The sequence below is a fragment of the Thamnophis elegans genome, chromosome 7 (assembly GCF_009769535.1).
Source record: "Thamnophis elegans isolate rThaEle1 chromosome 7, rThaEle1.pri, whole genome shotgun sequence".
Taxonomy (NCBI): domain Eukaryota; kingdom Metazoa; phylum Chordata; class Lepidosauria; order Squamata; family Colubridae; genus Thamnophis; species Thamnophis elegans.
Window position 1 is genome coordinate 21,162,654 of NC_045547.1, and position 104,976 is coordinate 21,267,629.

The 104,976-nt window shown below is 40.9% G+C and overlaps 2 protein-coding genes across 2 annotated transcripts; both read right to left on the reverse strand.

The window, feature by feature from the left end:
• Positions 1–2,647: 2,647 nt before the first annotated feature.
• Positions 2,648–76,527, reverse strand: CREB3L2 (cAMP responsive element binding protein 3 like 2). Its single transcript, XM_032220952.1, has 12 exons — positions 75,996–76,527; positions 36,533–36,749; positions 26,796–26,962; positions 25,369–25,456; positions 18,935–19,119; positions 16,925–17,071; positions 15,827–15,885; positions 15,103–15,171; positions 12,065–12,164; positions 8,503–8,629; positions 6,882–7,083; positions 2,648–4,826 (listed from the first exon to the last, which is right to left on the reverse strand). Exons 1-12 carry the CDS (start codon positions 76,095–76,097, stop codon positions 4,751–4,753), a joined length of 1,539 nt encoding a protein of 512 aa, XP_032076843.1. The 5' UTR covers positions 76,098–76,527; the 3' UTR covers positions 2,648–4,750.
• Positions 76,528–90,689: 14,162 nt separating this feature from the next.
• On the reverse strand, positions 90,690–100,369 carry SSBP1 (single stranded DNA binding protein 1). Its single transcript, XM_032222130.1, has 7 exons — positions 100,192–100,369; positions 98,425–98,485; positions 95,602–95,656; positions 95,356–95,496; positions 94,209–94,296; positions 92,618–92,706; positions 90,690–90,887 (listed from the first exon to the last, which is right to left on the reverse strand). Exons 2-7 carry the CDS (start codon positions 98,446–98,448, stop codon positions 90,835–90,837), a joined length of 450 nt encoding a protein of 149 aa, XP_032078021.1. The 5' UTR covers positions 98,449–98,485; positions 100,192–100,369; the 3' UTR covers positions 90,690–90,834.
• Between the last annotated feature and the right edge of the window lie 4,607 nt (positions 100,370–104,976).

A 104,976-nucleotide genomic window follows, 5' to 3' on the forward strand; every position in this document is an offset into this window, starting at 1 on the left:
GAGTGCATGGTCCCAGTTCCGAATCGGTAGCGAAGAAAAAAGGAAACCATTACTGATGTAAACTGCTTCTTTCCTTACCATAGTTGAGTAACAAAAGTTTTAAAATGCAATGACTGAACAGGCTTCTCTTTTTCTTTAGGAAAATATTTATTTGCAAGAAAATAGACAAAGCATTACATAGTTACATACAAAAAGCATTTAGTTTGCAGTTTCATTTTAGACTTGTGTGCTTAATAAAAGTATTTTTTTTACACAAAATGTGTTTGCCGCTCCCAAGTACATGAGGACATATTTAGAAGTGCACATATATATGGTATATTGAAATAAAAATGGTATAGAACATATTAAACCAATGCCACTGTTGTTTAAGGTATTGACTTTTTTAAAAAATTACTTTACGCTTTTTGTTAAATAATTGCAGTATTTAATCAGTCAGTTCCATTTAAACATGGGTAAAACATATTTGCATATTCACATAGCAGAAATAACAGATTTTCTTGGGACAGAAAACTGTCAATACGGATGGCCCAATTTAACAAGTTTTGGGCTTACATGAAACAAATTACAGATATAATTATTATTAAACAAATACTTATAGCACTTTTTTTTGCTTGACACTAATCCTCAAGCTGATTTATAATAATAAGTGAAAACTTAACTTATAATAAGATTCTCTAAAAGGCAGTAATAATTTATGGACATTCCAGGGAACTTTGATGTATGTAGCCCCTGACTGAGATACAGAAAGACATCATGTGAGTCTAATTCTGCTGATTTTAATAGGATTATGTGTTGCAATGTATAAAATCATAATCTATATTTCAAGGATAAGAAAAGGTTTAGCCTGAATGTCAGTATCTTTATGAATGAAATAAATAAATTTATTTATAAATTTATAAATAAATTTATTTATAAAGAAAGAAAGAAATTGTCCCATTGACAACATACACAACAGAGACTCATTTTAAGTGATGTATAATTAGAGCCACACTTCACAAAATAGACAGGACTAAGAATCAGAATGATTTAAATTTTATACAACATTTAGCCTTGAAACAAGCAAATCAAGGTGGATATGCTTACCCAACTTTGAGCTCAACACCTGAGAAAAGATGCTAAAATCGGTCCGAAGATCCTTTAATTTTTTGCACAGAAAATTAAGGAGAATTAAATTGCACTTTCATTTCAACCAGCCTGTAAACTATATATATATATGCCCCATTCATTGCAAAGTTGATATTGTATATTTATTCGTTTAATTTTATCCTAGTTTATTAGGCACAACTCAAGGTGGCAGGTATAATATAGCACATATATCTCCTATTTTTCCTGGTGGGTTGAGAGACAGAACAAATGGCCCAAAGTCATCCAGCCAGCTTTCGTGCCTAAGGGTGAACTCATAATCTCCCAGTTTCTAATCCAGCATCTCAAACACTTTAACCAAACTGATTCTAGCTTATATTTTAGTATATGCATTTGTATTACTTTCTTGTATTTATTGTATTCCAACGGAATCAGTGTGGTATGTTTTGCATTACTTAACAGTGGCAGGATAATTGTCTTATTATCACTTCCTGCTATTGTCAAGGCCCAAGCAGAGCCCATTCTACAAACATTTAAGCATCTATTACCACACATCCATTGACTTCCATATATCATCTATCGTATCTATCTTCCATATGTCATCTCATTCCCTCTCATTCACTATGCATCCTCACCATTTTGTTCACATTTAAATTGTATCAAGGTGTTGTTTGGAGACTTCATAAAGGCTTAAGTTAAATTTAGCTAATGTGCATTTATTTATAAATAAATACTGTTCTTAGACAGTTCTTCCCGATTCTTTTTCGAAGGAAAAAAAATCAGACTATGTTCTTTGGAACAAAAAGATGCTACCTTTTTCACCGTCCTCGACTTACGAGCACAATTGAGCCCAAAATTTCTGTTGTTTAAGTGAGATATGAAGTGAAGTTTAGCCCATTTTGCAACAATTTCTTGCCACAATTCTTAAGTGAATCACTGTAATTGTTACATCAGTAACACGGTTGCTAAGTGAATCTGGCTTTTTCCACTGACTTGGCTTGTCAGAAGGTTGCAAAAAATGATCACATGCCCACAGGACACTGCAATCGTCATAAATATGAGTCAGATGGCAAGGGTCCAAAATTTTGATCATATGACCATGGGGATGCTGCAACGGTTGTGAAAAACAGTTAAGTCCCTTTCTTTAATGCCATTATAACTTCGAATGGCCACTAAATGAACTGTTGTAAGTCGAGGACTACCTGTACTTTAAAGAGGATGGAATTGGGGAAAGAGATTTGAATAATATGTACCAGAAGAGGACCCTGCACCCTGCACAGCCTAATTCTGCCTTTCAAATGAGCCGCAACCACTCAAAACTCCAAGCAGTGTTCTGAAGTCTGCAAATACCTCAACTTGTTATTGTGATTTTAAAATATGCAAAACTAAAACAAAAAGGAAAGGACAGATTAGTCCACTGGGTATTGATGACACAAGAATGTTTATCTTGCAACAAGTGTGTTTATGAATAAGGGAAGGTTCCCTAATAACATGTTACAAAATTTTCAACATAAACCAGCATCTTTCATCTTTCAGGTTTTTTTTAAATTGCATCTTCTTAGGCAATTTAAATATATATAAAGCTGGCTGATAAATTCTGTCTTTCTTGCCAGAGGTCATATTCTTTATGGGAGGGGGGAAATGTTCTACTACATGAGAACCAACACCTCTGGGCTCTGAGATGTGGAATTCAGATTTACAAGGCTAAGGTACAAGCTATTGAGTGAGGGACACAGACTAATAAATCAACATGACCAGCTGGGCTACACGGTGTTGGAGTACACCTTCAAAATAACAATATAAAAAAGCAGTTTTATTTCAATTAGCAATTACAGAAGAATTATTTTTGTCACAAAGTGAGAGAGAAGATGCTAAAGATAATTTTCATACTGGGAGGAGGGCAATTAATATTAGTCATTCATTTTATTGACCGCCAAACTATGAATAGATAGCACCCACTCCTCAAAATTGAAGGGGTGTGTGTGGGGGGGTTCTTATTCTCAGTTATGTCTTGAAAGACATTTCAAATTTGACATTCAACCCAGATTTATAAATCATGAACTGAATGTTTCTAGGGTTCAAAGAAAAAGGAGAAGCAAATTGTCAGATTCTTATAGAATGGGAAAGCTACCAATTTGCATCGGTCATCCAATACAGAAATATTAACTAGTTAAAATACTTTACTTTGCATAATAATAAAATACAGTGAATACAATCAAAGCATATACATAGCAAAAGAAATACACCGTCTACCTACTACTCAATTATTAAGAGCATCACAAGCCCATAATTGATTTCCATAAATAGACAGTTTAAAATAATGTTCTCTTATTTTAGAGCCCACCCACTAGCTATACAAAATCTATTAAGCTAGACATCTGGAATCAATGATCACATAATGAATAATACAGTTCCTTAAAATAAACATTGTTACCCAAGTTTGATATCTGAAAATCCCCCACTACAAAGTGACTTAGAGAAATTATTATTTTTAACTCTAAGCAAATAAGTAATTTTTTGATGAAGGGTCCCATGTAACTGTATTTTAAAGAGGAGGTGCTGTTTTATCATATTGATACTAATAATTCCTTCCCAAAAGTTCTGATCATTTCAGATTATAGAAATTGAGATGGCTGAGACTGGAATTTTTGCTGGTTTCACAGCCAAAAGCTTATTTAAAAACAAGTACAACAGAGGGGACAAAATAGCACATTAGGAAATAGGGGGGAAAATCTTGTTTAGATTAAACTTTTAAAGGTTTAATGCCTGGAGTCTAAAATAAGTTTTAGAAGCTTTTCAAAGTCCACTAAGATCATTTGAAAGAACTTATAACCTTGACTTGTCATTCCAGCTTGGATCATAAGAAAAAAAAACCCTAATAAATACTATTTACAACAGAAAGATACAGGAGAGTATAAGATATCAGGGAATATAAGCGACCAGATTCTCATATCCGCATGAGAATCTGGTATACATTCTCTACAACTAGGCTTAGTGGATATTTCTGGGGAGTTGTAGTTACAACACAGCAAGAAATCATCAGATTGGGAAAAATTAAACCAATGTGCCGAAAGATGACGCAAAGCTTTTTCAGTTTTTAGAGATGTCATGATGGGAGAAAAGGAATTATGAAGCCTCTGAGTCTAGCAAAACCAAAGTGCTTTGCCAGAACTAACTATTCTTGTCCACTGAGGTTCAACAAAGAACATCTCTACAGTCCAATTCTTCTAGAGCAGATAGGAAAAAAGTTGGTTATGCTTCTGTTTCACCATAATTATGGACGCTCCAGAGGAGATTTTCACTGAAGGCAACACCTTACCCATCGGTCACTCATCAAAATAGTATCAACATAGTTCTTCCCACTATGAATATTATGGTAGAAATAAGGCATGACACTATTAAAAAAACAGAGCAAGAAAATAATTCAAAAGGTCTGCATTTATCATATTTCCACATCAATACCATCATCCTGGATGTAGGAACAAAATGACCAACCATCAAGATGAAAAATTAGAATTTTTGGAGTCAACCAAAGCCACTTTCTCATATTAAAGAAATCAGACAAGTCGTCCATTCTTGCCACTGAGATTTACTGACAGTGAGAAGTCCTTCTGATGTTTTATTTGCAATAAAAATAAAGATGTAAGGGGGGAAATGTTTCTTTCTCCTATGATGTAGCATTGACTCTTCTGTCAATTTCAACGATCTTTAGTGTTTCATTTGTATCCAGCTCTGAACTGATTCTATAAGCAGAGAAGAGAAAGAATTCAGGTTACTATAAAATACTAGTATAAATAAAACAAAGTAAAACAAAAATGACTACTGGGGATTTTTTAAATTGTTATTTAATTAAACATTTTAGCTTCATTACACAGCAGCAAGATATCAAGTGATATGAAGCTCAACTTTCCCATTCCCAAATCTTTAACTTTAAAAGAATTTGAGATCTGTCATTTCCAGAGTATGTTCTCTATCAAAAATTATAAGATTTTTTTAAAAAAAAACTATTTATTGAATTTATGTGCTGCCCATCTGACTGGATGGCAAAGCTACACGGGATAGTTTAATTTACTCAATTCAACTGCAGTCCTACCATCTTTTTCCTGGAAGCAAGTCACACTGAATTCCATGGAAATTACTTCTGAATAGACAGACATCCACTAGATTATATTATTCATGTCTTCATTTTAATTGCTCAAAACTTCAGTTTTCAATTAAGTAAAAAGGTGTTTCCAATGAATCAGGCAGCATTTTTAAACTCTGAGTTCTGATAAAACTTGCAGATGGCAAGTGTCATTTTTAACATTGCCATCTGTTAGCAAAAGTGCTTTCTTTGCTAAAGTATAGGGCGGCCTATAAATGTCTAATAAATACAAAAAATACAAAAAAATAAAGTAATGCCTACTGTGGTATAAAAATTTAGAAGATATAATATACAGAAACCATACTTTTAGTCCTTTGACAAAATTACCTTTCTTCTGCTGCAAATGTATATACATAACACTCATACATACAATTATTTAGTTGCGTGTGTGCGTGCGCACGTACATGTATGTATGAATGTATGTGTACAGGTCTGTATGTATGTATGTGTCAGAGGTGGGATCCAGCAGAGACTATTGCTGGTTCGCTTACGGATACACTGTGCGCCCATTGCTTGATGCACAGTACAACTAAAATTGTTGTGTGCATGCGCAGAAACAAAAAACAAGATGGCGGCACCTATGGCGCTGCTGGGAAAACCGGTTCAGGGGCATAGCAGGCCTGGGTCACTGCCGGTTCCAGTGACCCAGGCCGCGCGTGTGCCGGGGTGCCCATGAACGAACCGGCAGTAGTGACTGCTGGAACCCTGATACATACCTATACACATACTAGTGGTGGGTTATAAATAAAAATTGTTATGCATGGAAGCAAAAAACAAGATGGTGGCGCCTACGGCACTGCCTGGGGAACCGGTCGGGGGCATGGCAGGCCTGGGTCACTGCCCGTCCCAGTGACCCAGGCTGCCAAGCCACTACCGAACCGAACCAGTCCGAACCGGTAGGAACCCACCACTGTTATGTATGTATGTCAGTCCTTCTAGCATTCAGCTATAGCCACTCTGGAAAAAGGAAATCCAGACTGCGTCCTGCAGCAGTGGCTATCTAGATGTTGTTTTCCAAGTGCATTGGCTTTTTGTAGTATTCTTGGCAAGGAATATTTCCCAGGTACTGTTCATTCATCATGCTGACTGGCTCTATTATCTTTCCAATCATTCTGGCCATGGTTTTTTTTTCTTGGAAGAAATGATCAATCAGAGTGGAGCCTAAGGACCTTTTAAAAATTTCCCCACACATCTGTAAACAGAGAAGTTAGGTGGACACATTGTATTTCCATTTGTACTTGTAAATCTGTGCAAGAAGAAATACAGCTTATTGATTTCTAAATAAAGCTCCATATTTTTGCTGGTATAAAAGTCCAATGAGAAGAGTCAACGGCTTCACTCTGCTGGAGAAATAATTATACAACCAAATAAATAACATTTAGGCCCTGCCTCAGATACCTTGTAGCTAAATAGGTCCTACATCATACTGCACCCCTGAAAAATCTCACTGCATTTTTCTTCTCCTTTGAAACTAAATTATTTGTCACCAAGTTGAATGGGAACTAGTAAAAAAAAATGCAGGTTGATTTCTTTGCCACTCACTACAGTAGATACTTTTTCTTTCCCAGGATCTTTCTTCAAAACCAAACACTTACAATGGGCTGTGAACCATCTACGTTTGTTTGTTCCCATTCTAATTTTGCCAAATACTCACCTGTGCTGCTGCAGCCCCACCAGCCTTGTCTCATTGGCTATTGTGATCTCTGTAACCTGATTGGGTTGTGACTTGGACATGGGTTCCAAAGACAGGGCTTTGGAGGCATCCAAGTGCCTGTCCCAGCCATTGTTGTGATCAGACAAGGGCTGCTCCTCCAGTGGATGAGGTCCCTCATAAGTCAAGAGGCTCCTTGATCTCACTGCCGGGGGGGGGGGGGGGGGAGACAAGGAAGAAATGGTGTGAACAACAGCAAATCTAACACCTATGAAGACAAGAAGCTTCACTGATAGCAGAGTTATTTTGTAACACTGTTCTCAGAGATCATAATCAATAGAAATCATCAGGTGTTGACTTTTAAATCTTCTAAAATATAAAGTTGATTCTTACTGTTACGTTTACCTTATTTAATTCATACACAGTTGCCTTTTCCTATTTTTCCTCCCCAAAACCTGGTGCCTTTTAAATGTATTCACTATCAACATCTAGATTTTGCAGTTGAACACATTTTGAAGGGCTTCAAGTTAAGAAACGATTGTCTATACTTAAGCAGAGGAAGACTCTTCCCCTTTTTCCAAATGGCAAACATTTTAAATTAAACAAAATAGGCATGTAAGATACCTCAAAATTGAGAACTAGAATTCTTTCCAAATGTTCAAACTGGGCCAACCCACTGACCGGTTCCCAGTCTTTGAACCTCCCATCCCAAATACAAGGGTTTGTTTCTGATAAAGCAACCTAATTCTGCTACTTTCAACGTATGTAAGGAAATCTCAAAAATTAGCATAAGTGTATGCCTTAAACCAGGGGTGTCCAAACTTGGGAACTTTAAGACTTGTGGACTTCAACTCCCAGAATCACCCAGCCAACCTTAAAATTCCCAAGTTTGGACATCCCTGCCTTAAACTGTCTGTGTTGTGATCAAGACACTCACAAGATCATCAAACCATCTCCAGTGTTATGTCTCCCATATTCTGAAAAAGTATAAAAAGTGGCAATATTGAAGACTTAGGAAAATGCTACCATGTTTCCCTGAAAAAAAGGCTGGGTCTTATATTATTTTTTTTCTCCAAAAGATGCATTGGGGCATATTTTCTGGTTAGGTCTTGTTTTCGGGGAAATACAGTACTAAATACATCTGGTTGACGATCTTAACTGGGTCTTATTTTGGGGGTAGGGCTTATATTATGAGCATCCTGAAAAATCACGCTAGGGCTTATTTTCTGATTGGGTCTTATTTTGGGGGAAACAGGGTATGTATCAGCCAGGTGGTGCCAGTGGATCTCTCCTCTGTAGTTTCAGGGGTTCCTGAGCAGCTGAAAGAACTGGCATATTTTATTGTTCCTTCTGTAAACTCTCTGATGTTTACAGAGGCTTAAACTCTCTATTCAATGAAATCTATCTGGCATTCACCCTGGTGTGAGCCTATTGTCAGGTCCTAGAATATATTAGTTACTGGTTGGTCACTGGTCCCAACACAGGCTCTCAGCTTGTGACTATTGGTTATACTAATTGGGAGGCGTGGACACTAGAATTATAGTTTAAAAGTTTCTGAGTACCTACGATGAGAAAAGATGCCTTACAAACTGAGAACATTAAAACCTCCTGATTTTGCACTCACCTATTGATGCTGTATAGGACTCTGGTGTAGAATGTTGGGTTGGCAGCACAGCTTTTGTGATGGAGGAATGAGGCCCAAAACTCTGCGAAAAGCTGCCCAAAATAATTGCAAAGCATAATACTACAACCTGGGGGGAGGGGGAGAGAGAGAGAACACGTTTTACTATACATGATAAAATTAAAATCACGTCATCAGAAGTTAAATATAAATCCAACCAATACAATACAAGTTAAATACAAAACCAACAAAAACGATGCACCAGAACTTCCTTCTCCTCTTCCTTTGCTTAGTTGAAATAATTCTCCGATTGTAGACACCCAGGTGAAATGCTGGGTTAGCTTTACAGCTAGACCTCAACTTATTACCATTTCTTTAATGTTGGTTCAAAGTTACAACAGCCTCAGAAAAAGTGACATATGAGCCATCCTTGAAGTTATGACGGTCACATGATCACAATCCAGGTGCTTAGCAAATGGATTGTATTTTACAATGGGTGTAACATGATCACAATTTCTGACCTTCCCAGCCAGCTTTTCACAGATAAAATTAATTCAGGGAAGCCCAGTTTGCTTAACGACCAGGTTATTCAATTAATAAACATATGATTTACTTAACAACCATAGTGAAAATGGTTGTGAAATCGAGTGGGTCACATAATGACTTCCTTAAGGATCGCATTGTTTTGAGACTGAAATTCCAGTCCTATATGTTGAGGATTGTCTGTACTAGAAACACATCTTTTTAAGCATGGCAATTCTAGAAGCTTTGGAACCATTCTATTTGGTTGAGATACTCTGTTTCCCTGAAAATAAAACCTCCCTAGATAATAAGTCCAAATGGGCTTTTGAGCACATGTGCTAAAATAAGCCCTCCCTGAAAATATTGCAACACAGCAGCAGCCATGAGGTGACCATGCTCGCCGCCTCCTGCACTTCAAAAATAATAAAACTTCCCCGAAAATAAGGCCAAGCGCTTATTTCGAGGATCAAAAGAAAATAAGACCCTGTTTTATTTTTGGAGAAACACGGTATTATTTTTAAAAAGTATCCAAAATTGTTATTGGCTTTATATCACCACTTCTACCATTTCAGCTGCTGCTTGTGTGTTCCAATGTGTTTAGAAAGGAACTTAACTGAATCTACTGGATTCAGTAAACACTCCATAAAGAAAAAGAATAATATGAGAAGGAAGGATCTTGAATGGATAAATAAACCATAACTAACTATATTCTCAGTTATTAATCCAATTTCAATGTTCATCTAATTAGTAAAGCTAGCCTATAAGCAGATGGCACAGATTTCCTGGGATAATAGAACTTCTAACTAATCGAACTGCTTCCTCCCGGCCCAAAGACATGAAAACATCAGAAAGAAAGTTTGCAGGCTAACATTCTTTTTAATTAATTTTTCTTAGGAGGGCTAACATTGACATTCAAATTAGAATTTGAATTTTAAGAAAATAACTGAAAGGGAAATGCAAAAGAACTTAAAGCGAAATGCATTTAAGAAATCATTATTTTGGTGGAAATAAGGGACTAAAAAGGAAAGAAAAATGAAAGTAGTAGGCAATTACTTCCTATCAAGATTGGATTTCAGAGTCTTTGAATATATGATATCTATGCTGCTGGCTACCATAATGACTGTGTTATTTCAATCTATCTCATGGTCTCCAAACTTCCATTTCTCCATTAGCATTTCTGTCCAACATTATCTCTATGCACCAAACTGGATGCTACATGAAACAACCACTGCTACCTAATGTTGTCCTAAAATACCCACTGTAGGCTTGGCCATCACTATCAGAGCAAATGCAATATGTCACCTTTTCTACAGTTACTAGCCAAATACCCGTACTCCGCTACGAAATTATGTGATCAGGCTTGATAAATTGACACTTACAGCTTGAAAATTAATGAATGGTTACAATTGGCCTCTCCTCTCCCCTTCTCTCCCTCAGACTGGCCCCATAGAAGCCTCTCCTATCCTATCCCCTTCCCTCCCTCAGGCTCCTCTCCAAACTCCCAGCCAGCAGGCCGGCCATGCCCACATCCAAGAGGCAGTTGGAACAGAGCTATTTTCAGGTTGGGAGCGGGGATTAGAACGTCTAACCCCTTAGCATCAGAGTATGTTAATAATAATATAAGAAATACTAATGATCTGATGGACATTTCGAAAAACCCTTTCTAAGCAAGCACCTAAAAGCCAAGAGGAACATACATGCCACATTTCAAGTTTGTAGGCTTTATGGTTCTGGAAAAGGACAGTCTAACCAAACCTAATCGTTATAGGAGCAGTAAGATTTTAAACAATTGCTCCTTACCAAGATCTCAATGTAGATCTTTTCTTCCCATACCTGGTATTTACTTGGTAAAAAAAATATAAATAGTATTTGGTTGGGGGTCATATCTTATTTGGTCTTTAATCAAAGCCAGTCTGTATATTGTTTCAAACGCAGATTTGAGCCCTCAATCACAGAAGCTCACAGAGTAACTTGGGACAAGTCATTTTTACTCAGCCCAAGGTTGTTGATGGATGTTCTGACCCAGGCTTCCTTAGAAAGCAAGAAGCAAAGTCTTGGTCCCTGCAAAACCTCTTTTATTTACACAACTGTGAATTCCTTTCATTCACAGTCAGCAAGGCTTAGTAAACAGCCTTTCAGAGGAATGTTTATCCCCACACACCTTATCTTGTTTGGAGTGCTGCCAGATAACTAGTTTCTAAACACAGGGCTAGGCAAACTTGGCACAGAGTCTCTTAAAGTCACAGACATAACTTTCCACTCTCGAACCGACCGAATAAATGAATTGTTTTCTGCAAAAGCCCATTCCCGGTTCGCTCCTCTTTTGTTTTCTAAGGGAGGGACCAATCACCTCCAAGGTGTGGCTTTACTCCTAAGTCGACCCTGCTTTCTTAGCTGTTCTTGCCCTGACAGCTCTGCGCAGGCGGACACTGGAAACAGGCTCCAGCTGTTCTTCTGCCTCACTGCTGTCTAACTCCCTCTCTGCCTCCGATGCAGAGCCCTGTCTGAGCTTTCCTCATTCCCCAGAACCTCCCCAACTTCTTCACTGTCTGACTCTGTTGCCAGCTCTGCTGGCTGCCGGTGGGCCACAACAATGGAAGGGGGAGGGGGAATGGAAGAGAAAGTGTTCTATACTCTGCTGGAAGCAGCAATAGCAATAGCAGATTTTTATATACCGCTTCATAGGGCTTTCAGCCCTCTCTAAGCGGTTTACAGAGTCAGCATATTGCCCCCAACAACAATCCGGGTCCTCATTTTACCCACCTTGGAAGGATGGAAGGCTGAGTCAACCCTGAGCCGGTGAGATTTGAACCGCTGAACTGCTGATCTAGCAGTCAGCCTGCAGTGCTGCATTTAACCACTGCGCCACCTTGGCTCTTCAGCAGAAAGCTGAATATATATAAAAAAGCAATACTACACGAAGAGCAAAGCGTGGGTCCGTAGACACTTTTTCCTCATATCATGACAGCGTAAGCTGCATAGGAATACCAGAGAATGATCAGTGAAAGTCCTAAGGGACCATCAGGGATGAAAAGCTGCTTACCATGAGACATGTCCCTGTTTGTGTGCCAGCAGCTTTACAGGACCGTGACACTTTGCCAGCTACCATGGTTTGGAGCCTCTGTAATTGCTGCAGGAGTGTTCTGAAAGACACAGGAGCAGGAACCAATGAATAGGTCAGTTAAGAACATAAACACTCTGGCGGATCAGATTACAGGCCCATTTAGCCCATTCTCCTTTTCCCACAAGTGTCCCTGTGAAATGCACAAGGAATTTAGACAACTAAGGAGAATATTTGTAGCTCGGGGTTGAAATGTGGGATCCTTGGTGTTCTCTTGAGCTTCTTGGGGAAATGTCTGCAAGAAAACAACCAAGCTCAGAGAGCACCAAGGAACCCCCTCAACATAGGGACACCCTGACTACTACCGGTAGCAACCTTCTCTTCCATGAAACTGTCTAATCCCTAATTCTACCCAAGCTGAGAACCATCAATACAGGTTGTGATAGCAAATTCTACAGTTTAAGTCTGCACGGTGTGAAGAATTGGTTTTCACACATCCTTCCAATTTTTCTGCCCTTATGGTTTCTCAGATGTATTAGATATTTTGAGATTTTTAATACTTTGAGACCTGTCATGAAGAATACACCCACATAATAAACCCTACAAGAGGAAACAGAATATTATCTTTCTTTTCTTGGGGGCTGCTCAATAGATGCAGTTTGATCCAGCTTTTATACAAAATGAAGTTCTAGGGGAGTTTTCCCCCAAACACTGTATCTCTGAGACATGCAACACATCTATTAAACTTCAGTTAATCCGGTGAACTGTGGCTTTATGGGAGCTGAAGTCCAGGGCTCATCAGATCTAAGGCTCATCCAGATTTTTGCCAATCCTGATGTGGTAGCCCTGATTTCTGGGAAAATACAATTTTGAGCAAGACTAGATTAGGGTTGTTAACAAGGAACAATATTATATGTTTAAGTCACAAAGAACAGAGATTTTCTATACTTTATGGCTATTGTATATTCTCCCCATTGTGGGGGAGAATATAACTTTTTCCCTTCAAAGTTAAAACCTAAGTGCATTAACCTATCAATGTCAAATCTTTTCTCCAGCCACCAAAATCTCTTCCTGATTTGGAAATTTATATTAAACTATTTAGAAGCCTTCCAGGCAGAAATCTGGCCAATTATGATATTCTGTTCTTTGTTAAAGCTGCCAATCCTTAAGCCTATCTCCATCCAAAGCAGGTGTTCTGGCACTGAGTTCCAGTCTCTCCATTTCATAGGAGATTCAACCCAAAATCATTGATTTATCCTTGCCTCGCTTGAGAATAGTTGCTTATGTGCTACTTCAATTATGGCTTTCTCCCTCCAATTTCAGATGCCAAACCCATAGCAAAAGGGGAAGAGCAGCTTACAAAAAAGGAGTACATCCTACTCTTCAGTTGGCCAAAATCCCTTTCCACATCCATCACAGCTGAAAAAGGTATAGGAATCTGAATTTGCTATGGTAACGCCGAGGCCTGCCTTCCAAGTGCAAAACTTATACGTGGAGGCACTAAACTCTGGTTCATCTAAGAAAGGAATGGTTGCGCACTTTTATTTCAATGCTTTTTCTTCTTCTTTAGACCTTTTAAACAGCCATAACTGCTCACCGCTGTTTAAACTATGCCAGATTCATTGCCTTAATCCGTTATTGCACCAAAAAGCTGGCAAAATATACGATCAGTAACGGAATGTGAGCCTCCTGAAGGATTTTGCTCAAACCTGCCACTTCGTGTGTCAAAAAATGATAAGTGCCTTTCTTGTTGCTGATGCCTGACTATCTGAGACTGCACTGACAGCCCACGCTGTGAGAAGCAGTAGGCGCAGACAGCTTTGCCCAATTTTCCATTGCTTGCAAGATTTATTTACTGCAGTGTTTCTATGTCACGCTCTCGGTCTTTCATACAGTATCCAAAGCAGTTTACTGAAATCATTGACATGAAACACAAGTGCACCAACAGATCATTTCCAAGCTCCACAGAGAACATTCTACTATCAAAGGAGTAGAAATTCTGGGGGACCCTTCTCAGTATCTCACAGAACTACAAAACCCAGCCACATCAATAAAACCACTGATTCTCTGCTTCTTCCAGTTCATTCAGGTAGCCTTCAACTTACAACCATCCCTTTAATGACCATTCTAAATTATAATGACACTGCTAAAAGTCACTTATGATCAGGTTTCACAACTTAGAACTGTTGCAACATCCCCACAGTCACAGAATCAAAATTTGGAAACTGGCATGTACAGGTAGTCCTTGACCACAACTGAGCTCAACATTTCTATTGTTAAGCGAGACATATATTAAGTGAGTTTTGCCCCATTTTACAACCTCGCTTGCCTCAGTCGTTCAGTGAATCACTACAGTGGATATGTTAGGAATATGGAAGTTAAGTGAAACTGGCTTCCCCATTGATTTCACTTGTCAGAAGGTTGCAAAAGGGGAATCACATGACTTTTGGGACATAGCAACGGTCGTAGATATGAGTCAGTTGCCAAGCATCTGGATTTTGCTCACATGATCAGGGGGCTGCTACAAAGGTCATAAGTATGAAAAATGAGCATGTCACTTTTTTCAGTGCTGTTGTAACTTTGAACAGTCACTAAATGAACTGTTGTAAGTTGTAAGTTGAGGACTACCTGTATTTATGACAGTTACAGTGTCCCGGGATCACAGGATCCACATTTGTAACTTTCCCACCTGGCTTCTGAAAAGCAAAGTCAATGGGGGAAGCCAGACTCGCTTAACAACTGCATCATTCATTAACAACTGCAATGATTTTCTTAACAACAGTGGGCAAAAAAAAAGAACATGGGACACAAGTCACTTAACAGCTGTTTTGCTTAGCAATGGAAATTTGGCACTTAATTGTGATCAGATCTATTGAAACATTTATACAAAAATAATTTAGCTGGTTGGTCTCCTGGCCATTCCAGTTTTGTTCTGTTCAAAAAATAGTATGGAACACACACACACAAACAAAAAGGGGGGGGGGGTGTGGTAATTTAAAAAAATGGATTGCATATTTTACCTGTTTGTATTCTCCAGAACTTCCACTTTCTTGCGAAGCTCACTGTTTTCAGTGGAGCAGGACTCAACCCTTGGAAATCAGTGAAAATCAAAGGTTTAAAGTTCTGTGTTTGATTAACCAAACAATAATGATGCATACCTTCTGAACTGCCATTAGGATTAAATAAGAATTTGCCGTGAGATTTTCATTTATCAAACTGGCCTTTGATTTTATAACCAAGAATAGCTTATGCTGTAGACAAACCCTGAGTTTAGGAAGGATGGTGAAACTTTTACGATATTGAAAAATAAGTGAAATAAGTCTCCTTTTACCAGTACATTCTGCTCCAAGTTTTATTCGCAGCCTGGATATATTAGATCATGGACGCTATGCTAATATTATCTTTGTATATATATTAGGCATAGCCTGTTCCTTGTGCCATCAATAAATTTGAATTCCCCCCCTCTTAGTAGCCACTAGGGGGCATAGAAGGCACATGTACTTCCAAATTTTGGAGGCCATAGTGGTCCTTTTCAACACAGTAAAACAACTTCTCAAGAGCTGGATCTCTTTAAATTGAATTAGGCCCTTGGCCCATCTATCCTCCTCCCTCCAACAGCTTGCTTTTAAAGGGAATTCTTGATCACAGACATCCTGCAAACAAATGTCTCCTCTTACAATTGGGATCTAAGTTTCCGTTTAGTCCACCTTCTTAGAAGTTTGATCAAAGGAATCCACTGCTCACCTCTTCTCCAAGCTGTCCATGTATTCTTTCTTTTTCCGCCTGCTTTCTTGGGCAGAAATCTAGAAGAGAAAATAGCAGCACCCTTCACAAAACCAGACCAAACCAAACCAACAGGGAGATATATCTCGGAGGACCTCTCATGGACTATGAATGCTAACATGCTTGTGAAGAAAAGGCTGTACTTCCTGAGAATGCTAAGGAAGATAAATCTATATCAGCACCTATTTCTGTCCTACTATCGCAGCAACATTGAGAGTGTCCTGAAATACAGCATTCTTGCATGGTATGGGAGCAGCTCTGCAGCAGATAAAAAAGCTCTACAGAGAATCATTAAAACTGCCCAGAATATCACCGGGCTCCAGCTACCAGCCCTGGACAACATTTTCACATCTCGGTGTTGTAGGAAGTTGCACAACATTCTCAGAGACTCCTCCCATCCTGCCTACAATCTTTTTGGACTGTTGCCTTCTGGCAGAAGATACAGAACAATTAAAACTCGGACCACACGTCTTCTGAATAGTTTTTATCCCAGAGCTATATTTGCACTCAACAATGAACTAAACGGCCACCATCAGTGAGCTGTTGGACAGCATTACTTGGTCGGCTGTGTGGATGCTTGGGTGATTTAGGGGCGGGGAATTTTTGGTGTGTGGGGGGGATTGTCATGTGTGTTGGGCCTGGTCTCTGAGTTTTATGTGAATTTCATTGTATGGGTATACTGTATATATACATATAATGACAATAAAGTATTCTAGAAAAGGGGGGGGGAAACCATATGGTTACTCAGTAACAGAATACAAAAATCTTGCAAAACCATGTTCCCCCTTTGGAGGTTAATCTTAGGACAGAAAGGCAGTTAAAATATTTTTAATTCAGCTGCAGGCAAACTTGGAGGCAGAGAACAGCAAGCACAGACATAGTTTACACCCACAGAAAGACTGCAAAGCAGTGGATGGCTTTTAAGAGTGGAAAATTCACAGAGGGACGATATAGTCCATTAAGATCGTCTTTCCTTACTTGCTGGAAAAATGGAAAAAAATAGTGCTGGGGGGAGGGAGGTTGTAGGAACAGATGTGTAAGGGACCAAGTTTGTCTTACCTTATTCTTGATCTTTCTACGGATTTTCTTCAGTGCTTTCTCTTCTGCTTTGGTGAGGGGAAGTTTTGTAGGGACGGGATAGCCTTCTGCTATCAAAGTTCTCTTCTCCTCCTCTGTCAAAATTAGGGGACCTGTGCCCTGAAGTTTCTTTGACAAGAGAGTGAGGAGAGGAAAAGGGAAAAGAATGCACTGGTAAGCATGGGAAACATTTTCTTAAATATTAAATGTATGATCATGACATCAAACAAAAACATTAGAATTTAACATGCAAGCAAGCAGGAACTTCTATTCTCCAAAGCAGTACAGGCGCTGGCTGAGGAATTCTGGGAATTGAAGTCCACAAGTCATAAAGTGGCCAAGCTTTGAGACCCCTGCTTTAAAGGACCATTACCCAATTAGAGGGACAAGGTGGCTCAGTAGCTAAGATGCTGAGTTTGTCAATCAAAAGGTAGGCAGTTCAGCGGTTCGAATCCCTAGCGCTGTGTAATGGAGTGAGTTCCCGTTACTTGTCCCAGCTTCTGCCAACCTAGCAGTTCAAAAGCACATAAAAATGCAAATAGAAAAGTAGGGGCCACTTTGGTGGGAAGGTAACCCTGCTCTGTGTCTCTTTGGCATTGAGTCATGCTGGCCACATGACCATGGAGACCTCTTCGGACAGCGCTGGCTCTTCGGCTTTGAAACGGAGATGAGCACCGCCCCCTAGAGTCAGCAACGACTAGCATATATGTGCAAGGGGAATCTTTACCTTACCCAATTAATATAATAGATTCCATTAATACAATAGACTCAAGAATTTCAATCCACACTAAAAGGTTTGTTTGAAGGAATAAAGAACACTTATTTTGCTTTTTAAGTTTCTAGAAGGATTTATATTGACAGTGCTTTCTTTTAAATTAACATTCAATTCATCAAGGCATTTTCTAATCAATTGACATGTTGTTGATTATTTAGGCTGTTAGCTAAATATTGTAGTGAAACATTGAGGGGCGGGGGGAGGATATATGCATATTCATACGAAAATAAATATCCATAATGGAGAGGCAGAGCTGTAGAATTAATTGGGTAGTCAGCAGAGCAACATTTGCACATATTTCTTTCTTTTTCTTATAGAGATAGTCCTTGATTTTCGATTGTAATGGAGCTTGGAATTTCCATTGTAAGTCAAGGCCACCTCATGACCAACCCAATTTTACAACATTTTTTTTTGCAGAGATCACAAAGCAAAGGTGATGGTTGTAAAGCAAGTCCCTTCATTTCTTCAGGAGTTTTGTGTGGGGAAGGAGGGGTGGAATTGGCTGAAAGGGCCTGAAACCAGCAAAAAAATGTTGTAAGCCATAGATACATGACTGCAGAATGCGGCAACCAGAAACAAAAGTGCCCAAAATGCGCTCATGTAACCATGGGGAAAGGGTTCATCGTCAGAACTCTGGAACCAGGTTGTAAGCACCTTTTGAGGGATCTGTCCTAACTCTGACTGGTTGCTAAGAAGCTGGTCATTAAGTGAGAACTGTCTGTAGACCATGGGTGTCAAACTCAATTTCAATGAGGACTGCATCAGGGCTGTGGTTGACCTCAAGAGGCCGAGTGGGTGTTGCCAACTGGGTGGGCGTGGCCAGCTTGACATCACTCCCCAAACTCTGCCATGTTTCCTCTTTATATTGGGTAGACCAAGACGGCCCCATGGCCAGATCCAACCACATTGCGGCCCTTGAGTTTGACACCCCTGCTGTAGACAAATGGGAATGGCTATGAATTAAATGCCCGGAACATTCTAACTACACATTTTGAGGACAGCCTTATTTTAGTGCATTCTTCAAACAGAGCAATATCCAGATCCTCTTAATTACTGTTCTTCATCTGTAACAATATTTTGAAGCATAAAAAAGCCATTTGCTAAAGGGAACAAATCGTAATTTCCATTACCAATGTTTTGATATCCATCAATGTACCCAATTAATTAAAACAAAATGGATTAATGAAAAGACAAAGGCAGAGACCGCTGTCTCTTACATGTGGTGCTGTTAAGAGAGGTGAATTGGTAAGGGCGGAAGCTGCTGTGCGTGATGTCACTTTAACAGTGGCCTGCAAGTGGGTGGGACTTGATGGTGGGAGGGACCGGGTTGGGCTTTGTCCACCCTCAGAATCACTGCCATGGCTGCTGGGGGGTGTTGGAGGCATGTGTAGAGTATCCACCACTGCAGGAGAAAAACAAGAGGAGGAAGAATAAAAAGAGAGTTTGTTTTAAAATATAAAAAAAAAAGAGTGGTCCTGATTATTAGATGCTGTTAGGAATATAATTCTAAAGGTTGGGTTGGCAATATATAAATCATGTAAAAATGTTGTACCTGTTTCTTTAAATCATACTGTAAAATGTGATTGGTTGCTGTTTTCCTCAATCGGCCATAAGAGGGAGCTCTTTGTTCGTTAGATGCTGGGCTGATCTGATCTGAGTTTTTTGGAAGCTGGCTGTTAGAAAGTGCCGTGAGCTATTTAAGTTTTGCAACTGCTAGTAAACTTTGAGTACTGAACTGATTATATGATACTGGATTATGTTATTTCGTTTATCCCTTAACTGAAAGACGTTGATGACTGACTGTCTTATCCGTGTATGACTTGGACTGTTCGATGGACTCTGATACCTCTATTTCCACGAAAGTAAAAGCCTATTTAAACTGCAGTGTCTCTGTATGCTGGTTTGTGTGTTCTCCAACACAACTCTCATAACACTTTGCTGAACGTACTCGCTCTCCCAACAGGGAGCTTACTTAGCAGATGCTACGATTCAAAAATCCTAACCTACAGGTAATCTTTAGGACTGCAAAGTCTCTCCTCTACGGTATTTTATCTCACTCATGTGAATGGGTTTGAAAAATATATAATCTTGTTTTGTAAATCATAAACTTCCTGGATATCCAAATTAGGAAAGCCTGAGCTAAGAGAAGTGTCAGGCCTGGAAGCCATCTTTTGCATTGGGCCTTCTGGCCTACCACAATTAAGGCTGTGGGAAACTGGGAGGGGGGATTGTGTGATGTATGGTAGATATATAGTCAAAATAACATTCCTTTCTCAGAGAGTCACGGTCATCTTGCCCTGCACCTGGAGTGGTGTGACTGGGAGGCATCTCCAGTTGAGATGGTGCCTGAATGGGCCAAGTGATGGGCATATGGGTGCTGGGCAAGGACTTGGACTTTCGTTTGGGTGGGGAAAACCTGGAAGATTTCAGATTTGAATTTTCCCAGATGTGCCAATATGACATCTTCAATAAAAGAGATCTTTGAGGAATGCTTAGCCTTGGAATCTTATTTGGTTGGGGGTGTTACTTGGAACCCTGACAGGAAGCTTATAAATTACAATCAAATTATGAATGCATATGAAACAAACAAAATGTTACAAAGTTGTGCTTGTTATGCAGTTACTTACCAAGCACATCTAAATTCTATTAAAGTAACCAAAATATAATTACAATCCCCAAGGCATGTCACAACTTTTGAATACCCCTAATGTTTGGAAATTAAAAATTGAAAAATTTGACACACCCTAATTTTTCACCCCTTAACTTGTACATGAGGTCTGAATAATGATTTCTAAAGGCAGACATGGCAGAAAAATAGCAGAATTAAATAATAACTTTCTCACAAGAGCATGAAAGGAAGAGTGAATAAATTAGTTACACCTGAACCAAAGATTATGTATAAATTTTAACAACAAACATAAAACCCATGATTCTAACTCAAAATTTGAAAATAAGCAAGCCTATGCATCTCTATAGTAAAGCAATTATATCATTATAGTGGAAAATGGTATGCTTCTTCACATTTCAACCTGGAATGATACCATTATGTTCTACCTGTCTGCCTATCAATCTATTTGTCTATATATCATCCAGAAAAAGTCACTCCCATATTGTTACCAAGAAAAGCACATTTTTTCACATAGTCATCAGGAAACGAACAGCCTTTTAACTTTTTATTCAATTCATTCATTCAATTCATTCATTCAATTCATTCATTCCTCAAATTTACATAGTTGTCCACCTCCTAAAGAAGTGACTCTGGCAGTGTATCACAAAGTACTACTGCATAACTAGAGAAACACTGTGAAAACTCAATTCCAATGAATTATATAATAAATTAAAATTGTAATTTGAAAAAGGAATGGTAACAACATTGTGAAAACCAGATTTCTGTATCTGCATTTTTAGTAGTCAATAGACTAGAGAACAAATATTCTTGACTTCTTAGAAAAGCTTAGCTTAACAAAAAAAAGCAGGCCACCATAGAGGCCAATCATCCTTTCCTGATCTTAGTTTACTATCCTGGTTTGTTAAGGAAAAATTTCCTACTTCAAATTAATACCATGTTTCTCCGAAAATAAGTCTTATTTTCTTTTGACCCCCGAAGTAAGCACTTGGCCTTATTTTCGGGGAGGTCTTAATATTTTTGAGGCGCAGGAGACGGCCAGCGTGGTTACCTCATGGCTGCTGCTGTGCTGCAATATTTTTAGGGAGAGCTTATTTTGGGGGAAGGGCTTATTTTAGGGCATGCGCTCAAAAGCCTGATTGGGCTTATTATCTGGACAGGTCTTATTTTCAGGGACCTGCGGGGAGCAGCAGAGCACTCAGGTGCCCGGCAGAGTTTCCACGGTGACGCTCACCTTTAGGGTGGGAATCCAGCACCGCCCTTGCTTGCCGGTGGCCCGATTCGCACCCCGCAGCACTTGAGAAGCCGTGGCTCACTGCTCGACCCTGTGGGGAGTGGCACAGCGCTCCTGTGCCGCTGGAGCCTCTGCGGCAGGGCTTGCCTTTGGAAGGCTTGCACCCTTTGTCTCCTGCTTGCCCAGCAATTTCCTTTTCTGAGTGATACTTGTCTCACTCAGAGGCCTGGGCAGCGTGCCGCCCTCAAGGGGGCTTTTGGCAGATCTTTTTGCAGCTTGGAGAGCTGTCCAGCTCGCTTGTGGCTGCTGCTGTAGGGAGATGAATTATTCCTTTTCCTTTCTTTAAAATTCTTCCAAATTATCAGAGATTTATTTATTTATTTTATTTATTTATTAATATTTGTATGCCGCCCTTTTCCCCAAGGGGACTCAGGGCGGCTCACAATTCAAGGGGAGGGGGAGACAAACTGAGTTATATATAGGATAATACATCATTAAAAGCACAACATTCATACAATTCGGGTACGGTGAAGGTCTTTAGCCCCAGGCCTGTCGGGACAGCCAGGTTTTAAGGGCTATGCGGAAGGTCTGGAGGGTGGTGAGGGTACGAATCTCCACGGGGAGTTCGTTCCATAGGGTCGGAGCTGCCACAGAGAAGGCTCTCCTCCGTGTAGTTGCCAGTCGACATTGACTGGCTGATGGAACTCGGAGGAGACCTAACCTGTGGGATCTAATTGGTCGAGTGGAGGTAATTGGCAGTAGGCGGTCTCTCAAGTACCCAGATCCAATACCATGAAGGGCTTTATAGGTGACAACTAGCACCTTGAAGCGTATCTGGAGATCAACAGGTAGCCAGTGCAGCTCGCGGAGGATAGGTGTTATGTGGGTGAAACGAGGTGCACCCACAATCGCTCGCGCGGCCGCATTCTGGACTAGCTGAAGTCGCCGAATACTCTTCAAGGGCAGCCCCATGTAGAGCACATTGCAGTACTCCAGCCTAGAGGTCACAAGGGCACGAGTGACTGTTGTGAGAGCCTCCCGGTTCAGGTAGGGACGCAACTGGTGCACCAGGCGAACCTGGGCAAATGCCCCCCTGGTCACAGCTGACAAATGGTGTTCAAAAGTCAGCTGTGGGTCCAGGAGGACTCCCAAGTTGCGGACCCTGTCTGAGGTACGTAGTATTTGACCCCCCAGCCTGAGAGATGGAACACTTGGCCAATTAGTGGGAGGGAAGCACAGCAGCCACTCGGTCTTATCCGGACTGAGCACAAGCTTGTTAACCCCCATCCAGTCTCTAACAGCCTCAAGGCCCTGACTCATCACATCCATCGCTTCATTGAGTTGGCACGGGGCGGACAGATACAACTGAGTATCGTCCGCATACTGGTGGTATTTTATCCCGTGCCGTCGAATGATCTCGCCCAGCAGTTTCATGTAGATATTAAAGAGTAGGGGGGACAGGACCGAGCCCTGCGGCACCCCATATGTTAGGGGCCTAGGGGTCGATCTCTGCCCTCCGACTAACACCGACTGCGACCTGTCTGAGAGGTAAGAGGAGAACCACCGTAGAACAGTGCCTCCCACCCCCACCTCCCGCAGTCGTCGCAGAAGGATACCATGGTCGATGGTATCGAAAGCTGCCGAGAGGTCCAGGAGTACCAGGATGGAGGCATGGCCTCCATCCCTGGCTCTCCAGAGATCATCGGTCAATGCGACCAAAGCAGTTTCTGTGCTGTAGCCGGGCCTGAAGCCAGACTGGAATGGATCAAGATAACTAGCTTCCTCCAAGGACCACTGGAGCTGAAAAGCCACCACCTTCTCAACAACCTTCCCCACAAAGGGGAGGTTGGAGACTGGACAATAGTTGTTTAAAACGGCTGGATCCAAGGATGGTTTCTTCAGGAGAGGTCTCACCACCGCCGCCTTAAGAGCGGGGGGAAAGACCCCCTCCCGAAGGGAGGCGGTAACAACCGCCTGGATCCAGCCCCATGTCACCTCCCTGCTGTTGACAGCCAGCCAGGAGGGGCACGGGTCCAGCACGCATGTGGAGGCACCTATAGCTCTCATGGCCTTGTCCACGTCCTCAGGGGCAACAGCCTGAAACTCAATCCAGCGATGATCTACCAGATTATCCCCTAGTGCCTCGGCTGGTTCTGCAGGGTTGGAGTCCAAGTCCGCCTGAAACCGAGCAACTTTGTCCGCGAGAAACTGGACGTAGTCCTCAGCCCTGCCCTGCAAAGGATCACCCGCATCCCTCCTATTTAGGAGGGAGCGGGTTATCCTGAACAGGGCGGCTGGGCGCGACTCAGCGGAAGCAATCAGAGTGGCAATGTAAGTTCTTTTTGACGTCCTGATTGCCCTGATGTATTCTCTGATGCAAGATGTTAAAAGTGCTCGGTTCGATTCGGATTTATTGGATCTCCATTGGTGCTCTAGGCGTCTCTTCCTGCGCTTCCTCTCCCGGAGTTCCTCGGTAAACCAAGGGGCCTTCCTGGATCCACTGCCTCGGAGCGGCCGTAGAGGCGCAATCCGGTTAAGAGACTCCGTCGCTGCCGAGTTCCAAGCAGCAACCAGAGTCTCCGCCGAACTGCGGGCGAGAGTATCAGGAATAACCCCAAGCTCCGTCTGGAACCTCAGAGGGTCCATAAGTCGCCTGGGGCGGAACCACCTGGTCGGTTCCTCCTCCCTACAGTGGGGGTTTGGTCTCCGAAAGTCAAGCCTCAGTAGGCAGTGGTCTGACCACGACAGGGGTACGATCTCGCTACCCCTCAGACCAAGATCACAAGTCCACTGCTCCGAGAGAAATACGAGGTCGAGCGTGTGACCCGCCGAGTGGGTTGGGCCCCGAATTACTTGGGTCAAGCCCATGGCTGTCATGGAAGCCATGAACTCCTGCGCTCCATTAGAGTGTTCACCGAGCGAAGGCAGATTGAAATCCCACAGAACCATAAGCCTGGGGAACTCAATTGCCAGCTTGGCTACCGACTCGAGGAGCGAGGGGAGGGCTGCTGCAACGCTGTTGGGAGGCAGGTACGTTAACAGCAGACCCACTTGACCCTTGAGGTCCAACTTCACCAGCAGGGACTCACACCCGACAAGCTCCGGAGCAGGGATCCAGGATGGCAAACCGTCCCGTTGAGGGACTGAGTCGATAACTGGGTGGTGCCTGGTGGATGGTGCGTATACCAACAGCTTATCTGACTCAGTCCAATCAACGAGAGGATAAGGTCAACCCATCCTGGATACTCCTCCCCTCACTATGGAGAACATGAAGATACAGAATTGTTAAGACAGCAGCCACAACTGTACAATCAATGTCATCAACAATGTCATGTCGTGACATAGTTTTTTTTTAAAGGCAGTGCTTCGATTGGGTCGTGTGTGTCCGCACACACACACATGTAGATACACTTGTATAAAAGAGATTGGAATTGTTGATACCTGCCAAGATCAACAGCTCAGGAAAAAGAGCACTGATGAAAACCTGAGCATCCTTTAGCAGTTTTCCCATTGTAATTAGATGGCTCAGAGGAAGAATAGAGCATCTTAAACTGATTGCATTCTTTCTTTGGACAATAGCCATGTTTCTTGCCAGGGGCACCCTAAAACTTTCAACTATCTCCTGCTCCTCTCCCCACCCTCCTTTTTTAGCTAAAACAACAGTTTCCTTGGGACACAGTTTCTCTGTGTGTCTACTGTATAAATAATTCTAAACCACACACAGTCCTGATCACACAATGTTCTTTCTTGCCAATCATTATACAGAGGAAACTCTACGCTAAATAACAAACCTTCCTTGGATGAAAGGTTCAAAAATTGATCCACTTCATGTGGCTCCAGTTTAATCTCAGGAAGAACGTTGTGACTCTCCGATTTAATCTGAAAGACAAGAAATTCAAAAAGAAACAAACATTTTTAGCATCAGGGCAGATTGTTATCCCTTTTTTGCTTTATTAAATAACATGGAAGCATGTGTGGCACCACTTTCTTCATTAACTTTGGGTGGACACCAGCTTTCTAAGACCCTCCTCGCGCTGCAAGATGCCATTGCAAGCATGTCTCGTGCTCCAACTAGCTATTGAAACTAATTACTGGATCCATATATAGAATGGGTATACTCCAGAATAATAACACTGTCACCATTGGTCAACTGCAAAAGGCAGCCTTACTCAGAACAGCTTACATCCTGCAACAATACTTTTATCATCAAAAATTCACATCTACCTATCCCAGGTCTTTGGGAAGGGTCTTGTTAGGTGGATAAAAATGCCAAATCCAGGCGCAACATCTGGCTTGACTATGCAATGAGCCAAAATTTATTAAATGTATATGCCACTCAATTCCAAGCAAATGAGTTCTCATAGAATGGGAGGAACCATTTTTAGATACTCCTGAATGATGTCTTCCACAGGGGATTTCCAGAAATGGAAAGCTGGCAAACAAGTCTTCTGCATGGTTTGTCGTAGCAGAGAGTAGACCACAATTGGGACAAAGCAATTCTCTCACTAAGTGTTGCAGTTGTTAAATGGTAAATCACATGACCACAATGGACATATGACCTTATTTCTCCTTCAGTTGTTAAGCAAAACATCATGTCACTGGGATATAGAACTTTACTTCTGTCTTCTCTATCACCTCTGTCTCAAATTAGATAAAGCACTATGTTTCTCATTGTCTAGGGCAGGGGTATCAAACTCAAGGTGCTTAAATATGGCCAGCCTGTAAATAGCAAAGGACCGGCCCGTGGTGCCTCTGGCAGCCAAAAGGGGCGCCCCCCACATCCCCTTTTGTTCGCAAAATGATGAAGGCCGTCCAGCCGAAAAGCAGAGTGCAGGGGGCCTTATGTACACACACACAGCACCCCATTTTGGCCGTCAAAGTGCTGCAGGAGGCCATCCAGGCCAAAAATGGGGCATGGGGGGTCTTGCGCCGCCCCCCCCCACGCCCCATTTTGGCCAACAAAGTGGTGCACAGGAGGTTGGCCAGGCCAAAAACTGGGTGCAGGGAGCCCTCACGCAGTCCCCCCCCCCCCGTGCCCCATTTTGACCAGCAGGGTGCTGCAGGAGGTTCCATCCCGTCTCCCTCCCTCCCCCCTCCCCAAGGTGGCCCACAGAGAACTACAATGCTGATCCGGCCCTCGAAGAAATCCAGTTTGACACCTCTGTTCTAGGGACATTATGCATTTGCTAATCAAGACTTTGAATAGTAGAAACCATACATCATCTTTCATCTGTGGCTCTTCCCCTTCCAGGATGTTGGGGTTGGGCGAAGCAGTGAGACTGCCTGACGGAGCAAGGCCAGATTCTTCAGTCACTGCTGGTTCTGTCTTTATGTTGGTTGACGTCAGCTCTGATCCCAGGCACCAGTCTTCATTTTTCAAGTCAGCTGGGGGAATGAGAAATGAAAACAAAGCACACATTAAGAGCCAGAAATGGACAGAGTTCCACAGAAATCAAAAGGGGGAGGGAGAAGAAAACCAGAGAATGCAAATCCAAGCTAAGGAAAGGAGAGGAAATGTGACCAAGAAAGCATTTAATTAATTAAGCAATGCTTTTTATTTCCTCTTTTGGGCTTTTACTTCAGAGAGAAACCTGGGGCTTTAAACCGCAGCCTCTACACAGTCCTGGGGCGAAGGTGAATTGGCTGAGGACACGAAATAAGGTAATTACTGAAAATTGCTAAGAAAAAACCTCCAACAAGACTAAACAAGCCATCAGACAAGCAGCCGGAGGTCTGTGTTAAAGCCAACCAAACCATTGCTTAGTTCCCCATCTCTGCCACTGGGGTTGTTCAGCTTCCTTTGAGCTCATGAGATTTGAAATATCTTAAAATAAATGTTCTTTTGCCTTAAAATTCTAGTCGCTTTCTCAAGGCTTAGTGCGACAGGGAAATAAAATTCATGGAACTGTGAAAGCCTTGGTTGATTTATAAACTATCTTTATTTTTATTTTAAAATGAGAGATAATGCTAAACAAAATCATTGGCAAATAAAGCAATGTGGCCTTAATGTGTGTGTGTGGGGGGGGGGGGAACAAAACAAGAATAAATAGAAGTTTAGAAACAGCTGCAGAATGTGTAATACCAATCAAGATTTTGTAAAGGCCCTTTTAAAATATATACATTTGCTGAAATATACTAATTTGCTAAATAAGTACGTAAATAACATTTGCTAAATAAATAAGAGAAGATATTCTGCAATCTGGCTGGCACAAACAAAAACATTTTTTTCATAATTTTCTTTCCCAACGTTTTTTAATGACAGTGAGTCTAAAGCTGAAGCGGTATCAAACATATTCAAGGGAAATAATGCTGGAGATAGTCACAAGCCATTGACGGACTCCTTCCCCAACCCCTGTCTTTCAAAAGCACTGAGACCAGGGGCCGGCTTCAAAAATTTCAACAACAGGTTCTCTGCCCCGTTGCTGGGTAGGCGTGGCCATGGTAGGTGTGGCCTAGTCAGCCTCCTGCACCACGGCGGATAGGGGTCGTCTTTGCCTTCCCCAGGCTCTGGAGGCTTTCCTCGAACCTCTGGGAGGACGAAAACTGCCTCCCTCAGGCTCCAGAGGCCCCCTGGAACTTCCAGAACGTCCAGGAAGCCTGTTTTCCCCGCTCCACGAAGGCCCTGCACTTACCTCACATCCAAAATGGGCCGCATGGGAGGGGAAGGGCCAGCCAGGGATGGGATTTGGAAATTCTCCAAACTGGCCATAAACGTTAGCTACGGGTTCTCCTGAACCTAGGCGAACCTGTAGCAGCCAACCCCTGACTGAGACTCCAAATTCCTGAATTTCCAGCCAGCTGTCTGTGAACTAACTAGGCCAGGAAAAGCTAATTTGGAGGTGTGAAGCAAATGTTGGTGACCAGTGACTGTGCCCTCTTTGGGGTCATTCCGGAGCCCACAAGATCAACTTCTAAATTTTCAGCAGTTAATTGACTGATAATGACAGTGGATCTTAATATTGGTTTTCTCCGAACAAAAATAAGTAGAATAGGTATGTTAAATCTTCAATAGGCTTAGCACATTTTTTACTTTCTTAAAAAGAGACTTTTCCTTAGCATTTTTTTTAAAAGAGACCTACCCTTAGCTATTTTTGCTTTATTTAGGGGGAAAAAAAATTTTTTTTTAAGGGATCAAAAGGGCCAAACATTTCACCTTGTCCTCTGTAGATACATCACTGCATCATGGTCTTGTTTTCTGCAGCTGATTTTATTTTTAAAAAGGTACAGATAGTCCTCGATTTATAACCACAATTGAGCACAAAATTTTTGTTGCTAAATGAGATAGTTGTTAAACAAGTTTTGGGCCATTTTACAACCTTTTTTGCCAGTTGTTAAGTGAATCACAACAATTGCTGAGTTAGTAACATGGTTGCTAAGTGAATTGATTTCCCCATTGATTTTGCTTGTTAGAAGGTTGCAAAAGGGGATCATACGATCCCCCCTTCAAAGTCTTTGTAACTATCATAAGTATGAGTCAGTTACCAAATGTCTGAATTCTGATCACATGACTATGGAGATGCTGTTACGGATTTTACGTGTGAAAAACAGTTGTAAGTCACTTTTTTTCAGTCCTGTTGTAACTTTGAAAAGTCACTAAACCAATGCTTGTAAGGGAAGGACTACCTGTATACTACAGGTAGGAAAAACAGAGGCTACTAAGAGTCAAGATCAGCACCATAAAAATACCAGTGGAGAAGTGCAAAGGAAACCGAACCAAATTGTTGAGAGGTGGAAGTCTCCTTTAAGACTTTTAAAATTCTAATTATAGTGCTCCTTATCCCATTTCCAGCAACAGCTAGCTTGACGCTTGTTGGAGGCCCTCTTGTATATTTCAAATCACCATCAAGTTATACCACATCCACTCAAAAATTAAAAACTCTTTTGTATTACATGTAGTTCTTTATTTATAGTCATTCATTTAGTGACCATGTGAAGTTGCAATGGTATTGAGAGGAAGAAAACCACAAGTCCTCACACTTATGACCATCACAACATCCCCATGGTCACATGATCAAAATTAGGGGGCTTGGCAACTGGTAATGTGTTTACAATGATTGCAGTGTCCTGTGATAACCATTTGCAACCTTCCCCAGCTGTCTTCCAATGAGCAAAGTCAATGGAGGAAGATTCACTTAGCAATAGAGCTTAGACTTACATGCCGCTTTACAGTGCTTTATACAGCCCCCTCTAAGCGGTTTAAAGAGTCAGCCTATTGCCCCCAACAATCTGGGTCCTCATTTTACCCACCTGGGAAGGATGGAAGGCTGAGTCAACCTTGAGCCTGGTGAGATTTTAATTCCCAAATTGCAGGCAGCTGGCAATCAGCAGAAGTAGCCTGCAGTACTTCACTCTAACCACTGCTCCACCACTGCTCTGCAAGCTCCTTTAAGTTGTCAAGATTCACTTAACAGCCTCATGATTCACTTACCATTCACTGCAGTAATTTGCTTAACAGTAGCAAACAAAGCCGTAAAATTGGGTGGCACCCATTTAATATCCGCCTGGCTTAGTAGACCAGAAATTCTGGTCCCAAATGTAAGTCAAGGATTATCTGTATTTAAGGGCAAGAGCCAGAGGAATCTTAGGCCCCTATGACTTTCTCTGTGGGTATCATTTCAGACCCATGTCATGATTGCTTGCCGTTATCCTCTTCAACAACGTCTCTTTCATAAAATGATACATTTTATGAGCTGATGGATTGAGCCACCTTTCTTAAAGAGAGGAGATATTTATTGCTGCAGAATGCAATTACCAAGAGATCTGTCCACAACAAGGGGGGTGGGGGGGGAAGCTAAGTTTGAGAGAAAAAGCTTCCTGCAACCTTCTATTTCTGCAGCCTTCAATTCAGCAACAGGAAGGTGACAGGGGGACTTTGTACATTTGATGCTAGTAATTACCCCATGGGTATAATTTTAAAATGTCTCCCATTGGCAAGGGAAGATATAATTTGAATTGCATTGGCCGAGCCAAGAAAAATTATAAGCAAACATAAATATGTATAGTATATCCTGTAATCAGACACTTCAAAACAGTAATCTAAGCTGTGCCAAGAAGGATCAACATGGAGGAAAAAAACTGCATTGAGGGGAAAAACAAGACTCACAGGGCTTATGTATGAGGGGTTCTTGACCCATTAAAAAATGTACACAACTTATCTCAAAACTGAGACATTTTTTAGAAAAGGCTTGTTATTCTATAAACGTCTGGCATTAGAAACAGAAATTATCCCTCACAGGTATCTGCCTGATAAATACAACCCACAGGCAGATTCTATTCACAGGTTACTCACAGCAAAGCAAGCATAATCCCCCTATTTTAGTGCTTCTGTAATACTAGCTCTCTCTCTTCTCCTACCAGGTGAGCAACTGGTATTCCTGTATGAAATAGTTTCCTTTCAGAGTTGCCCAGAATCAGGGGTTTCTCTGCTCCCTCACCTCCTTCCTTTTACTCTAATTCCACAGATACTGAAAGGCACGCTTTGCTCTCAACAAAGAAGCTTCTGTGCAACGGTCAAACACTAGAATCTTTTTTCCCGATGGGCAGAGTGGAATGATTAAATGGAAAGGAGAGGGGGTGGGTGGGTGGGTAGGTGGGAATGAGGAGAAGCAGGAGAGAAGCTAAAGGATTATATGGGCAAGAAAAATTGTGAAGAGCTTTTTGTTTAGCAGGGCGGCCACCAGTTTCAGTGATCCAAGGTTCAGACTGTGTAAGAGTCCAGCTCTGATAGGAATTTGTTTTCCATAATAGATTCCGGTTCTCAAAGGTCCAAGTTAAGAGTTTCCAAACATATGTAGAAGGTCTCGCTCTCTTTAACACTGGGTATGTAGCCAAAGGCCTACATTCCAGGGAAATTACTTCTCACTTTAGAATCCAGCTGTTGTGAGAAGTTTTATATCCAAAGGTATTTTATTTTTCATACTGTTTCCATCTTCCCTTAAAATATTAACAGAATCCACAACGGTCTCAGAATCAGTGTTTCCACTAGAGGATTGGCAGTCAAGCTGAAACTAAATTCATCAATTACAATTAGCAAAATTCTTCAAACCCCCAAAGTTACCCAGAGCTAATCGACATATCAAAGGATAAGGTCTGCAAACACAGAGGTAATTAAATTAGGTCTCCCAACTGAACTGCAACTTCACAAGAATAAATACACACAGAGAGAGATACACACACATCAGTGGTGGTACTCAGCAGGTTCTGACCAGTTCTGGAGAACCGGTAGCAGAAAGTTTGAGTAGTTCGGAGAACCGGCAAATACCACCTCTGACTGGCCCCACCCCCATCTATTCTCTGCCTCCCAAGTCCCAGCTGATCAGGAGGAAATGGGGATTTTGCAGTATCCTTTCCCTGCCACACCCACCAAGCCATGCCACTCCCACAGAACCGGTAGTAAAAATATTTGAATCCCACCACTCTCTCTCTCACACACACACACACACACAAGTGTCACCCTAGAATCAGCATGTATACCCTTCCACACCCCAGACAAGGTCCCCTTATAAAAATCTGTTGCTATACCCCATTTCTCTGTAGTTAAATTAGTAACTGCAGAGTGTGCTACTAACTTAACAACTTCAATGATTCACTTAGCAACTGTCGCAAGTAATGTTGTAAAATAGGGTAAAACTCTCTTAACAAATGTCTCACTGAACAATAGAAATTTCGGGTTCAATTGTGGTTGTAAGTCAAGTACTACCTTTGCTTTTTTAATTTTTTATTACTGGTAGATGTAAATTACTCAGAGCCTTCAGGAATCTTATGGTACATAAAAAAACAGCTACAGTAAAAAACAGCTACAGTAAACAAACAAAAAATAGTCATAGTAAATAAACAAAAAAGCATAAAATAAAAATTTAGTAGTCACCTTTTACTGCATTTTTTTTTAAAGTTCAAAAAATACAAAATTAAAATATATGCAACAAAATATCATAGACTCAATTGGTTTCAAATGCAAAGAGTGAGATAACCAAGATATATCTGCCTGGTGCCAGTATTTATTATTCGGATGCCAATATTTTCCCAATATTTAACAAATTATTATTTGCATTGTATCACAATTTACTATTTCTTTTTTTATGTTAATTGGATTCTAGGGAGAGTTTTAAGGTGTTGCATAAATACATATATTGAGCCAAATTAGAATTTCACAAATTGGCAATCTCCATTTGAGGAGAAAAAAGCATGCACGGTGACTAAGACGAATCTTATTTCTAATTTAATGAAATATCTGGAGTGCTTTTTACAACAAAAGCAATTTATATGAAAGACACTTCAAATAGTCAAATAAAACTTAGCAAAGTAAAGTTTACGGAGTAACATGAAACTGGTATAACCTTAAATGAATTCTAGTAATGTCAATATAATATATCCATGATGCAGATTTCAGAGTCTGACAAATGGGGGATTCTTTTCTTAAACACATCACCGCAGAATGATGCAATAGTCAGTAATTTACTTTCTGGCTAATTCCTTGGTTTCAAATTCCAGTTGAAGCTAAACCGAATGAAATACAGCTGGGTGACACACTTAGCTTTAGAAAAGCTTCAAATTCTGGTTAAAGAGCTGTTGGGAATAAGAGTAAAATGGCATCATACTCATTCACTTTAACTTTTGTTTTAGTTTATCACTCAAATTCATTGTTAAGTAAACCTTTATTTTAAGCTAGAACTGTTCTTCCTATGTACTTGTAAAGACAGTAAAATGTTAAGAGAAAAAGAATGTGACTGATTCCATTTATTATATCTCAAGGACGCTTAAAAAGATTCTCTAAATCAGGGAAATAAGTTTCTTAAATGTGATATACAGATGGTCTTGACTTACGACCACAATTGAGTCCAAAATTTCTGTTAGCAGGACAGTTTATGGAGATTCTCAGTCATCCAGATCTGGGGAAATGGAAGGATGTATACTCCTTGCAGAGCATAAATTTATAAAATGAATATCAAATAAATATATAAATATATAAAATATATACTCCTTGCAGAGCTGTGTGCAAGGAGTATAAATCCTTCCATTTCCCCACCATCCAGTCATAGCTGAAGAAGCTCCTTGGATAAGAAGCAAAATGTCTTCAAAGAAAAACTAGAAAGTCCAGTTGCCTCTTGAAAAAGCACCTTTGGGATAGCAGAACAGTTGTTAAGTGAGTTTTTCCCCATTTTACAACCTTTCTTGTCACACTTGCTAAGCAAGGCACTGCAATTGTTAAGTTAGTCGTTAACTGGTTTCCCCATTCACTTTGCTTGTCAGAAGGTTGCCAAAGGGGATCGCACGATCCTAGGACACTGTAACTGTCATAAATATGAGTCAGTTGCCAAATGCTTCAGGATGGGGAAGATGCAATGGTCATAAGTGTGAAAAATGGTTGTAAGTTATTTTTTTCAGTGCCGTTGTAACTTTGAAGGGTCTCTAAATGAAAAGCTGTTAAGTTGAGGACTGACTGTATAAATATGAGTTGTCTGTACATCAGTGGTGGTTACGACCGGTATACCCCAGTACGGGCGTACCGGTGCCTGCCGGGAACACTGGGTATCGTTCCAGTACAGTGCTCCGAAGGCCCACTCGCCATCCTTACCTGTATTTGAGCTCTTCGGGGCTTCCGTGTAGGGAGCGTATGGCGCCTGCGCGATGCTCTGCCGAGCAGCTGGAGCGTCGGGGAGGCATCGCAGAGTGTTGCAGGAAGTAAGGACACATGCACGCTGCGCGTGTTCATGTGGAGGACGCCAGGCACCATTGCACCATACTAGTTGCAACGGGATCCAGAACCCACCACTGATGTACTTGTACATATTCGTATGTATGTAACAGAATTTATGAATACTGTGTGTATGATTAACATTATCTGATTTTTCCCACAAGTAGGATATGACTTTGGAGACCATACTTTCTTGGGGAAAAAATAAAAGGGGGCAAATCTGAAAAAAGGTTCATAAGGATAAACATATGATTATTATTTTACTTAATTATTTAAATAAATTAAATAAATCTCAAGGGTAGCTTTCTGAATTAAAAGAGCTGTCCTCCACCATAAGAAACATGTGAGGACTGTAGATGTGATTGAAAGATCAGGCGTCCAGTCTGCAATTTAATTAATATACTTCTGCTTTGGAAGGGCCAGGAAGTGGTGTCCACTTGCAAGCAAAAGCAAAACAAGTATCCTGTGACAGTGATCTTGGTAACTTTCCCTTGACAAAATATCAGTCTGTCTTAAAGCTTGACTTGGATTGCTTAGACGTGTCAAGAAACCTGCTCTCAAAACTGTGTCAACTCACGAAGCTTTCCTGACCTGTTCCCAAGTTGCCATAGGCAAGGGGCTGGGAATTGCACCTTGCAGCTGCACCAAGGAACGCGACACAGCCTAGCTGGCCAAAGTCAAAGCCATCTCAATGGAGACTCGCAATGGCTGGAGGGCGTGAATTCTACGACCCACGAAATTGCTTTGTTGAGGAATGTGACACACTCTGGGGCGATGGGGAAGCAGGGTCCAAGGCCAGGCGCAAATTGGGTGAAGCTAAAGCTGGCTTCACCTAGGTAGTGCCAACATGGCGCTCCTAATAAACAACTGGATTTTTCTTGCTAAATGGCTTGAGACTCTTAATTTTATTAGGGCATTGGTCGGAACCCTGACAAAACGATTAGACTCCACTGCAAAATGAATTAAGATTCCTTTACAATGACTATTTTCTTTTAGTATGTGGGAGAAAATGAAACTATATGAAGGCAAAAGGAAAAAAAGGTATTGTTTTATTCCAGCTCTTATCCAATTCTATCTCAGCAGGCTTGATAAGCAAGCATCAGCACTTAGAACAGTTAAAAGATCATTAATGATTCACCAGAAGTATGAGTAACTCCAAGTCTTGGATTCCCTAAGATCTTTGATATAATTGTCTATTTTCAATAGAAAAAACCATATTAATTCTAACTGATCAATAATGATAGAAATACACAGACACAGCATCCTGGTGAACTCCCGGCTCCACCTGATTGCAATTTCTTTTGGGATTTTCAGTTTTGGAAAAAAATGAAACGGAATCATGCTGGAAAGCAAAGCAGTTTTGCATAACAAGAATGCTTTGGAGTTCTGCATAGGCTCAGTAACATTCTTTAATAAATAAAAATGATAATCTATATCCAAATGCCCAGAAAAATGTCAGAGGTCACTTGAGGTAATAGGAATGGCAGGGAGCAACCTCTCTAGCTTGTCTTCATCAATAGGCGGGTTATGATCGGCCATCCTCAAGATGGCAGCCATTTTGTGAAAAAGATATGATTTAATTCCCATTCTACATTTAGGTCTTCACTTAAGACCTTTTACATTTGCAGAGATTATGAATTCCTATATTTTTTAAAAAATCACTCTGACATATTTTTACTCATTCAAGAAAGAAAATGGTAAGGATAATAACAGCTACTTTTAGAAATGAGTGAATTAATTTGTTGGCAGGGTATTAAGCAAAGTCTGATTAAATGTGCACATCAAAGTGATTTTTAGCAGAATATATGGCCACAACTAGAACAATAGTCAGAAAAAAGAAATCTTCCACCTCTCTTTGCTGCACAGAATCATTTTGGAATCAAGCAGGTTTCTAAAGTAAAAAAACAAGGGGCCCATTTTCTTCAGGTATGATCACCAGATGCTAATATTTGCAATGATTGAGTTTATTTACAATTATACAAAGGCTTCACTTTTTCAAAATACTCAAACCTACTGTCCCACTTTAGGTCTCCAAAGAGGCTGCCAGTTGCTCAGAATACTGTTAGCCAGCAGAAAAGTAAACCTTTTTTTTGTTGTTAATTTTTTTTCGTGACATCACCCTTTGGAAATGTCTGAAATTCTAAGTTATTCACACCCCATTGCCTACATCAAGATTCTAGACATGTTACACCTCAAGACACCTCAATAGTGAGAGTCTTATTTCCAGAAGCTGGTTAGCAAAATTAATTATACTCTTTTACCTTCATTGAAATTGTCATCAGCTGAAATATGGGTCAGTGGCGACTGGGGCCGAGAGTCCCCACAAAGGGAATAACTATGCTCTGCCTGGATGAGGGGAGCTGGGGAAACTGGTGATAACTCCACTTCCATCATCTCATTTTTCTCAGACAGGAAGGGATCGTTTAAGAGTTGTCCCAAAACATCCTGGGAAAAGTCATCAAGGAGTTCTGTGAAGGGCTGTAAGAAAAGGAAAAGAAGCACAGAAAGAATTTAATAAAAGCCGTAAGTCATACTTTACATTGGTTCCACTCAATGATCAGTAACAAAACAGTGGAAAAATGACAGAACCAGCATTAATCATTCAAAGAGTCCTCAATACCAGATCTTCCATCTGGGAGGTTTTTCAGTTCCATCTTCTCATTAACTGTCATGAAATAGCTTCAATTTCATCATGCCCTTGTTCTCACCACATGTTTATGAATATAATAATTGTTGTGCAACATCAGATCTACTACAAAGGAAGTTCATGGGTAGGGGGACACTTTCCATGCTCTTCATAACCAACGTTCAGGTCACTTACAATCATGGGGCTCTTTTGAGTATACAACAATAAGGATGGAATCAACACTACTTCACTTCACCAAAACCTAAAGGGAACTATAATAATATTCATTTACCAATGTGGAAACCATGATTTTTGATTTGGTATTCTAATAATTTACTAGCCTGATCACACAAACACATTTTCATATATTTCTAGCGCATTAACTTAAAGCCACATAGGAAAAAATGAACTCATGGTAGCCCATTCAGTAGGGTGCAAACAGTCCCTCTACATATTCATATTATGGATTCACATAGGTTAGCATCATTATTCAAGCAGGGCTTTTCCTTCTTTTCAACACTATAGTTGTACCAAATATGCCCTTCCCAATAATTTCATAGACATTTAGAAAGATTTCTAAACATAGACATTAAAGGCCCATTTCGAAGGGGCAGGCAACACTACTGTATAATTACGTTTTTTCTCAATTCCATTCTCATTTTGCAAACTTTGGACTCATACTTGAAACGACTTAAAAACATTTAATGCCAAAGATCATCACATCTTATGATAACTGAAAATAAGTGTTCACAAGATGTTCTATGAAGTACTTCACTTTATCAATTTATGGGAAGAGTCTAGCAGTTCAGGAAAAAAAGAGAACATCCTATCCATCCAGACTTTATATCAACTGTTTTGCTATACTACCAATTCAGTATGTTTTGTGGAAACTGGAACCTGGGTAGTTTTCAAACATATGTAATTCCATTATCTTACACCTACATGCCAAACTCTAAAGTATTTTTTTCAGCTTTATGTTAGACTAGTCGATATGCATCAGTATACACTTTCTCTGTATTTAATTTCTAAACACTTCACTTACATGTGTGCATATTTGTCTGTCTATGAATACAACTATGTCCTAAAGGGATGTTTATTTTTGAGAGTGCATGGCTATAATTTTTCCCACAACAATAATAAAATGGTTATTTTCTTTATTTTGGTGGGGAGAACTAGGAAAGAAATGTAAGGAAGCAGGCTTTGTCAAAATATAAAGAAAAGTTCCCTAATAGCAAGAATTGTTCAATAACGAAGCAGCCATTTTCATTGGAGTTTACAGCAAACAGCAGAAATGGCTGTAGAAAAGGAATGCTCTAGAATTTACCAGATCAGTGATGGGTTCCTACAGATTTGGCTGAACCAGTAATGGTTTGGCAGCCTCGGTCGCTGGAACCGGCAGGGACCCAGGCCTGCCACGCTCCTGAACCGGTTCTCTGGGTGGCGCCATAGGCGTCACCATCTTGTTTTTCAGTTCTGCACTGAAAAGCTAATAGCACTGCACATGCGCGAACCGGCAGTAGTGCCTGCTGGAACCCACCCCTGTACTAGATGCTTTCTAGATACTTTTTAAGTAACTGTTAAATTCGATGTAGTGTTGAAATACAAATATTGCAAAATAAACTCAGGAAAACCCTGTGACAAATGCTAAAAGTATTATTTCATGTTGCAACAACATGGAGCAATTTTCCACACTGCCCCAAAAAAGTTCTGTGGGAAATGAAAAAGAATGAATAAGCATATGTCACCCAACTAAGGGATGTAGGATTTGTTGTCAAAGCACATATATTTTCAGAGGCAAGACTTATATTCTCTAAGCATGCGAGGATCTTCAGCTATAGGAAAAAAACATTTTTCCAGTATTTTCTGGACTGAGTGTTCCATAAAGAAAACACACTTCTCACAATAGCCTAGAGTAACTTACTTTATGTGAAAACAAAGCACAAATGACAGTTTCCCCCACACTGCTGTGTGCCTATACTCATAAGGAACCATTAAAACAGCCTACAGTGGCAACACACTACATTTGTTATGTTGATAATAAACTCATTGGTAATTGTGTATATTTGTTTCAAGGTAGTTACTGTCTAATGATTTCTAAACTGCTAAATCTAGCTGTGCCCCATGTTGCTTTTTTAAATGGAATGGGGATTTATCAGCTTCTCAGAGCACTGGACTATAATTTATGCCGCTTACTCTCTGAACCATCCATAAAAGTAAAGTCCAGTTCATCTTTTGGTGATATAATTAATATATCCTTATACCAGCAGGAGCCGTTGGAGCTGCCGACAGACTCCGATAGAGAGGGACCCTATGAGTCGGCTCTGGAAGATGTGGGCAGGGTGCAGACTCTGAGCAGGGACCAGAGAGGCTGGTTGGCCACCAGGAGGCGCCTGAGGCATGGAGCAGTGGTGAAAGCCAAAGGGAGTTTGTCCCTGACGTCAGGCCCTGGAGCAGTGGGGAGGAGCAAAGGGAGTTGGTCCCGGACGCCAGGCAGAGAAGGGCAGAGAAGCGCAGGCAGCAATTACGGAGACATAGAAGATAATCAGGCCCAGGTGGTTATGATTTGGCTCCTCCCAAGAGAGTATATAAGAAGAGACTTTGGGAGGAGACCTTTTGCAGGACACAACCATTTTACTAAGCTGGAGAAGCTCTTGTGTGTATCTCTTATCTGTGGGAGTCTGGGTTGCTGCCAAAGTCTTGTCTGTGAGTAATTACTGTGAATAAAGCATGGCTAACAGTAACCTTGTGTCGGTGTGACTCACCGTAGGGAAGGGGGTCAGAACAGAGAAATATATGTACCAAATTAGGACACTCATAGCAGAAATAACAACAGAGCATCTAATTTTCATTACATTAAATTAGCAGTTGGAATAAACTGACAACAGGAGAGTAACTGAAAGTTTTGGTTGGATACTAAAAGTTATTGAAAAATAGGTAGCTTTCTCTAATTCTCTTATATTTATGTTGATCTGCTAAATTAGCAACACTATTAACTACGTTTGATTGAAGGCTGGGCTACAACTGTCAGCAATAAGAGGGCTTAAAAACGTAGTCATGTTTTCCCTGAAGCTTGGATTTCCATTTTCTTCAAACTGGGAAACTAGCTTCAATTTGTAATTTCAAATCTTAATTTTTTAGAATTATCTGATTTTCCAAATTAAAATATAATGGAAATTTGTGATTATTTAACGTAGGAAATCTTAAATGGATTGTGCTGAAAAGAGAGAAAGAGGTAACTAGAACATAAAACATGAGCAAAAGATTCATATGTATTTCAAATACATAGGCATATCCCAATGCTTGAAAAGGAGGACTAATCACCTATCAGCAACACTCTAATTTTAAATTGTACTATCTTACAAGTTATAAATTAAACTGTTCAAATTAAATTAAGCTGTCTAAATCCTCCTCTCTCCCTACTTCACCCCCAGGAATTATTAGCAAATGCCCTGCATTTGACGATCCCCTGCAAAAGAAAATAGGAGAAGAAACCCCCCCCCCCCCCCAAAAAAAAAACCCATCTCAGCTGGATTTTTCTCTCTCCCCTTACTCCCCGGGGCTATTACCACCAACAGTCCAGGAAAATAAATCCTTAAAATGTTATTTGTTAAAATAATATGCATTATTTATTTTTAATTTAAATATTGCTTTGGGAAGATATTTTAAAATCTGCTTTTTCAAATAACAAGCCAAATGAAAAACAGGCATCTCAGTGTTCTAACAGAAACGCTATGGTAATCAGAATTTAGTTAAAATTAACCATGAAAATGCCCTTTAGCGTTTTAACATCTGTGAAACCTTTTTAAAGACCAATATAATTGGGAAACCTCCTGAGACAGAAACAGAATGAAAAGATATCGCTCACATAGCGATGTGGAGATAAAATTTTCTTGGAGTGGCATCCTGATGCCCAGCACACAACGAAGTTCTGTCTAATTTTCATTAATATTCTGCTGAAGTTCAATCTAGAAATGTTGGCATCCTGGGGTTATTTTACAAGGCTACCCTTGGATTCTACAGCAGATGGAAAGCAATTTCACATCACGAGAAGAAAATTAGAATATTTCTCCAACTTTCTTTTCTACCATCTCTATATTCACTGTACAGATAGATAAATGTCAAATGATGTGACTTGTAAGAGTGATGGCTGCAGCATATTCCCCTGACATGTTCACTGAAGATATTGATGATGGAGTATTAACAGCTTCCCTCGTTTCAGGGAAAAAGCAAAAAGTATACAGTACGTGCAGTTGCTGACACAAATGCATGATTCAAATGAACCATGAGCTAGATAGATGTATGGCCTTTATAAAGCAAAGGTAAGAGCATGATAAATGCATCCATATTCAGCTTGCAAGTGTCATTAAAGGTGAAAGCACTAAGCAAATTCCAGTATCAGAATAATATCACAGCAGGAGGTCTGGATCACCTCAAGCCACTATTTACACAAAATCACGAGCTAAAGTCCAGGTCATTTTAAACCGCGACTGCCAGCTGTGAAATTCTGAATTAACTTTCCTAGTATCAAAACATCCAATTTATACAATCCAGTCAAGTCTACAATCTGAATAGGCATGAAACTCTTGAAAAGACTTTGCATGAGGCCTCCGAAGATTTTCAGATGCTATTACAAAATTCTACTTTCGATGCGACATGAAAGAAAACCTTTAAAATGGCTAACCAGGAAAATAGTAACACCGTATTAACTAGATTTAATTTTGCACTAAATATAAATGAAACTGAACTTAATTTCTGTCCTGGCCCCAACCACTTTCTTTGAAACATAGTCCATCATCCATTGAGACACTTGTACATCTCATACCTAGGGGGAGTAAATGGTGATGGATTGCATTAATTGAACCTCCTAGAACAGGGGTGTCAAACTCAAGGCCCAGGGGCAAGCTCCAGTCCACAGGTTGCTTAGATCTGGCCCGCAGAGCCATCCCTGGAAACAGTGAAGGACTGGCCTGGGGTGCCCCTGCCAGGGAAAACAGAGCTCGGGAGGGCCATTTTCATAGGCAGAGGGTTGCAGGAGGCAGTCGCAGCTGAAAACTGAGCTCGGGAGCCCCTTTTCACTGGCAAAGCGCTTGGATCACCACTGGTGCCGCTGATACGAGTGACGTCAAGCTGGCCACACACACACAGCTACGCCGCAACAACCCCCCAAAGTCAAACACAACCCTGATGTGCCCACAATGAAATCAAGTTTGACACCCCCATCCTAGAAGAATAGGATAAGAAAAAAGATCAAATTGTCTGAGCTATCTCCACCAGTCAAAGTGATCCCCTTACACCAAGGATGTCAAATTAGCAGCCTGTGGGCTGGATGCGTCACGTGCTGACCCCGGCCCTGTCTGGTTTAGTGACGGGGGGGGGGGGGAGAAAGTCCCGATACGTCATGTACGCCACTGTGACAACGCACGTTTGGCATCTCTGCCTTAGACAGATGGAGTAAAAAGATACAAAATCTTGGGAAGGAACAGAGAGTGAAAAAATGAGAATTAAGAAACCTAATAAAGAAGGTGAGAGAGCATCTGAACATTGCTACATCCCAAGAACCCACCCCCAACAACACATAGAAATTCACCACCTTAAAATTGCTATGAATTTGAGCTGAGACATTGTTTAAAAACTGGATTGAGCTTTGCCTCCCATGCACTCAATCCATTTGTCTTTGTGTTAAAAAAGAAAGAAAGAAAGAAAGAAAGGAAGGAAGGAAGGAAGGAAGGAAGGAAGGAAGGAAGGAAGGAAGGAAGGAAGGAAGAAAGCCCAACCTTTAGAAGAGCAGGAGACTGAATGGCAGGGAAAGAGCGACATTAGAAAGTATACTTGGCTGTGTACCAACTGGAGCCTCTAACAGCAGCTCCTTAGCTCCAGCCACATACCATGCCTTCCAGACAAAACATTCCTTTCTCTGAGCCTGCTTCTGGCATAAAGGGCTATTTATGTCTGATTGCTAAAACTGCTGTAGAGCAGAGCAGGGCCCGCACCCTCCATGCTTGACTTTGCAGCCTGGAGTCTCCAGACCAGTTTATAGCACCCCAGAAGTCATTTGGGTAACAAAAGCAAAATTAGTATAAAACCAGCAGTTACAGAGAAATAGCCAATGGAGAACAGAGACTACATCTACTCTAGTTCTCTGCTTTAATTGAAACACTTAACATCATTATTAGGAAATTTAATGAACTTCTTTGCACATAACATTAAGCCATGGCTTGGCTTTAACTCCATGTGAATATAATTCATTCCAAGGAAGACACCACAATATAAAGTCACTGCTTATGAACACTAGATTATGGTGAATAGTGACCCTAGGATCCTGGCTTATTGGTAGCTTGTTGATGTGTCCCAGACATTTGTTTTTCACACTGACAGAAGATATAGAGATTTCAATAAAGAAACCATGATTAATTTGCTCATACGCAAGTTTTCTGACTTGATCCTGGCTTAATTAACAAGCTATGATTTAAGCAACCCAATGTGTGTTGGACATGCAAATATAATACAGGATAAGAAGCACTGTTAATATCCTAACCTTATACTTCACAGTCAAACAAGCTTTACTGTTATTTAATAGACAGTTGAAGTCAGGATGGGAATCTAAGTTGGGCTGCTCCTTAGTACTTGGGTTAAAAATCATTCAGGAATTCCAGAACCATGACCCGTCAAAACCACGCTCGACTAAGCTGCGCCCGATTAAACCGCGTCGCTGACGTCATCAACAGGGCAACAACAGCCAGCGCAGAGAAAGAAGGGCGCTTTAAATAGCGCTTTGAAAGCAAGCCGATTCAACTTAAGGTAAGGGTTAGGTTTAGGTTTAGGTTTAGGTTTAGGGTTAGGGTTAGGTTAAGGGTTAGGGTTAGGGTTAGGGTTAGGGTTAGGTTAAGGGTTAGGTTAAGGGTTAGGGTTAGGGTTAGGTTTAGGGTTAGGATTAGGTTTAGGATTAGGTTTAGGGTTAGGTTAAGGGTTAGGTTTAGGTTTAGGGTTAGGGTTAGGATTAGGTTTAGGATTAGGTTTAGGATTAGGTTTAGGGGGGTTAGGTTTAGGTTTAGGGGTTAATTTTAGGTTTAGGGTTTACAGCGTGCTTCGGTCTCCGCGCTGTTGATGATGTCAGCGACGCAGTTTAGTCGGGTGCGGTTTTGTGGTGGAACCTTCCAGAACTATAATTCAGAGTGGGAAGTAAAAAAATAATAATAGAAGAAGAATAGCTACCACTTCCAAATCTATGAATGAGTTTAAAATCTCATCAGGAATTAAGTGCAATTCAAAGGACTTTGTTTTGTTTAGTATGTTGTGTAAAGACGCTATTGTAGCATGATTAGCTTATGGTTCGGTGTGATGTATGATTTAATACAGTGGTTCTCAACCTGTGGTCTGTTGTTATCACAGGGGATCTGCAAAGATTTGAAGAAATGTTACAATATAAATCTTGAGTTAAGTCTTGGGAAAGAGGCATGGCCATGGTACGTGGCTACAAAAGGTATTTAAAGGGGTCCACGGTGAAGTAAAGGTTGAGAACCACTGACCTAATACATTACCATTCACTTAACTGTAGGTATTAGGTGAACACACATCACAGCCACTCTATAACATGACAATGCCAGGATCCATGCTGCTCATCACAAAAATTACAAATATTCCTTGATTTTTTTCTCCCGATAACAACCCTATGGGCTAAGAAAGAGCAACTAGTCCAAAGTCACCCAGTTGCTGAAGATGGACTACCATATTTCTCAGAGTATAAGACGCACCTTTTCCCTCAAAAAAGAGAGTGAAAATCTGGGTCCATCTTATACACCGAATACAGCATTTTTGGCCACCCGAAACCCCACCCCTTCACCTGGAGGCTAGGGAGGGCACAAATGAGCAACAAACGGGCTGTTTTTTACTCGTTTTTGCCCCACGCAACCCCCAGGAGCACTCTGGAAGCCTCCTAAAGGCTATACATGCCCTTTTTTTGACAAAAAATTGGGCCAGTTTTTGCAAAAAATGAGCCGTTTTTGGGAGATCTGCAGTGCAAAAACTATTTTTTTTTATTTGCCTTTTCAAAATCTTGGTGCGTCTTATACTCCGGTGCGTCTTATACTCTGAAAAAATATGGTAAGCTCTTCTTGGTTCTGGTCCAACAGCTCAATCAATGAACACGGTGGCTCTGATTTCTGTAACTTGAAGCAAGTTCAGCAAGTAGCTCCTCCTCAAATATTGAATACATCCCCTACCTGTTGAACTGGCTATCCATAATTTTAAAGAGCCTTTGATGGCCAAACTAAAATTCAGGATTGCCAGGGTTCTGCTTCACCAAATTCCACAACCTTACAGGTTTCTTAATCCTTCAGTTAACATTTTTCATTCAGGTATCGCCCACTGAAAATATGTTTTTGAAAATTGTTTTAATGTATACACATGGAGTTCTAGCTAAGTAACGAGTGAAAGCTAACTTCCTAAAGTAATTGGCTATTTCACTCTGATGGAATTCCAGGTATCACCAACCTTCCTCCCACAAGAGCTGGAAGGGAACGGGGTTAGAGAGGAGAGAGAGAGAGAAATGAATCATGCAGGACTAAGTAACATAGCAAGAGAAGCTGAGTATCCTTTCAGAAATAAGTGTTGTGATGTTTCATCATATAATCCAGGCAGTGAAAACCCCCAGGCATATATTTATTCAAAAGAAATCCAGGAACTTCAACACCTTATTCCCAGACAAATGTATACCACACTGCAACGTCATTTTTGTACAGATGGCAAAATGCCACAGCAAAAAAGTGAAGATGAGTTGTGGCAAATTAATTAAGATCAAAGACACTGTATACGTTGGGAATAGACAGTAGGAAAAGCAAAGAAGCGCTCCGATAATAAAATACCACAGCAAAGACGTTACTAAACGTAATGTTACAATCGTACACTTAATACAACTTCAAGGAATGGAATAAAGAAGATAACAAAACAATTTACTGTGATAACTTTGAGAAATGTTTTGACTACCACCAAAAAAAGGGGGAGTATGAATGGTTTTCTTTAAGTAGGAAACCTCTGCAATTTGGTCTCTTTTAAGCTTAGCAACCCAACAACGATCCTATTCCCTTCTAGTCCACCATACAGATTGTCCTCAAGATGCAAAAGTTCATTTAGTGACTGCTCATATTTACAACCACACTGAAAAAATGACTTATGAATGTTTTTCATAGTTTCATAGCATGTGCAGCATCCCCATGATCATGTGATCAAAATTCAGATGCTTGGCAACTGGTTCATACTTATGACCGGTGCTGTGTCCCAAGGTCATGTGATCACCTTCTGACAAGCAAAGACAATGGGGAAGCCAGATTCACTTAACAACTAGGTTACTAACTTACCAACTGCAGTGATTCACTTAACAACTGAGGCAAGAAAGGTCAAAAAGTGGGGCAACTCACTTAACAAATGTCTCACTTAACAACAGAAAAATTGGGCTCAATTGTGATCATAAGTCGAGGACTACCTGTACATGCACAGTACATACACTAAATGTGGTCTTTCCCAAAAGACACGCTGGATTTCGAATTTCCATAATTTCAACATAGCATTTTCATGTAACTTGGCTTGCTGAGATTACAGGATTGAACATGCCACCCCCTTGGATATGGATACAAAACTAGAAAATGCTAAAAGAAAAGCATCCGTCTCTCAAACCATTTAAATCGTAAGGTAAAATGCAGTCAGTTGTCTTCAGGGAGGTTTCCAAACAGAGCTGGAATGAAACACAAAAAGAGCTGGGTGACCTCCTGGTTTAGTCGTGACATATTTGACCTAAAAACCAGCCATTTTGCTTGCTGAAAAGTTTACACGGCATGCCGCAACTTGGAGTTTGTCCTAGTATACATGCAAGGTACATTGCTTAGCTAACGTTTGTTGCCATGGGGACAGTATTTGCAGAACAAAATTATCCTATTATTTCCAGGAATACAGTTGTCCAGACCTCAAATGACAGATCTCCAGTTGAGAAACTGCTTCTCGGAATATTACTGACCATAGTGACACGAAAACATATATATTGATCTATGATGAGGAAACAAATTTAATTAAACAGAGTTAATTCCAAAAGATCATAGATTTATCAGACTTTCCAGATGTCCGAACAACAGGCTGATAATTATGGGAACTGTAAACCCCACAAATCTGGAATGTGGGTGCAGTCTTCTGTTCACTAGCAATAAAATTAAAATCTAAATGTAATATAGATAGTCCTCAGTTTATAATCACAACCGAACCCAATATTTCTGTTGTTAAGCGAGACATTTGTTAAGTCGGTTTTGCCCTGTTTCATATTTATAACCGTTGCTCTGTCCTAGTGGTGAAATTAAAATATTTTCCCTGCTGGTTCTATCGACATGGCTTAGTGGGCACGGCTTGGTGGGGTCATGTGACTGGGTGGGCATGGCCAACTTTTTTTTTTTTTTACTTTTTAAAGCTTTTTTATCTATTGGTTCTGAACCAGTAGTTAAAAAATGCTTTAAAAAGTAAAAAAAAAGGTTCTGACAATCAGCTGTGCGACCGTCGGAACTTTTTAAAACCGTTTTTTAACATTTTTAACTACTGGTTCAGGCAAATTGGTAGCATTTTTTAACTACTGGTTTAGGTGAACCGGCCCAAACCGGTAGCATTTCATCCCTGCTCTGTCCCAAGGTCGTGTGATCACCTTTTGTGACCTTCTCACAAGCAGAGTCTATGGGGAAGCCAGATTCACTTAATAATGGGTTACTAACCTATCAACTGCAGCGATTCACTTAACAAACTGTGGCAAGATAGATCCTAAAATAGGGCAAAACCGAACAATAACAGAAATGTTAGGCTCAATTGTGGTCATAAGTGGAGGACTACCTGAGTTTTCCTTCTGTTTCTCAGCTAGAGACACCCTTCCGGATAAGGAGGATGGAAGTTATAAAGGAAACCAGGATGGCAAGACTGAATAAACTTTACCCACTGATCCCCAATACAGGCAATGAATGGGATGGGAGTGGGGGACAGGTAATCACTTTGGGAAAAGTTTCTATAAAAAAACCAGAAGATAACATATAAGGGAGCCACAACGTAACAATAAATAGTGAAATTGAGAAAGTCAGTTAAGTCCTATCAAAAAGACTGACTTAAATTATTCACCTTATATTGAAATTGTTATATGATTTTATAATGCTTAGATTTATAATCTAACCATGAAATTTAATGTCCCCTCTTCCTTGGGCTTCTTGTAACACCACTCCTGTTTTGGTGCTAGAATCAAGTGGTATTAAAAAACCTGCTTCTGAGAGTTAGTTGTCTCACAGCCAAAAGAAACATCATGGTATCAGATCCGTCCATTTCCAAAAAAACTGGGCTTCCTGCCCAGAGAGGGCCATCCAGCCTGTTGCATAATTCAGGTAGGAGAAAGAAATGGAAGAATTTAAAATCTCACTACACAGGATTCTTCAAAATAACAAGAGAGTCATCAAAATAATTATCAGTCTCCCTTCTCCTTATCTTGCTCTACCTCCTTCTCGTGGAGTTTATGTTTTGTGGATTTAATGTTTAATTTTGACTGTTCTATGCTATACAGCAGTCTGCGTAGAAGACACATAAGCAATCACTGGAAATTTGTACTGTAGAGAAATGTACTTTTTCTACAGTAATACACATTATTTGGATGTCTGTGTGCCTGGCAAGGAGAAGTCTGATATCGTAAAAGAAAAAAATATTCCATATAAATCCTATTAACCGGCTGTGATTATTTTACCCAAAGGAGAATATAGACGAACAGGTCTGATCTGAAAGTTATGAAACACAATCGTACAAGGTCCTTTGCTATTAAACTTTCAGTGAATGAAAGAGAAAGGCAAGCATGCTTGCATATATTACTAGCACTATATATCCTGATAAAGCAGCTAATCCAGAAATTATCTTTACATTCTTTTATGGACAATTAATACTTAAGATTGGAACTAGATTATAATTCTATGTTTACCTGTAAAATTATATCCCTATGTTCCTCTTTATCTCTAGCTTTTGCAGTACATTCTGATCTTTGTTTCTCCTCATTTAAACTGCCATATCAAACTTGTGACATATACCTATCATATTAAAAAGTCTTGCTTTTCCCCCCAAAGGGATTATTGACATTTTAAAATTCTTACTTAGTGCCGGGGAAATGGTCATGGCTCCTAAAACTGCAGAACAAGTTGATCACTAGTGATTTAATCAGGAAAAATTAACACTTGGTAGTTGTGAACCAGCCAACATAATTGGAACTCTACTATAAAAAGTACTTCACAAGTGGTTTTGTACAGCTTCACTGGGCTTATCTTAAGAAACAAACTTTCAGACACTATTTTAAGTAGGCTGTCAGGTTGCAAATTCATTATTCATCGGCATTGTAGAGATTAGGACCCTGTTTTCATGTCATCAGGACTGACAAATAGACCAGCAGGGAAGAGTAACAGGCTGTTACACCTCTTAAATTGAAAATGGCATGCAGTAGATTGAGATGTTGACAGGTCTTGATCACAAACAAGGGTCCAACGTATCCATTACTATTGGAGTATCTTGGAGAACGTCCCTCTGTGTGAATTTTAATGTTTCAAGCTGTGGCAACATAGAATGAAATACAAAGAAAACAGCTATCTGTAGCTTATTCACACACACACACACACAAAATCTAAGGACCCCTTTTTATTTTTCATCTCATAAACTTTTCTCTCTGTAGGTGGATTCCTGAATGCAGAGAAGTGCACTTAAGTTCTATAAAGAATCCTAGTAATCATACAAATTATACATTCATAAATGGACAGAATCAAATAAATGGGAGCACTGAAATTATATATGCAATTGTTGCAAGAATCATGAGGAATAATTACATAAAATTTGGCACTGGATATAATTATAACCCATTCTTTAAAGTGGCCTTCCTAATTTTCACATTCTTTACCTAGACACTCCTTAGATTAAGAGAAGGCACCTTGAAAAGTTCACTTTTACTCAGTGTACATCTCACTAAGAGGGTTATCACCCTTAATAACATACAGCGCATGTTGCCAATTTTGGAAATAACATTTTTTTTATGTGTATGTTTATGAGTAAAAAACATATTTTTTCTCTATAAACCGACAGTGGTAAGTATTTTGCCTTTGAAATTTAGCCTTTAAAATCTGAAATAACCAGTTTTGAAGGTTTTAAAATGACATCTAAATATTTGGAATATATCCTAGATCACTCTCTTATACAACTCACATAAATGAGGCATTTCAGTCACTTTGCCAGTGCAAGACAGTTTAGTATCTCAAAGACTGTTAAACATGATTTTATAGATAATTCCTTTTTCTCACAAGCTACCACACAGATGTCTGGCCTCATCAATTAGCGAGGGGACAGAGAGCTTCCGTTACTCCCCAAAGGCAACCAAGCCACCTGAAAACTTTTATAATTTAAATGGCTTAATAATTTAATACCAAAGACTCCCTGTTAAGAACTCTAATTATGGAATTTCTTTTGCATAAACAGTTGGCTGTAAAGGAAAGAAATCACCAGCATGCTTATGTTCTGGAATTCTGTAATATTATGATTAGTCATGCAGGCTGGAAACAGAACAGACTTCTCCAGTTCACAGTGTTTCTTTTCTACTCTTGAAGTAACTGCTTGTTGGTTTCCAAAACATCATAGTCCAAGTGCTAATTTGAGGCCAGTATCAGGCTGGATAACCACAAAAGCCATCTAACTAGTTCTAAGTGCTGGGTTGATCCCTTCTAGTGAAGTTCCTTTCATCTCCTCCACAGTAAAAATTCCACCATAACCTTTTTTCTAAATATTCAAGGGATAACTGAGTGTACGACTTTCTTGTATGCTTATCATCTCTTTTGAAATGTGTGTAAACGTCGTTTATATCTATGTGGCTGTTGATGACTGATTTGTCTGAATGCCAACCTTCCAGGAATTCCCTAGTGTTTTTGGATTTAGCTTAGTCTAGGATACTCAGAGTTTCCTAATTGAAGCTATGGTCAAGTCTGTTTTCATCTTGTCATTCTTAATCTTTGTTGAAACTATTTTCATTCCAGCTGTGCAGTTTATGGAAAATTTGTAGCTGACATGGGTATGCTGTCACCAATATTCATGTAGAAAGCATAGTTTTTCCTTAGAAGTTTGCATACATGCAAATTCATCCCATTTGCACACTTTCTGAAGTGTTTAATGCCCACATGTGATACCAAGAGAAGATAATATATGTGGCTCAGGGTTGAATTATGGAGCATATGTGTTGCATTCAGACAGGCTCTGAGTGAAACCTTGGCATCTTCAGCAGGTCTCAAGGTAACATCTGAGATTATTGAGAAAGATACCGAATACTTTGGAACACCACTGCAAAAGAGCTACTAGAACTAAATATTTGACAGATCCTTTGCGTGATTTGCTGTTGATCAAACAAATATTTGACTAAATTATTTAACATTTAAAAAAAAGGAAATTCTTGGGACACATAGTGTTATAGAGGTCAAAACATATTCTAGAGTTCTGAGTGGCAGATGTTTCAATTCCTATGTATAAAAAATAGTTATCCCTGTTCTGACGTAGGCTTCCCAAGAGCATGAAGCAAACTCCTTGTCCTGACAAAAAAAAAACCTTTTATTAATTGACTGTGAATTCTGCTCATTCACATCCAGCAAAGTCTTTCAAGGGAGGATTTACAGTCACAGTCTTTATCTGGCTTGGAGAGCTGCCAGGCCAATATCTGCAAGGAGTCTTGGAGAGTCACCAATTAAGCAAACTCATTGTCTCCTGCAAACTCCACTCCCCTTTCGCTCTTTTATTTCTTCTGGGAGGGCCCATTCATCGTCCACCTGTGGCCTTACTCCAAGTCGACCCCTATGCTTTAGCTGTTCCCTTCGTCTGGCAACTCTGTGCATGTGCACACTGGGAACAGGATCCAGCTGTTCGTCTGCCTCAATGAGGTCTGACTCCAAAGGCAGCTGGTAACTCTCAGCCCGCCCTATCTCTGCCCCCGACACAGAGCCCTCATCAGAGCCTTCCCCAGACTCCGGGACTGGCCCATGTTCCTCCCCAACCTCCTCACTGTCCAAATCTGCTGCCAGCTCTGCTGCCCGCTGGCAAACAACAACAATCCCATGAGCTTGAAGCATAAATATTTAATGGGTGGATAGTCCACTCCAAATTAGTGTGTTAACATGTGCCTACAAGGAACTGTATTTTAAGATAGTTATTTTTAGCCTCTATAAAATAATCAGGTTGGAAGTGTAGAGAGTAACCATCAAAAACCGTCTCTCCTCCCCATTCCAGGGAAAACAAAAAGCAGAAATCTTAGAGGCTCATTCTGACTTCATCTGCCATCGCTGGGGTGCTGGACTAGACTAGGCGAGGCACATTCCATCATGCAATAGCATTGGCAGGTCTCCAGAAAGAATTTAAGACACAATGTTTCTACCTTTCAGTTAATAGGGTTTTCTTCACAACAGGAATGCAATTCTCCTTTTATGTGTACATTTCCCCTTGCACTATTTTAGATGTTCACTTTTCCTGTGCTGATCATCATTTTCTTTTTCTTCTTACAAAATACAGATAGCTGGTGGAAGATGGTTTATAAAAGCTTACCCAGGTTGCCGGTAGACAATTGCAAGACAACTGAAGAACGCACATGACTCATCATCAGGATGGATGACCCAGAAGCACTGTTTATTTTGTCATTATGCGTAGGATTTTTAAAAGAACATAATAATACTATCCTATAAATAGGACTGCTTTAAAAAAAAATTTCCATTTTTGTTTCAAACCATGCAACACACTAGCAAAAATAGGACTGAAAAAAATGGTTCCATTTAATTAATAGTAACAGTCCAGAATTTTTAGCATGCTTGATAAAATAATGGAAAGAAATCCCTATCCTGATAAAAAGGTGATGCCTCAGGGAAACTGAAAGATTAGTAAGCCTGTTCACCAATGCCAGAGAAGAAAGTCTCTTTAAGCTATAATAGTGGCTAACCTTTTTGGTACCAAGTGCCCAAAGCGCAAGCATGCAAAACCCAAAATGCAATGGGGGTGCTTACCGCGTATGCCCTTGCCCATTTTTGGCTTCCAGGTGGGTGCAGGCGGCTTTCCAGGCCCAAAACAGGGCATGTGGTGACGCGCACCCCATTTTGGCTTCCAGGTTGGTGGAAGAGGCCTTCCAGGCCCAAAACGGGGTGCCCGGGGGGGGAGGGGAATACAGGAACGAACCCTCAAAATGCAATGAGAACACCCCCTGCACATGCGCCCTGCACATGCACACCACACATGTGTGACAGAGACCCAAAAACCAGCTGGCCAGTGGGAGGCGCATGCATGGTGGAGCTGGGCTGAGGCGACTGCTGGCATGCCCGCAGAGAGGTTTGCCATCCTGGAGCTATAATATCCAAAAAATCAAAATGTGATAGCTCTATTTTGCTGATTCTTTTGATGGAAATGGTAGACAAGGTGTAGATTCAAATCCTAATACTGTCATGGCATGACCTGTCATTATTCCCCAATATTTGCCTACATCACAAGGATGTTGAAAAAAAAAATAATAAAGAGGGACAGCATTAAGTTACCTCAGGAAACAAAGGTTTACAAAAGTAAGAAATAACATTTTCCCCAAAGTAATAGGGCAGAATTTGCTAATAGATTTTATTTATTCACTTAAAATATTTATATAGCTACCTATCTTTCAACCAGCTCTGGGCTGCTCCCAATCAATCCAATCAAATGTTCATTACTGGTGAATAACACAAAAATCGTCACCTTTTTCCTCTCAGCGTTATAAGGAATAAAGAATGGTGACATCAAATGTTTTATAAACTGGAGGGAAGCACCATAAGTTGGCCCATCTTTCAAAGTTACTACTGCCAGTCCGCCAATCTCCATAGACATTGCCTTTACTACTGCTTTGTTCTTGGGGCACTGCTTTTGAATAGAAAAATGTGTTAAATGTGCAAGCAGTAAAAATAAGCTGGCATATAATCAGTCATAATTACTATGTATCACTATCTGTAAGACAATGCCTCAAAAAGATAAGATAAAGGCAAGATATAAATATTATTTTAAAGTACTGAAAACAATTTAGAAGAGTAAACATAAAAAGATCTGACCAATTTTGTTCATGGAAAGACTCCTCACTCTAAGCAGCAAGGATTCTACCATTTTGGAATTGTTTCACCTGTGCCAGATAAATAGACCTTGGTGAGCTTCAAAAAGGATGCAGTTAGAGAATTATTCCATTGATTGGGAAATGCATGTTTTGCCCTGATTCAGTGTGAAGAGCTTCTCATTTCCCCAGCTCTGAAAAAGGGCGTTGGTACTTACCTGATACGCCTCTTCTCATACTGGGGGAGGAATATCCAGGATGGGTTGACCTTATCCTCTCGTTGATTGGACTGAGACAGATAAGCTCTTGGGATATGCCCCTGGTCCACCAGGCACCGCCCAGTTATCGGCAAAGAACTCTATCCAACCCATTGTGCCATCCACTCCAGATCTTTGTTGAGGTTTCAAACTTTTTATTCAATTATAACTTGAACATATTAGTACAACCTTCATCATAACACATGTTACATTACCATGAAAGGAAGGGTCTGGATACTCCTCCCCCATTATGAGAAGAGGCATATCAGGTAAGTACCAACGCCCTTTCTTCATAGTGAGGGGAGGAGTATCCAGGATGGGACGTACCAAAGCTAACACGTCCCTAGGGAGGATAACATACTGAGAGCCCATGGCCAAACTACACCTGGTGGGGTGCTTCTGCTGCCTGCCCCTCTGCTGTCTATCTAGGTATCTCTGCCTGGCAGAATTGAATTTGAATTGAATTTATTGCATTTATATGCTGCCCTTTTCCCCGAAGGGGACTCAGGGCGGCTCACAATCCAAGAAGAACTCCCCTGGTACTGCCTGGCACCTGAGCACCCCGCATCTGAGCCCCTGAAGGGATCTTGACCCCGGAAGGAGGACCTGAACTGTCCCTTCTTTGGGGCTGTGGGAAGCACCTTCCTCTTGTCCTTATTCTCAACCAGGTAGGGGTCCAGAGCTGCCCCAAAAAGGGCATCTCCTGTGAAAGGAGCAGATGCCAGGCGCCACTTGTGGCGAACATCCGCCTGCCACTGTCTCGGCCACAGCAATCTACGAGATGCAATGGTTGAAGCAATTGCCCTGGAGGCAAACTTGGCTGCGGACAAGGAGGCATCCGCCCAAAATTGGATGGCCGCCACCAGCTTATCGATGTCTTGGTGCGCTCTGACCTCGGTAATGGGGATACTTTGCTGCAGTTCCTGCAGCCAGAGTAGGGAAGACCGGTTGAAGAAGGGGGCGGTGGTGGCTGCCTTCACTGCCCAGGCTGCTGCTTGATGCCCCCTTTGGAGGGTGAGGTCCGCCTTCCTGTCCTCCAACTTCAGAGCCTCTTCTGGTTCCCCTGGCAGAGTGGGGGGGGGGGGAATGTAGTGCCAATACTGGAGCATCAATGGAGGGTTGAGATAGCACTCCGGCCATGTCCTGGTCCACATTGAAGAAGGCCTTGTCTGTGGATGTGGGAGTGGGCCCCGCTGTGGGGGCAGCCCATTAGCATTTGACCGACTCAAGAAAGGCCTTGGGCATTGGCACCATGTCGGTCTCAATGGCCTGCTCATCAAAGATGGTTTCTGCAGAAAACTCCTGGTGTTGAGGTAGTGCTTCTGCTGCTCTGTTTCCAAGCTTGGTGGCTGCTTTGGCCTTGAACAGGAGTGACTTATACAATGAAGTTGGAACAACCTGGTGAAGGCCGGCTTAGGAGGGGGCATGCCTTCATCTTCGGATAGTTTATCCTCCCTAATTTCTCCCTCCTCGCAATCCAGGCCACTGTCCTCTTGTGATGAGGCTGAGGAACTAGAGCTGTCTTCCCCCTGGGTTTCCAGCCCCTCTGGTATCCTAGGAGAGGATGCCACCTGAGGTTGCATTTGTGGCTGCTGAAATACCGCTGTCATGCATTGCTGGAAGACCCGCATCATTAGGTTTTTAAAATTGGGGACCTCTGTGGGGGGTTGCTGGCTGGAACCCATGCCCACCTGTGTGTGGGGGGGGGAGACAATGGTGCGGGCACTTTGTGGCGTTTGGGAAGCTGTGGTTCACTGCTCAACCCAGCAGGGAGTAGCGGAGCGCTCCGGCACCCAGAAGAATTCCCGCAGTGAATCTTACCTTCTGGGCAGGGATCCAGTGCCGCCCTTGCTTGCTGGTAATCCGATTTGCGCCCCACGGCGCTTGGGGAAGCTGTGGCTCACTGCTCAACCCTGTGGGGAGCAGCGGAGCATTCCGGTGCCATTGGTGCCTTCGCAGCAGGGCTTGCCTTTAGAAGGCTTGTGCCCTTTGTCTCCTGCTTGCCCAGCAGATTTCTTTTCTGAGTGATGCTTGTCTCACTCAGAGGCCTGGGCAGCGTGCCGCCCCCCCATGGGGGGGCTTTTGGCAATTCTTTCGCAGCTCAGGGAGCTTCCAGCTCGCATGCGACTGCTGCAGTAGGGATACAAATGAATTTTTTCGCTTTCTTTAAATTTCTTCAAATTTATTGCAGATCCAGGATGGCAAACCGTCCAGTTGAGGGACTGAGTCGATAACTGGGCGGTGCCTGGTGGATCAGGGACCAAGAGCTTATCTGACTCAGTCCAATCAACGAGAGGATAAGGTCAACCCGTCCTGGATACTCTTCCCCTCACTATGGAGAAAGTGGAAGCTAATCTATATATAGAACTGACCAATTATGGTAATCAGGAGAAGCTCAACTAACATATCCCAGAAACCAGTCAAATTACACAGCCAAGAATGGGGCTCAATTTCTTTTTTAAACTGCTGGTGTAAGAACTTTGAAAGGAGTAAGAGGGTGCAGAAAGCATTAAATGCACAAAACATTACTATTATACGGGGAGGGGGACATTAAATGCAGAGGTGCAGAAAACATTAAATTAACATTTAATGCAGAAAATATTACAATGCCTAAATGCGGGCAATATCTCAGTAGGAGCAATCCTATTCTTTACATAATAGGAATGCTACCTATTAAATAGCTTTTACATTTGGGTTTTAATGAGGTTTTTAATTTGGTTTTAAAGGTTACAGACAAAAGGGACATGTCATTTATGGTAGAATATAGATGTTCTTCCAAAGGAATTAGGTATGGAATTCTGGGGTGAAGGATAACCAGAGATAACTCACATTTTATATCAGCTACATAACAATTTCCAATGGATCAGCTTCATCTAGCATAAATTAAGTGGAAGGAGGGCACATAGTAGAAAAAAAGGCAAGTAACAAACCTAATTTGTTAGGAACAATTTCCTAAAATTAATCATCATCAACACATGGTATTTAATAGAATGCTTACTTGCCAGCACCACTACATGTCATTGAAAAAGTGAAGGCTGACATTCCTTCCATAAGTGTTTGTTTCATCTCAGCAGGATAGCTGATCAAGGAGCGTTTCATCAAGTCAATCTCTCCTTCCATCTAAAGTATTATTTCTCAAACATAGCTTTAAAAACAACACCATTGCCTTCTCTTCCTGTAGAATAAGCCCAGAGATAGTCTGGTTGAGGCCTTTTTTGCACAGACCGAAAACCACTGTATTGTCTTCTTCCAACAAAAACACCTCTGGCTCACTCTGATAACTTTCTCTGGGTTTTACAAGGAATGATTGTTTGCTGTTGTGTATGGTTATGTTTAATATGTTGTTCTTTAATCAGGTTTCATCTTGTCCCTATTTAATATTTCACAATTTATTAACTGTAATTACAATTGTGTATTTTACATTTTAATTGCAATTTGCTTTTTATGGGTTCTTATTCAGATTGGAGTCTATCAATATATTGAACAAAGCACTACCCACATCATAAATTAGATTACGGTGGACTTTGGTTATGCTTGCTGCACCACTAAAGTAGGAGCAGAAACTACAAGGTGGTTTCTTCCTTTATTAGAAATGAAAATTTCATGTTATATAATTAGCAGAAATCTGAAACTGAAAAACACTTTTGTGTGCTAGTCATGGTAAGATTTTTAGATGAATTTTATTTTCATGTCTATCCCTAGAACAATATTTTTTTTAAGACTGACAGCTTTAAGATGTGACGTTTATTCCCAGAATTCCTCAGACAGCCTTGCTGGTCCCCCTTGTTGACTGGGGAATTCTGGGAGTTGAAACCCACACATCTTAAAAATTGCTAAAGTTGAGAAATACTGCCCTAAAACATCTGCCAGAATAATAATATTTTATCTATAACTTGAGATATTATACTTTGGCATTTTAACTAAATTCCAAATTAACCCTTCATCTGCAAAATGTCAAGAATCATTCTCCAAACTCAGATGTATATATTATTTTTCCAGGTCATCTCAGATATATTTTCCATTTTAAAGTTTCATGCACAAGCCAATACAGGTAGTCCTCGACTTACAACAGTTCATTTAGTGACCACTGAAAGTTACAAAGGCACTAAAAAAAGTGACATGGCCATTTTTCACACTTACACCTATTGCAGCATCCTCAGGGTCATGTGATCAAAATTTGGCCACTGGTCCATATTTATGATTGTTGTGGAGTCCCAGGCTCATGTGATCAACTTTTGTAACCTTCTGCCAAGCAAAGTTAATAGAAAAGCCAGATTCACTTAACAACCAGCTTACTAACTTAATAACTGCAGTGATTCACTTAACATCTGTGGCAAGAAAAGTGGTAAAATGGTGCAAAACTCACTCAACAAATGTCTCACATAGTAACAGAAAGGTTGGACTCAATTAAGTTGGGGATCAGCATTGCATTTTGTTAGTTCATGTTTCTCTACTGAATTATTTCCCCAACTACTCTACCCAGCATTACAATTTGGTGTTTATACATCCATTTTTACTATTTGCCTTCATTGCCACTCTTTTGTCCTTAAATAACAACAGGGGGACTGAATTATTTTTGTATCTTAATCACATCAGAATAGCCACTGTTACAGAGGATTTTAGCTATTTGGTGTCTATTTCATTTCCAAGTATTGCTTGCTTCACTGAGGTAAAAAAATATTGTATATCCAAGCACTGACCTTGCAACGGTCCAAGGAAAAGCTAAGTTTGATTGTTCTTTATAAAGATTTGATAATTTGGGAATAGTTGTGGCAGTTTCTGTACTTGTAAAGGAATCACGAGACATCAGGATGGACTTAGAATGAACCATGTTAGCACAAGGCCACAATTTGGCAAAGATCAGAAACTTCACCCTATTATAAAAAGATTCTAAATTAAAGATTCTATTGTGGATTTTGGCTTGGGGCAATATTTGGGCATGGTTAGGCTTTACAACTATTATAGTTTAGTGTGCAAACCTCAAATCTTTTTAGAGTGGTGCATACATCTGGAATGTTGTAGGCACCCACACAAAATGATTGCCATGGTGGATATCATCTGTCATGAATGAAGGGACATATATGTGTCCCAGGATAATAATGCAAGATCGAATTTGGGTTGGTCACCGGGACCAGAGTAAATCTATGGTCCCAATAAATTCAATCTCGCTGCCATCAGTCACCAAATATCAATTTATCAAATGGGAAGAACAGACATTGTTCCTTGTTACTCCTTCCACCCAGATGCTTCATATCATTGCCCAATTTATCAAGCTTCTTTCTTTCTTTCTTTCTTTCTTTTTCTTTCTTTCTTATCGGCTCTTCAAAATAAAACAGTAAGTATATCCACCAACCACCAACCACTTTTATTTTCTAAAAATGCCAATGAGATCCCAATAATTATTGTAAAGGAAGATACTTCTGGTGTTTTTCTTCATATCATGCAAATTTCCATTTATATCATTTCATTAAAAGTATCTAAACAAAATTAAGACAGCGGGTAAATGTGAGGGTTTGCAATACAAGTGCACCGAAGCATCCTGCTGCCTAGAAATATTTTACCAGGGATCCTAAGCTTAGTGTTAAGCAAGCAACTCTACTTGTTTAGTTGGCTATGTTTAAAACAAACCATGTTTGTCCCACATTAGCAGGTCTCACTGAACAAAAAGCTGTAGACCAGTGATGGCTAATCTTTTCTGGACCGAGTGCCCACAGCATGTGTGCACAAATGTGTATGCGCCCAAACCCCCAAAATGCAATGTGCGCGCGGCCCCCGCACATGCACCCCGCGCCCTGTGCATGCAGGCACAGCCCTCCGCATATGCGCACAACCCTCCAAATGCGCCCCACGCATGCACGGCAGAGACCTGAAGACCAGCTGGCCGGCAGGAGGCATGCGCACATGCGCAGGAAAGCTGAACTGGGGCAACGGCTCGCATGCCCACAGGGAGGGCGCTATGTTCCACCTCTGGCACGCGTGCCATTGGTTTGCCATCACAGCTGTAGACTTTCCTTCCATATTGTTTCAGTTTACTCCAGGTCTTACCAGAACCCCAAAACAAGGAAGAACACAGCACGAAGAAAACTAAAGGCAACAATAGATTTGATAAGTGGAGTTGTTCGTATGATACTAGCTGGAATCTCAATTTCATCAGACAATATTATCCAAATATTCGCTATAGTCTTCTAGACTCAAGGCCACGGATGCCATCTCAGACCCACTAGGAGTATGGACAGCCATCAGGTGCAATGAATAAGAAACAGCCCTTTATCTTCCTCTCTCTAGTTTTCGCCACTTCTTCTAGTTAATTTCCAATGGTTGTGTTTAATAAGTGTATTAATGGTCTGCTACTTTCTGCTGCATGTGCCAAGCTAGACACTGAAGAAAAAAAGAGAATCTAGATAAGAAAATAAAGAGTGCACATATTTTATCTGCTGACCTAAAAGTTATGCAAATAGTTAAGCTTGAACTTAATAAAGTTCCAATTTTAATATAAACACAGTATACAGTCTAGTTCCATTTCCCTTCCAGTTCTCTCAGCACAATATTTCTGATTCCGGAGCAGCTCAGGCTTCATCTTTCAAAACACTTATTCACGTGAGAATATTTTCTTCTTCCAAAACTGGCAAACTATTTTTTTCCTGTGAATTTTTTTCTTTAGGGAGTTACCAGTGAGTTAAACTTTCCAGCTGCTGAGCAGAGAACACTAGTCTGATGTTAATGCACAATGGAATCTCATATCTAGAAAACCAGCAAGCACCAGGTTTTTTGCTCTCTCTCACTCCATGAAAAGGTCTTTTGTTACTTCTGGGATATCAATAATGAATGTAGCAGTTTAATAAATATATATGGGATGATGGCGGTTTTTGTTTTTTATTTGGGAGCCGTCTGTAGTTTTTAAAAAACAGAGAAAGAAGGAAGTTCATTCCCTACTGCAGAAGTCAGCAAACTTTTCAGACACTTCTCTCTCTCTCCCTCCCTCTCTCTTGGGTGGGGTGAGTGCAAAAAACTCCCAAACATTCTTGCAAGAATCTAAAACTGAGCAAGACTGCTGAAATCTCCTATGAGATTTGACATTCCCATTTCAAAACACTAATTTCCTGAGATTTGAGGCAATGTTAGCAGAGGGAGCACACTTGGAGGAAGTGTTGCAGAGGTGGGCTGCTGCCAGTTTGGCCTGGATTCGGCGAACCAGTAGTGATGGCGGCAGGAGCCTCCACCCACCCACCCGGACGCTTCTGTGCATGGGTAGAAGTGTTGTGCGCGTGCCAGCGCGCACACACGAACCGATAGTAAAAGAAATTGAATCCCACCACTGAAGTGTTGTATTGAAAAAGTGCTGTACGGAAGTTATATTATTTGTCCAAGAAAACTGGATCTCCCCAGTTCCATCAAGAGAGAAAGAGGCAAAATGTATTCTATTACTTATACACACGTATATTTATCCTTTCTTTTTTGTTATTTTTAAACTTTTCAGAGAGGCAACAATGAGATTAAATAAAAAGAGATATACATTTGCTTCATTTTCCAAAGGCAGCCTTTAAAAAAAAATCTCAGAAGAGCTAAAACTGATTTTTTTCAGTGCAGAAAGCAGGCATTCAAATAATCCAGATAAGACAGCTGGGGGGGAAATTGCAAAGACACATGCAAACTCTCTGCATCAGAGAAAGGACACATCAGCTATAATAAACTGAAGAGACAGAGAAACAGAACTGATACAGGTAATTGGTCCAGAACTTACTGAATACCTCACAGCAAGAGGAACAGATGTTCCTAGGAAGCCTGTAATTATGGTAATGTGATCTACCATTGTTCCTCTCCTCTGCTGTGTCTTGTCTTCTGAGAACATGTGGTAAAAAAAAATACTATTCCTCCACTGAAGGTTTCTGTTCTTCTCAGTTCTTTAAATAAAGTTATACTTTTAGAACTGTTCAAAGAATAGAAAAATCAGAACTAAGAAGAGGAATTGGCAAACAGTCTTATGGCCACACCCATTCAGTGGTGCTTTTCATCCCAATCTTAAAATAGCCAAGAGCTTAGAGTGACCCTTCTTCTTTTGCCCTCAATCGTTCCCAGCATGAGGCTCTTCTCCAATGAGTCCTTCCTTCTCATTAGGTGGCCAAAGTATTTGAATCTCATCTTCAGGATCTGGCCTTCTAAAGAGCACTCAGGGTTGATCTCCTCTAGGACTGACCGGTTTGATCACCTTGCAGTCAAAGGGACTCGCAGGAGTCTTCTCCAGCACCATAGTTCAAAGGCCTCCATTCTTTGGGGCTCAGCCTTTCTTATGGACCAACTTTCACAGCCATACATTGCAACTGGGAAAACCATAGCCTTGAGTTTGTGCACTTTTATTGGCAGGCTAATGTCTCTGCTTTTTAGTATGCTGTCTAGATTTGGCATAGCTTTTCTTATTCAAGATGGTCGTCGGTAAATAAAATACAGAACAAATGAAAATAAATAAATAAACTGATAAAGAGAATAAAAATGTATTAACACTAAAATTCTGGCAAAACAGGTATTTATTTATTTATTTATTTAATCAATCTCTAAACTACCACCTATCACAGTCAAGACAGCCATGGTAAAGGGTGCTAAGACCTTTATCTTAAAGAACATCTTCTGGTTGGGGAACCAGTCTGTTATTGTTAGAAACCTTTTAGAAAAAAAGGTTTGATGCAAAATTTTAACAATTGTACAAAGTCAACTGTAATTTAGTTTTATACTACTGCATTTCATTATTTGTTATAAATATAGGAGACCTGAATATACATGGCCTTATCAGCTTAGCCATAATGGGGCTGTTCATTGTGCATTTTGTGTTAATAAGCAAATTTACTAACAATGGCTTAGGTCTGTGCACAAATAGTTCAATAAACCATGCTTTTAAAATTCTGGTTTAGTACCTTAAGTGTGAATATACACATCTAAATTTACAAACTGGTCGTCAAAACTCCATTAACTAATATCTCAACTTTGGGAGCCATTGAAAATATAATTGATATAAATAAAATAAATAATATTATCTTTTCACGATCCTATAATACTTTAATTCGGGGTAGAGTTAGGGCAAGTGGCTGGAGCTGATATTTACTGGCCAGGTGCCCTTTCCTGATGCCTATGAAGAGTTCACAGCAGGCATTTTCCCTTTGCACCCTTACTATAAAAACGTTTGCCACTACTTAGGATTCAACTCACAACCTTCCGAGAGGGAGGCAAGCACTAGGCCACCACATTGTTCAATTGATAAAAAATAAAATATGTAGATATAAATAAAATGTCATAAAAGTTTTGGAGAGGACTGTCTATTTTCAGGTGACAGTATAAAAAGAAAAACATTTTTGAATAGCAATCCCCTACTAATTAGAAAAATGCTATCTCCCAAACACTATACTGCAAAGACATGATAGCTGGAATGGAATAGGAATAGGCAAGAGACTTTGGAGGTCTTCTACTCCAGACCCCTGGAGAACCTACAGTGTACCATTTCAGACAAGTGACTGTCTGGTACCATGATGGCGAACCTATGGCACACGGAGCCCTCTCTGAGGCCACGCAAGTCGTGGCCCAGCTCAGCTCCACCGCACGTGCCTCTCACCAGATAGCTGATTTTCGGGTCCCTGCCATGCATGCGAAAAATGAGCCTCCCAGAAGTTCCAGAAGTCAGGCCTGTTTCCAGCCCCCGGGGGGCTCCGGGAGACCATTTTTGCCCTCCTGGAGGCTCAAGTAAAGTCTCCGGAGCCTGAGGAGGGCGAAAATGTGCAATTGTATAATAATATGCTGTAAGACTCTGGAAAATAAACCTAATCAAGAAAAAAATGTGCTGAGATAGGACAGCCAATTTGGAAATATCACAAAAATGGTTATAAAATCATTATGGATTAATATTCCATTTCTATGAATGCACATGGGGCCTCGTTAATCTGAGCTCTGTGTTTATTGAGAACAAAATATATAGAATACAAAATTCCCAAACATTTTCAGAAAGACATTGAAGAACCAAGGACATCCACTTGCAAGATAAGCTCTTAAAAGGGTCCCCAGCTGAATAAAAGGTGCAGAGTTTACATAAAAACAAGAAAGCAAGTTGGTGGTTAAGAATAGGCTGCCTTTTCTGAGTAATATATCTGATGAGATAAGAAAAGCTCAAAGTTTCCCCAGCTCATCGAAAAGAATATCTACTCTGAACTTCAGCTTTAGCAAAACATAAGACAAATTTGCTGGAAAATGAACCATGGACTCTCAGACATTCTAAGTAATTGTATCATTGTCTAAATGCAGAGGACTCTTCTATGTAACATAACCTTTGCACATTTCCTTTAGTCATAACAAGAACTACTAGACTGTTTACAGCACAAAAGAATAGAAGAATAGAATTCTTTATTGGCAAAGTGTGATTGGACACACAAGAAACTTGTCTTTGGTGCCTATGGTCTCAGTGTACATAAAAAAATACATTAATCAAGAATCATAAGCTACAACACTTAGTGATAGTCATAGGATATTAAATAAGCAATCAAATCATACTAGGAAACTAAATAATACAATATAAATTGTAAAGATACAAGCAACAAGGTTATACTTGTAAGTGGAAGGAGATAGGTAACAGGAAGGATGAGAAGAATATACAGTCTCAGTAAATAGTTTGACGGTGTTATGGGAATTCGTTGTTTAGCAGAGTGATGGCATTTGGGAAAAAACTGTCCTTGTGTCTAGTTGTTCTGGTGTGCAGTGCTGTATAGCATCGTTTTGAGGGTAGAAGTTGTTCTCTGGTTGTGAATTTTGAGTTTTATTTTTTTATTGCTTTCAGGCAATCAAAAATAAAGGTTTCCATTCAAATCAATACGATAATTCAACATCACAAAAGATAGTAAGATATATAGGCAAGTTCCTTTTTTATTTTATTGAAATAAATAGGAATAAAAAAGGGTGTAACTTTTTTCATATTAAGTTTGTGAACCCATAGGGTGTGTCCATACCAGAAATCTACAACAGACTTACGTTAATCTTTCCTTCTACTGATTTAAACTTTAGATTAAGAGAATTCTGCATGTCTGTTAAGCTACAGCTCCCATGATTTTTGATAAAAAATCCACCTCAAATAAAGCAATGTACGGTAACATATAGATAAATTAGTATTACCTCAGACTTTACAATTTCCAGTATGTAGTATAAATAATGTTTTTCACTTTGTTATACTGAGCAATTTTGAGGTAGACACCTTGAAAACAGTACTGTAGAGGAAAACTCATAACTGACAAAAGAGTTCATTGTTGAATTAGATTATCTTCAGCTCCATTGTGTATACAGAATGTACGTTACTCATACACAAAGAAGGAAAACCACAACATTTAATATACTCATTTAAATGTTCCAAAATGACTTTAAAATTATAAGCACAAACTTCAACACGGAACTCAGTATTTCTTTAAAAACAAAGCTACATCCTGGATTGCCTGGCTCAAGAATAAACTCAGAGGATTGCTCAATAGAAAGATCTCTATTTCTTGAAAAGTCTGCTGTTCAAAATGTTAACATGACTATTTGTCAAGAAATATTGTAATAATATAACAATTTGGGAAGGGAAGGCAAGAAAAAGGTGAAATAAATAAATAAATGCAAACACACAATCCATTTCACTATGACAGTTTCAGCAAAGGACATGCAGTCCTTGACTTACATCAGTTCATTTAGTGACCACCCAAAGTTATGACACTGGGAAAAACTGTAGCATCCCCAAGGTCTGTGATCAAAACTCAGACCCCTGGCAACTGACTCATATTTATGACAGTTGCAGTGTCCCAAGGTCATGTGATCACCTTTTGCAACCTTCTGACAAGCAAAGTCAATGTGGAAGCCTGATATACTTAACAATCGTGTCACTAACTTCACAACTGCTGTGATTCACTTAACAACTATGGCAAGAAAAGTTGTAAAATGGGACAAAATTCTCTTAACAAATATCTTGCTTAGCCACAGAAATGTTGGGGTCAACTGTGGTCATAAGTCAAGGACTGCAAGTATAAGTACCTTTTCCTCATGTCAATAGAGAACCAGCTCCATCATATTCACCTTAACTGTTAATTCCAAAATTCATGAGGAGGTAGACTTATACCAACCAAGCAATTATGCACAACACTTCAAACATTTTTTTTTCAGATTTTCAAATCATGTAGAAGAAAAAGGCTGAGTTGAGACTGAATTGTGGCATAATCAAAGTCTAAAAATGGAGTACAAGATGACATTGAACTTAGATGGATTCCTTCCTCTCTTTTGTGGAGACCATGACATCCTCAACATAAGCTTTGGCAGGCTACTATACCAACAAACTATTTAATATACTCTATAGTTAATGGGAGCAAACTTTAATATTAATATTTTTATCCCAGTAAATTTACAGCAGCAGTTCTACCCCATGGAAAAGGGTTTACTTCATGGGAAAGTTGATGAATATATTATCTTTGTAGATAATCTTAGAGATCAGCAGTGGATCAAATTAAGCTTTAAGTTAAGACATTTGGAATCAATCAACACATATTATACATTCAAAAGCACATCTTTTTTTTCTGCTTTACCATAAAATTTTTAATTTCACCCTGTAGCATTCTGTTACAGTTAGTAATGTCTGCCCACATAGCACAAGAGTTGGTAACCAAGAATACTGAAGCCAGAACTGTTGTTCTAACCTAAACATAGTAATTCAAACATTTCAATAGAAAGTTTGTCTTAGAATAATTGAGGCAACCTGAGTATTGACACAAAGCACAGTCAATAAAATAAAAAACTTTGTGTGGTGAACTGTGTCTATTTAAAAAAACACTAAATTATATTATTGTTGTACAGTACCTTAAACGTATTGGGAATAAGACTCATTCAGTGAGCATATAAAGAATGTAATCTTATGTTATTTTAAACATTCTTTTTCACACACGCATTAGTGTATAGAAAAAAATACATGAATCTACAAAAAGGCCTAGAAGGCTAAAAACAGACAGTTTTAAAGACTCTGAACTTCCCCAAGCCCCAAATACCATGTCTTCATTCAGAATCCCCTCAAAACTGAACAATCCTAAGGGTGGGCTACACATCATTTTTTTGGTCTCTCACATTTGCTAAGTGGCTTTTTAACTTCTCCACTCAAGATACATCTCTTCCAAAAAATAACTGCTTTTCTTGGCGACAGGCACTGCAATATAATTTTAAATAAAGACTCTATACAGTATTTGCTGAAATCAGTTGCTATTTTCAAGGAGGATATAAAGAAATTCAAAGCTTAATGGAAGTTAACAAGGTGATCATATTTGTTACTACTGCCTGCCAAAACATTTCTGTACACCAATATCAGAAGAGTGGGGAAAAGTTCCACAGGATTGATAATCTCCCCTCTTTTTATTGTAAAAAACTGTGCTGAAAGGAATACATAACTCCAAGCCTTGCCATTTGTCCAGTGGAGCATCATCTCAAAGGAAGCAATGATCTCCACATATAATGCCTTAAATCAGGGGTGTCAACTGGAAGCCCATGGGCCGGATGTGTCATGCGCAGGCCATGCCCATCTCAGCTCCGCGAAGGAGGAAAACATCGTGAAATGTCACATGATGGCAATGTGACATGGCGAGTTTTACTCCAGTGCCTTAAATGGTTTAAATGAATTTGCTCTTCAGACAATCCTTGCTTATACACGGTAAGCCATGAAAACGCACAACTGGGTTGAAACCCAGATGAATAATAATTCATAAACTCCAATGGACTGCATAATTCCATGTACAGATGTAATGATATGTATAATATATACACAGCTATAGTGTTTTTCATAATCCCTTGGACAACTCTTCTCATTGGATAAGATCCAAATTTTCCAGGACTAAATCTGGAACTAACCCAGACAAACACCAATGACAATGATAGATTAGGTGAAAATGGACAGATGGTTAACATACTGAACTATGCTGGCTCATATCTAAGAATTATACAGCCTTGAATTAGATCAGCTTTCTTCCCACCTGGCACCCTGTAGATGTACTAATCTACAACTCCTACACATCCAGCAAGGTTCCTGTGCTGTGCTAAATGGGAGTTTTAGGAATCATAATTCAATATATATCTGGAAAAAGCTGTTCTAATGTATTTCAAGGAACAGCTCAATGCAGCTGTAGTTAGCAGTGAATGAAACAGTGTTAGATGGATCTTGGTTCTTCTGGTTTCAACAGAATTCATTTATGGCTAATTTATCTGGCTTGGAGCCAGAGTCTTTTTCAACAAACTGCTTCAACTATTTCTTAAGTACAAAACAACTTTTTCATATTGGGACCAGGAATTTGACTCAAAACACAGGGAGAGAGCTAGTTCAGTTATCTTTTTCTTTCCTCTCTTTGATGTACTTGTCAAGAGATATAAGTCATCTAGCAAAGGCTCTTCAAATTACCTTTCGTATACATGGAAATATGTACAGCTGTTTGAGAAGACAGAGTGCCTATTCATAAGTGAAAGATACAGGACCCATTGATGCTTGGACATCAGCTAAAGTAGATCAACAAGTGGAAAACTTCTTGATTCTAAATGTTACTGAATTTCTAGAAAAGGAAGCCTGGGTAAACAAAATAAACAAATATTCAGGGTACTATAGTTCTGAATACTATTGAGAGAACTATCTCTGAACAAATGACTGGAACTTTTTGTCATGTCTATTTAATTACAGTTTATTGAATAAACCCTAAGTTCTCAATATATAGCGTATTTTTCAGAGTATAAGACACACCTTTTTCCCTCAAAAAAGAGGCTGAAAATCAGGGAGCGTCTTATACACTGAATACAGCATTTTTTTGTCTCCTGAAACTCCACCCCCTACACCAAAATGGCCATGCATAGCTTGTAGGCGGCTTTCATAGAGCTCCTGAGGGCTGGGGAGGGTAGAAATGAACAAAAAATGGGCCATTTTTTGCTCAGTTTTGCCCCCCCCCAAGTCCCCAGGAGCACTCTATAAGCTTCCTAAGGGCCATTCATGCCCTTTTGGGGAGAGGAAGGCCCTTTTTGTGAAAAATGGACCTTTTTTTGCTCATTTTTGCACCCACCCCCCGGAACACTCTAGAAGCCTCCAAATTCATGCCCTTTTTGGGAAGAACAGGTCCATTTTTGTAAAAAAACGGGCCGTTTTTGGGAGGTTTGCAGAGTGCAAAAACTTTTTTTTATTTGCCTCTTCAAAACCTTGGTGCGTCTTATACTCCAGTGCATCTTATACTCCGAAAAATACGGTACATGCTACATTACTGTTATTGTTCTAGCCAGGAGTGTCAAACTTGATTTCATTGAAGGCCGCATCAGGGTTGTGTTTGGCGAGGGTGCCAGGGTGGGCATGGCAAAGATAGGCATGGTCAGCTCAATATCACTCCTGTTGGCGCCACCTGTGGTGGCCTGAGCACCTGGCCAGCGAAAACGGGTTGCCGAGCTCCATTTCTGGCTGTGACGGCCTTATACAACCCTCTGCCAGCAAACCTGAGCTCCATTTTCACTGGCAGAGCCACCGCGGGCCAGTCCTTCACTATTTCCAGGGTGGCCCCGCAGGCCAGATCTAAGCATCCCTTGGGCCGGATCCGGCCCCTGGCCCTTGAGTGTTAAAGGCTTGTAACTTAGTGGTTGAAACTGCACAAATGCATAACTTTGTAAAGGTATTCATAATTGTTATTAATGTTTGGATATGATGCAGAAGATGAGCAGATACTGGATTAATGCTTGATCATCTTAAATAATGTTCAAGTAGTCACCTAACCTTTATCCCTAATTATCCAACCATTAGTGGATCCAGTACAGAGATGGGGTGCTCCTGGTTCGGCCAAACCGGTAGTGGGAGCAGTGGGAGGTTCCCCTACCCGCCCGGATGCTTCTGTGCATGCACAGAAGCATTGTGTGTGCGCAAGCACTAGTGAGCCAGTAGTAAACCGGCTAGCAACCCACCACTGATCCAGTACTGTACAGATCTCCCTCCTTTCATCTCCCAATATTGTTCTGCTCTTACCTATCAGCATATTCTAACTTAGGATCTACAAGCAATCAGCTTCATCATCATCTACCATTCAAAGCTCCTCCTCTCAAGAGACTCAACACTTTCTTCATTCTTCCCACAACTCTTATTTCCTTCAAATTCATTGAAAAGTCACCATTTTTTAAAAAAAAAATCCTTTAGCAGAATCACACACAGTAGGTCTTAATAATCCTGTAACAGAGCACAAACACATGGATTTCAAATCAAAACATATTCCTTTCCTGTTTAACTCTTTGTCTCCTTTCTCTGGGCCTCATATTAGATTGCAAGGTCTTCAAGACTGGTTTATAGTGCAACTTTTCCAACTTATAATGCAACTGTTCACATGACTCCCAAAAATTCCCAGCAAAGAAGAAATCAATCTGCTTTCCTTGGATTTCAGGTATAGAGCTGAAAATCTTACACATGCAAAATATGTGCATAATTTAAGTTTTTCCAACTATGAGGGAGATTTTCAATGAATCCATTTTGCATGATGCCTCCTTTAAGACAGATACGCTACAACCTTGTGGAAAACACATTTTCATTGCAGCTTCCTTTGAATATATTTGGAAACCATACCTAATGAAGACAATCTGCTCCTGAAAGCAGGAGACTTACACTATCATATTTCAAAATTAGTATTTGTCTGGATTGAGTTGAAAAGGAATTCTTCAAGGAACAGCTCAAAGATGCAACTATTTGGTGTTCAAGAAAGGGGTTGAGAAGTATGGGTTCCAACAAGCTCTTGACCTCAGCATCCAAATCTGAATGGATATGAGGGGAGTTTGATGCAAAATCTGTCTATTGTGGGTTTTTAATTACTGGGGGCCAAATAACAGTACACTTCTCCTTTTTGCTTTTCTGTCTAATCACCAGGATGTCTGTTTTTTGCAATTCTATTCATATATTTATTTCACTCCATACTCTCCAGATTGGAACTGAAAACTAATGTGAAGAAGTATTAAAAGATGAAGTCCAGGGATTATATTCTAATCCTTCTAGTCATGAAGATTACTGGACCAGCCTTTCACACAGCCACCTAAATGCTGAATTTAATTGTCCATCCAAATACTTAAAATGGAATAATTACTTTAAATATGATATTTAAAAAGAAAACAAAAGTACGTTGTAGAGGAGGCCCAAATGTATGATAAAGAAATTAATATTTTGGTTAGATTTTTGTTGATATTAGAACAAAGGGACCAATTTTAGGATTACCGCTATTTGAATTTTGTATGACTTTAAAATTCTTAAGTAAATCTACTTGCCTACTCTGAAATATTTTTCATTGCTAGCAATTAAAAATCAAATTTATCTTCCACCAATGAACATTTGAGAATAAGCTCTATTAAAATAAAAATTACTTTTGTGAGTTTCAATTCCTATCCCTCAAGTCTTATAAGAAAAAACTGCATCTACTAAAATTTTGTTGAAAATCTTCCCAATCAATTGTAAGGCTAAACACAATTTGTCAATATGCTCTTGGTAAGCCACACCAAAAACCAAACACCTATCCCCAAATCATCCAGGCACAAATTGAAAAAAAAAGCATGAGAAAATTCAAGTGACCAAAGCAGAGAACAGCATGTTATATTAAAAGCTGTACCACAAAATATTAGATTACATTATCATGTGTACCAACTCAAATATGACAAATAACCATAATGGGAAATAAGATTCTAAGATTCAGCATATGTGCAAGGGCTCACAAAAAACAATCCTTTTATAGAGGAAGATGCATAAGTTAGCATCCTTATTTCTGACAACTATATTTCCATAAGCATTTTTTAAAATTTTCTTCTAATACTTTATTCACAAAGAACTAGATCTTAAAATATTTAAAAATGGAGTTGCATGGCCAATAAGACTAAAACAATATTTTTAGCTTTATAAACTTTAATCTTGCTAGTTAGGAATAACTTGGTTATCTCATGTCAGATAGTTTGATTATTGACATTAGTACCATTAGTACCATTATTCCCACAGGAAACCATTTTGTAGAGTTTCCACAGAAAGTTTTTACATCATCTATTGCCTTTAAACTGGAGAAGAATCAAGTTTAAAGACTTATATATCGGTATGTAACTATCTTACACAAGAAGAGTTATCTTTCTTGGTCATTCTAACAGATGGCAAAAGAGCATGTGAATAGTGCAGGAAAGGCAGAGCTGTCTAAACATTTCATGGTCATTGGAAGGAACTCTAGGAGCTATCATTCAACAACAACTGAAGGGCGCCAAATTCTTAACCCCCCAAGTTTTAAAAAATGTTAATCTACATGGGTAGGATAAATAAGGACCAGAGTCCTCCAATTTAGTACCTGACAAAACTCATACCATCAATCATATTGGTTGAGGATGACAAACATTATAGACAAATGTACATGAAGGATGATAGCTTACTAGACCATAATATTTATTAATGCAATTTCCAAGTAAAACCATTCTTTGACATTTGGCCAAGTTCCCATTTCACAGTAAAGCAAAGCATTATTTTTAATTCTTTATGTTATTTGGACCCATCCATTATGGTTTGGAAATCATAGTTTGTGTTTTAGTGCAGTGATCCCCAACCCCCGGTCCGCGGACCGGTGCCGGGCCGTGGAGTACCTGGCACCGGGCCGCGCACGGCCAGGGGCCATGATCGCTGCAGCGGCCAGGGGCCATGATCCCTGCTGCCTCTTCACCCACACGCGCAGCCTGAGATCAACCCCGGGACTCGAACCTGAGAGCCGCCTCTCCGGTCCAAACCCCACTCCCACCCCGGCCGCCCGCCTGGCCGCCTTGGTAGCCCGTGGAGACGGAGCGCGTTCGGTTCGCCGCTACCTGGGGGCGCCGTCCCCATGACATCACCGCGGAGTCCTTGCCTCCTTCCCTGGCGAGGCTTTCTCCCCGCCAGCCAATCAGAGGCCAGTCCCCGGGCAAGCGGGGACAAGTTGCTGGCCGGCCGAAGCAGAAGCGGGAGATTGGAGGGGGGGAGAGAGAGAGAGAGCGAGCGCTGGGCAGGTGGCAGCGCGTTCCACAGCGGACTAGGCGCGCCGCGGGCTGCCAACCCCCCCACACACACACACGTACACACACTGCCTCTCTGGCAATTGGCTGCCCAGGAAGGGAGCGGGGAGCTTTCACAGATAGGAACGTGATGGGGTTTGTTTTCTTCCCCCACTCCTGAGCCCCCCCTTTTTTTTTGCTTGCCTTCTGGGGTCTCCGCCGTGGAGCAGCCGAGGTCAGATGGGGAGGCGGAGAGAGAGAGAGAGAGATGGGCGGGTGGCAGCTGTCTGTGAAACATCTTCCCCTCCCCACCTCCTGGGCAGCCAATTGCCAGAGAGGCACGGTGGGGGTGGTGGGGGTGGAAGGAAATAAAAAGAGAAGTTGCCCTTTCATTTTGCAATCTCTCTCTACGACCTTGTTTCATTCTCTTCCCTTTTGTTTCGTCCTCATTTCTCAATCTCAGCAACTTTAACACTTTTGGACTTCAACTCCCCAAATTGCCCAGCCAGCTAGAATAGATAGATAGATGGTGGATAGGTGATTGATAGATAGAGAGGGATGGATGGATGGATGGATAAATAGATAAATAGATAGATAGATGATAGATAGATAGAGGATATATACACATACATGCATACACACATACATACACAGAGAGAGACAGAGACAGAGACAGACATGGATGGATAGATATCACAGAAGTGAGTACACCCCCTCACATTTTATCAATATTTAAGTATATCTTGCAGCAGTTTAGACATTAATGGCTGGGGGCCATGATCGCTGCAGAACAACGCCCCCCCACCCCTGCGCGCGCTCAGCGGGCCACGGTAAAATTATCAAAGGCTGACTGGTCCGCGGCGATAAAAAGGTTGGGGACCACTGTTTTAGTGTACTGGGTGAGACAACTTTGCTTGGACAATAAATGATAGTTGAATAAACCAAGTTTTAGGACAGTGGTGTCCAATCTGGACAACTTTAACTTAAGACTTGTGGATTTCAACACCCAGAAATCCGGGGGGGGGGGGGGAGTTCAAGTTTACAGGTCGTAAATTTGCCAAGTTTGGACACTCCTGTTTTAAAGGAATGTGTAAAACAAGTCTGTTTTTTACCAGTATGCACCCCTGAGCATACTTATATTTTTATTTGGGGGGGGGGGGTAATGTTGATGTTCATCATACATAAAATCTATTCTGCACACTTCAAATCACTCTTCCCTTCAACAAATTACTTTTTAAAAAAGAATGGCTGCTTTAAGTAGACTTAGAAGTGAAGCCTTCTACTTTTGCTCAATGTTAGGAATTTCTAAATTAAAAAAGAACCTACCCTATCCTTCTCTGACAGTCTGATGAAGTTCTTTAAATCCACTAACTGACATTTTTCAACCAAGGACAGAAAGCCAAACATCTGGCATAATTTTCTGCTCCTTGTTTCTTCCGCAGTTTCTTTCATAACTACCCTTGCAAAACCACTATGAATAATTCTTGGATTCCTAGGCCTGCATTCCCTTTCCCAACTGGTTCATGTAATGATAGCAATGACAGATGGGATAGTAAAAGGAAAGTGGAATGCCAGACCTATATTTTTCAACGCACCGGAATCTTACCCAAGTAAGAGACCGTTATTATCACTCCCGCAAGCCTATTCTTTCCTCACTGGCAACTTATAGGAACTCCTTGACTTGCAAAACAGGAAGGGAAAAAAGCACCAAAAAGTTATGCGGTAAGCTTTTCGAAGAAACAAAAATTGTTGGGAGACTAGTGTTTTCCGGTTCTTCCTCTAGTGCAGTTCTGGAGAAGTAAAACCTTCAACTGATTTCCTCTTCCTCTTCAGAGGCCCTCTTCCACTTCTGCTGAAATTCCCTAACTCCAGGCTCTCCACCATATTTAACTAAGCCGAACCCTTCTTGCATCTGGGAAAGTCTCCTCCAGGGCATCCTTTTAATAATAGCGACAGCTTTTCAGAAGATCTGTTTCCCCCAAAGGGGGAAACTTATGCCCAGAAGGAAAAAGAAGATAAAACCATAAAAGAAACCTGAATCCAGATAAATTCATATATCCCCCCCCCCCAAAAAAAATAACCCTCTTGCATCAGCTTGCCCCACCATGATGCTCTTTTAAGGGCATTTGATTTCATCTACATCAGTGGTTCCCAACATGGGGCCCACGCCCCACAGGGAGGCAATTTGATTTTTAATGGGGACAATTTGATTTTTAATGGGGACAATTCGAACCATGTTTAAAGCAAGTGAACTTTCCTCCGCGTGAGTAAAGTTCACGTTCACTCTCGAAAGATCCAGCCCCTCGGAAACTGTGACTGTTGTGTATTTTAAAGTGTTGTTTTGTGTATTTATCCCCTTCCTTTGTTTATTGTAAGCCGCCCGGAGTCCTTCGGGAGTGGGCGGCATACAAGATCAATAAACTCAAACTCAACTCAAACTTTTTGAGAAAAGTAAGAATTGTATGTCAGGGAGGTGGGGATCCGGATTTTAGAGATGCTTAGGTGGGGCATGCCCCCCCCCCGAAAAAAAAAGTTTGGGAACCACTGATCTATACCAAAGCCAGCCAGGCTTCTCCTAGCAAACCCAGATTGCTTAGGAGCCAGGATTCACTTTTTCAAAGCAGCTGCAAACTTGTGGCTCTTCCCCCTCCCCAATGTTCGTTCACCCAGTCAGCCTTCCTAACACCCCACTTCTGCCAGGGACGCGTTTCTCTCACCGTGTTGTAGAGGAGGGCCTCGGAGTCCACCGGTTCCGACAGCTCGCTCAACTTTCGATCCCACTGGAACAGGTTCTGCTCCCCACTTTCCAGCACCTCCATAGTCAGTCGGGGGCCGAGCAAAAGACCAAAGCGCGTGGAATGGGAGTCGGGGGGGACGGGACACACACACACAAAGGAAGGGAGCGGATGTCGGAGCCCTCTCAGCGGCCGTTTTAACACCGTCCCGGGAAGCAGCCTTGTGCCATAAGGTGGAGCGTCATTTAGGAGCCACGACCCTCCTCCTAGCAGGAAACCCAGTCCCAAATCCCCCAAAACACACAAAGACACCCGGACTCCTAATCTTCCAAGAAACGGCCTCTCCGCTTAAAAGGAGATTCAAAACTACCAAGGAAGCACCGCAACGACACTCCGGGATTCAAATGGTATAAAGGCGTCCCTGTTTCCTATGAGGCAAAGCGGCACAGACGGTCTCGCGGAGCGCAAACGCGCCACTGACCCTCCCCTCACCGCCTTCCACTTCAACCGTGACAACACGGAGGCCCTTTTTTTTCCCCTTGCAGGCCAGCCCTGGACTCCGCCTCCTGGCCAATCCGCAAAGTCGAGCGGGCCTGCTTCGAAGGCTGCCGCCCAATCAGAAACGGCTTCCCCCGTGCCCTCTTTGTTCCAATGCCGCTTCGGCCCCGCCCCCTCCTCCGTTCCAGCTGTGTGGAATGTGGGCGGGAAATCCCAACGACGTCAGTGAGGGGGGGGGGGCGGGGGGAAGGCCCTCGGATTTGTTCGGCTTTTGCCCGTCGGTTTGACCAATAACCTTGGACCTGCCGGCTGCGGGGAGCATGAATTGCAGCCAATGGCTTAGCGACAAGAATACAGCTTCGGGAGAAAGCCCGCCTTGCTGCCAGGAGCGGAGTCAAAATAAAGCGCTGCGAGGAAGACCTGGAGGAAAGGAATCGCTTAACCTTTTAAACGGGGGGCCACTGGGTGACATTTAACCGGAGGGGAGAGGAAGTTCTCCCACGTAAAAAAGGGATTTCTGCTGGCCTTCAATTAAAAGCCCAGAGCAGGCGATCCAGTTCCGGATTGACTCATCCTTCAGTCTATATAGAAACCGGGAGCAAAGGTTGATCTTTCTTAAGAAAGCAAACACGTGCAGGGGGAAATGAGGATATATTTAACCCTGGTAACAGGAACAGAAAGATAACAAGGTCCATTAACATTGGGGGGAGGGGGGAATGCCCTTCATTGACCCGCATGGAATCCTGTCTGATGTCTTGGATAACAATTTCCATCATTCCCAGCCAACCAGCCCAAACATTACCGTTTTTCAGTTTGATGCCTTCCCAAGATGCTGGAAGCAGGCTCCACAGACTTTTTAATGGTGCAGAAAGTTAGCCCCTACCCATCTCCTAGAAGAACGAAATATTAAAAAGGCAGAATATTATATTTCCCAGAGGGAGAAATGGAGAGACATGTTCTTAAAAGACAGAAAGCTGACTCTGTAGAGTCCCCTGCTTTAGGGGACTAGATGACCTATAAGGTCCCTTCCAACTCTGTTAATCTGTTAAATCAGTCTCCCTCTCCTCAAGAAACTAGGGAGGCCACCTTTTAAACATGCAGATTTGGTAATCAATTCAAGACAGGATTAAAACCCCAAGGAAGACAGCATCTAGGATTAATTACATTTTGTTAAACAAGATTAAAAATCCAAGGAAGTCAGCACTTTGGACTTATTGCCAGCCTTAGCGAGGCAAACTAATTAAAATCAAATAGCAAAATACACACAAAACAAGCCTCTAAATTACAAAATGCTGTAGAACAAACTATATAAAAATCCATGTACTCATCAAACCAATTGTTCTGATGACCCAGGACTGCTGGTAGTTCTGTTCATCGTTAAACCATCTTTCCAATCAGCCTCCATGTTTCCAGTGTCTTTCTTCCAGCTTGGAACTGAATCAAATGGATATTTCTTCCAATAATCTGATTGCAATGTCCAAGACATTTGGAGGGACAGTTGGAAAAAATTGCTGGAATATGTGCAAATCACAGGGCTGCAGGATTTGGGTTGCAAAAGATCCAGAATGCAGTAGAGAGCTAGGCAAGTTTCTCTAGGTAGTCCTTGTTTAGCGACTGCCTCATTTAGGGACTGTTTGCTCAGGTTTGCACTAACTTAGCAAAGGAAATAAAGAGCAAAAGTAGATCATTCTGTAAAGCATGGATATCTAGTAATAAAATATGTCTTAGATATTGATAATATCTCAAATCTTATGCATACGTATTTAGGAGTAAGCCCTATGAACACAACACTATTTAAATAACTGCACCCATATCCTGTGAAAACAGGATATTTGGAGCAAGTAAAGAATATAAAAGTAAAACTGTTCATAAAGGTTAGCTATATATTTTCAACTTCCTAGAACTCTTGTCACGTAAAATTGTAAACAAAACAATAGGAAGGAGAATAAAATGACTGATTATAAACTTGTTCATGTTTTTAAAACAGAAAATGGCTTAGGCTGTATCACAACTTTTCTTGATATGGTGTCCTCAATATGTTTTGGACCAATTCCCAGAATTGTTAAGACAGTTCTTTCTTTGTTATGCTGTGGAAGAATTCTGAAAGTTCAAGATGAATATATCTGCACAACATCAAGCTGCAGATTTTGTCTCAATAGTTGAAATTTATGTTTCAGGTTTTTGCAGTTGCTATACATACTGTACATGGCAAAACATAAACCACATTTATTTTTTCTTGAAGGACAATGAGAAAATGTATAACAGTCATTCAACCCAGACTCTGCTGTTTGTTTGTTTTTCAAAGATGGAAACTAGTAAGAAAGCCTTTAACCCTCCATAATTGAGGAAGGAGTTATGGTTTTTCAACTTCAGGAGGTGCTGGAAGAAGCAGAGACTCTAACCGATTTCAAACTGGTTTCAGGAGGAGCTGAAGGATTGAGACTGCTTTGATCCACCTGGTGAACAATGTTTGATTTAGTGTTGGAAGAAATGTCCATCTGGGTTCCGTTCCAAGTGGGGGAAAAGATATTGGAAACATAGTGGCTGCTTGGAAATATGGTTTTAGTGGTGGACAGCAGGAGTGGGTTCCTGTACCGGTTGGTACTGGTTCACTGCATGTGCACTGTGCGCACATGACTTTGTTTCTCCTTGAAGTCATTTCACTTCAAGGAAGCAAAACATCTTCAAGGAAAAACAAAGACAATCTAGATGCTTTTGGGGAAAAAAACACCTTTAGGATTCCACATTATCATAAAAACAGCAATTAAACAGTCAGCCATCAGGTCTCCCTCAACGTTCTGGGCCAAATGTATGAAGAAACCTGCAAGTCTTTAATGCCTTACAAAAGAGCAACAGGATGGGGATTAACTAGATCTCCAGGGGATGACTGTTTCAAAGGGCACATAGCAATAGCACTTAAACTTAGATACCGCTTTACAGCCCTCTCTAAGCGCTTTAGAGAGTCCACATATTGCCCGCAACAATGTGGGCCCTCCTTTTACCTACTTTGGAAGGATGGAAGGCTGAGTCTACCTTGAACCTGGTGACATTTGAACTGCCAAATTGAAGGCAGCCGGCAGGCAGCCGAAGTAGCCTGCAATACTGCATTCTAACCACTGCGCCACCGCAGCTCACATGAAATGACAGAGAAGGCAGGACTCCTAGGTGGTCCCACAAAAAGATAGTAATAGATGGGACCTGAAGCATGCCAACTCTACTAGTTCTGGGGGTGGGGGACAGAGGTGGTTGGAGGCAGAAAATCCAGCCAATAACCTGGCCTTGTGCGGCTTTACAGGTAAATAACCAGCATCTTGAATTGCACCCAGGTAAATTTCAATTTGGTATAACGGTTAAGACATCAGGCTGGAAAGCAAGAGACCATGAGTTGTAGTCTCACCTTAGGCACAAAGCCAGCTAGGTGATCTTGGGCTAGTCACTTTCTCTCTGCTCTAGGAAGAAGGCAGTGGCAAATCACTTCTGAAAAACCTTGCAAAGCAAACCACAGGGACTTGTCCAGGCAGTCTCTGAGAATCAGACATGATTGAATGGAAGAAACAAAATTCAGATGGTGTTATTTGAAGACAGTTGTGCCTCAGACTATAAGCTATTACATACTATCCCTTGGGGCTTTATTCTGTCTGCATGGTGGTTACTATCAGTATCCCGTTGTCACTTAGATTTATTTCTCTGCAACATCTTCAGGAAATGATACAACTTGCCTGAAAGTCTGCCTGTATTCAGTTTGGGATGATTTGAAATGGATTCCAAACTAGACTCTTCTTAGGAGGAGTCGTAATTTCAGGGAAATGCCTATCCTGAAATTATGGGATTGTAATCTCCCAGAAGAAGCAGAGTGCACACAGAGACTGAAAAAATGGAAAGGAACGGGTTTTGACCACTTCACATGCTAATTGTATTCATTTCTGAAAGAATATGATCTTTAAACTATGGTGCACACAATTATCTCCATATTAATTTTGTAAATGTGTTATATTTGGGGGTACCGTTTTGGTCCAGCCTAGAAATGTCAATCCATCGGCCAAGTTGGTCTTGGGAAACAGAAAAGGAGACCACATAGTGCCAGTTCTTAAAAGTATTATGACAAGCAATCTACTTACAGGCAAAATACAGTGTTGTTCATTACATTTAAAGTCCTACTCAATTTAGGTCCAGATTATCTAAGGGACAGTCATTTTCTGTATAACCTATCACACTTTCTGAGATTGATTTATTATTGCTGTAAACCAGTGGTGGGTTTCAAAATGTTTAGAACCTCTTCTGTAGGTGTGGCCTACTTTGTGGGAGTGGCTTGCCAGCCATGTGACTTGGTGAGAGTGGCTTGCCGGCCATGTGACCAGGTGGGAGTGGCCAACCTGTAAAATGTGGTGAAACTCACTTAACAATATTCTTGCTTAGCAACCAAAATGTTGGCTCAGAAACTCTGGCATTTGAAGCACACAAGTCTTAAAGCTGTCAAGTTACAAGAGCCTTGCACCTCTAACCCTTTAGGGAAAAAAACCCAGGGGTGTTCAAACTTGACAGCTTTAAGACTTGTGGACTTCAATTCCCAGTATTCCTCCTCCAGTCATGTTGGTTCAGGAACTCTGGCATTAAAGCTGTCAAGTTACAAGATCCTTGCACCCCTAATCCTTTAGAAAAAAATCCCCAGGGGTGTTCAAACTTGACAGCTTTAAGACTTGTGGACTTCAACTCCCAGAATTCCTCCTCTTGCTCTTCATCTTGATGATGTGAGGATGGGCGGGGGGAGGGAGCTGGAACCGGTTCTAAACAGCACTGTAGATTTGTGGAACCTCTTCTATAGAAGAGGTTAGAACTGGCAGGAACCCACCCCTAGTGTAAACTGATCTGCAGACTTCTAGGGTAGAGCTGCTTTGGCTTTTCCAGTTCTTTCTAATGATATATGCATAATGCATAAACAGAGGGATAGATTCAAGATCACATGAAATGTTAATAACATTTTATAATTCCTTGGTAAGGCCACACTTGGAATACTGCATCCAGTTTTGGTCGCCACGGTGTAAAAAAGATGTTGAGACTCTAGAAAGAGTGCAGAGAAGAGCAACAAAGATGATTAGGAGACTGGAGGCTAAAACATATGAAGAATGGTTGCAGGAACTGGATATGTCTAGTTTGATGAAAAGAAGAACTAGGGGAGACATGATAGCAGTGTTCCAATATCTCAGGGGTTGCCACAAAAAAGAGGGAGTCAACCTATTCTCAAAAGCACCTGACAAGAAGCAATGGGTGGAAACTAATCAAGGAGAGAAGGAACTTAGAACTAAGGACAAATTTCCTGACAGTTAGAACAATTAATCAGTGGAATAACTTGCCTCCAGAAGTTGTGAATGCTCCAACACTGGAAGTTTTTAAGAAGATGTTGGATAACCATTTGTCTGGTGTAGGGTTTCCTGCCTAAGCAGGGGGTTGGACTAGAAGACCTCCAAGGTCCCTTCCAAATCTGTTATTCTCTTCTATATCTTTGCAGAGTTGAGAATCTATCATATTCATTAGCTTTTTAAAGTGCCATCAAAATATATATCTCAGAGTCAGAGTCAGTCAGTACTAGTTCTTATTAACTATTGCATTAAGGCAGCCCATTTGGCTTAGTTCACACATTGCTGTAGTCATAATATTTCTGATTTGTGGCTTTAAATACTGGCTTTAAAGTTAGCTGCAAACCAAGCCATGATAACCTCAATAACATTTAAAGAAAATGGGACTTAAAACTGCTGGTGTTTGTACAATACAGGGTGAAACCAATTTTTTTTTCAGCTAGCCAGCCACAGCCTGCACATGCATAAGAGATTAGCTGCTTTTAAAAGGTTCTGTAGAAAAGGTCACTCAGAATGGCACAATCTCCCTCTTAGCATCTCCTTCAGAAAGAGTAGTTTGTAGGTCTAAGAATTCCAACCCAGAATTGGAGTCAAGTGAGTAGGGAATCAGTACTCTTGGAATGAGATGTCCGAAAGCAACAATTAGCCTGCTTTTGGCCCAGTCCACTGCAATTATCTCTGAAAGCCTAACTCCCAACACTTCAAACTCCAAGACCAGAAGTATAATCTGAATTGTTGAAAAGGTTAACACTGCAGTTGATTTTCAGCTGAAGCTTCTCAATCTGGCCCAGAAGAACAAAAAGGTGGGGCTGTCGTATTACTCATACTGGAAAGTGCAGAGAATATCTGGAGAGGAGCCATGGAGGCTGCCTGCTTCAAAATCCAGGGGAAATATTGCAAAATTCAGCAGCTTGTTTCATGATACTCAGTTCTGAAGGTGCGCGCACGCACGCACACACACACACACACTACTTAAACTCAGTTTTCTAATGTAGGAAGTCAGCACCCACCCCCCTCCTAGAAGAATGAAATATTCTAGGAAATATTAAAAAGGCAGAATATTATATTTCCCTGGGTGAGAAAAGGAGAAACATGTTTTTAAAGACAAAGCAGCTCCCTGCCCCCCCCCAACCCCGCCTCTTTAGCTCCAGGGTGATGGGAGGCCCTCAGGACATGGTAGGATTAGCCCTCTACCCATCTCACCACATGGCACCTTGGGAAGATTACATCACCCAGCAAGGCTCAACCAAGCCTGGGACACAGTCAGCCTGCAAAGTTAGCTAAGACCCCAACCCCCTGGGAATCTGATAGTCAATGGGATACATTTCTTGGACAGGAACAGGAAACTCTAAGGCAGGGCCCAAGGGTGTGTATGAATCTCTCTCTCTCCACTCCATATGCCTTTTTTTGCCCAGGATCTGGTCCTGTCCACCATTAAACCATCTTTACAAGCAGTCTCCATGTTTCCAGTGTCTTTTTTCCCACTTGCAACTGAAGATAACAACATTTGTAAAATTTGATAAGGTGCTAGTTGTGTATAAGCAATTAACATTTTTTTTAAAAAAATAGCTACTTGTGAGCACTGGCAGCAGCATTATGGAATGGTTAATTTAAGCCAAAACAAAAGCACACTATGGCTTAACCCAGTGATGGCGAACCTATGACACGCGTGTCAGTGCTGACACGCATAGCCATTTGGGGTGACACACACAGGATTTCATGCGATTCATCCTCGGCTCCTGCACGGCCGCCGAGGATGAAAGAATCTGTGCTGGAGGAACGGGGGGGCGGGACGTGTGATCTCCCCCGCCCACACTCACTTACTGTATCGCCGCCGCCCCTTTCTGAGCGCAGGGGCTGCTGGTAAGGCGTGCGTGCCGTGCGCACACACATCATCAGCGCGGCGAGGGAGGACCCGCAGGAGAGGAGCGCAGGAACAGTGCGCTCCTCTCTCCAGTCAGGCCGGCACAGAGAGTCTACTCCTGGGACTGTCGGTTACGACCGCACCACAGCAGGGAACAGCGGAGTGCCAACGGGAACTGTGAGCGCCATTAGCAGCAACTATAAATTGCGCAAAATTATGTTTTTGTCGAAGTGACACACAACGCGAGTTATGCTCGATTTTTTGCCGATTTTTGACACACCATGCCAAAAAGGTTGCCCATCACTGGCTTAACCTAATAAAATCAGTTTATAGCTTGGTGTTTACAGCAATGTAGGAACACAGCCAATTGAGGCTTATTATGCTGACTGTAGTTCAGCAAAAGATGAGTTATGAATTAGGTGACTAATTAGCTAGCCCAATTTAATCCATCCCTCTCCAAACTGTGCTTAAGAGGGAAGTTACTATTAGATAATTACAGGTAAAGCAGAAACCCAGCTTAGGCCATGATCTTAAGATCATACTAGTGCAAGTCAAGAATACTGGTTTATAAAATTAAGCATGAACAAGCATTTCATGTGAACACGCCTTTACTGGTAGAAGTGATGCAGCCATCAAGATCAGTTGGATGTTTCAGATGAAAGATTTTATCAGCTAGAGACTGCATGCAAAATATGTTTACTCATGAGCTTCAAATACCATCATTGTCCACCCCCAAAATCAGATACGAGAAAAATATCACATTTCTAACAAAGCAAAAAAATCCCCGTCAATTTACTAATCTTGACTATGAAAGCCTGATTTCATCTTGCCGAGTTATGTTGATTAGGATTATTATATTCTGTAGCAAGACTTAACCCTGATGTCTTTGATATGTATCCATTGCATTTTATTATTATTTTTATTTAAAAACAAGCAACAAGCAAACAAGAACTTTGGCTATGGAGGGATCAGAAACGTATTCAAAAGGCATGCTTCTGGCATCACATACAAAACTCTGCCAATCGTAGAAATAATTGTGGGGTTCAAATTGCAGCCATTGAACTGCAGCAGCATCAGGTTGCCCAGAATAGGGTTCGGTTTAACCCGTGGCTTTTAGCATACAGTTTCTAATTTTAGCTTTACAAGTAGCTCAAAGACAGACAAGAATACTACCATTCTGAAATATGCTCTGTCATGCCACCAATCCCAGAATATCGGGAGACTCCTCATTTATAAGCAGGGTTATCATCTGTTGGTCTCCAAGTGGCCACCACATAAATAGAATTGAAATATGTGAATAAAAATAACAGACTCGCTAAAAAAAAAATCAGTTAAATCATGTAGCTGCTTTTTAAGCCAACCACTGTCAGGCCCTTGTAGCCTAAAGCTGTAGCTTATTCTTGAACAAAGAACAAACTCCATGCATAGTGAAGACACTGTAAAAACATTTTTTTTAAAAAAACCTATCAGCACTAGTAAAGATCTCTTAGCAAGGGAGATCTTGAATCAAAGTCTAAAGGCCACAATTTATTTGGCTGGTAAGATACATACACGGTTCTGAAATTATACCGAAAGGCTTAATATGCAAAGAACTATTTCTTTCCAGATTAAACAGTGCAACTGGCTGCCCTTTTACAACCAAGAACCCAGCTTGAGTATATAAAGTGCAGGATATAAATTCAGAACGTATTTGGAAAGTGGAAATGTTTTATTCCATTTTTTTTAACACTGTAAACACCAATACCCATAGATTGGCACCTCTCGGTTCATTCCATACTTTTAATTACGCTATTTTCCCCAAAATAAGACCTCCCCAGATAATAAGCCCAATTGGGCTTTTGAGCGCATGCACAAAAACAAGCTGTCCCCAAAAAACAAGCCCTCCCCCAAAATATTGCAACACAGCAGCAGCCAAGAGGTGACCACGCTCGCCACTTCCTGCACCTAAAAAATAATAAGAACTCCTCAAAAATAAGGCCAAGTGCTTATTTCGGGGGTCAAAAGAAAATAAGACCCTGTCTTATTTTGGGGGGGAAATGGTATACCCCACAGATAATATACCAGATAATCTACCTGCTAAGAAAACAGGTTAATTCTGGCTTAGCATGATCAGTAAACATGACTCATTGGTTCCAGGTTTTATGGCTTCTATTATATATTATGTTGTGTATGTGAACATTCCTTGTATTTTAAGGATTTCAGTATGGCGCTGATATAATTTCTGCCATTGCAGAGTATGCAGGGATGAGCATATAAAAGATATTATATCTATGTACAAACAGGAAAAAATAGGATGAAACAGCTAACATAAAACATATTCTGCATACTGTGTTTATGTGAACAGTAGGAAACAACCATCTTTCTCACTTTTAAGTTTTCTTTCACTCCCCACAAAAGATAGATTCAAGAAAACTTTAGTACAAATTCTTTGGGATTGAAATTCCCAGAATTCTGGGAATTGATATCCCAAATCCCTTGGGTGTCAGGTTAGGCAAGGGTACCTCAGCTGTTTCTTTCCTTGAACTACAATGACTCTATGAAGTTTCTTTATTAACAGCCTTCTTCCAGATTTCCCCACTGCTATTATCTGCTGTGATACAATGCGATAAGTTTTTCTGTTGTTTGTATAAATTCTTTTTAAAGTATGATACAATTTATGAGATTATTTTGCAGGTGATGGGAGGGAAATGCCCATCATACAACTTTCTCACCTGAGAGGCCCAGTCTAACCATACCTGCTTGACTGCATTTAAGCTCCAACAATGGGTCTTATACCTGCTTGGCTGCATATGTAAGATCCCTGAGCATTTAAAGCAGGAGCGTCCAACCTTGGCAACTTTAAACCCTTGTGGCCTTCAACTCACAGAATTCCCCAGCCAGTTGAAGTCCATAGGTTTAAAGTTGTCAAGGTTGGACACCTGATTTGCAGGGACTGTGGGCTGCACATGAATATTTTTGTATTCAACAAAACAATATTTTCAACACAGATACAGCTTACTCTAGGGAGGTGGGAGAGCCTTTTTTCTGGCATATTTCCATTTAAAAAAAGGGGTGTATGGAAGGGGGAAATGATTTGTCAATTACGTTTTGTCAGTTAACTGAAATTAGTTCAAAAATTAGTTGACCACATGTTAAAACACCAAATATCAGTTTAGAACTTTGAAATACATTCTTTACGTAGATTTATAATCAACACCTATCCTGTAGAGTAAGTCAGAAACATTGTCTCCCATCTTATAGATGGGTAAACTGAGGTCAAAAGAAAAGGACTTCCACCCCAAACATGACAAAACCCAAATTCCAAAGACTTCTTGATTTATATCTGTGATGGCTAAATTTTTTTATCATCGCGTGCCAAAACCACATGCACCCGCACCCATAATGCAATGTGTGCATGACACCTCTGCATGCTCTCTGTCCCTCTGTGGATGCTCATGCAACCCCCCCATGCTTCTCCCCCCCACACGCATGTGCACATGACACCCCCTCATGAATTGTTGGCCCTAGTAGGCTCCCTGCAGCCTCCTGGGACCAAAAACAGGCCATGAGGAGAGTGCCATGTCCCCCGGCACATGCACACATCTCCTGCGTGTACACACACACACACATCCGCATATGTGTGGCAGATATCAAAAAATCAGCTGGCTGGCGGGCGGCATGTGCACATGCGTGGTGGAGCTGAGCTGGGATGGCTCACATGCCCGCAGAGGGCTGTGTGCCACCTGTGGCATGCATGCCATAGGTTTGCCATCACAGATCTATAGCAACTATACCACATTAGCTTGGAGGGGGGTGGAAATAAATAGAAGGCAGCTATTGCCTCCACATTTTCTTTATGAATTTCCCTAAATCTTTCTCTTTGGCTGGAAAGTGCTCAGCTTTGCTTTGCTTCTGAAGTGCATGTTATTTTCTTCCTGAGGAAGCTGCCAGAAGGATTCTCTTGTGGAAATCTCATTTTCGGAAAATACGATCCGACCTTCATAACAATACTTTGCAAACACTGGCCGGTTTGCTTTGAGTCATGCTGTGCCTCTGATGGGTTTTCCTCGCCCCCCTTCCTTTCTATTTTGCTCAGCTGCCATCAGGTTGAGAAACAACCAGCTCTTCACCTGCATGACTCATCTGCAGATTATCAGCGAAGCTTCAAATGTTCTCTGGTGCCGTCAAGGCTTCCATCAACAAGGGCCTGGAGGCGATAAAGGTGTTTGTGGAGTAATGGAGAAAGGAAAGAACGGAAGCTGGCAGGAAGATTGAAAGGTCATGAAACTGCACTGGCTTTGGAAGAATGCAGGTTGGGGATAAGTTGGGGCCGCAACCTTCGTATCTATGACATACGAGTTAGACTGGCTTCTCCAGTCACGTCTCTCTTGACGTGTTGGGTCTTAAAAACACCATTTCATAGCCTGGCTAAAAATACAGGCCGTAATTTCTCCCCACCCTATAGCAGCAATGCACAGGTAGTCTTTGACTTGTGGCCATAATGGAGCCTTGCTAAGCAAGGCGATTATTGAGATGTGCCCCATTTTACTCCCCCCCCCCACAGTTAAGCAAATCACTGCCGTTGTTAAGGGACTCCTGTGGTTGTTACGCAAATCTGGCTTCCCGCATTGACTTTGCTTGTCGGAAGCCAGCTGGGAATGTCGCAAACGGTGATCTCTTGTAAGAGCCGAGGTGGCGCAGTGGTTAAATGCAGCACTGCAGGCTACTGGTAGATCAGCAGTTCAGCGGTTCAAATCTCACCGGCTCAGGGTTGACTCAGCCTTCCATCCTTCCGAGGTGGGTAAAATGAGGACCCAGATTGTTGGGGACAATATGCTGACTCTCTGTAAACCGCTTAGAGAGGGCTGAAAGCCCTATGAAGCGGTATATAAGTCTACTGCTATTGCTATCTCATGACACTGGGACAGTGCAACCTTCGTTAAATACATGCCCACTGCCAAGCACCCAGATTTTAATCACGTGATCCACGAGGATGCTGCAATGGTCATAAGGACGAGAATCGGTCATAACTCAACTTCTTTCAGTGCTGTGTTAATTTTTAACAGTCACTAAATGAATACTACCTGTATTTTACCCAGCAAGAAGCCAAATGGATCAATAGGAGGGTGATAGGTCTAAAATTATCCAGTATGCTGCTTAATTGAATGAGGATTCACATCTGAATCTCCCCAATCCAATTTCAGCATCTTAGCTGCTAAATTGGCTCTTGTCCAAATGAAGCTCTCCCCCCCCCCCACCCATGTATTATAGGTGTAAAAAACACCCTGTTTCTGTTGGAGAAAAGCTAGCACATTGCAAAGGGAAGTCCAGATAACATTTAGATTATTTGTAAAAAAAAGCACTGAATAATCTTTCTACAATCCAGTTTTTGGGTTGGTGGTTTCTCATCTTTTCTTTTGAGAAACTTTAGTGGGGGGGGGGGGTGTTGTGTGTCGGTGTTTTTTCTTTAGTTCTTTCAAAAAACCTTCAAAGACCATAAGTAGAGCATTCTATGGTAATGATACTCACCAATTTTTACAAATGCATTTTTTTTTTCAAAATAAATATATCAAGCCTACTACCCCGTTTCCCCAAAAATAAGCCCAATCGGGCTTTTGAGCACATGCGCTAAAATAATCCCTCCCCTGAAATATTTAAACACTCGCGTGGCCTGTCCCTGACATTTCCTGGGGGGGGGGATTCCCCAGGTGCCCCGCGTGCACCTGCCGGCCACGTGGAACAGCCTAACGGAGGCCGCTCTCATTCCTTCTCTTAGTGGCAACCACAAAAAGAGCAGCAGGCCCAGCAATTCTAGGGCTGGCAAGAGAGCACCAGAGACAGAACATCCGGCCTTCTCTTGATCAGCTGATCTGCAGGCCAAGGTGAAGGGGCCTCCTGCACCTCACAAATAATAAGACCTCCTCGAAAATAAGGCCAAGAGCTTATTTTGGGGGTCAATAGAAAATAAGACCCTGTCTTATTTTTGTGGAAACAAGGTAGATATTTAGCATGTCTGTTGAGTGTGCTTATTAAAAAAAGAAAACAGGCTGAATTGCCGTAGTATATAAGACATTATATAAGACATAGTATATAAAATATAAGATCTGGGAGCTGCAAACAACTGTAAATTATGCTCAAGAGTTGAATGAAAGGGTGGAGGGCAAGCAGCAGCCTCTTGAGAGAGCTATTTCCAATCATGGCATCCAGCCTCAACTTACGGCAGTTTAGCAGATGGCACTGTAGCTTTACTGGACTTTTAACAACGGTGTAGAGATTTACACAGGTGTTGCATAGGAAACGCTTGCTGGAGAAGTGAGTTCTCTTACAAAATCGCACCACTTCTCAACTGACCTTGGATATGCGCGAGGAGCCCACTTTAAATCTAGAAATCATAGCCATAGAAGAGCATACCTGTAGCTCAGGGCTGAACTGTGAAATCTTTTGCTGCTCCGAGTTCGGTTGTTGCATGGATGTTATTTAGTCGGGTAATGAAATGTCTGCAACGAACAACGAAACTTGGGGAGCACAAGAGCTCTATAGAAATGTTATGTTGCCACTGAAAGGCACATCAATGCTGCTAAATAATTTGGCTCTGGGTCTGGCCAATCAGCAAAGCTGCACTTCTCATTTAACTTTCATTGCATCACACTTAGCAAAGCAGCCAAAACAAAGAAACAAACAATAATGCACCTTTCTCTCTCACCTCCAGTAAGAGGATTTTTGGGGAAGTGTGTATGTCTCATATGTCAAAAGCCTGAACAAAGCAAAAATTATATTCAGTTTCAGGAAATTATAAAAAGCAGAATTGTTTAAGGAGCTTTTGATTTATAGCTGTCATCATCTTTTTTTACTGTATTTTAAAAGTGATCTGTGGTGGAACTGCTTACTGTTATGTAATTGTTCTCCAGATGATTTATTACGATGATTTGTTAAGAATTTCTTGATTGCAGCGGGCAAGAAATTAAATACATGTTCTTTTTGTACAAAAAAATTATTTTTATCAGGCTAGACAACAAAGACATGATTATGGTATTAGGAAAAGCTTACAATAAAAAGAAGAAAAAAGGGAAAAAATGAAGAACAGCTTAACCCTCAGTCCAAATCCCATTTGCTTCATTCCTTTTCTTTAAGTCGACTCAGGAAATATATCCTTAGCATCACTCAGGAAAATAATGTTATCTGAAAGCACAAAAATAAGAAACACCATCACATATCAACACAAGAAGCTGAGTCAAGACTACAATATAGAGATATACAGTGGTGGAATTCAGCCGGTTCGCAACAGTTCAGGTGAACCAGTAGTTGGAAGGAACCACTGTCCCCTCCCCACCCCTCCCAGGAGTCTCCATACGGCCTGTTTTGGATGCCAGGTAAGTGCAGGAGTTGTGCGGAGGGTATGGGAGGGCAAACATCGGGCCTTCTGGAAGTCCGAAAACGGGCCTGTTTCCGGAAGGCCTGCGGAGCCTGGGGGAAGCCGTTTCTGCCTTCCTGAAGGTTCAGGGAAATATCTGGAGCCTCAGGCTCTGGAGGGCGAAAAACAGGCCTACCGGAAGTCTGGAAACGGGTTTGTTTCCGGCTTCTGGAGGACCTCCAGAGTCTGGGGAGAGAGTTTTCGCCCTCCCGGAGGCTCGGGGAACACCTTCAGAGTCTTGGGAGGGTGAAAACACCACCCCCTGCCATGGTGCAGGAGGCCAAGTAGGCCACACCCACCAAGTAACCGGGCAGAGAACAGGTTGCTAACATTTTAGAATCCCACTACTGGATATATATTGCTAGATTTGGTGGGCAGCAACTTCCTTTTTTTCAGATTTATCTTTTCCAACTTGCCTTACAAACTATTTGTATAGGTAGCCCTCAACTTAATTCATTTAGTGACCATTCGAAGCTACAATAGCATTGAAAAAGTGACTTGACTGTTTTTCAAACTTACAACAGTTACAGTCCTGGAATCATATGATCAAAATTCAGATGCTTGGCAACTGACTCATATTTATGACGGTTGCAGTGTCCTGGGATCATGTGATCACCTGTTGCGACCTTCTGACAAGCAAAGTCAATGGGGAAGTCATATTCACTTAGCAACCATATTACTAATTTAACTGGAATGATTCACTTAACTGTGGCAAGAAGGAAATCCTTTAGGGACTTTTCACTGAGAACGGATAAAAATGATTTCTGAAGTTTATTGATTAAAAATTATATCGGAAGAAGGAAATTATCTTACATAATTTGGTAGGGTGGAAATAGCTTAACTGTGTTGCAATTGCTACCAAGAAGGTTGGATGTCACTTTTTAAAATATTTTTCTCGGTTGACTTTCTCTTCTACTTTTCGATTTTCCTCTCATATTCTTTTCTTTTTACAATTTTTTAACATTTTTGTAGCTTTTAACTTTGTAAAAATATTCAATATATTTTTTAATAAGCTTGCTTCCTTCTCCTGCTTTTAAAGTCTTTCTCTTGTAACACTAAGCCCAGCAGAGAGAAAATGCAGGAAGAGGAATCAATGGTCCAACCAGCCATTCAAGTATTTCCTGCTACATGCCTGTATCTGAACTTTTAGCCATAGCTTACTTTCCCTTACAAAGCAAACACAAGGTGGTCATTCTTTGCAAGGTAGAAAGCGAGTTGTTTGTCAGTTCTCAGACAAACAATCTTGCCAGCCTTGTATCTCTCAGATATGTTCGGCTTCCACCCCTATAGTCTACAACCCAACGTGGTAGGGGAGGATGAGGGCTGCAAGTTAAGAAGGAACATTGCATTAAGAACTTTGTGCTCCTACAGACTTTTTAAAGAAGAGCATCCAAGAGAGACATCTAGTGGAAGAAATGGGCATTCAAGTATCGCCTAGTCCTCTGTGAATTTAACATCCATCTGCACTTTCACAACCTGCATTTTCAAAACTTTTTACCTGCAATGACAGTTGTGGCTTGCCGCCTCACATTGTTTTTATCTGTATATTCACCATAATCTATCTTTCCTTCCACGTAGAGCCGAGCACTGTCAAGAACCAAACATACAAATAAAGCATATTAATTGCAGCCCTCGATTTTCATTATTTTTTTCTGTATTTTCCTATATTTATTCGTATTCCACCTTTATTATTTCTACAAATAAACTCAACACACAATACTCCTTCCTCCTTCTATTTTCCTCACAGGTGTGAGGTGTGACCCAACAGCCTTTCATGGCTAAGGTGGGACTTGAACTCAGTCTCCAGCTGTCTAGCCTGATGTCTTAACCACTAGACCATGTGTGTCAAACTCGCTGCATCATGTGTTTTGCGACGGTTTTCCCATTCGCAGAGCTTGGGTGGGTGTGGCCTGCATGTGAGGTATGCAGTCCACGGGCCGCCATTTGACATCCCTGCACTAGGCCAAACTGGCTCCCAGCTCTTTATTATGGTCAAGAACCAGAATCTCACTTGAAGGTAAACATTAAAAGTTACAAAATAAAAGAACCTAAACAGTAACAAAAAAGCAATTGGTTACAATAGGTTTTATATACAATAAAACAAAATTTAGCTAATTCAAAGAAATTCAATTATACTGGGTGACTACCAGCAATGGCACTTAACAGAAATTTAAACGGTTTAGGAATTTAATTAATTGCAGAAACCAAATGTAGCTGTGCATTTTTATAAAACAAGCAACACAATTATCTATGCATGGTTTGTATTTTCAACTACTCCTATCAACTATGAGAGTTTTAAAAGAATAAATTATTTTCCTCCAAGGACGGCTGTTGAACATATTTTGAAATATGCTAGGGTTAGCACTCTCTGAATTTGGGGATATTTGCTTTAAAATCAAGTTTCAAATCTTGTAAAACTTTGGCCTTCACCTTTAATTGGAGACTTATTTTCTTGTAATCAAATCAGTATTTAACTGCTCCCATCAGTACATGCTGCTTATATGTTAATTACTGTACATGAATTACAGAAGATCCGAGAAGAGGATTTTAATTGTTGCTAAGGTTGAGTTTGGCATAAGGGACTGCCAAAATAATTATATCAGGCCCACAACAAACCATGTGCATCCCCCTACTTTCCTAACCTTTTCCCTAAGGAGTATTTAAAAAAAAATGATAGAGAGCTGTGGCCTAATTTTTCCTCTTACCACCCCCCCATAAGAAAAAAAAACCTTGTTTCTCAACCTTGGCAACTTTAAGGTGGGTGGACTTCAACTCCCAGAATTCCTCAGCCAGCTAAGCTAAAAGAAAATGCATCTCTCCTAAGCTGTTCATTTTTGGCCAGACAACTGGGCAAATCTGGCTCCAGCACACAGAGAAGTACCAAGGACCAGAGTACCATAGAAAATAGCACATTCAAAATAAATAAGATATAGCCACCCTTTGAGTTTATCATTGGGAAGATGATTAGAGTTTCAAGAAAGGCCAGCTCCTCCCAGACAGCATTTAGGCACAACATGATTTGTGAACCTTATTAGAACGAAGCATGTTGGAAAAAGTTCACCCAGCATCTGCATCTCAGTTCAACTTACCCCTTTTTCACAAAACGATAAGCTAAGTCTCTCAGCCCTGGCCTGAACACGGAGATTCTGTGCCATGTAGTCTTCTGCGTAACATCGTCTAGATCACATAAAAGATAGAAAAGATTTTTTTTTAGCAACAACCAGAGATCCTGCTCACGCTTGCGCAGGGGAGGCCGCACAGCTGGGTGGGTGTCGCTTGCACATGCTCAGGTGGGTGGGTGCGCGCACGCGATATTGCACACAAAGTTTTGGCACACCTTTAGAAAAAGGTTAGCCATCACTGCACTATACAATCAGCTTTACCAGTTAGTTGCTAGGACAAGATTCCAAGACTATGAAAACCCTTAGCAGATGAGTGCAAGAAGAAAAGGTGTTAAAATGAACTTTAAAAGTTAAGAATTGAGAGAATCGTGATTATATGTAATTTTGAACCCAAGAATCTAGGAGAAATCCCATTTGGAGAGCGTTCCAAAATGACAAGGCATTTAATTATCCCTACTGGAAGAAGAGAATATACTCTCCTTATTTTCCTGCTACAATCGGGTTTGTGGTTCTGATGCAGCTGACCAAAATGGAGTTGAGAGTGGGGTGGCTTTTATACCTTCTTTTGGGCTTTGCATTTCAGCTTCCTGTGCAAGAACATGCATTCTATTGGCTGTTGTCAGACTCCCATCTAGGGATTGTGTAGGGGTCATAGCTGGCTCTACAGGCAAAGTACAAATCCTAGATGGTTGTCTGAGCTACGTTTGGTTGAAGTTTGGACTGCTCTGAGGGTGATGCAATAAGTCCTATTGTTGGCTTAATGGCTTTGTCCTGTGTGGGATCTTGAGTGAGGGCTAATCCTATCATTCTGCCTTTGTTTCAAAATATCATGTCTTGAACGGATTACCAAATCTGCATTTCTAAAAGCTGGCCACAGTATCTGCTAGGGCAGGGAGATTTGAGTCTGCTTTCTATCTTTTAAAAACTTGTTTCTCCATTTCTCATTTAGGGAAATATAATATTCTTTCCTTTTTAGTATTTCCCAAAATATTTCATTCTTCTAGGAGAGGGGCGGGTGCTAACTTTCTACAATGCAGTCTCAAAGGAGACTGAGCCCATACATAGTTCAGTTTAATACCAAAATGGTCAACAAGCTATTGCTACACACACTTACCTCCTTGAACCACTTCGCTGTCTCCCGATCGCCACATCTCATTGGTGGCTAGGCTGAAAATTGTGACAGGATTTTTTCCTTCCATTTGTCTCATGACCGGATCCTGTCCTACTCGACCAAGCAGTTGGATACGATTTAAAGCTAGACAAAACATCAACAGCAAATGGTAAAGAAGAATGCACAAAAGATGCGTTGCTACCACAGGACCCTAAGAAGCCATTCTTTGTCCCTTAAGAAGTTACTCACATCTTTCTAGGGTGGTTGAGACCTCAGATTCATGTCTTACAAACTGGCGCATCACCTAGAGAAAGAAAATACATAAGGCAGCCATTCCAATTGCCGACATCATTCCATGGAGAGATTCAACAGATTGTCTCTCAACTACATTTAGATTGTAGTTCCCATCCAGCACAGCCACTCTGTAGAATGGCAACTTTGAGAGTTGCCATTCCACTATATCCAAGGAGCTGCTGATATAATTCTACAGAGGAATTATTGAGTCTGTCATCTGCACCTCTACAACTGTCTGGTTTGGTTCTGCAACCCAACAAGACAGACACAGACTTCAGAGGATAATTAGAACTGCAGAAAAAGCACTTGCTACCAACCTGCCTTCCCCTGAGGACCTGTACACTGCACGAGTCAAAAAGAGGGTCATTAAAATATTTACAGACCCCTCACATCCTGGACATAAATTGTTTCAACTCCTACCCTCAAAACGACGCTATAGAGCACTGCATACCAAGACAACTAGACACAAGAAGAGTTTTTTTTCCAAATGGCATCACTCTGCTAAACCAATAATTCCCTCCCCACTGTCAAACCATTCATTAAGGCTGCATTACTATTACTATTAGTCTTCTCATCATTCCTATCACTGATCTCCCACTTATGATTGCATGACTGTAGCTTTATTGCTTGTATCCTTACAATTTATATTGATATTGTTTCCTGATTGCTTATTTGTACCCTGTGACTATCATTAAGTATTGTACCTTATGACTCTTGACAAATGTATCTTGTCTTTTTATGTACGCTGAGTACATATTCTACATGGGGAAGGCTGCAAAAGAACTTTCTTTGAATGAACCTTACCCAACTGGGAAAAACGGGCAAGTGAATGTTGCTGTTTTATATAGGTGATCCCTATCACCTTATCCCCATATTAGCAGCTGTGTGACAGACACACACAAAAGGATTAATCAAAGATCTAACCCTGAACAGGGTTCTCATACTTTAGCACTGGGTCTATGAAATGGGAGGACAGGCAAATGTCTGTTTTAGGTAGCGAGATTGGAAAACAGAAGCCATGTTACCTCCCAAATTAAAAGCCCCCACTCAGGTAATAAGAGCAACCTCTTCAATCAACAGTCAGATATCTATTGCTACCCAGTTTCAGAAGGCAGGCAGATTAGTTGTTTTTTTTAAATAGACATTTGAAATCTTGCAGAAAATGTGCACAGTAGAGGAAATAATTGGCTAGATTTGTAACCAATGTTAAGTCATAGTTTAGTTTCACCTGTCTGTTGAAGAATCCAATATAGGCTTTCTTCACTTATAATACCGAGCCATAAACTAGGATGTAAAATCACAGAGACTAGGTTCATGCACTCAAGTAACTAAACCACATTGTAGTACTTGTGAACCTGATCTTGATCTCAATTTTATTCTAGAGGAAGATATGCCTCTTTCTTATTCACACTTTTCTTCTTCCTTCATTTCTGAACCAATTTATTTCAAATTCAGTTCTTCTGGTTGGCACTGGCTCCTGGTTTAGATTATGGAGAGGTGAGGTGAGTGGGCCCATACTTATGCCTCCAAGTTTATTCCCTCATTATTGCCATCAGTAGTGACTGCTTTTCCTCATCTTCCTCCTCACTATTATCTACGTTAGCAGAGAACCAGATATAAATAGCCAGCAAAATACTGCCATTTTTCAAATTGCTATTTACTTACTATGCTACTTCTCTGGGCTAGAAGAAGGGAATGAGTTAATGAGTAGCATGCAAATTTATTTTTTACAAGTTCAGTTCTCATCATCATCTTCTTCATTTAACGACCCCATAATCCTGTGGGGCGGAGTCTGGACAACTGAATGGAACTAGCAGAGTGTTTTAATGGCCAGATTCCCTTCCTGTTGCCAATGCAGAGTTTTGTTCAGTAGATGTATTCTCATTGTGCCCAGAGAGAGAAATATCTGCCTCTGCCTAGGATTGAACTCGCAGCTTCCTGATTGTGAGGTGAAAGCTCCACTCTAGGCCACTGCTCCACTCCACAATTTCAGTTCTCATACATTATTAAAAATATTAAGGAGACTGAAGCAAACCCTTCCCTGATTCTCATGGATATAACACATTGACCTTTGTAAGATTCTGTTAAAATACACCAGTTTTTTCAAACTTGTAAAGTTGTGTAGACTTCAACTCCCAAAGTCAGCAAGAAATTGAAACCCACACATCTTAAAGTTTGAAAAAAAATTGATAGACCATCTCAATAAAGTGTGCTCTAGTCATCCTGTGAAGAAGAAACAAACCCTCCTGATATGCATTTCCTTGAATGACTGACATTATTCAACCACTGTAACTCCAAATCCATTCAGTAAACGTTCCCCTCGCACATATGTGCTAGTTGTTCCCGACTCCAGGGGGCAGTACTCATCTTTATTTCAAAGTCAAAAAGCCAACGCTGTCCAAAGACGTCTCTGTGGACATGTGGCTGGCATAACTAAACACTGAAGGCGCACGGAACGCTGTTACCTTCCCACCAAAAGTGGTTCCTATTTTTCTACTTGCATTTTTACATGCTTTCGAACTGCTAAGTTGGCAGAAGCTGGGACAAGTAACAGGAGCTCAGTCCATTACACGGCACTAGTGATTCGAACCACCAAACTGCCAACCTTCCTGATCGACAAGCTTAGCGTCTTAGCCACTGAGCCACCGCATCCCTCAACCAATAGACATACTGTTTAAAGATGATGGGAGTGGCAGTCCAACACATAAAACCCAAGGATCGTAAGATATAAACAATAGTTTTCATAAAACATGCCTCCCAAATCATAAAATGGAATACCTGAAATAACGGCCTATGGAACATTGTTGCTGTTTCATTTGTTATTACGTTTGAAGATGTTCTGAAAGACAAAGAAAATATTAAAACAGTCCATTTCCAATTAACAGTTTAATGTTGGGAGTAAGCAAAGATTCATAATGGATCATTAATTGATTATTCCACAACCTCAAATCCTATTGCTGTATTATACCATTACCCGTAACTTCTTCTAGCAATGCTTCAACCAGCATTGTCCAGGGAGAGAAGTAGACTGAAAAAAAAATGCAGTTCCTTAAGACTTCCTTCTGCCAAGATTGGACTTAGATAAGTCTCCAGTAATGAGCTTGATTCAAAAATATGGTACTTGTCAGAATACTGTTTATTTATTACAGCAGCATCCTGTGCAGCTGGGCTTCATGGCCTGGCTTTCATTTCTGCATTTTTTTTTTTAAAAGATACTCAGATGTAAAAATAGAACACAGGGAAAAGAAACAAGAAGTGAAAAGGAAAAAAAAGAGTGCCTCACCAAGAAACATGCACCAGTCCAATTCCATATACTGTAGCAGAGGTGGGCAAAGGGATAAGAAATAACATCAATCATTAGCTGAGCTCATGCATTGTTCCAAGTCATAATATCATTTGTTTTGCTTTCACTTCATCCACTGTATGAACCAAACACCTCTGGCATCACACTAGTATAGCCTTTATTGTCATTGTATCTAGTATTTGTACGCAGGATAAGGATTCCTCTCTCACACCAAGATGATGGAATCAAGACCTTTTTGATAAGGATGGTTTGCAGCTCCATTCAGTACCGAGCAAAAATAGAAGACTTAATAGAATAGAATAGAATAAGAATAGAATTCTTTATTGGCCAAGTGTGATTAGGCACACAAGGAATTTGTATTTGGTTCAAATGTTCTCAGTGTACATAAGAAAAATAAAATAGAATACATTCATCGAGAATCATAAGATACAAACTTAAAAAAAAATACAAGTGGGAAAAAATTAAGTGTCATCGAGTTAGGAAAAATGTTAAATCTGGGTCACCTTTGTGACTTGATAATCCTCCATCCGTAGTTCATACCTTAGCAAATAGTATACTTTGAAATCATTATCTTCTTGGTGAAATTTTAAAAAACCCTATTTGAGGCAGAAACTTGCGAAGTCAAGCTTAAAGGAAAAACAAGGTCGTGGGGCTCAGGGAAACTTGCTTCCCACTAAATACTCAGGAAATAAAACCTTGTTATCTGTTGCGCTTGGGTGGAATTAATGCCCACGTGTTTGCAAGAGAGAGGAGGGAAAAAAGCAAAGCCTCCCGGCGGTGGATTCTTTTCCCTCGTGACCACGTGATCTACCCTTTATGCCAGGGGTCTCTAAAGTGGGCAACTTTAAGACTTGTGGACTTCAACTCTCAGAATTCCCCAGCCAGCATAGGGAGAGTTAAAGTCCACAAGTCTTAAAAGTTGCCAGGTTTGGGGACCTCTGCTCTATCCCCATGTCCCTTCCGGACGCATTCAGCCAGCATGCTGGCTAAGCACGATAGGCTTTGTAATCCGACGCATCAAGACGGCACCCCATTTGGGGGCGGGGAGGGTTATATTGACACCTAAATGGGGAAGCTTGTTTGCATTCGCTGGTGACGATCCAGATATATATATAGATATATATATAACATAACCGAGATGCCGGATTAGGAAAACGCGAGCAATAGTAATTATGTAAGAAGCTGTCCCGTTCCCTCCCGCCAGAAACGGGCGCCGACCGCCTTGCCCGGATATTACTCACTTGTTTGCTTTCCAGCAGACGCCAGCAAATGCCTCGGCGCGCAGAGAAAGGCAGCACACTACAAAGCCTCCCGTCCGAAAGCCTCACGTGACTTGCAGGCGCTTCCTATAGGGTATTTACCCTTAATGAGAAGGCGGCTCGCCATAGAGATGCCGGGGCCTAGAAGAGCCTTGTGCCCGTAGTAAAGCGAGATCGTCGCCAGCTTCCGTTTCCTCCGGAAGTTCGAGCTGTGACCCGCCCCTCCCTCCCTCCCTCCCTCTTTATTTGGTTTGTCAAATACGTACAAGATAGCAGGTATAAATATAAGCACGGACATGAACAAAGGAAATGAAAACAAATTGTAAAGGTTTTGAATTCAGCTCAGAATCTGATAATTCCAATGAAACTCTGAACCCCCGGCTACTGATAATCAGTTTTTATTTTCTGCAGAAAGCAAAAAAGAGAGAGACTTGACAGCATTTTTGTCTCCCACCTTAACAACAGGCATAGAGAGAGAAGGGGGGAAAAAACAGGCGTGAGCCTCACCGTCCAGTCATGAAAAAAAACTTTTTGTCAAACTTCTTATAGTCTTTACACAGCTTGTATAGATCGTCATAGTGTAAGAGCCGAGGTGGCGCAGTGGGTAGAGTGCAGTACTGCAGGCCACTTCAGCTGACTGCTAGTTCAGCAGTTCAGCGGTTCAAATCTCACCGGCTCAGGGTTGACTCATCCTTCCGAGGTGGGTAAAATGAGGACCCAGATTGTGGGGGCAATATGCTGACTCTGTAAACTGCTTAGAGAGGCCTGAAAGGCCTATGAAGCGGTATATAAGTCTAACTGCTATTGCTATTGCTATTGTTAGAAACATTTCATATTACACAAACTTGATTTTTTCCAGCGTACTGCAAACAATGGATTTTAGAAGAGGAAAGAAATACATTTTCTGGCATAAAGACGCTTTGTTAGGGAATGCTAAACACACATTATCATGGTCATTTTACTGAATCCACTTTTTACTTTTCACAAGTACTTACTTTACTAGGCTAAGCTTGGCAATTCGCCTAGAAGTTTTATCTATGAAGTTGGCATGTTAGGTTACAATGGAGCATCTCAACAGCAATCTATCAAAAGCTGAATTGGGTTACACTCTTGTGTATGCTCTAAACCTTCAGGGGTCCTTTCAAAATAAATGGGGACAGTAGGACAGGGATGGTAAGAGGTGGCTTCCTGCCAGTTCTAACCTCTTCTATAAAAGAGGTTCCACAAATCTACCGTGCCGTTTAGAACCAGTTCCAGATCCCTCCCCCTCCCGTCCGCACCAGGCTTGCCCCCCCCCCCTGCTCACTGATTGGCTGGCTCACCAATTGCCCTGCCCGCCTCTAAGAGTCCTATCGAAACCTTAAAGTCTTAAAGCTGTCAAGTTTGAACATCGCTGAGGTTTTTTTTTCTAAAGGGTTAGGGGTACAAGGATCTCATAACTTGACAGCTTTAGGACTTGCATGCTTCAAATGCCAGAGTTTCTGAGCCAACATTTTGGTTGCTAAGCAAGAGGGTTGTTAAGTGAGTTTCACCACATTTTACAAGTTGGCCATGCCCACCCAATCACATGACTGCCAAGCAACTCCCACTTGGTCACATGGCTGACAAGCCACTTTCACCCAGTCACATTTCCAGCAAGCCACTCCCACAAAGCAGGCCACACCTACAGAAGAGATTCTAAAATTTTTGAAACCCACTACTGGACAGTAGGCACACTGGTGCGTTTTTGCACTCCCCCTTTACGGACCTCTTAGGAATGGGGTGAGGACCACAGTAGACAGTTTAAGGTTATGGGGGTTTGAGGTTGAAACCACAGTCAGGTAGAGCATTCCAGGCATTGACCACTCTGTTGCTGAAGTCGTTTTTTCTGCAATCAAGTTTGGAGCGGTTTACCTTAAGTTTGTATCTATTGTTCACCCTTGAAGCTGAAATAGTTGTTGACAGGACATTGTAGCAGACAATTTTGTGTACTATGCTTAGGTGAGACTGTAGGGAGCGTAGTTCCACATTGTCCAAACCCAAAATTTTGAGCCTTCCTCTTTCCCCTCTCTCCTCTGTCTCCTTTATCTCCCTCTCCTCTATCCCTCTCTCTCCTCTCCCCTACCTCCCTCTCCCTTTTCTCCCTCTCTCTCCTCCCTCCTCTCTCTTTCTCTCTCCCTCCTCTCCTTCCTCTCTCCTCCCTCTCCTCTATCTCTCCCTCCATCCCTCTCCCCCTCCTCTCCTTCCTTCCTCCCCTCTAGCCCTCCCTCCCATTTCTCCTCTCTCTCCTTCCCTCACCCCTCTTTCTTCCTCCCCCTCTCTCCATTGCAAAGGTTTTGGTTCTTTCAGGCTTATTTCTCTGTGTAATTGAGAATGAGGGTAGTATAGGCATTTCCATTTGTTTGTGGTTTCTTTCGCTTTATTTATTTAAAACATAAGCTCTTTCAGATGTGTAGGCATGATTCACAGGCTGGCTGTAAATTGCAGCCAACAGGAAGCCAAGATGAAACTTGTGCTTTGGCAGACAACATGTGTTCAGACAACAGGAACCAAACTTACAACTTTTCTAACACTTCTATGTCGAAGGGGCTTTTGAGTTTAACCTCTTCAAAGTTAATTATTTCCAGTTCTTCATTGCTCCAGGGTGTTCAGGAGGATTGTTTCCTAGGCAAGTTCTATAGAATTTGGCCACATTTCTTGATCCAGATTTGGGTAACTCCACTACCAAAACAATTTCAGTACTATATTCTAAAGCCCGTTTTTTAAAAGTCTATATAATCAGTACAATCGAGATGTGTCTGAAGTTGCAAGGCTATTGCGTTCTAGATCACTTAAGAAATAGAAATTGGGCTATAATTATATAGATCTCTCTATTCCAGGGACTGTTTGTAAGTACCTCTACAAATTCTTAGTGGGGAGCATTTTTCACCTTACTTAGTCATAGAGCAATCCACATTAACATTTAATCAGTCATAAAAAGTAAACATCTTATTTCTCCATAGATGCATTTTTTTAAAAAAAAAATCAAATTTCAATCATTTAAGAGCTCTATCCCACACTGAGTTCTGAGAAGATAGTGAAATACTGTCAGGCACAGCAAATAGAGCAACTTGTAAATAGATAAATTATGGCATAGTAAACAACTTTATTGACTTCTACCCATGTTTCAAGAATGTGCCCGGACTGCTAAGGTTCCATGGGTCTTGGGGAAGCTTAAGCTGATGTCATTTGCAGTTGCACAATGATTTCAAGCTATATCCCTGCTTGACCCTTCCTTCCAGCCTAACTGGTTGTTTCCCAACATCAACAAGTGATTATCACAGACAAGAAGATGCACATGTTTACATGAGTGAAATCACTACACTCACTCTTCATTTAATGACTATCTTAGAGATCATTCACAAATATGATAATAAAGTCATTTTCTGACCAATGCATCAATTTATGACCAAATTTAATGCACCTGACAATGCATGCTAAAGTAATATTGGTATAGTAGTATAACTATATTTTCAGAATGAGATGATAATAACCAGTAGCCTTTTCATTTCTCTCCCACCACCCTCTCTCTCTTACATACACACAAACAGACACACACTTCACTTAACAGTAGCAACCATTTCGCTTAACAACCTAGTCAAATGGGATAGAACTTAGTTGCTAAACAAGAAGTAGGTCTACCTTCAAACAACTTCACTCTTATCAAATACTGTTTTTATTTATTCCATTTTTTTACTGGTTTGAAAAAAGTAAAGGTTTACTATTGCTGGACTTTAATTTACCAGTGACAATTCTTTGCCACATCTAGATTTATTGATACCTGCTTTGACCTCTCCAAAGGAATATTTTAATGCAATCCTAACAATTCACCCAATGACATTTCCTCCAAGAGAATTAGATTGTCCATTCCCATCGGGCAGCAACTCTGTATGGTTATGTGTCTACAGAATAGGCCAAGCAATGTGTTAAAGTGGATAAAGTTGCCATCCCTCTCTTGTAAAGCAGTGTGCAAAATACGCAATCCTTTAAATAAACAACTTCAAAAGTTTTATTCACAAGTGCAACTAAAAGAAGATCTCAATAGACTGTTGGCTGTCCAGCAGCTAGACATAAAACCATATTCTGGAATGTCTAGAGAGCTCATATAGTAAGTTTGCAACTAAACTTATAAATAGATGAGTTAGCTTTGGACACACATAATACTATCCATAGTTAACATTTTAACTGGAATATAAAATTTGCTTTATTAGATTTGCTTTTTTGTTTTGTTTTTTTACAAAATAGAACAGCAGAACTCTTAAAAAGAAGATCTACTGTCTCTGTGCTTCAAATGTTTACACCTAGCCACCAAAACTGTATTTTCTATGTATCTGTCACTCATCAAAAGTAAAGCAGGCACACCCTTTCTGAACAAATATGTTTAACCTCCCTGCTATTGCATTGGAAAGAGATATAATCTGATTTGAAGACACATTTTCCTCAACTTCTGAACTTTATTAAATGTTATCTGCTCAGCCTGTTTAATACAATATATTTTGCTCAAGTTGTGTTTTTTTGTTGGGAAGAGAATCCCAAGGTAGGACCCGGCTTCTTACAATTGTTTCATGAATTACAAGAATATCAGTTAACCACTGCTGCCTACGAACACTGGAAATTTCTGACTTTTAAAAAAAATATAAACAGTGGGATACAGAGGTCTTTGAAATTGAATGAATATAAAAGTTAAACAAAAAAAGCTATGGATATTCAGAAAACCCAAGGGAGAAAATACTCCAATCAGTTTAAATA

Coding starts and splice junctions, on each gene's coding strand:
- SSBP1 (XM_032222130.1), bottom strand. CDS start 98,448: ATGTTCCATAGGCCGTTATTTCAG. Junction 94,297..95,355: donor CAGCGAAGTGGTTCAAGGAG/GTAAGTGTGTGT, acceptor TATGTGATCTAG/ACGATGTTACGCAGAAGACT. Junction 92,707..94,208: donor TATCGTTTTGTGAAAAAGGG/GTAAGTTGAACT, acceptor GGTTCTTGACAG/TGCTCGGCTCTACGTGGAAG.
- CREB3L2 (XM_032220952.1), bottom strand. CDS start 76,097: ATGGAGGTGCTGGAAAGTGGGGAGCAGAACCTGTTCCAGTGGGATCGA. Junction 19,120..25,368: donor GAACCTTTCATCCAAGGAAG/GTTTGTTATTTA, acceptor TTTCTCCTGCAG/TGGTGGATACTCTACACATG. Junction 15,886..16,924: donor GTAGAAAGATCAAGAATAAG/GTAAGACAAACT, acceptor TTTCTCTTCTAG/ATTTCTGCCCAAGAAAGCAG.